This window comes from Neovison vison, chromosome X (assembly GCF_020171115.1).
Source record: "Neovison vison isolate M4711 chromosome X, ASM_NN_V1, whole genome shotgun sequence".
Taxonomy (NCBI): Eukaryota; Metazoa; Chordata; class Mammalia; order Carnivora; family Mustelidae; genus Neogale; species Neogale vison.
Genome location: NC_058105.1, coordinates 18,697,247 through 18,841,425, shown reverse-complemented (window position 1 = coordinate 18,841,425; position 144,179 = coordinate 18,697,247). Strand labels below are relative to the sequence as shown.

The 144,179-nt window shown below is 42.3% G+C and overlaps 2 protein-coding genes across 3 annotated transcripts; one reads left to right on the top strand and one right to left on the bottom strand.

The window, feature by feature from the left end:
• The first annotated feature begins 24,412 nt into the window (after positions 1 to 24,412).
• STK26 (serine/threonine kinase 26) lies at positions 24,413 to 77,745 on the top strand. 2 transcript variants are annotated; one of them, XM_044234927.1, is made up of 12 exons: positions 24,413 to 24,567; positions 24,673 to 24,823; positions 56,016 to 56,246; positions 64,833 to 64,889; positions 70,131 to 70,239; positions 70,323 to 70,480; positions 71,671 to 71,856; positions 72,982 to 73,130; positions 74,198 to 74,291; positions 74,772 to 74,834; positions 74,917 to 75,053; positions 75,952 to 77,745. In XM_044234927.1, exons 2-12 carry the CDS (start codon positions 24,782 to 24,784, stop codon positions 75,974 to 75,976), a joined length of 1,251 nt encoding a protein of 416 aa, XP_044090862.1. In that variant the 5' UTR covers positions 24,413 to 24,567; positions 24,673 to 24,781; the 3' UTR covers positions 75,977 to 77,745. The 2 variants fall into 2 exon arrangements, with proteins under 2 accessions (XP_044090862.1, XP_044090863.1); XM_044234928.1 differs by lacking the exons at positions 24,413 to 24,567; positions 24,673 to 24,823; positions 56,016 to 56,246 and adding an exon at positions 62,237 to 62,579.
• Positions 77,746 to 79,210: 1,465 nt separating this feature from the next.
• FRMD7 (FERM domain containing 7) lies at positions 79,211 to 129,112 on the bottom strand. The gene is made up of 13 exons (XM_044234687.1): positions 128,994 to 129,112; positions 128,234 to 128,474; positions 103,245 to 103,349; positions 102,386 to 102,428; positions 99,811 to 99,889; positions 96,393 to 96,490; positions 88,543 to 88,657; positions 87,993 to 88,140; positions 85,325 to 85,420; positions 83,793 to 83,956; positions 82,377 to 82,445; positions 82,188 to 82,263; positions 79,211 to 81,127 (listed from the first exon to the last, which is right to left on the bottom strand). The coding sequence occupies exons 1-13, from the start codon at positions 129,110 to 129,112 to the stop codon at positions 80,045 to 80,047; spliced, it is 2,436 nt and encodes an 811-aa protein (XP_044090622.1). The 3' UTR covers positions 79,211 to 80,044.
• Between the last annotated feature and the right edge of the window lie 15,067 nt (positions 129,113 to 144,179).

Here is a 144,179-nt window from a genome sequence, read left to right as displayed (position 1 = left end):
CTCCTGCGTTTGCCTGAGATACATTTCCACGCACGGTTACAAAAGAGAAGTCTGAGCCACTCCCCCTTCTTGGCACACTTGCACCCTCAGCTGGAAATGAAAGCTCCAGGTGGTTGGAACCCTAACTGTCCCTGCTAATAGACCAGCCTCGCCCAGCACAGGGGCTCCTTCCCATTACCGTGCGGCCCCCAGAACACAGGTCCCTACTTGCCTGGACGTGCGCTGCTCTGTCATCGCCCGACCCTGACCCCCATCCCTTCCCCTCCGCACCAGCTCTTCAGGCCCCCGCCAGTCCTCGCCACCTCCATACTTCCACCCGGGCTATTTAAAATTATTAGGGCACTCATATAATGATTGCTTTCAGCTCTATGAAAACATTTCTGCCAGGAAAAACAGGATCACCCATTGGTTTTGTTTCCAAACTGTCGGCATTCCCCCCGCCACCCCCAGAGTTGAATCCATTTGTTAATGCTATTTACTCTATTGATTGGAAATACCAGGGGGTCATGCTCCCTAACGCGTCCCTTCACACAGTAAAGGGCAACCCAAATTGGATTAGTTGATTTAGCAAGGGTGTGAGCTCTCCTCAGGCGTGTGTGTGCCTCTGAGACAACCCCTTCCATTTTAAGTTACTGTTCTTAAGAAAGTTAAGATCCTTTTGAATAATCTGAGATGTGTGAAATAAGGTTAGTCACAGGATTTCCTGCCACCAGAGCTCACAAACAAACTTTCCTCACTTCCTCTTTTTTAAAGTTCAATTTAGCCTCACTGATCTAGTTGCTAACTCTTGCTCTCGAGCTCTTTCTCGCTCTTTCTCTCCCTCCCTCGGTCCCTCTTTGCCTGCTTCACTCTGTCTCTGCCTCTGTCACACACACACACACACACCCTAGAGGCACTGAAACGACATTGTTTCATTCATAAACTTAGAAAACTCAAGTTTGCTCTAGTTTTGGCTTCTTCTTCTCTCTTCCTCACAGGCTTTGTTATCGGTCTCCCAATCCAGGGAGCTGGCCACCCTCTCGTGCGAGCCCTTCTCTTGGTAGCAGCCTCTTCCCACCTCCTTAGTTTAGGTTGTCATTCCTCACAGAGCTCCAGGCTCAGCTTTTTCTAGCCTCCCACAAACCGCCCCCCCTCCGTTGTAACCTCATTTCACCTACACCTCCCCATAAGACCGATGTTCCTATGCCATTGTCATGTAAGGCCCCAGGCACAGCTAAGCTGTGAGCTTCTTGAAGGAAGGGATTCAGTGTTAGGTTTGACGCATGTCTGCATCCACTACCTTTGCACCCGGCCCTCAATATTTGTTAAATAAATGGAGACAAAAGTAACAAATCAGATAAGGTGTTACTCCTCCCAGGTAGGGATATCTTAGTTCAATTAATGCACATGTTTCCACAAGGCCATGAAAGATAGAATCTCACGGTGGACATTTCAGACCCTGAGGCAGTTAGTTACCCTGTCTGGACATATCTCAGGTTATTAAGACACGGTGCGTGATGAGGCTGGAGATTTCTTTATTCAGAGTCATAGGTTCCCCAGTCTCACCAGACTGTCCAGAGTTTCCAGCAGCATCCCTCTCCTTCCACCTTATCCCCTGAGGACCAACACAACAAGTAACTGAAGCTTATAACGAAGTCCTCTCTCTGTGTCAAGAAATTCCAAGTTCGCTTTATTTTCACCCTCCAGTCCAGAGTGGATCTATTACTTTTGGTTGTCATTCTGGTTTCTAGAGGAGTAAGGTTCTTTTTTTTTGCTTGAATCCTAGATGGAACCCATTTGCTTCTGGAAGAACCCATTTCTATGTATGCAGCCTGCATCCTCATTACCAACACAACTGGTACATTCTGACTATTCTGTTCAATGAATGACGCTTCTTTTTACCTCCCTTCCCCAGCCTATGACATAGGCCTCGCTCTCGCCACCAACTTTCCTATGACCTTCGCTGTCTTAGGAGGTTCTGCCTGGCATTGCCCACTACCGTGCATCTAGAATCCCTGGCTTTGGATCTTCCTTTTCTCTTTTCTTAACTCTTAAGCCAATCCCTGTCCCCCAGCCTACATTTTCCTATCATAGCTTGTCTGCTCTTTTTGTTTTCTGAAAATGCCTGTTAATTCTTTGTTACATGCCAACTGAGGGTCAACTTCACTTTTTCTTCCCATCCCTGATCCAGGCAAAGGGACCCCTCTGCCCACCTAATTAAACAGTTTAAGGGCAAGGACCATGGCTTATGGTTCTGCATGTCCCACACCACGATAAGCACAGGGTTTTACGTATAGCCAATCCTCAGTAAAGATTTGTTGATCCAGTTTTCTTGAATGACATTCACCACCTCGCATCCCCCACAGCACATCCATGTTTTAAAGACAATTCGGATTTACTTCAACTTTACTGGGAAAATACTTAAGGTCCCACACTTTTAAATGAAAACAACTACTTCCAGCTCTCCGGAGTGGTGATTGGGTGGCAGTTCGAAATCACTTCTGAGGGAAGACACGCAGCTTCCCAGTCAGCCAGCGGAGAGTGGAGGAGCATTTCTACAGGTTGTGCTCTAGTAATCCAGAGAGTCTAAGCCCTAAGCAGGAAGACCACTGGCATCACATTCTGTTTAAGTGTAAGGGGAGACTTGGCAGTGCTGACCCGGGAAAGGCAGGCCAATGGGCAGCACCAAATGTCCACCTTGATTTATTCAAACTTTGATGGGTTAAATGAAAAGCAAGTGTGCTTTCTTCTCCTTGATGAAAATAATGGATATGAATTCCCTTCAAGAAGGTATTCCAACCACGTGACATCCCAGCCAGGTAGAATTCTGCCTCCTAACACTTGGAGGAATTTAGTTTCAGTTTCTAGGTACTTTCCTTGAGTCAGTCTCCTGGGGGATGATATTTCTCCCTAAATAACAGAAAACACCTTCACTTTTCAAAGGACTTGGTTTTATTAAATCTGATTTACAATGAGCACTGTGACAGTTGCCAGATGGCAAATATTCAGTTGCTGTTGGCCCTTCGTAAGTAATCATCGGTTTCTAAAGGAAAAAGGTGTCTCCCTAGTTTCCAATCTTCTCCTGAACTGCTATAGACTTTCAGTCGGTACCACACAATATCTCAATTATAAAATGTCGTCTGTTGCTCCTTAGCAAAATGAATCACGTAATTCTCTTTTCAGTTAAGGCTTGGACCTAGTACCTCCCTACGTGTCACAGAGTTGGGCATATGGCATATAATGAATCATTGCTTAGGAGTTTCACACAATAAACAGCTTTTACTCCCTACTATGTTCCAAATGTTGTTGTAGGCAAAAAGACTGGATATACCTTTCATCAGACAGGTCTTTGGCCCTTATTGCAGATCAGATGGACACGTAAATCACTAATTACAGCCAAACTTGTTAAATGCCATAACAAGAGTTTAAATGAAGACGAATGGGAGCACTACTTCAGGGTTAGACCACACCATGAAGACATTTGTTCAAGGCTGCGCCTACACAGTAAGGCGGAGAACAGGAGAAAGAAATTTTTCCAATGGAATGAAAAGCACAGAAACAAGATGGGTCCCGAGAGGTTCAAGGAGGAAAAGAGAGCTAGTTACAACCAGAGCATACCGTCGTGTATAAGAAGGAGAAGAGGGAAGAGAGGAGGCAGGGCCATGCTAAGGAATAAGGATCTCATTCTGAAGGAGCTGAGGAGCTATTGAAGGGTTTATAATCACGTGAGTGTTGTGGCCAGATCTGCATGGTTAAATAGCCCACTTTCACAGCTGCAGGTGGGACAGATCAGACTATCCAAAGCAGACCAGTTAGGAGACGACTACAATTACCCAAGTGAGTAACAATGATGCCTTAGGCTAGGACCATGGAAGTGAGGACAGGAAGCTCAATAGGGGATAGATCTGAGAATTATCATGGGGGTAAAATTAACGGCTTCTTATGACTAGTAGAAGAAGGAGACTGCAGGAGGTCAAATGGGGAACCTTGGCAGATAGTGATAGCGTTCATCGAGATTAGCTGTGAAGTCAAGAGCCCAGAATTTGGAGTCAATACTGGAATGTTCGTCACTTAGCTGTGAAGTCCAGGGCAAGGCTTCTCTCCCTGCAAACTCGGTTTCCTCACAGGAGAAGCAAAAAATAGCTATGATTTACATCACAGATCTGTTGTAGTAGTTAAATGAAATCCTGCGGGGGGGGGGGGAAGGAATTACATGCTGGAAGGAGCTACGTACAAATGTTAATTGTTATCTCGCTGACTTGAAAACTCACTTCTTGAATCTAACAGAACCAACTCTGACCTTTTTCCTTAGAACAAGTTACTGACACTGTGTCTCTCGTAATTAAAGAAAATGTTGCTTGTGCAGGATAGGTAGGCAGAAGGGCTTATTCAAGTCCTAATGACGGGTCAAGATGACAACTCAATCACCCACACTCCCCAGCGCTCTCCCCTATGCTGTCAAGCAGGAAATGGCTGTCAGGGGTTATTGTGCGGGTGACAGTTAACAGCCATACTTTAAGCATTCCATCAAACCTAGTGCTTTGGCCTGCTTTTAGTCACATAGGTAAGAACCCATTGTATATGTCCTTAAAAAGCAACAGTTGTAACTTGGTGATTTGAGATTGTTTATACCAGCTAATCAGTGGATTCTGAACAAGAAGAATGTCCTCGGGCCCCAGGAGGACACCAACACAAATGTTATTTTCTATGAACTATCAATTAAAAGTCTACATGTATAATAATAAGCATGACCTTTGAGTAGGTCACCAGTGATGTCTTGCCCCTAAACTCCTATCTTGAAAAGAGGTTGCACTTTCATTGCCTTCCTCTAAATGGTTTTTGCGAAGGAAACCACACCTTATTTGTACAGGCTGACCAGAGATCACACACACAGTTTCTCTGTGAATAGGTAATGTGTGCTTCTACCTCTAGCTCTGTTTCACCTGTTGACCTTCTACACTACTCTGAGTTCTCCTGGTACTAATTCAGTTGTCAACTTCGTACATTTGATTAGACCTCATCTTTCCAAAGTGTGGCTTTTGGGTCTCTGCTGGAACACAGGGACACTTGCTGACCTTTTATTTTTGTTGGGCTTATTTCTCGTGTTATTTCAGGTTTATTTCTTTCTAGCATCAAAGAAATTTGCTAGAGTTTTTATGTTGGGGTGGCATAAATCTGAATCCATGGAAGCACTGGTCCACTAAGAATACAGTATATATAGTTGAGGATAAAATACAACCTTGGATTTTTATTTATATAGTAATAGCTAACATTTCTTGACATCTGCATTTTCACAATAGAATCTTGCCGGAACCCAGAGTCAGTAAGAGGGGACCTGAAAATTTCAAGTCAGGGTCTCCTCAGTGCTACCATGTAGTCATGCCATCTACACACAGGCTGTCTGGTGCTCCCCACATCTCTGAATGAGAAAGCTAGTAGAAACTGCACACTGTTTTGTTATTCATTCAAGAGAAAAATGGGGAAAATCATATGTAGGATTACTACAGGATTTATCTGGAGTTATGTTAAAAATTATTACCCAAGTCATCATTAGAGGTGGCATTAGCATTATTGGACAGGGATTGTATAATTAGGAAACTGCTATCGGAATGAGATATTTGCTCAGCATTCTTTGGGGTCCTTGAAGTACCATTTTGAAGAATCATTTTGTCTCTTTGTCTAGATGATTATTACTAAAACTTCTTTGTGTAACCGAATATACAAAACTCTATATAACACTAGGGAGATAGCATTATATTTGAGTTTTCAAGAAACGGGGATGGAGTCGTGGCATAGATTTATCCATATTCTGTTACCCATGTTCCACTGGGACCTGCAATTGTGAAATAGCTAGCTGAGGTTAGGGTTACAAACTACGTCCATGAAACCGAATGAGGCTAACTTAAACAAATGGGAATTGAACCACCAACTTTGACCTCAGTAATTACATGCTCTAAACAACTGAGATTTGCCAGCATCCGAAAAAGATTTAACAAGATCATTCTCTGGAACTGAAAATTTGACTTTTTTCTGGAGGACCTAAACTAAACACTTTGCCAAATAGATGCAATACCTAATTTGTAAATATCTGCCACACACTATGTACCATTCACTATACATAGAAGTTAGACTCTCTCCACAAATAGAGATAAAATAATAGCTGAGTCACAGGATTAATATCTTATAATTATATAATAGCTGTGAAAACACAATATAGATATAGTAGATCAATACTATTGTCACAATTATCAGAGTCTGTTTTCCAGAAAACCAGAATCATATATATAATAACAATCTGATACATACATGGGAATGAAAAGTATTAAAGGGGGAGTAACATGAACACATCTGTGTTTTAGAAAGATTACTTTGGCAGAGGTGTGAAGAATGGACAGGCAGAGGGTAAGAAGCATGGAAAAGTAGGACGGGGAGAGACACTGGCCGCAGGGAGACCAATTATTAGGACACTATTGCAAACAGCTCAGGCAAGAGATGATGAAGTCAAGAGACATTACGGAGGGTAGACTTAATGACTCTTGGCCATCAACTGATGGGTGGGCTGTTGCAGGCAGGTGGGTATGTAGGAGAGGGAAAAATAAGTAATAATCCCTCACATCTGAGAAGAAAGAACTACTAAAGAGTAGAGGCTACAAACCATCACTTTTCTTCCTCATTTACTTTAGGTGATACAGAAATTCAGTTGGCTCCTTGGTAGATACTGGTTGGGCAATCAAATTCCTTCCTTTCCATTTGTTTTCTGTTCCTTCTGAGACCATTATCAAGGAGCCACAAATCTCTCAAGTCTGAGTTCTGCTTCCAGGACTCAGTCCATTGGGCAGGGGTACCTTACACGGGTGCCTGTGTATAAGTCCCAGGAAGTGGGCTGGTCCCAGTTCAGGGCACTCATCCATGGCTCTCCCCCACAATCTAGCCAAGTGGAGAATCTGATTCTTGGCCAAAGAGGACTCTGCAAAAGGCTCAAGTCGAAGAAGTAACAGCAAGTGCCAGGTCCTAGGGCGAGGCAAAGTGGTAAGAGGAAAAATGAGTCATGAGGTCAGAAAGGAGAACAGACTGAGGAAGGGTTAGGAATGAGTGTGAGATAAGCTGGGGTGAATGGTTCAGGACAGAAGCCATGAATTCTGAAAGAATGAGGGAGGCCTGTTTTCATGTAATGTGGGCAGGTTGGTACAGGCAAATACCTGATAGCTTAAAGGCACTAAACAGGCCTGGACACAGTATATGGAATCCCTAATCTCAAGTATCTCTGCCTCAAGAGCTAAAGAAACTTGCATTCTTATAATTAGAGCAATGTTTCCTATTTGCGTTTCAGTTTCTGAAAATTTGCACTAGAAATAGACATTCTCGGTAAGTGAAGCCACGAGCTCTTTTGCCCCCTTGGAATTCATGGGACAGATGATTTCTAATCCCTAAATCTAAATACAAGGCTATCCATCTTTCTTATTCTATTGGGTTACTATTTTCAAAGACAAATCCTCTAATCTGTAAACACAGACTGCTTCATTAACTGTGTTTAACAGGTAGCGGAGGCTTAGTTCCTGACAACTGCCAGGCAGTGACTTGGAATCCAGCCCTTGATTTTTTCGAATTTGCTGTAACACGATACAGAGCACAGAGCACATATTTTGCTTTAAGAGAGATGTCTAATTTTGTTAAACTTTTCGCTCAGGCTTCCATCATCTGTGCACGCTGCTTTAGGCTCTACAAGAATTTCATACTGGCCTTGTGGTTGACAAAGAGTAAAACAAGGAAGTAGGAAAAGCACAAGAAGAAACTATAGTGAATCCTTCCCCTACCGCCCCCCAGCAGCCCAAAGATAGTAGTAGTTATAAGAGGGATAAAAAGCTTAAGTAAGAAAAAGCTTATGAGGGAAAAGTCAAGCTGGGAAAGGCTCTGTAAAACACATCTGAGTTTTGACCTTTGTTCTACTCTAAGGCTGTCCCCAGCCTTGCGCGGGGGCCACCACTGACACCTGGTGACCCCTGCTTTCCAGCCGTCCTCTACACTAGCCCTCCTGGACCGCTGATGGGCAATTCCCTTTCTTCTGCCAGAACAGGGGAGGCATTTTTCTAGTGGATTTTTACTGAGGAGAGAAGAGGAGATGAAAGCAAGGAAAAACTCTGATGCCTAGAACTGGACAGGATTCTTTAAGACAGTGAGTCTCCAAGTGGGCTCCCGAGGTCTATCAGCAACACCGAGGGACTCAATAGAAATGCAAATTCTCAGGCCCCATCCCAGATCTTCTAAATCCGCAACTCTGAGAGTGAGGCCCAGCCGTCTGTCCTTGAAGAAAGCCTTCAGGTGATTGTAACCCAGGCTCAAGTTTCAGAACCACTATTCTAAGGAAACCACAACCTCATTCTAAGTAGCCTTGACCAGTGCCCCCTGCAGAGCACAAAGCCTCCTCTTTCTCTCCTTGCGTCAGCCATGTTTGGTTCTGTTTGCCAATGGCCTGGTCTCTAGTAGCTAACTCCACATTTGGGCCAGTGGACTCCATGTTCTGGGCCGGCATATGTGCCAAGTATTGCTACCACTAACCATCATTCCAGCAGCTTCCACATCTTTTGCCTGTTGCTCATGTGCTCTGCCCTGTCCTGAGTGCATTACACTCGGTGTTGCATTTAACCTTCACAACTTTCTTATCTGCATCTTCCAAACGAGGAAACATAGAGCCAGAGAAGGGAGCTGTCAAAGAGATGCCAGGTCACAAGGGACAGGGACAGGATTCCTATCCAGGTGTGTGTGACTCCAAATCCCATCCAAATAACCTTGGTATCAAAGTGCCTCCACACAGCCGCATATGCCTCCTGCGCCAGGCACCGCTGTCTAGGCAGCTTCTGTAATCCCGTGTCATCTCACTCTCTTGGCCAGCTGAGTCTTCTCCTCGTGCCTGGGCCCTTTCACATACCATCCCAGGACAAGTCACTTAACCTCACTGAGCTTCAGTTCCCTTGTCTGTCAAATGGAGAACTAGTCCTTACCTCAGAGGGTGGCCGTGAAGATCCCAGAGGTAAATGTACGTGAAAGTGTTTTCAACTGTAACAGAAACAAAAGGCCTAATTATCTCCTCTCTACAGATGAGGCAACCTATGGTCAGAGTGGTTCACCTCGGAGACAAAGGCTACTGACTTTCCACCTGTTATCTGAGTGGGTGAGGAGGTCTCTGCTCCCCAAATCCCTCTCTCTACTTGCACTTAGACGTAGAGAGCCGTGTTTAGTAAGTAGTCTCTATTAAGATGAGGAGCTTCTGAAGCAGGGCAATGAAATGGGCAAAACATAGATACATTTGGATCCAGAGAGATGAGAAAAGCCCAGAACCAGGGCATAGCCTGGGGGAGTACTGCTCAGCCACTAGCTGCCAAAATGGGCTTTGGACAGTCAGGGACTCAGAGTCAGGGTCAGGGGAGTGGACAGAGAGCAGAGACTCTGCCATGAGAAGTAGATGAGCTCAAAGGATTACACACCTTCATCATTTGGCTAATGGCCCGATTATCCATGTTAGCATTGAAATCCACATTTTGTCCTCTCTCACTTTTGTAACCATGTTACACCATGAAGACAGAAGCAGCCCCGAGCAACCCTGGATGGCTCCATCCTTGGTTTTTTTGAGCACTGATGTGACAGAGAAGATACTGTGTAGTTTTCATGGAAGGGGTGTTATTGTTGTTGTTGTTGTTCTTAAGTAATCTCTACACCCAACATTGGGCTTGAACTCCCAACCCCGAGATCAAGAGTTGCCCACTCCTCTGACGGAGCCAACCAAGCGCCCCTTATGGGAGGGTTATTATAAAGGGATACTCTTATAAGCTATTTTTCTGTTTTTCCTTATGTGAAATCTATTTTCTCTGAAATGGAATTTCTTAAAGAAATATGGGCATGAAATGCCCCCAGATGAATGCTGGCCAGAGAATGGTGTTAAAGGAAAACTCTCCACCTACCCTCTTTGCAGCAAATTATTCTTCTGCAAGTAATTGTTTTTTAGATTCCATTTCTACATGGGAAAGCTTTGCTTTCAGTAAGATTCCGTGCACATTAGGCTATCAATGAAAACAACAGCCTCAAGCATAGGATAAAGTACCACCATCTTGAAATAGCCACAAGGAATTTACATGCTATTCCTCCATAATTAAAAAAGAAAAGCCACACTTGACCAAATTTTTGGTCTGTCCAGCCCCAAATTTTTATAGGAGGACTCAGAGACATGTTGGCAGTATGAGTGGAAAGGGTGTGGTTGGCCTCCTTAATGACAACCTCAAAGGTTAAAGACATTTCACAAGATTCTCTTAGTAAGCTATCACGGTTTTATCTTCTACAAATATAGCCTAAATCCTTCCTGAATGTGTTTCACCTCAACTTGTTGCTTGAGGTGTTGAGTTCCCTAGGTTTTACTGCCCACCCCATGGAGACTCACTTTTGTTAGTCTCGAACTTGGTTCTTTTGAGTTCTAGCCAGTAAACAGCTTTGATCATTATTTACTCTGTACATATTCTTCATGATGCTTTTATAGTGTGGATAATAGGGGGACTCGTCTCATAGGGGTAATAGGTACTGAATGATCCAGGCCATGTCAAGTCACAGAGGAAGCACTAAATAAGTAGTTATTATTCGTAGTGCCAATATTAGTATGGACTTTGGCCATTGCCTCAAATCTTTAATTTTTTGGGTTAAAAACTCCTAATACTTTGGGTCTTCTCATTCCATTGTCCTGCCTGCCCATCTCTATACCATCTCGGGTTCTGTTTTGCCTTTCTTGAACTAAACATTGTGTTCCTGCCCCAGGTTCTTAATTTTTTTTTTCAAAAACAGGATAATATATCATTCTGTTTCTAATCTGTTTTCTACGGACACACAGAATTCTGTTGACCTTTCTGGCCAAAATGGTGCAGTGAGCTGAAATTGTTCCAGAAATATCTGCGACTCCTAGATTTCTTTCCTGAGCTAAAAATGACAACAATCTTATCATTTGTATGATACAGTTAGGGTTTCTTTTTTTTTTTCCCTAGACGCTTTACCTTGCTGAGATAATTGTTCATTTTTTCCCAGTCCCCCAATTCTTTTTTTTTTTAAAAACGGATTTTATTTATTTGACAGAGATCACAAGTAGGCAGAGAGGCAGCAGGCAGGCAGGAGAGGGGGAGGGGGAAGCAGACCCCCCACTGAGCAGAGAGCCTGATGCAGGGCTTGATCCCAGGACCTGGAGACCACAACCTGAGCCAAAGGCAGGGGCTTAACCCACCGAGCCACCCAGGCATCCCCTGACTCTCCCAATTCTGAGAGACTTTCTTGCCATTTATGCTACATCAGCTTGGCATTTCACTACTGAAAAGAGCTTAGTGCCAGCTACAAACACAGAAATACCACTGTGTACACCTTATGTTATACCACCTGTAACACTTGAATAAATCTGGGACCATAGGAGTCTTAATGCTGACACTTCTCCATCCACAGAAGCAGCCATTCTGCTTACCCTCCATTTCTTTTCTTTTTCTTTTTGAAGGTTTTATTTATTTGTCAGAGAGAGGGAGGGAACACGAGCAGGAGACAAGCAGGGGGAGGGGCAGGCAGAGGGAGAAGCATGTTCCCTGCTAAGCGGGGACCCTGACTCAGGACTCAATCCCAGGACCCTGAGATCATGACCTGAGCTGAAGGCAGAGGCTTAGCCAACTGAGCCACCCAGGCGTCCCTCTTACCCTCCATTTCGTTCTTCAAGTTCGCTTGCCTTCCATGACAAAATGTTTCCCCGGATCCCACAGGGACTCATTTAACAACAAAAAAGTCAACAGTAAGGAAGCTTGTCAAGGGTTGTTTTTTTTGTTTTTTTTTTTTGTTTTTTTTAAGTCTGTGTAAATTCTATCCCCTGGTTCCTCCTCATCCATATGTTATTTACTCTCTTGAGGAGTGCTAATAGATTAGTCAGACATGATTTTCCCCTCACAGAAACCCTGCTGCCTTCTTTCTGAAAGGTCATGTTTGACTTTGACTTTAGATTTATTATCTGGCTGTAAAATAATTGTTCAGAGAGTTCCAGATTTTGCTTTTTAATAATTTTTTTATATAATCATGAAATGTCAGTCCTGGAAAGAACCTTACAGATGGCCCAATTCTCTCCCTTTTACAATGAGAAAACTGAGGCCTCAAAAACTTCTGCCAAATGCATTTTCCATTTCTTGGTCTCTTAACAATTTGAATAAAAATTCTTACTTTGGCTCACACTAATATGTTTGGGGCTCGATCACAGCCGGGGCTCGATCTCACAACTGGAGCCAAAACGGAGAGTCCGTGACCTAACTGACTGCACCATCCAGGCACACCTCCACAGTCCATGTGCTTAATAAGCACACTCTCTCTCAACCACCTTGCAGAACTGATTGTTTTCAGCAGCAGTGTTAGTGGCTTCCTGATGGTGACTTTGTATTTGACCCTAACTGCACTTATTTTTGTATTTTCCCCTCATTATATATCACCCCCTTGCTCCAATGCATATACACATGTATGCATGTATATACAGGAAAATGCGTTGATGACATAATTTCCCTGCCCTTGCCATCTCTTTTTATGCCCCTCTGTGTCCATCAGAGATGTCCATGGTGAATTTCCCCATGAGACTAAAGTATATAAACCCTAACCTGAAACTCAAAGAATATTCTCATCATTAAAGGAAAATAAACACCCTAAAAATCCTTGCAATTAATCTCTAAGGGCAGAAACCACACTGCAGGGGCGGCTGGGTGGCTCAGTCGGTTGGGCGACCGTCTTGATTTTGGCTCAGGTCAGGATCTCTTGGTTTTGGAATGGAGATCCTCACTGGGCACTGGAGTCTGCTTGAGATTATCTCCAACTCCCTCTGCCCCTCCCCCAGCTTGTGTTCTTGGTCTCTCTCTGTCTCTCTGGGTCTCTTTAAATAAATAAATAAAATCTTTTAAAAAATCACACTGTAATTTTTCGTTAGAACCTAAACATTTTAGGGGTTCAAAAAAAAAAAAACCATGGAATGAAAGAAAACCTTTTAGGCACTGGATTCCAGCTGACTCAACCACTGATTGCTATGTAACTTCTGAGTGAGTGAAGACACTTTTGTACATAAGCATTAGATTTTCAAAGATTCATGGGGGTTGCTGAGCACCGTGGAGGCTCTGGGGAAGAGGCAAATGGACAGGGGAACAAAAGTACCACTATTCATGGCTCTGTAAAGCAGTTTATGTTCATCATCTCATTTAATCCTGTCAGCATTCGAAAGAAGGATTAATAACTCCCATTTTGCAGATGAAGAAAAGGAGGCTCAGACATCAAGTTCACAAAGTTAATAAGGTCTGTGCTCCAAAGCCCATGTTTATTTTTCCCCCATTAAACTGTACTACCTTTCAAAAAGTAGATGCCACTTACTTTGGTGTAGAGTAAAAATTTCAAAGGGGAAGAAAATGGTGGGACACCTAGGTGGCTCAGTCAGTTAAGCATCCGCCTTTGGCTCAAGTCATGATCCCTCCCAGCTTGGTAGATCCCACATCTGGCCCCTTGCTCAGCAGGGAGCTTGCTTCTCTCTCTGCCTCTGCCAGCAGCTCCTCCTGCTTGCCTGCGCGCACATGCGCGCTCTCTCTCTCGCTCTCTCTCTCTCTCAATCTCTCTCATAAATAAATAAAATTTAAAAAAAGAAAAGAAGAAAATGGTGTGAGTAAATTATCCTCTATTTTTCTTTTAAAAAGCCCTTACCCTTTATAAACAACATAAAACTGCTTTGTGAAGGAAGAAAAATGGGTTTTGAACAACAGTACCTATCAGTTAATTCCATTCGTTGTAGTGAAGCACACCTTTTTTTAAACCTCTCCTACTGGAGAGCATGGAAGGAAAAATTCGTTCAAAATGTTATAGATCTTACCATGTTTAGAACAAAAATTCCCATTAAAAATGCTGTGCCCAAATGATATCAACAATCAGAGTAAATGAAAAAAAATTCAAACTTGTAGACCTGTGATCTTGCCGGTGATATATTCATTAGTCATGATTTTTTTTTCAATACTCCACATAGAGAAAATGAAGCTCTCTACCCCCCGTTTCTTATAATCAGTAGAAGCATAGTGGTTAAAAGCAAAAATTCTGATGTCACAGTCCCTTGGTTCAAATTCCAGCTCTACCTGTTAAGAACTATATGACCTTGGTCTGAAGAGCTGTCAGACTGAGCAAGTAAAATATGGGATGGCCAGTTAAATTTGAATTTTAGATAAATGAAGTTTTCAGTATAAGTATGTCTCGTGCAGGATTATTCATTACTTATCTAAAATTCAAGTTTAGGGGGAGCCTGGGTGGCTCAGTTGGTCGGGCATCTGCCTTCAGCTCAGGTCATGATCCCAGGGTTGAGGGATCAAGCCCCGCACTGGGCTCCCTGCTCAGCAGGGAGCCTGCTTCTCCCTCTCCCTCTGCTGCTCCCCCTGCTTGCTCTCCCTCTTCAATAAATAAATAAAATCTTTTAAATAAAATAAAATAAAATTCAAGTTTGACTGGGCAACCTGTATTTTATCTGGCACTCCTACCTTGGATGAGTTACTTCATCTCTCTGTGCCTCAGTTCTGTCACTATAAAATGGGAATGATGTTACAATCGCAGTACCAAGCCCATGGCGTTGTGAGAATGACATGGAAATATATGTAAATTGGAACCATGCCTGACACAGAGCAAGCACTACATGAATGATAGCTCTTATAATTACCTAATTTTCTAGGTAATACAAGTTGTATTACTAGGTAATACAAGTCTTAATACAAGTTGGGCTTGGCTCCTGCTTTAAAAAGGACAATGAAAGAATAACTTTATATCTCATTTACTAGGTGCAGAACCAGAGTGGAAGAGCAATACTGAAGTGTATTCTTTTTTTTTTAAAGATTTTATTTATTTATTTGACAGAGAGAAATCACAAGCAGACGGAGAGGCACGCAGAGAGAGAGAGAGGGAAGCAGGCTCCCTGCCGAGCAGAGAGCCCGACGCGGGACTCGATCCCAGGACCCTGAGATCATGACCCGAGCGGAAAGCAGTGGCTCAACCCACTGAGCCACCCAGGCACCCCCTAAAGTGTATTCTTATGCATACTCACATCGAATACCTTACTTTTTTACTGGGAAACCTATTCAATAACTCAGCATTTTACAACCAAGACACCGTTTCTTCTGTTATTGTTCATATAAATGACCTTTCCAAACAGCAATAACCTTTTTATGCTTTGAGAGTCTGGAAAAAAAATAAGAAAGTATCTTTTTTTTTAGTATATATTTCATGAATTAAATCCATCCTTCACAACATACGAAGCACCTAGTTCTCTGTATTTGCATAGCAGGAATCTGTATATTGTCAGATGCGAAAGTAACATTAAAATTTAAGAGCTGGTATGTTTCAGTTTCTTGTAACACCTGAGAAAAACCCAAACACATAATAAAATGCATTGTACAAAACATTTAGAACACAATCTATTTGTATCTGCTTTCATGATTTCAGATTGTAAATGTCTACCCCTATTTTCCCAATTTATATGAAAAGCATGATTTATCTATGTTAATTTCAAGTTGGCATTTAGCCACTTGAATGCTTACCTTCACATATGGTAAACTACAGGGATGTGTGAAGTTTCACAAAAGGTCAATAGCACAGAAAGAATGGAAGAACCAGAATAGTATGAATGATTCTGAAAAATTGGAGGAATATTAACTAAAGTTGCTGTGCACTTTTTTAGTTTACTGTGCTTTGCCAGTAATCTGCGCTTTAGATTGCAATAAATTCTTCCTGTTTTTCTTTCCACTGTAGAAGACACTAACTTGGCTTCATGAAACGAGGCATGCATGTCATCTCCCACCTCATTTTCTTTTGAGTGTAGGAGGAGAAATCGAATACAAACTGCTCTGGTGCACAATAATCTGTTTCACAGTTGCATGCAAGAAAACTACCCAGAAAACCTGGCAACGTAGCATTCAGATCTCTCCACGTCACTCCTGTTCTTTACTCCTCTCTTTTCTTAGCTGTCATTATCATGCATTCAAAGGGCTATCTATGTATGCAGGGTCACAGCAGAAATATTTAGTAGCATAATCTTATAGAGATGAGATTAATAATCACTGCTTTGAAGAAAATGGTATGCTTTCTGCAGACAGATCTGATGTCAGTTGGCACAGGCAGCATCTCACTGGACCAAAACATGGGACAATTATTCAAGAAGTGACTCTCTAAATAGGAAGTGAATGATTCCAACTTGGCTTCTATTTTTTATGTCCCTTATTGACAACTTGCCATCAGGTTACAAAGGATTCTTCTCTGCAATTCTCAATCTATATTTGCAATCTCACCTCTTGTTATTTTTAACCAGCTTCTGGACATCCACGCTTGGATATCACACAGGCACTTCGAACTCAGCGCACCCAAACGGAACTCCTTATCTTTTCCCCAAACCTGGTCCTCCTCCCGTATTCCCTGGCTCAGCTCCAGGAATCAACATTTACCCACTTCCCTAAGCTAGATGTCTCTGGCATTTTATTTATTTATTTTTTAAACCTCTCCCTCTGGTCCTGGCCACTTGCAATCAATTGAATGCTGTTGATTCCACCCCCAAATTGTTTCTGGAATCTATCCCCTGCTCTTCATCCTCACAGCCATAAATAGAACTCAGTCCTTCCTCTGTACTATTACAATGGCCTCCTAATGGCCTCTTAATAGGTCCCTCTGCTTCCAGTCTCTCCTTTATGTACTAACCAGAGGGGCGTATCGAATCTATCGAATCTATCCTTTATGTACTAACCAGAGGGGCGTTTTGTTTTTGCTTTTTGAACATTCAAATCTGGAGCAAATTCCTCTCTTCCTTAAAACCACTCAGTAGCCCTAGGAGCTTACAGGATCAAGTCCAAAGTCTTTAGCATGGGCACACAAGGCTCACTGTCTGCCCCTCACTTCCCCTTCCGACCTCATTACTAGGATGCTTCATGAACTCTGTATTTTTGCCTGTGAAACCAAACTACCAGCTAGTCCTCAAAGAAAGCTTGTCACTTCTCTAAGCTAGTGATTCATAACCAAGAGGACACATCATGATCACCCAAGGAATTTTTTTTAAGATTTACTTATTTATTTTGGGGGGAGGGGCAGAGGGAGAGAACCTTTCAAGCAGAATCTTCATGGGGCTCCATCCCACAACCCATGAGATCATGACCTGAACTGAAACCAAGAGTTACACACTCAACTTACTGAACCACTCAGGAGTCCCAACCCCTGCTCTTTTTTTGTGTTTTGTTTTGTTTTGAAATAAAATACACAAGCCCTTTCTCCACCTCAGATCTACAAAACCACAGTCTCTACAAATGGAGCGGAATATGTAGATTTTTAACTAGATCATCAGGTGATGAGGCCCGGCTTAGGCATTTGTTTGTGCTATTCTTTCTATCTGGAATGTTTTCTCTACTCCCTCTCCCCAAGGCTTGTCCTGGCCATTTTTCAAGGCTTAGTTCAAATGTCACCTTTTTTGTGAAGCCTTCCAGGATCTCTACAGGTCAAATGTACTTCTCTCTGGTGCCTACTGCCTTAACGTTGAAATGTAGTGTTATTGTAATCATGTAGCACTTTGAGTGCTCTTTGCATTTCTCTGTATTCTCAGCACTTAGCACAGTTCCTAGCACTGTGCTCAAGAGATATGTCAAAAAGAGAAGAACAGGGGAGAAAGAAAAGGAAAAAGGGAAGGGTAGTGTGGCCTCGGCTGGCTCTGGAGCCCAAGTGCAAACATAAAAAGACATCCTGTCTTCTGTTTCTCAGCAAAAACCCCATTGGAGTCTACAGTTGGACCCTGTTGTGGGCCTCATGGGATAACACACTGACTTTTTACTAATCTTCAACTTTCAATTCAGCACAGGAAAGAAACAATGGGTAGGGTGGAAGCTTTGCTTGTCTACAATGTTGAGTTTCTGCCCCCAGAAACTTCTGGTAGTCCCTGATAATAGTCCTGCAAGGGCTGCCTGTTACTCCCCGGCTCTGTTCATGTCCTCTTGAGAACAGCAGTAACAAAACTATGGGCGCTTTTACCACAGGGTGACAGAACCTCACCGAGCAAGTTGAAGGGGGGTAATTTTACACAACTGCCTTTCTTAGAGGTTCTGGCGACAACTTCCTTTTCCTCAGTGAGAGCTGATGGCATAGTCACTTCCTATTTGGTCTCAACTGCCAGTTTTTTTTTTCCTGTTTTTAACTGCCACCTTTGACTAGAACTGTTTTCTTGAGGAGTCTCCAAATTCAAGAACAAGGGGTCAATTCAATCCATCCTAAGACGTTAACTCAGAGGGGAAAGGATCACGCCGATTGGTTGTTCGGCGTCGTTTCATGGTAACACATGAAAGGTTCTCCTGTGGCTAAAACCGGCATCTGAAGTGCACAGAGAAGTTACCTGACTCCATGACAAAGAGCCCAGTCTCCCCAAGACTCTCTCCTAAGAAACTCCCCAGTCTTCATGTTCCCCATGGTACCACAAAACTCTCATTATGGGATGACTGGTGCGGCAAGCAGTGTCTCTGTCACCCCCAAGGAGGCTGGGAGTGAAGGCATGCTGGGTTCCGAGGGTCTTTGCCTTAGGGCCAAGGCCCAGAAAGATCCCCAGGGGAATTGTGTGAGAATTCCAGCACCCAGCACAACTGGAACCAGGAGGAAACCTCTTATCGTTCCATCTTTTGACTCCTACCTCGACATGGGAATGACATTGTCTGGGCTGCACTTACCCCTCGGCTCTCTGACTCATCAGCGAGGGCAAGAGGTAAAGCGCTCAATTCTTTTGGTACCTAAATGCAAATATTTCGAAGTGAGTGCGCGTACATGTAAAGAGATATTACAAGCAGGAAACCACTGAAGCAGCATCTGCCTCCACCCACCTCCTCTGTGGCTCTATTCCCCTCAGTAGCATCAGGAAGTAAAGTTAGCAAGACAATTCGGCTGGGCTGGGTCCTAGACACTAGTGTTTGTTATAAATGATACTGTGGTAGAGTCCCATGCAAGCCCCCAAAGGCTTCATGCTCCTTGACCGAGAACTGATTCTCCAGGCTTTTCTCCAGATACTTTGCTGGAACATCTACAAGAACTGTTATGTCATGGTTTCCAGTCTGATGCCCGCACACAGTAAAGAGGAGCCTGGAGGCATCACATATGTTTTTACATATCTTAAAAAAAGGACCCTTGACCATCGTCCTTCCAAATATCAGTACGGAGTTTAGCAGCCTGAATCCAAATCTTCCTACCCCTGGACGGTGAGCTTCTGGAATTACCAAAATAATTCCCTTCCATTCCCAATATTTGGATAATTGAAAGAAATTCAGATAACTGAACCGCTCATCCCTGTGCTTCATACATAGACACATATCATACATTTCGATGTAGTTCTTAAGTAAGGCTCAAACTGTTAGAAGTCCCAAATGTGAAACCCTACCTCTAAATTTTGTCAAGTGGAGTAAGAGGTCAAATTTACCTCAACAAAGTCATATATTTGAAGGTTCCTAGGTAATGCCTAGTGCACTACAACCTGCTCCACGATTAAATAGTTTTTTTTAAGTATGTGGTTACCACTTTATTATTTTTTTAAGATTTTATTTAATTATTTATTTATTTGACAGAGATCACAAGTAAGCAGAGAGGCAGGCAGAGAGAGAGGGGGAAGCAGGCTCCCCATTGTACAGAGAGCCTGATGTGGGGCCTGATCCCAGGACCCCTGAGATCATGACCTGGGCCGAAGGCAGAGGCTTACCCCTCTGAGCCACCCCGGCACCCCTATGATTAAATATTTATAAGTCAATCATTAAATTTTTCTTAAAGTTATTCTCTGTTCAATATTACTTTTTACTAGGTAGTATTTGCTCTTTGGGGGAAGATGATCTATGGTTTCATACAAAGGTAACATAAAAATAACTGCTTTGTTTCCAGTACTCTCCCTTGATGGGGCCCAGTATCTTTTGGAGTGTTTTTTGTTGGTGATGGCTCTTTGGGCTGTTTCTGGGGCTTTTGTTTTTGTTTTCTGCCCCAGCCACCACACTGAACTGAAATGCTCAGGGAACAGTATTTCCCAAGTCTGTTTCTTGGTTAGTAACCCTTAATGCAAAGAGTACAGAGCATGGTTTCTCAAAGCTTGGCACCATTGACATTTTGGGCTGGGCAGTCTCTTGTTGTGAGGGCTGTCTTGCCCACTGGAGTATGGGTAGCAGCATCCCTGGCCCTTACCCACTCCCGATGGCATCCTTTCTTCCCCATTGGTGACAATAAGCATCTCCAACAGGCAAAACTGCCCCTGGTTGAGAACCAGAGCCCTAATACATCATTACCTCACCACGGCCTACATCAAAGTTTGTCTGGCCATTTCTATCTCCCTACACTGTAGCCATGAACCAATTCACTCAGTAAATATTTATAAACATGGGTAAAGTTAAATATTTAGTATTGAGGGTATGACACATGTCAGGAAATTGAAACCACAGATTGTAAATTTAAATTATTAAGCTTTGGTGGGCTCAAAGACAATGTCTAACTTCACTGACTTTGCTTAATCTGTATACGAGCTTACTTGACTTACACAGTTATTAAGTATTCATAGCCACTCAGGCCCCGACCGACAAGCAGGTAGCAAATCCACTCCCAGGCACAATCTTGCATTCTATGAGGCTACCAAAGAGCATACGATGTGGTGTTTCCCCTCAAGGAACTTCTTCCATCAAGTCGTGGGAATACATGGTAACGTATCATTCGACTCTGGGCTGACATTTTGAAGTAAAGTATTCAAGTGTCCTTTTTGGTGGGGGTGGGTAACAAAATCACACATGAATTTCTTGTCATTTTATTTAAATTAAGAAATATGGAGCACCTGGGTGGCTCAGTTGGTTAAGCGACTGCCTTCAGCTCGGATCATGATCCTGGAGTCCTAGGATTGAGTCCTGCATCAGGCTCCCTGCTCAGCACGGGGTCTGCTTCTTCCTCTGACCTTCCCCGCTTCGTGCTCTCTATCTTATTCTCTCTCTCTCAAATAAATAAAATCTTTAAATTAAGAAAAATATATACGTAAATATGAAAAAGCATAACCAAACCACAAGGAACTCCATGTCACAACTCAAATGATCACAATCAAGTATAATTACGACAACAGATAATTTATTTAATAGCAGTAGACCTAAATAAGGGTCAGAAAGTTTACTAAGATTTCAAATGCAGTGTTTTTAAGGAAATGTCTCATAGTTCAGGTCTCAAAATTTAGCATTCGGTCTTCCACAGTCTGGCTCAGAAGGACGTCAGAGAAAGTCACTTCTCAGATAGGTGTAAATTCACTTATTTATTAAAATTACACAACTCACTCTTAGGCACTTGGGAAATTAAAGTAACTGGAAAGAATTTAGGACACAAAAAATTAACAGTGTAACATATAGTAAAGTGAACAATTTCAAGATTCAACAAGAGCAGTGACCAGGAGGTTAGACAAGCATCAATTAAAAATACAGCGGAACCATTACTAGCCTAGCACTATACTAACCTCAGTGAACAGTTCAAAGGAATCATTCATTCATTCATCATTCATTCATTCAACAAATATCTCCTGAGGGCTTATTATGTGCCACACACTCTTCTAGGTTCTGAGGATATAGCGCGGAACAATCCAGACAAAAATCTTGCCTTCAGAAAGCTGACGTTCTACCTGAATAATTTCTAGGTAAGAGCTGGATCTCTGGCCTCAGGGAGTTAATCATCTTGTCGGGCAGACCAAACAAATGCAATCCATGAAATAAGAAGAAAGAACTACAATGTTGAGCACTACTTCCACCAATATGCAAGAGGAGGAGTATCGAAGGAGGATCTGGAACAATGAGGAAGGTTCTGTGGGGTTGGGACTTGAGATTTAGACCGTTGCTACTCAAAGCACCACCTGAGAATCACCCGCACTGCCACCACTTGGGAAACAGTTAGCAATGCAGAATCTTGGGCCCATCCCAGACGTGCTAAATCAAACTCTGCACTTTAAAAAGAATCCTAGGGAACTTCTTTTTTTTTTCTTTAAGATTTTATTTATTTAGGGGCACCTGGGTGGCTCAGTGGGTTAAAGCCTCTGCCTTCGACTCAAGGTCATGATCCCGGGGTCCTGGGAGCCCCACATTCGGCTCTCTGCTCAGCAGGGAGCCCGCCTCCTCCTCTCACTCTCTCTCTCTGCCTACTTGTGATCTCTATCTGTCAAATAAATAAATATAATCTTTTTAAAAAAGATATTAAATCTTTTAAAAAGATTTTTAAAAGATTTAAAATCTTTTAAAAAAAGATTTTATTTATTTATTTGAGACAGAGAGAGAGAGCGCAAGCTGGGGGTGAGGCAGAGGGAGAGGGAGAAACAGACTCTCTGCTGAGCAGGGAGCAGGATGCAGGGGCTCAATCCCAGGACCATGGGATCATGACCTAAGCCCAAGGCAGACGCCTAGTGACTGAGCCACTCAGGCGCCCCCAAAGGCAGATGCTTAACCAACTGAGCCACCCAGGTGCCCCGAGAATTCTAGGGAACCTATAAGGACATTAAAGTTTAGGTGGCACTACAGATTTCGGGCCAGGCTGGCATTGTTAAGTGTGAGCTGGGCTGGTGGAAAATGAAGAGTGGACTGAGGCCTATCATCAGGTTAGAAGTGGTGAGGGCCTGGACAGGGGGAACTAGGAGTAAGGAGAATGCAATTATATCCTTTATCATCTGAATGGATAATGAAATGTGATGGCTCTACATGCAATGGAATATTATTCAACCTCGAAAAGGAAGGAAATCCTGCCATTTGTGACAATATGGATGGACTTCGAGGGCATTTATGCTAAGGGGAAGAAGTCAGAGAGAGCGAGCGAGCGAGTGCGCCTAAATACTGAGTGATCTAAAAAATACCAAACTTACAGAGAGAAGACTGGAGGTTGGCAGGGGCAGGTGAGAGGGGACATAAGTGAAGGTGGTCAAAGGCTACAAACTTCCGGTTAGAAGATGAGTAAGTTCTTGGGATGTCATGTACAGCATGGTGGCTATAGTTTACAACAATCTATTGTATCCTTGACAGTTGCTAAGAAAGTAAATCTTAAAAGTTAGAGGGACTTGTGTTTGGATTCTCAGCTCTACCACTTCTTAACTGTGTGATATTTGGATCAAATTATTTAACCCCACAGAGGCCTTTTCATCACTTGTAAAATGGTGGGGGAGGCAGTATGACCTCAGAGGACCCTTGTAACGATTCAATCCGGTAATGCATATCTAGCACTAGCCCGGCAGTCCGGGCACAAAGAAAATGACACCCATTAATAATAATTATATTGATAACAATAAGATGCTATCTTTTGAGAAAGATTCAAAAGCACCAAAACCACCACCACAACAAAACAAAAGAAACTTTTTAGCAAGTGTCTACTAGAGCCCCAACACTGTGTTGGGTATAGACTTTTAACAACCTGCAATGTAAAGAACTTCACCCTTGTCTTCAATTGGCACTTGGACATGACATTTTTAAATTTAATTAACCCCCGCTGGTCCGCAAAGGTGCCTTCGTGATGAGATTTCTGTAATTGTTACTATTATCATTGTGACTGTTACTATCATTAGGGTAGTCTCAAAAGGACTCCTCTTCCTGCTGGAGTGGAATTTAAGAGCGAGCAGAGGCAAGGAATTGCTGAAATTACGGCTGCGTGTATGTCGAGTTCAGTAAGGCATACTGCTAATGATCCAGTCTCGTTTTCCATGCCTCTACCATCCTCATTAATTTTCTGTTGATGTACTATCTGTTTTCCAATTTCTCTCTCTCTCTCTCTTCCACGTGCAAACTTGGGAAGAGAAGCCCCAGTCTGGCCGCCTTCCACGAACTGACAGCCCAAGAGGCAGGGGTAGCCTCAGGTTCAAGTCACCTGAAGCATGTCTGGGGGCGGGGTATCCAGAACGCTAGCGAGCGGCTAAGAATCCGTCTAGAGGCGCCGCCCCACCCGGAGGAGTGGGGGGGCAGGGACCCGACTGCGGGGATGAGTCGGGGTTCACCGACTCGGTGGTTTTCCGTGCCTCCACCCTCGACTAGATCGGGTAACCTAGAGGGACTTCCAACACTCCCCAACTTTCAAGTCGTCTCCGAAGCTGCGTGTGCCCCAGCTTCGAACGCTTGCCTGCAACGTGGCCGCGTCTGGGACGCCCTCCTACCCCCAGGGTCACCCAGACTCCTCCATTCCCTTCCCAGGCCGAGCCGGGTGCCGGGTCCCCCAGCCCCCGGCTTCTCCTCTCCGTGTGCGCGGGGGGAGCCCGCCCCTCCGCGGGCGAGCCCAGCCACAACCCTGCAACGCGAGGAGCCCCGGCGCTCCTGACACCGCCCGGCGGCAGGGCGGGGGCAGGGCCAACGGCGGAACCGCCCCCAACCGCCTCCCGGCCCGGCGGGCGGGCGGCTTGCTGGGGCTCCTCCACCTCCTCTTCCTAAAGCGGCGAGGCGCAGACGGGCGGCATCACTCGAGCCCAGGTCCCGGCCACCGCCACACGCTGTGCCCCGCGTTCGGGAGGAGGAGCGGCGACGGAGGCGGCGGCAACAGCGGCTGGCGGGCGCCAGAAAGGTAGACTGAGTCCGGGGCAGCCGCGCCGCCAACCGCCCACACCCCCCCCCAGCCCGGGGCTACGCGCCACCAGCCCCGTCACCCCACTTCTGTGTGTCCTTCCAGGCCCCGGTCGAAAAGCCTGGGAGGGCCGCCGAGCTACCCCCGGAGGAGGAGCCAGTCCGAGCCCCAGGCGCCGCCGCCGCAGGAGCAGCGCGGAGCAGCCTTCGCCTTCATGGCCCACTCACCGGTGGCTGTCCAAGTTCCCGGGATGCAGGTGAGGAAGCCCAGGCCGCCGCTGCGACCACGTGACTGCCCCGGAGCCCCGAGCGCGGTCCCCGGCCACCGGAGGCGTCCCCGGGACTCCCCTGAAGGCAGGGCCGAGCGCAGGGGCCAGGTGACCCTGGAGTAGGGCTCGAAGCGTTTCCCGGCGTTTCGGCTCCTGGTGCACTGCGCGGGGAGGGCGGGGAGGGACCCGGCGCGCGGCGAGGTGCGGGGGGAGGGGGCGGGGGAGCATAAAAATAGGCCAGATCCAGACACCTGCGTCTGCAGAGCTTGGTCCGGCTGGGGAGTGGAGGTGGGAGGTGTTTCGGAATTTGTGGGGTAAAATGCAAGTCGTGCCCCCCCCCCCGCACACACACAAGTTGGGGCGGAGCAAGACAAGGGGGTGTCGGTGGCGGCGGCATTGAATTGGGCTCTTCCTGTGTTCGTAGAGTGGAGAGCGAGGTGGCTTCTTTTCCCCTTTTGCTGTTGCTTCTTAAGGGCGAAGTTCTGTCTCGCTCCCCCCACCTGGCCCAGCCCATAGTGTGGCGTGAGAAATGCAGGGTCCTGTGTCAGAGTGGCCAAGGTGATGACTCCCCAGACCCTCCCCCCCCCCCAGCCTTTCGCACAAGAGACAGTTGCATGTGGTTAAAGGAAGCTTTTTGTCCTGGACAAGGGACTAATGATTGGGACCCACCTCCTTACTCCAGATTTACCCAGACTCCTCCCCCCGTTATATTTTTATTTTTGTTCAAGAAGAAATAAGCGATGCGTCCCTACACTTTTTACGCGGTTAGGTTTTTAAGTTGGTGCATTTCAAGCTATCTACTAAATGTTACGCAGATCTACTAACTTTTTTAAGAATTCACTTTTTTTTTCCTTTGCTAAATAGTCTAAACAACCCATTTGTGAACAGATCAGAGACTAGAAACCCTAAAGCCTCAGTCCCTCATTATCTTCTAAAAATGTGAAAGCAGACTTTTTCAAGTTCAGAAAACACGTTTAGAGTAGTAAATAGACACCTTATGTTTCCAGTAAAAATCAAGCGCTGTGGATTGGGGACTCAGTTTACTAATCGATGCATGGAATTCATCTTTTTTTTTTTTTAGCAATAGGTCGTATTTTATGCATGGTCACAAAAAAGTAATTTTAAAAATACTTCATCACAAAAGGACCATTTGTGTGGGACATACGTCAATCCTAGGACTCCCGTGTGTACTAAGCACCAGGCCTTTTAGCAGAGTATAGTATATAACTGTGTTGAGTCCCAGGAAGTCGGTGTGTATTTAATAAAAAGAGAGAGAGGGAGGGAGGAAGAAAAAGGGAAATGAGAAATATTGGGGCTTTTTAAAAGGTTAATCCATTCAGGCTTTACAGAATGCTTCAAACTTTTTTCTGAGGCCACCCCCCTCCCCGCCTTGCTCGTTCCCCTGTCCACTCTGCCCCACACCCCATTCATTCAGTCTGCCTTTGGTGGTAGCCAGAGATTAGTCGTTTGCCATACTAACTCCCAGTTTTGCCCCGTCTGATGTGGAAGAAGTGCGAAAAACTTCTCACCCTGCTCTGCTTTCCTTTATATGGAGACTAGAACGGTACAGTTGGAAAGTTTGTCTCTGGGGGTCTCCATGCTTGTCTCCATTGTGTGCGCCTGCGCCAGCCCAGAGAGTGCCTCGCGTTCATCAAGTTTGCGATTCTGGGGAACTCTGTGTGCTAAGGAGAAAATGGTTTCTGGTTCTTACTTGATTTGTGTTTATTTGATTTATATGGTTTAGGACCTACTTGCTGTTCAGTATTTCTTAATGTTCCCTGCTTTGTTTAGTTATCGGAGTTCCCTATCTCTTGAACTTTAAAATCTTAATTAAGGTAGTTGAGAATGTGAATCACATCTTTCAATTTACAAGTTCTGCTGTTCGCTGTACGCCTTCTCAAGGTTGTGGTTACTTTGTCCCACATTATTTGGGGAGGGCATCATCTCCATATTAGCAAAGAAGAGAGGGATATTTGTCACTTTCTCCATTGTAATGAAATGGTGAATTCTTAGCTGCTTATTTCTACTTTATTTGTAGATGTAGTTCTTAAGCATTTGAGCAACACAAAAGTTTTCCACGGTTAAAATTGTACAGTACCCTAAAAACAAATTTGATGGCCTTCAGTGTGACTCTTGAGCCTAGACTACTTTGACTATTCTTTTGTTCCCAAATACTGCAGACGAGATGCAGAAATATATCATGAGCTTGTAAAATTCTCCTGGACTTTTGTTCAAGACTTAGGAGCAACTTTTAAACCCTTAGAGTAGTAAGAAAACTTGAGTAAGCCATGTGTTCTTGAAATTAATGTATAGTGTTTCCACAAGTCAGGGTGAAGTGGTTGACCGGCCTATAACTTTTTAACAGTTTATTTTAGAGAATTATGAAGATTGATGGAAAAAATGATTTTTCCAGAAATAAAAACAAAATTACTTTATCCGCACTGTTTTTCTCCCCCTGAGGAGAGACATGAAGTAGAAGCCGAGCTACCTGTTCTATCACTTAAGACTTCCAGCATTCCTGACTTTCGAACAAAGAAATTTCTGTTGCCACTAGTTTAAAATAGAAAAGAAACTTGGAGTGACGAAAGAAAATCCAGGATTTGGTCCAGTTCAAACTCTTCCTTATGAATTAGTTATTCAAACTCATATTGTTGATGTTTCTTAATATTGTGGGAATGAACATTTTTGCCCTATTACACCAAATGTTGAGGGTATGAATTTGTTTTGTACTTAATTTGTGCTTACTTTGTTAGTGTATACCTAAAGGAATTTTCCATACCAGGAGCTAAACTCTTGAAAAATATTTAAAGCACAACTTTTAAAGAAAATAATAAACCAATAAACCTGTTCCTTTCCACTCAAATATTTACTCTTTAATGATTTAAAACATATTTTTCTTTGAAGTTTTCAGTTATAAGTTACACTTAAGTTTAAGATATTTTCCCTTAGAACCTGCATTAGTATTTATTAGGCAAGTATTCTAAATTGGTTGTTAAATCTTCCATAAAATGTAGGCGGGAGAATAAAGTTAAATGTTGACTTGGAGTACTCAGTGGTATTATGTTATGCTTTATGTTAGGTCTCTTGTGAAAGCTTTTTAAAATGTTTATTAAAGAATTTTAAAAGTAGCCTTCATCTATCCTTAAGTATGATAAAGGTGGTATGGTTTTGGTTTTTGGTTTTGGGGTTTTTTGCTTTGTTTTTAAGTCCTCTCCACACCCAGCGTGGAGCCCAGTGTAGGGCTTGAAGTCAGTGACCCTGAGATCAACAGTCAGATTCTTGTTTTTTTTTTTTTTAAGATTTTATTCATTTATTTGACAGACAGAAATCACAAGTAGGCAGAGAGGCAGGCAGAGAGAGAGAGGAGGAAGCAGGCTCCCCGCTGAGCAGAGAGCCCGATGCGGGGCTCGATCCCAGAACCCTGGGATCATGACCTGAGCAGAAGGCAGAGGCTTTAACCCACTGAGCCACCCAGGCGCCCCAACAGTCAGATTCTTAACTGCCTGAGCTACCCAGGCACCCCTAGGTGGGACAGTTTTTAAGTGGTTATTAATGGAGATGTGAAATGGAAATGAAGTTTAAGAATTAAGGAACACTTTATTAAAGACTTTTTTCTAAGAGGTGGAAAACACTGTCTTGCATTGCTGAACTTCATTATTGGGTTCTGGGAAGGACACAGAATTATACTGCATGATCTCTAGCCCTTGAAGGTCTTATGGATGTTGAGGAGTTAAATCTAGTACATGAAATACAAAATAATAAAAATTATCCTAGAATAGAACTTACTGGGTGCCTGGGTGGCTCAGTGGGTTAAAGCCTCTGCCTTTGGCTCAGGTCATGATCCCAGGGTCTTGGGATTGAGCCCCACATCGGGCTCTCTGCTCAGCAGGGAGCCTGCTTCTTCCGCGCTCTCTCTCTGCCAGCCTCTCTGCCTACTTGTGATCTGTCTGTTAAATAAATAAATCTTTAAAAAAAATAGAATAGAACTTACTGACTGGAGGCGTTGAAGGCTTACAGAAGGTAAACTAACTGCTAAGGATTATTGGGGTCCATATTGGGGAGGGTATTTCCAGGCAGGGACGTATCCTGAGCAAAGGCATGTAGACAGGGAAAAGCGCATCTCCCACAAGTGTGCATGCACACAGAATCTTCGAGAGTGAGATAAAATCATTTGGATTATGATGAATTCCTCTAGAATAATAAGAGTTGAGATTGGAAAACATGACTGGGTCTAGATCATGGTGGTTCTTGAATGCTAAGGAAGGACTCTGGCCTTTGGACTGGCTGTGAAACTTCTCTAAGTAAAGGAGGCTCAGTGAACAGTTATATATAGAAAGAGAAATCCCAAGATGGGGTGAACTGATGACATGGAGGTTTGAGAGTCTTGAGGCAGTTGATCTGATGAGGCTGTTTCAGGGGGATGGTCATCATCTGTACAGAGGCAGTGGACCTTACATTGACTGATTGCTTTCCATATGCCCAGTACTATGAAGAAAAAAAATATGATTACTAGACTTAATAATTAGCTCATTACAGAAGGAGGCATCGAAGGTGTTATGGTGTTGAATATGGGAAACTGGGAGTTACAGTACATATATGAAAGAAATTGGAAAATCAAGAGGAAGAGCCAGGTCTGGTAGGAAGTTAATGATTTCTGTTCTACAGTTGGGAAGTTGGAGGTAACAATGCGATGATGAAGTGAAAATGTGGAACAGTCGTCTGTTACCTTGATTGTGGTGATGGTTTCACAGGTGTATATGTATGTCCAAACTCATCAAATTGTATGCATGAAATATGTACAATTTTTTGGTACCACAATATACCTTAATAAGGCTGTTTTTTAAAAAATGTCCTGGGGTACCTGGAAGGCTCAATTGGTTAAGCAGTCAACTCTTGATTTCTGCTCAGGTCATGATCTTGGGGTTCTGGGACTGAACCCCGCATCTGGCTCCACACTCAGCGGGGAGTCTGCTTGAAACGTTCTCTCCTCTCCCTATGCCCCTCCCCCAATAAATAAATAATTTTTTTAAATGTCCAAAAAATATTTGAAGATACAGATCTGGAGCTTTAGTCATTCATCAGGCATTTACTGAGCATTTATTATATGCCAGTCTCTTTACTTGAAACTGAAGAGGAGTCACCAAGAAGGGAGAAGTTGCTAAGGCCAGAGAGAATATGTGGCGGGTGTGGGCCCTCAGGAGACAGGAAGCGTAAGTGGGGGACTAGCTTATAAGAAAAGGAGGGGTGACTTCAAGATCTATGGGAGGATGAGAAAATGTGTCAGCACCAAGAAGGGGTTAACTGGGGCAATGCTTTAACTAACTCTGATCTTGAAGAAAGTTGGAGAGGAACTCAGCTTGGTGCCCCAGTCTAGTATGTGTCGTTCTTACCTCCCTTACACCTTCTGAAGGTGTAATTTGAGCTTTGCAGTTTGAGGTGGAAAGAGTTTTGAAAGCATTGGCTTGGATTTATAAAGCCATACCATTGTCCTTATTGATGAGTGGTTGATACAGAAAAGTTGAATATACTAATGATAATGGCTAAGACCAACTGGAACAGAATTATCAGAAACAACTATTCGCTGGGAGAGTTGGAGGTGGGTGAAAGGTGTGGAGTTAGAGGGCCAGGGGCTAGAGGGAGAGTAACAGGAATGGGGATGGTAGGATACGTGTCTTGAACACTAATGAGGGTCTGGAAATGGCACTTGAAGACAGAGGTCCATCATGTGCGTCCCTTGCTTGAGTCATAGAAAATAAGAGAACATAATTTAACTGGTACTTGGGAACCTATGGGCATCATGATACTGTGTTTTTTATTCTGCCTTGTATTTATTCAGTGACCTTGAGCAAATCATCTCCAAAATGGGGAATATTAAAAGCTGCATTTCCTTTGCTTCAATGAGCTGTTATTAGGATGAATTAACTGTCATTTGTGGGGTATATTTCGAGCCCCTTTATAAAAGGTGTTATGATGTATATGGGCTGTTCATCCTGCAAAACAATGCTAGACTAATCACATGAAAACACTCTCATTATCTTATCTCTCTCCTACTTGATAACCCACATTTTTCTGCTGAAATCCTGTCTTCCTCTTCTCTTCCCCACACTACCAGTACCATACCCAAAGTCTTCTGCTCAGCTTTCCAGACTTTTCTGTTATCTGGCTCTGCTCTAGAGATGCAAACTTTGCATTATCACTATTTCCCCGGCAAGAAATCCCTTTTGTTCCACGGGGCCACTTACCTTTTAGCAGTTACTGGCTGACCAGATCCTACCTGATTCTCAAGGTCTGCAAACTTACTATCTCTGTGAATTATGCCTGAGTGGTCCAGGCTACAGAAATCTCTGGTATTTCCAGGCACCCATTATATCTCTTGTCCGTAGTATGCAGTCCAGTCCTTGCTTCATACACTGCCTTAGATTTTCTCTAACATACTTGTCTTCCAAACGGGGTTGTAAATTTCTTGAATTTTACTTTTTCATACTTTATTTATATTATACTTTACTATATTTATATTTTACTTTTATTTATGCCACTAGGCATGAATTGTATGTAAAATTATTGGCTAATGAGTCCCATATAGACTAGACTTTTCTAACTTTTTTTCCATTCTTTGTCTTTGAGTATATTGTGTAATGCTTGAATTCTTAACAGGTCATGGAGGCTGATTTATGTGTACATGATGTAGACTTTTTATACTCACTAAAATGATTTTAATATATTATATGTAACATGTCTGACAACCTATACTTCTAACTAATCAGCTGTCCACACAAGGAAATTGTCATTTCTCTTTCCAGGGCCTTTGAGCGAAAAAGGAAACTCGTTGCTTTTCTTGTAACTCGGGCTGATTGCAGACAAATTTGTGTCTTTATGAGAAATTAACCATTTGTCTCTTCTCTCTGTTCCTCTCCCCACCCCACCGTCCTCAAAAGGCAAACAAATAAATAAAAGAAATTGTTTTGCTTCTCTGTCCCAGCTGTCACATTAGAAAGAATCTAATAAATTTCATATTAAGGTATTTTTGATTAATGGCTCAGTGAATGACCTCTCCCATGGATGTTCACATTTTACAGGGAATAATGTCTAAAAAATAAAAAAAGGAAATCCAGTAGTAGCACTTTAGATAGCTTGATGGTTGTTTTTGACTGAACCGTGTCTTCTGAATGAGTGCTGGTTTTATTCATCTTATTTGTTGCTAGAAAATGGAATTAGGGGACGCCTGGGTGGCTCAGTTGGTTGGACGACTGCCTTCGGCTCAGGGCGTGATCCTGGAGTCCCGGGATCGAGTCCCACATCGGGCTCCCAGCTCCATGGGGAGTCTGCTTCGCTCTCTGACCTTCTCCTCGCTCATGCTCTCTCTCACTGTCTCTCTCTCTCAAATAAATAAATAAAATCTTTAAAAAAAAAAAAGAAAGAAAGAAAATGGAATTAGGAGAACAAAATTAACAGCGGCAACTGCTTTTCATTTCTTGTCATTAAGACCCAAACAATTTTCACCACAGGTACATGTAAAGAAATGTCTCTGGAAGAAAGCTGTGAGGTAATTTCGCTTTTAAAAGAACAAAAATCAGTAAAATAAGCACTACTAAAATTAGGACTGTTTCTCATTTTGCCATCTGCCATTTTAGACTGCAGGTGTTCCGTGGTCATCTTTGAATTAATGCTTGTGAAATCAAACATTTAAAAAAACACATTGACTAATCTGGGGCGCCTAGGTGGCTCAGTCAGTTAAGTGTCTGCCTTCAGCTCCAGATCATGATCTTGGGGTCCTGGGATTGAACCCCGTGTCGGGCTCCCTGCTCATTGGGGTGTCTGCTGCTCCCTCTCCCTCTGCTTCTCCTTGTACTCTGTCTCTCTCTCAAATAAATAAATAAAATCTTTAAAATATATATATTGACTAATTCCTCTCAGTAGCCCTGTGAGCTAGGAAGAGCTATCCAATCGGAAAATGCCTTTACATTTGGATTTTAAAGCAAACCACATTGCTAGCCAGCGCTACCCATCATCCTCTTTGATGTCATTCCCCCAGATCCCATGTAATTCAGGCGGTTTACTTGACATGCCCATTCAGAGAAGCCAGGAAACCTAGTGCAGCCTGATCCCGTCCTTCTCCTCTATTCCTGCCTCTGTCTCCGCACCACCTGTCACCAGCGTTTACCTAACTGGGGATGGAGCTACGCACCCCCCTCAGTCTGTCCTGGACTTGTTCCCGCATTTCCCTGACTGTACCCTGCTGGCCTTTCTTTTTCTTCATTTATCATACATACCATCGTGGATTAAAATGATCCGTGTCCTGAAATATCAGATTAGTCATTGGTATGGCATAGCTTCGGCTCTTCTAGCAAAATGAGAACAGAATTGTGGTTCATACTTCCTGAGAAACTAACGCAAGCAAAATTGCAGACAGCTTTAGGTGAAGGAGTTGAAAATACTCTTTCTTTAAAGATTTTATTTATTCATTTGAGAGGGAAAGAGATGGAGAGAACACAGGCATGGGAAGAGGTGGAGGGAGAAGGAGAAGCAGACTCCTATCTGAGCTGGGAGCTCAGTGCGCAGGACTCGATCCCTGGACCTAGAGCTGATGACCTGAGCTGAAGGCAGATGCTCAAACATCTGAGCCACGCAGGCGCCCAGAAATACTCTTTTTTTTTTTTTTTAAGTGGCTACTTTCCTCCTCTTCGGTCAAGTCACTTCGAAAATGTGCTGCTGAGGAAATGGAAGACATTATATTTTTGTCTTTTTCTCACGAAAAATGTTTATAGGAAAACTTTTCAGTCTTGCTTTGTGATCCTGGTAGCAGATTGTGTGTTCTTTGTGGTGTTTTTCTGCCCTCTCCTCCTTTCACCTGTTCAAAAAATACATAGGGAAAAGAAACCTGTGTAAAACCCTATCAATTTTAAATGCAAAGGACAGAGAAAAGTAGTGTACAAATCAGCCACCATGGGAGTTTTCAGTTTGTTCGTTACAGAACAATAGGGTGTCTAGCTGAAGAGTAACAGTTGCTTTGAATTATAGAAACAGCTCACCAGTACCAACTTAATGAAGTTTTACTGGATTTGAAATCCATACTACACTAGATATGTTAGGGAATTTCAAAGCATACTAGTGAATTACTCTACCAGGTTTCAGTAGTGCCTGGTAACACAATCCTAGGAGTGAATTTTTGGCAGGTGGAGGAAATACTTCAAGGACATCTAGACGCATCCAGATTTTTTCTTTGAAAATGCATTTTTGAGTTGCTCTGTTAGTGCCCGTTTTATCCCCCTCCCCCCAGCTTTCCATTAAACCTTTGGCTTTGCAACGTATCACTTTACAGTATGTTATATTAAGCTAGGACTTCACTGCTTGATGCAGTGTCGTATAAATAACACAGCAGTGGGTGACGGGAAGGGGATGGACAGCACAGATCATCAGGGGGTGCATAAGTTGTTTTTATAAATTCAAGAAAATTTGGGGAAGCCAAGCCAGTAGAAACCATAAAGTCATTATTTCTTCCCAGAGCCTCTGCCTCCTCTTTGTCACTGCCCACTCGACCTGGGAAAGTTTCTGGACTCCCTGGTCTCAATTTCCTGCTGCCTGCCTTCACTCTGAGCAGAAACACAAAAGAAACCAATCAGCAAAGCATGCACACATGCTACTAAGTATGGTGACAGAAAATAGAACTTTGACCTCTTGTGGTTAAGGAGACTACAGTCAGTGTGTCTGGCGGCCTCAGGGAAAGAAGCATTTTTCAAATATATGCTTTTAAAGTGCTACTGACCCCATGGGTAGAACAGTAAGCAAGCTCATTAATTAGGGTCCTGTTTGTTTCTGTAGTTTTAGTTTAAATCCTTTGTTCGAACTTTTTAACTCTGAGCTTTCCTATGTGTTAATGGTAACATATTAGACTTTCCCAAGTTGGACACTGGTGATCCTGGTTTAATGTTTTTCGGCCCTTAGTTGTCATGAAACAACTGGGTGTGATTTAAGTTAGAAAATTATCAGCAACAAAGTTGGGAAGGCCTACTTTGCATTGGACATGGTACTTGAAGCCTATCTTTGAGGTACAGAAAGTATAAAAAAGAATCCCAGGCCTGGAGAAGTTTTTGCCATACCTGGAGAGACAAGACACCTACACGTTTAGGAAGCTGGCATTGTGGAACAGTGGCGATGAATCGCAAATGGCATGGAAACTGATTCAGGAGCATTCCAGGGTAGAGAAGACTAAGGAAGGGAACGGTCATTTATAGGATGCCATTAAAGGAGAACAGGAGATAAGGCAAGGGAAAGGATACAAAGGGAGAACGCACCAGGTTCCCTCCATCACAGATTGAGGTAGGTGCCACTGGCATCAAATCTTAGGGCCAAACTGTGATAGGCCTTGAATGCCAGACTGAGACAGTTGTTTTGTTTTTTGCTTTTTTTAAACTCAGTCTACAACGAGGACGTTTTTTCAAGAAAGTGAAGTGATTAAAGCAGTGGTTATTTCGTTTGTTCTTTGTTTTTTTTGGAAAGTTGCGTTAAGCTTCCAACCCAACAGGATGGTTTGGAGAGGGGGGAAGGCTGGATATAATCAGCAGATGTTGAAATAGCCCAGGCTTTCGTTAGCAAGGGTTTGATTTAGGGCAGTGATGGTCCCACTTGGGCATGCAGCAGAGCCACCTGGAGGGTTTGCTAGACTGCCGGGCCCCATGGCCAGAATTTCTGACTCTGTAGGTCTGCACTGGGGCCTGTGTGTTTGCATTTCTAATGCATTCCTAGTTGCTCCGTTGATCTGGCGACCACTCCGAGCACCACTCAAGACGAACAGACCTTGACGAGTAACTTGGTATGGAAAGGAGGGAAACATGATGGGAGGAGCTGAAAGCAACTTTGTGTCAGAAGTGCTACGACTTGGCAAAATCTCAGTGTCACCCATCACTTCCGTTTCCCTTGATCTAGGTAGATTTGAAAACTCAGTACTCTTATCTTCAAATGCAAATACATTTATCAAGAACATGAAACCTTTTTATGCTTGTAGTTGTGAAAATGCAACTTGTCTGAAGTGAAATAAAATGCCAGTTTCCCAAATGCTAGCAAATGGCGGTATTTCCCCCGCAAAGATTTATATTCTTAAGAATATTGATGCAGGGGCTCCTGGGTGGCTCAGTGGGTTGAAAGCCTCTGCCTTCGGCTCAGGTCACGGTCCCAAGGTCCTGGGATCGAGCCCCGCATCAGGCTCTCGGCTCAGCGGGGAGCCTGCTTCCCCTCCTCTCTCTCTCTCTGCCTCCCTCTCTGCCTACTTGTGATCTCTCTCTCCATCAAATGAATAAATAAAATCTTAAAAAAAGAATATCGATGCATCAGTTCAATTTTTATTTTTCAGAATTCCCCTTTTTTTCTGCCCTGCTGCTATTGCCCCCTCCCCTCCCCAAAAATACCCTGCTGGATGTAATAACTCTGGACTGCTATTATGTCAAAATATGCCCATTCGTGGTCCTGACAGTCCAAAGCCAACTTGTGCTTACATATGTAAATTCCTGGGGTGGGGAGAGGAAGTTACTTCTGAATCCTTAAGGAAATACCAATTCCTAAATGGCCTTTCTGGATCCAGCTATTGCTCTCTAAATTGTTCTCTGTACCTGTCAGATTAATATATTCTCATTTGCCAACAGGTACCATGTAGAGAAGCTCAGAGCTTAGTTTAAACAAAGGATTAGGAATGAAAATAAGAGAAGCAAATAGGGCCTGCTTAAAGAGTTTGCCAACGCCAAACAATGTGAGCAAACTTGATTGTGCGCCTCATTCCGTGGCCTTGGATCTAAATCACTTTTCAATTTCTAAAATGAACACAAAACCAACAGAAACAAAATTATCCTTCAGAATCAAAGATTTGCCCCCAATGCCCATGTTCAAAAGCATGTACAGAAGAAGTATACCTCTGAACACATTTAAAGCAATGATTATCATGAAGATAAATTCCTTGGGTCCCTAGGTAACTTGCTCCCCCTTGAGGGAATTCAGTTTCTTTGGGTGTAAAAATTCTGGTACTTTTACCTTATACTTCTTACCTCTTATGTGCTGTCTCTTTTCCAGGATACTTAGTTACTCTTGTGACCCATTTTTTTTCATTGTTCTGGGCAGTAGATTAACTTTTTGTTGAAGAAAATTGATAGGGGTTGTATATATGCACTCACAATTTGTATTGTGCGCTAAGTGTATTCTTCTCTTCAAGAAGATGAGGCTCAATGTTTGCCGTGGAATTTTTAATCAGCGATATCAATTTTAGACGTAACTGTTTTAGAAGGTAGAAAAGTGGGGTATCCGGGTGGCTCAGTTGGTTAAGCATCTGACTTCCGACTCAGGTCACAATCTCGGGGCCCTGGAATGGAGCCCTGCCTCATACTCCCCACTCAGCAGGGAATCTGCTTGTCCTTCTCGCTCTGCCCCTTGTCCGCCCCACTCTTCCATATAAATAAATAAAATCCTTTTAGAGGGTATGTACTATGGTGAGTGCTGTGAAGTGTGTAAGTCTGATGATTCACAGATATGTATCCCTGGGGCTAATAATACGTTATATGTTAATTTAAAAAAGAAAAAAATGGGCAATTTTAAAACATAGAAAGTAGAAAAGTGCATTGTTGAAATAAGAAATGAATACATGTTAGGATGGTCACTAAAGTCAAAAAGCAGGAAATTATTTGGCAATATCATTTAAGAGGGTCTGTATATGGGGCACCTGGCTGGCTCAGTTGGTAGAATGTGCGACTCTTGATCTGAGGGTTGTGAGTTCCAGCCCCATGTTGGGTATAGAGATTACCTAAAACAATTTCTTTAAAGAATTAAAAAAGTTCTGTGTATAAGGGGAATTCAGTAAAATACATATAAAAATTATGTGCTCAGTAACATTATGATATCCATGATTTGCTGTATATATTTTTTAAAGATTTTATTTATTTATTTGACAGAGAGAGATCACAAGTATGCAGAGAGGCAGGCAGAGAGAGAGAGGAGGAAGCAGGCTCCCCGCTGAGCAGAGAGCCCGATGCGGGACTCAATCCCAGGACCCCGAGATCATGACCTGAGCCGAAGGCAGTGGCTTAACCCACTGAGCCACCCAGGCGCCCGCTAAATATTTTTATTAGATAGAAAATACTTAGAATTCTTTACCATCTTTTAAAATATTTACTCTAAGGTAAATATGTATGTATATGTGTGCCTTTGTCTATATATGTAACAGGGTTATCAGGATGCAACACATGGTACATTTTTATCATGCCTAGTTCTTTCTGCCTTTACTGCTAAAACTATTATTATTCCTGAAGAAATTGGGCTCACAGCAGTCTGTTCCATATAGGATACAGATCATGGGAAGTGACTTAATGAAATCCAGTACCAGTGTTAAGCTGTTTTAGTGAATTAGGGTTGAGTTGAACATTACGAAGGATTATATTTATCAAGATTCTCAGTTCTCTGCTTAATTTCTCCCATAGAATAGTTTTACAGAGCGTCATTGCATCAAAGGAATTGCTTAGGATAAATAAATACCAGTCGGTTTACCTGTGAGTAAAATCAGTCCGGTGGGTAGTATGCAAATGACTTCTGGTTAACAGAAACTTGTGATCCTTGTGTGTAAGCTCTTATTTTGAAGCTAAAATTGCTATAAGTACCTCACACTATAGATTCTGAGGTGATAGGGAACAGAGGAGATGGGACATCGGATTCTGTTTCAGGGACCAGTAAAATCTTGTACCCAGAGAGCTGCTTTTTTTTTTTTTTTAACTATTTATCTCTTCATGAAAAATGTGGCTGTCATTGAAAGATCTTTTTTCCTCTGTCACAGCTTTCCAAAGGGCACATAAAATGAAAACGTGGGATTTAACTAGTTAAATAATGAATCAGTTTCGAGGATTTAGCATAAGTGACTCTCCACGGTCGTCCTTTTGGACTGTGATTTCTGGTAATGGCAAGTGGGAAAAAAAAAACAAAACTATTAACCGCTGTTGCTATGGCTCTATCTGCTGAGTTTCAGGCATCATTTTGGAGGCTGCAGTGCAAACCCTGCTTGAGGAAGGTAGAATTTCCCAATACCAGAGGCTTCCTGCTGCCTCACGAGCAGACAGAAAATATAGGTGAGGGGGAAAGTGTGGACTCTGGAAGAAGAGAAAGACAGTATTTCCAAGGAAGGGGAAAAAAGTAGCCTCTCGCTTTAAAGATTGCGAATTCTCTCTCTGTTTTTGAGAATGGGAAATTTCTCTACTTTCTGCAGAGAAGAGAAAAAGCTAACAGAAAAGGAAATTGGGGAGGTAATAGTCATTCATTTCTTTCTTGTTGCTTATGACTTCTGTGATAAAAGTTACATTTACATAATTGATTCGCTGTGGCAAGGGACCGTATGTAAAGAGTCTTTTGGGTTGGGAGAAAGCTTGGGAAAGATCTGGGGGGGAAGGCATAGGGGGTTCAGCTGCTTTTCTGTTTAAGATGTGCAATTTTGGTGGCATGTGTACTGGGCCAATAAATTGTTTCTAGACACTTGGAGTCGTTTTGCGTGGCCTTTTACTTTTTTCCTTCTGTAGGCAAAATGAAGACCTTTCATTAACAAGGAAAAGCGCTAGATTATCACTGGGTTATATTTGGCTCATTTGGACTGTTACTTGGGTGGGGCGGGGAGCAAGGCTAAAGAGAAGGAAGCTTTCTTTCAAATGACTGGCTTTAATATTATTGTTACTTTTCCAGTAGGTGCTGGCCTTAAAAGTCTCCTTCAGAGAATGATTAAAACAGCTCTTTGGAGCATTGCGAGGCTGAGTGGCATCTCAAATTTACTTTAATATAAGTTTGCTTAATGACTTTTTAGCACTACTTGATTTATGTCTTGGCTAAGAGAGGAGTTCTAAGTGGTATGTAATCCAGTTGGTTTTTTTCTAAGAACACTTACTGGTACTGAATACCATGTGTTTCTATTGTTGGCTGTTAACTTCTCAGGAGTTTAGAAGGTATAAATGTTCTCATACCTAAAAACCCAACGAAGATTGTTTTCTGCTCAGGGATTACAACCTCCCCCCACCCCAGGTTCCCTGGTTCACCTGTTTGCCAAGGTTCTTTGGGAGAGTCCCATCCGTATAACTAGGAGCATTTTTATTTCTCTTGTGTGTCACACAACGATGGAGTAAGTATGATCCTGATTGAAAGACGAAGCACAGTTTTAAATGATTTTTTTTAAAAAACTCTAACTGGAAAGATGATCTGTATATTGTGAAAGAATATTTTTATTTCATAGGGGCAGGGGGGTTCCAGAATTTGAGAATTTAATGATTTTTTTTCCCTGGTAAGACACTAAGTCATTGCCTCCTAGGTACTAGAATGAGGAATGTAGTGTATTCTGTTCCTCTGTACTATGAAACCATGCCTGCATGCCTGTCCTCGAATGTAAAGTGAGATCTGAAAGTGTGAATGTGGGGGATTCTGCTCAGGAGGCTGGACTAGGTTATTGTTTACAAAGATAAAGCATGTGTGACTGTGTATATATGGAAGGGATCAGGTACCTGTTCCAAACACATTTTGAATTAGATGTAATTAATTTTCTACTGAGGCAATTAATGTATAATTACTTCGCTTCTGTGTGTAATTATAGTGAGGGCTGTAGTGTTTGGCTTATGCTTTGGACAAAAGTTTCTAGAAACTTTTGGATTTAACTTGCCCGCGTTAAATATTTTTGAATGCCTGTGTCTTTCGAAAATGATAACGATCATCTTCTTCCAGTAGTGTTTTTGGACCTTTGTTAATGTAATGCAGCCTTTCTCAACCAGGGTTGTCATCTGAACCACAACGCCGAGAAAAGGATTTAAGTTAATGTTTTCTCAAGCCAAGACCATTCTAGATGTGGTAGAGCAGAGTTTATGTATTACATACATCCAGTGGATTCCTTAAAGCAGCTGTCGGAGAACTGTAGCCAAGGGCAAAGCCCCGCCTCCGGCCTGTTTGTGTGTGTAGCCTCCAACCTAAAAAATATTTTTTCATCTTTTTAAAGAGTCATTGAACGAGACAAGGCATATGTGACAGGGGCCACAAAATGTACCTGGCCCACAAAGCTTGAGACATTTACTGTTTGGCCCTTTACAGAATAGTTCACTGACCGCTGTCTTGGGTTATGGGACCCACTGAAATTTCTGATCTAAATAAAGGAAGCGTTTTATAGCATTTGCTCAGAGGTTAGGGATACAGTAAGATAATAGGAAAGTTGCTCTTTATGAAAGTAACTGACTTATGTATTGGTCCCATTACTGTGATGCTAAATAGATAGACATTTTTGTTTGTTTTCTAGGCAGAAATTTTTGTGGTTGAATTATATGGAAAGTTGTATTGGTAATGATAATACAAATTATATGTAGGTGTGTACATATACAGATAGATTTTAATATTTTTCTTAGTTTCTAAAGCAAGAAAATAAAAGTGGAAGAATTTCATATAGGAACATCGTAGAAGGCACTGATTGCTTTCATCACTATTTTAAATTAAAGGGTGGTATCTGTTAGAGAAAAAAGTGAATAGAGTGCTGAGTGTCAGACATAATCACATTTGTTTCCTCCTTGTACAGAATGAGTGCCTTCACCCTACAATTAACGTCTCAGGTTTGTCAGCAGTAAGGAGAATAGTACTTAATCAAAAATGCATTAAAATTATTAGATCATAGCATATGAAATAATCAGGCTCTACCAAATGCTGCTTAACTACTTGATTTAGTGGGGGAGGTGCTATTGGCCATAAAACATATATTGGTAAATCACAGAATTATCAAGGGAGAAAAAGACTAGCAGGCATTATTTGTAATTTGCTGCTGATTTCTTTTATCTCCATATTCAGTTAATCATGAAGATCTGTGAGGGCTTCCCCCCTCCCCCAGAAAAGTGTCAGACGTCATCTCATCTTTTATCATGGCACTCTAGCCTTTGTCACAAAGTAGGCTCGGGGCTAGGTGCAGACAGGCGGGAGCTACCTGGAACACAGACTTGATTGTTCCACTTGTCTGCTGACAGCTTTGGGTGACTCCGTCCTAGCCTGTCCAGAAATTCCTAGGAATGATGTGTCAAACCAGCCTGCGGGGATGGTCAGGAAAGGCATCACTGGGTAGCTGGGCCGGCTTTAAGACTGGGTGGGAGGAAGGGAAAGGAAGGGAAAGAAATTTGCCAAGGCAAGAAAGGACAAAGGGATTTCTAAGGTTGTGTTTTTCAGAATGTTTTATGGGTCCTTTCGGGGTGGGCAGTGAGGATTTGTTTGGTGAGTGGTACTTTCTCTCTGGTTAGGGCTGTAAAATGATAGGGTACAAGTCAGCTCAAGTTGTAGATCACAGATCTTTTTGGGTAGCACACTGTTCAAAGCATTTTAATTACCTTGAATTGCTCATCAAGCTTATTTTGGCTGTGGCAATTCAAGAACTAATTAAGGAACTTTGTCATTTGTCTCCGTCTTGAGGTTATATGTTTGTTTATTGTCCCTCCCCACCCTGCCCCCAGCTGGAAATCACTTGTTATAAAAATCAAAAACCTAAATATTTTATAAGGGTTCCTCCCAGTTCTAAAATAAAATGACACTTTAACATTCCTAAAGAGACCATATAGCATAATTTTTTGGAGGAAAAACGTTCAGATTTTGTACATGTGTTGAAATTTGGTATTGATGGGGCGCCTGGGTGGCTCAGTGGGTTAAGCCTCTGCCTTCAGCTCAGGTCATGATCTCAGGGTCCTGGGATGGAGCCCCGCGTCTGGCTCTCTGCTCAGCAGGGAGCCTGCTTCCTCCTCTCTCCCTCTTTGCCTGCCTCTCTGCCTACTTGTGATCTCTGTCAAATAAATAAATAAAATCTTTAGGAAAAAAAAAAGAAATTTGGTACTGGATGTTGATTCTCCTTCTTGGAGAATTGCAGTGTTGTTGATTGGTAAATGAACAAAGGCTATAGATTTTAACTAATAAAATATCCCAAGCACAGCTGTGTCAAGAACACGTAAATAGCCTTATGTTTATAATGGTATTCGTTAAAAAAAAATTAAAAGATTCAACTCATGTTCGTAGTAGCTCATTATGTCAGTAGCATTTCCCCCCTCTCTTTGAATATTGAGTTTGTCAAATGTTTTGCTTCGGTAACATGAACAGGTGTCAGCAGGGTCAACACAGATCAGTGAGGGTTCAAACTGCTAAGTCTGTACCTTTAGGGATAGGGATTAGGATATTCACGCAGGCTTTTGACAGTGGAGTGTAGGGTAGGATGGAGATGGGTTGAGAAATTTCAGTTTGGGAAAAGTTTGTAAACTTCAAGAGGAGATTAATTGACAACAAAAAGCAGAAGAGGTCTCCAAGCTGGAATCCTTTGGAGAAATGGAAATACTGTGATAAACAGGGCCTTTTTTTTTTCTTTTGGCAAATGAACTGGTATTCCCTATGCAAGGGGTAAGGAGTAATGGTAATAAAAATCCTCAGTGAGGATGTCGAAATCCAGCCCCTGTTTTGTTAGTGTAACAGATTTCTTCCCATAAGCTAATTTCTCGTATATGTTGGGTGCACCACAGTGCTGAGCTCAGAGCTAACTTTTATGTTCATTTGTAGTAGCTCTTCTTGCCTTAGGTTTTCAGGTACAGCTGTGACCCACAAAGACAAACACCCACTTTACTTGATTCCTGAATGTATTGTTTATGAATGCACTGCTTCACATTCTTTAAGGACGTAGATATTAATTAAGGTAAAATACGTAAAAATAACAAAGCATTATTCTTGTAGCCCTGCACCCATACACACACACATAAACAGATGCTCTGATGATATTTCTCACTTTGAGGAACTACAGAGTGGATTATTGAAAATATTACAGACCATTCTTTTAGAGTATTCTAGAATCTTCTCTAGTCTTTGTATTTGCCAGACGTAAAATTCTTTACTGTTGACTCCCATCATCCCATCAGTATGATTTTCTTGGGATCATAGAATGTTAAAACCAGTAGGACCTAAGAGGTAATGTTCCTTAGTCCTAAGATTTCATTGGGTAACTCCTTGCAAATACAATTTGATTAAATCCATTCAAAGTATAGATTTGATTAAAGAGAAAAATGTTGGAGGGAAATTATACTGCAGCCACTTTCTCATTAAGAGTGAAAAGGTAAGTCTGTGTAAAATTCCACTTTTTCAATCAGTGTTAATTTTCTAAAAGAACTCGTGGTGTTAATAATTTAGTACTGTGCTTACAAGCTTCAGACCTATTGATTTTAATTGGAGTTCCCCATCTAGAAGGAAGATAGGCAGTGAGCAAATCAATTTTGTTTTAATCTGATGCATTTTAATAAGTGTGCTAAAGATTCACCGTAATATTATCCGCAATAGCTCGATATTTGCTATAAGGTGTCTCTGCCTTAGATTCTATCCAAAGATGTGTATTTCTGAAAGTACTTGAATGGCATCCTTTTATTTCACCTCCAGGATGGATAGCGTAAAATGAGGCTCTCAGCGTCCATCATGTTAAAGTGCCCTGTGTGTGGGTTTGATTAAATAATGGCCTGAATAAATTAGGATACCTGTTTTATCATTTCTGTATTAGCAGAATCTTTGTCTTCCTTTCACTGTATGGCCTCATCCCCCTTTCCAAATGAATATTTTATAGTAAGAGCTTGTTATCAATCCCAGGCCATATTTATGTAACATCCTGTCTAGTAAAGTAATAATCCCTTTACTTGAGCATTCATGCTTAAGGTTAAACCTGATCCCTGATGGAATTGTGTATTTCTATATGTGTTTAGCCCAGGCAAATTAAAAGAAATATACAGCAGAATGATACACCGACTGCCACTCTTCGAGACCTTTAATCTTTGCCTTGGAGTATGAAATTGTGCTACTCTGCAGGACACACAGTCATATGGCTCTCGTTAATAGTAATTGCGGATGTGCTTCCAGAATCATATTTGCATATATTAGTGATATGCATCCTTGTGGGTATGACTACTACCTACTCTCCTTTGGGTATGGCTGCATATTAATTAAGAACTGCTATTTTGCAACCTAAAGAGCTCTCCAAGTAAGAAAAAAAAAAAACTCTCAAAGTTGTCACTTTGGAAAGTTTCTATTATGTTAATCACATGCAACAATAGCGATTGACACACAGAATTTCATACCTATTTTAACATCCTTCAAGTGTACCGAATGCACTCTCCCTTGCACCAAAAGTCTGAAATCAAACTACAAATGAAAGGATCGCTTCATGCCAAAGATTGCAGGTAAGTTGCACACACCTTGCGAATAACCGAGGACTACAGCCAGTATGCAAGGCGCTGCCCTGTGAGGGTACCTGGTGCTTACTGAGACAGAGCCCCATCCTTAGTGAGCTTATTCATTTGAAAAAAGAATGATCGTGGCAGTGAAAGAGAACACAGAGATAATAAAATGTGTGCTGAGTCCGAGGCTCCAGCAAAGAGCTATGGGAGGCAGTGGATGAAGCAGTAGATTGTTAGGTGATCAGGTTACCCTGGGGAGTTGGGAAGGTGTTTTGTATGTTTGTTTGTTTTTAAGAGTTGTGGTATTTCCAGAAATGGGGGGGAGAGTGAGGGTAGTATTGTTGGCAGAGAAAATGGCATGACTCAAAGGCTCAATAATAAGAAAGTAAGGGGTGCCTGGGTGACTCAGTGGGTTAAAGCCTCTGCCTTCGGCTCGGGTCGTGATCCCAGGGTCCTGGGATCGAGCCCCGCATCGGGCTCTCTGCTCAGTGGGAAGCCTGCTTCCCTTCCTCTCTCTCTGCCTGCCTCTCTGCCTACTTGTGACCTCTGTCTAATAAATAAATAAAAATCTTAAATAATAAGAATGTAAAATTGTTCTCCAATGGAGCATTGCCTTCAGATTTTTATGTCCAAGCTACTACTCACTGAAGCTTTGTGTTCGATATATGAGAAGCATCCCTGACGTTTTCCCCTTGGGCACTTAGTTTTGTTGGGTGTTCCAGTTCTGTATATGGGCAAGTACAATTATGTTACTTTTCTGAATATTACTTTGGGAATGAATTTACAATAAAAGGAGAAGGCGACGAATATAACCTTAAGTCCTGTGTTAGCTGAACCTCTGGCTCCCCTGACTTCTTAGAGCAGTGGCTCATACTCAATGGGACCTGGTCACTGTGAGAGGCGAGAGGGCGGTCTGGACAGTAACTCACCCTGTTGCTCTTCCTCCGCCCTCGGCTTCTGAGCCTACTTCGTTCCAGTATCAGAGAGTTGGGCCTTGAATGCAGTCTGCGAGTGAGATTCTGAATTGCTGGCTGCAGCAGTGGGGTACCGTAAACTTCCCATGTGAGCCATCGTATACCACTACGGAATTGCCCGGTCACCCCCTGCCTTCGTGATCGCTTCAAAACTAGAGTTGGCAACTGCCAGTGATACAAGGAGGGGAACAAAGCGACTTGGCTTTAATACCTCACAAATTCGCAGCGTCAAAACAGGATGCGATTTAGAGATCACCGAGCCCTCCTCTTTCCCTCATTGTACAGGTGGCGAAGCCAACATCTAATCTCTGAGTTCTCGTAATTTCCAGGATAAGCAAAATGAGGGCAATTTTGCCTGACCTCTCTGCTTGCTTTACCTCTGCAATACTTGTAAGAAACCAGACCTCCTTGTTCCTCTGGATAGCTGTAAGGTCAGAGAGAAATGAGCTAAATGATGCAATGGCATTTTGCATCCAGCATTTATTGTGATGATAGCCTTAGACTTTTTGGTTTATTGAGAAAAGAATGTGATTGTTTGCAGGATGTCTCCTTCCCCTTGCCCGTGGTTATAATTAAAGGCTTAAGGGAACTGCAAATCCCAGAAAGTTAGTCAAAAAGACAAAATTAGTTATTTCCTTCCATTTAAGTGGCCTTAGCCCTGAAGATGATTTACCTGGCTGAACAGAATAATCTGACGTTTCTACTTTCAGTTAAGATGGCAGGAATTTCAAGATCTATCTAGGAAATAGAGCTAATAAAAGCGCCTCTGGCTAGGATTCTGTTTCTTAAGGATTTCGAAGAGGGGAGAAGCTACGGTGAAATTTCTTTTCATGCTTTTCTGCATTTAATTTTTTTTCTTTAGAAAAAATGTAGTACGTGGGAAAGTGACAGTGGAATCAAAGAAATGTTTTATTCTTCTTTACCCGATTGTAAATTGAACTGTCTTACCAACATGTGTAAAGAACTTCATTCTTCACATCCCAGAATGTGTCCTGCTTACTCCTTTGTTCTCTCCCTCTGCTCTGAGCTTAAGTACAAAGAAGAAAGCACGTTAGGAGGGCAGAGGAAGCTCTTCCCTTATCCTCTCTTGAGTAGGAGGAATTCAGATGGAGTATTTTCAATTATTCTTTTGTTCTTAGAGGTGAAGTAGACTCAAAATTAATAAGGAGAAACTCCTCAAACCGCTGTGTTATTCATGCCACCGTATCAAAACCTTTTGTAATGATTTCAACGAATTTATCCTTTGCTACAATATTTTCCAAGTATTTTGCTAATGAGGTACATTTAAAAATAGGAATAATAAACTAAAGGAAGGATGAAAAAGTACTTAAAAACTTAATTTTATTTCTGCCTTATAAACACATTCTTCTTCTTCTGTTGTGCACAAAATTGCTGGAAGTTTAAATTGTTGCTTAAGAGTACAAAATAATACTGTATGGAGACCTTCGACTTTGTGCTTTTTGCCAGTAAGACCCGGGCTGCCTCAGCTGTCTCAAAACTTCCTTTTAAGTGGTAAGAAAAGAAGGAGACGCCACTGTGAGTTGATAAAATGCCGCGTGATGACCACAAGGAAGACCAGGGTTGTCGTAACAACTTTTTTTTTTTTACTACAGTTCATTTATTTTATTGCGTATACATAAAACTGGGCAGTTTGACATGTGCAGTATGTTGGCAAAGCATTATGATTATAATGACCTTTGAGAGAGAGAAAAAAATGTGAGTGTGGCATAAAAATAGGCAAACTAGGAACATTTTCTGTATGCACTTAGATAAATATTTTGAGCTCTCAGACATGGAAATAAAAATTCAGACGACTGACCACCTCAAGCCCAACTCTCCATGTTTAATTTGAAACACATACAGACATACCAATTATTACCTTGGTTCTTATTCTGTCACATACAGAATACAGTGAAGCTAAATATTTTACTCCAGAAATCTAAATCACAGAGGTCTCTTAAGAATTCCATCAACTTTGTTATCAGATACTTGTAATATGAACCTGAGGTTGTACAAAGGAGGAAAACACTCTGCTAACATCACATCCTTCTAAAGTTTAGAAAAAATTGTGAGTTTCTTTTATTCTCATTATTAAAGTAATCTGAGTGTTTACATGGTCATGTGAACAGTCTCTGCCCTGTATAAAACCTAGCACAAAAATAGTATTTTTATTCTTGGACCATTTCATCAACCTCAGGGTCTTTTTAAAGGAACAGAACTGAAAGCCTTAGTGTTCAGGGTTATGAAAGTGTTAAGGGTTACAGTAAATCACTGATAAAGCTGGAATTGGAGCTCTTGGTTTCCGGACATTGGATCCTGTGGGACTCGTGGTATGGAATACCATCACTACCTTGCCTCCCACATTCCAGAGGCTAGCCCATTCCAGATTAGTTATTGACATGGGAAAAAATGGGCCAAATACAGTACCCTTGCCTGAAAGTCAAGATTACATACAGGTTACTTCTCTATGGAATTGTAGTATAAAATATATGGTAATCATGCATATCTGCAGGGATCAGTCAATTGCAGAGTAATTCCAAAATTGTAAGAAATCGTATCATTTGGAGGAGAGGAAAATTCTACTTTTTTTTTTTTTTCAAAATCTTCGAGGTTTAAAAGTTTTCAGACTCTTTAAATGTAGGGATATTCCAAAGTAGACCTTCAACAGTTACGTGCTGTGTGTGTGATGGAAAATAATTTTGGTTTTATAGCAGAAGAGTATAATTTAAGTTACAAATTGGTCCAAGCTCTAGTGAAGGAACCTTGCACTTAGGAGTCAGGGGACCTGGGTTCAAGTTGGGGCTTTGCCATTCGTTAACTACCTTACATCCTTGAACAGTTTCTGACCTCCATAAGCTACGGAGTTTTTTCCCCGGTAAGAATAGATTTTGGGTCAGATGTTTGCTAAGTTCCTGTTCATCTCAAAGATCCCATCATTCTTTTAGTTTCAGGATTTCTGTTTCCCTTCTTAACCTTTCCCTATCTGTGCCATCATTTTGACTTAGGTGGCCTTAAATTTCTTAGCTTCCATTTGGTGGTATTAGCCTGGGACCCAGTGGGCATACAGTAAATGCTTTACTAATGGTGGTGATAAGGAGTTGATGTGCATGACCTACACACTCCCTTCCAGCTATAAAAGCCTGTGACTGTTCTAGTTCTATCTAGGGAGAAGTCAGTTGTGCCTGGATAATATATAGCACTTTAAAAAGATAGGTAGTGTCCTGTGGTCTTGAACACAAGCAGTGCTAAGAGATGTGTGGCTGTTGATTTTAAATCTTTATATACTTTTTTCTGGCAGTATCTTGATTAGAAAGCACTCAGTATAACTTTTGAGGCAATATTGATAGGTAGTTGACAAATCTTAACATAGGCAGGCATCATAGAACTAATTGCATTTGAGGCTCATGGAGCCCCTAGAAAATGATTTCTATGCATTCTACTTGTTAAATGACAAGTAATAGTGTAGACATGGAAGTATTCCAGAAAAGCGTTTCCTCTCTAGCTTGGGAGAACTAACCTGAGCAATTTCAATGGGCAGATTCAAGTCTTTAGTATATTGTTAGGCTACAATTTATAGTTACCCTCTGTGACTGTCCAGGCATCCTGAGTTCACTGCAGGTCACCCCTGGTGTTGCACTTGAGACTTTGAAGAGAGTAAGAGGTCTTCTTTTCTAAGCGGATATCATTAGCACATTCTTTGCTCATTATTTTCTATATACCTGTCTTCTTCTGTGAGTCACTGGTAGGCCTCTACACAGATCAGTCTTTGTAAAGTGCAGAAAGTATCCTTTAACCAAGAGCATCCATAATATGGCTTTTATTAAGGTAGGGAGGCAAGTGCAAAACCTATGTTGAGGTCAGCTTTGCTCAGCTGGGTTCTTAGTTCTTGAAGGTTCTTTCACTTGAGCTCTACCCTTCCTGGTCAAATTCTCCGAGAAATCTACCTTCTCTTCCCTAAATCTGTTACATTTTTACTCTCAGCTGCAGACTAGAGGTTTTACTTTTGACTACCTCAGATTCAAAGAAACTAGATTTTGTACCTTTGGGTTTTTTACCATACCTTTGGGGTTTGTTTGTTTTTTTTGTTTGTTTGTTTTGGTTTTGTTTTGTTTTGTTTTTTTTTACTGCACCTTTGGCTTTCCAGGTCTCCATTCTGTTAAAACCTCAAGGTTAATTCTAATTCTGTCCAGAGTTTTCTTGTTTCTCCAGATTCAGTTATTCTTAATGCCCCTGATGGGGTTCAGGATATGCTACCCCAAAACACAGCACCTTGGCATATTGAATATTTTAAGCTGAAGGTGTTTGAGGAAATAGAAGCAGGAAGGTTACTCTGACTGATTCTCCTCCTTCCATTCCTCCCTGCCCCTCTCCCCTGAAGTGGGTCTTAAGACCCTCATGTGGGAGGTGTTCTCATAGTACTTGGAAGAAAGGAGCATCCTTATCTCCAAAGACAAAGGGATGCCAAAAAGAGTCTGAACAAACAGGCCTTGCTACGTTTCCCCCAGTTTGCTACATTTAGTTCATACTCTTTGCCCATTTCCACATTTTTTTTTGCTCTTTTGTCAAACCTAGCATTAAAACACACCAGTTTAGGGGCACCTGGGTGCCTCATTCCGTTCAGCATCCAACTCTAGGTTTTGGCTCAGGTCATGATCTTAGGATCATGGGATCGAGCCCCGTGTTGGGCTCCACATTCAGCTTTGTGGCACTTCCTGGGGCCCTGGCCTCCAGGTAGTAAAGGAATAAACTGAAGTAATTACCAAAAAACCCCCAAAAAAGTACGGGATGCATTTTGTGTGTTTTGGTAAATATTACTTTTCTGGCCTTATTTGAGGTTAGACATGAATTTTAGAGATGTATCATTAGAATTATTACAGAGTAAATTTTTAAAATACATCTAAGTATATATATATAAATACCAAAGTCCCTTTGGTTTACTTTTAATCTCTTAAGTTGTCCACTTTTAGTGTGCACAGTTAGAAGAGAGCCAGAGGTTTGCCTGGGAAAAATAGGGGTGATGAGTTCCCTAGAATCAAGGATAGAAATTTCAGATGTCTGCTCGGTAGTTCCCAATGCCGACGTCAAGTCTTGTGCCAGAATGACCGCATAGGAAGCAGTTCAGAGTACTTTAAAACAAGAACTTATTGCTGGGCTCTAAGTTCAGAGATTCCCAAATCAGTACTTTGGGGATGAGGCCTAGGTATCTGCATTTTAAAAGTTACACTGCCAGCTCTCCTGTGTAGCCAGGACTGGAGAGCCCTTAGAGAACCCTTAAGAATCTTTCCAGCCCTCTCGTTCTGTGATTAAAGTGTGCAAGAAGTCTTCTTCCATCTGCCCCTGACTTTCCACAGTTAAGATGTCCCTTTTGGACATGCTGTCTTCATCTGCCACTGACTTTCCAGGGTTAAGATGCCCCTTTTGGACATACCAAGAGTATTTCCATACTGAAAGCTTGTTGCTGCCCTTAGTTACTGCTTTAGTAGTAATGACAATTTCTAAGACTTAAATATGTAACACTGTACTTACTTAGAGCCGAAGAGTTCAGATCCAAGCACAATTCACTGAAAATCCTGAGGTGGACCTGTGAGGTTCCCATGTACACAGACCGGTTTCCGTGGGGTCATACACAAATTGTCTACCATTCGTTGTAAAAGCCATGAGTTAACGTAGCCAGAGTCCTCCTGTTCGCTGCTACTGATCGAGAGCTGCGTCCTGTGCCATGGCTTTGAGAAGGCAACGCAAATATGGATCTAGTAGTAAACTGGGATTTTGCAGTAGAGGTGGGAAGACTAGATTTTAGTATTCTTTGGAAATGCTTAATATTCTCTAATATTTTAATATTCTTAAAATTTGATTGGGATGCAGAGGGAGCCGACTTGGATTCCTTAGAGACTCTGAAGAAGAATGATGTGAACAAGTGGGCAAATCCAGTTTTTCATATAGGTTTTATCCTACTGCATTGTTTGAGATGCTTACCGTGTATTTGCTTGATTTTGCCCTTGCACCAAAAAAGAAAAAAAAAAAAAAGAAACAGGAAGAATACCTCTCCTAATAAAGATTTGGTATACTTTGGCTTAAGAAGCTAGTGAGATAGAAGAGGAAGAGATGGGAACTTTGGCATTATCTATCCAAGATTCAGGACTTGATAAGCAGGGCGGGGACCTCTATCCTTCTGAAGTCAAGGAGGTAAGGTTCTACTCGGGAAAAATTGTTTTCATTATCTCCCCCCACTCTAGATATTGGGGTTCTGCGTGACAAGTTTCCATCTCAAAATAAAGGAGTAGAAAGTGCAAGCTTTGTGTAAAAGCTTTCTCTTTTCCTTTCTCCAATTTGGTATTCCTTGATTTAAAATCAGAAACGATCCCTGAGTGAGGATTCACTTCAGAGCTTGTTTAAAATGCAAAATGTGACTTGATGTTTAAATCTTTGTTTACATACTCTCTGGAACCCATTTTATTATAGAACAGCTGTGTTCTCCCAGGGGTGGATTGTTTCAGTGAAATCCTTTTAAAACTTGAATTAAGGAGATTAGGATTTAATCTTCGTGGCTTACAACAACAAAGAATCTTGTTACAAAGTAAATGAATACACTTCCTAGTCCAGAATGTGTTATCAGAGAGTGCATACTATGTAGTTGTTAATCAGTGGTATGCTTACAACTTTGAGATTTGTTTTGTGATTATATCAGAAAAATGGAAAGATTTGTTCCTTTTATTTTTCCAAATCCACTGTATTTAGCAACTTACAGAGAGGTGAATCTGTCACCGACCTTGGCAGGTATTTTTGCCACAAGATACTGGAAAGACAAGAACCATCACCAAAAGTATGAAGAGGTAACCGGTGGTTTTGCTACTGTGTGATAGTAATCACAGCAACCTATAGTGTCTTGCTAAGAGAACACCAAGGAAATCAGTGATGATGGTACTAAAGTGTTAGAGAAGGTATATAATAAAATGTAAGTAGTAAAAACACATTTGCAGCCTACTGGAAATCTAAATTATTTTTTTTAAAGATTTTATTTATTTATTTGACAGACAGAGATCACAAGCAGGCAGAGAGAAGAGGAAGCAGGCTCTATGCTGAGCAGAGAACCCGATATGGGGCTTGATCCCAGGAGACTGAGCCGAAGGCAGAGGCTTTAACCCACCAAGCAACCCAGGCGCCCCCTAAATTATTTTTAAAAGCCCATATGGGAAGCTCAACATACATTTGTTCTATGTGGGTACTGGAGATGGGCGGGGATAACAAGTAGCTCCAGTATCAGGGAGACAACTGCTTGATGCTGCCAAGGCTACAAGCAACTTGATGAGAGACAGAAATAAACTTCAATGATCTTGTTGTCTAGTAACAGAAAATCTAAGGGACCACACTAACTCTGTAATTGTCTCCTGAAATTGTTGATCAGGTAAAATTGTAGTAAATGAACAGATAATGCCGGTCCAGTTGACAGACTGGATATACAGCTTACCATACCTAGCAGCATCCTTCTGTATTTTGAAGCATTTAAGTACAAATTAATAACGTGCCTTTTGGGGGAGGTTTGGAAATCCTGTGTTTCTTCTTAATCAGCAGTACGTATTCAGCTATAGGAGTTTTAAGAAAGGATATAAATATTGTGAGTCTTCAGTTCAGCTGTATGAGTTTTAGGTAAGGATATAAATACCGTCTCATGAGAGGAACATTTGAATTCTGAATTGTGGAAGACACGGGATATTTCTGAATCAGGAAGGGACAGTGAATTTTTGAATATCCAAAGCATTGGTTCACTAAAAAACTATGCTTCATTCCAGATTTTATTGTAGCAAAATGTTGACTTATTCTGGATTTCTGCTGCAAGATGAGTTGTGGGAGCTCAGCGTGTTACCATTTCCAAGTGCACTTCAATGTCATACAGATAGGAACCCGACCTAAGAAAAAAGACTCCGAGATTCTTGAGTCTTTTGCATTCCGTGATGACATGGTGGTTCAGGAGTACAGGTGGGGTGACTAGGATGTCAGAGCTGGAAAAGAGGAGAGAGAAACAGTAATGTTCTGCTGGCAGAATGTTAGAATTTTAAGCAATTCACGTGCTTCCCACTCAAGTTATCCATTTTGTCACTGTCACTACCCTTGCATTAATGTACAGACTCTGTCTAATCAGCTGCTTTATTCTAAAAAGTACCTGCCCCCCTTTTTTGGGAGTATATAATTCACATACGATGTTATAGTAGTTTCAGGCTTACAACATAATGATTCATTCATCACTGAGTGCTCACCACAGTAAGTAGAGTCGCCATCTGTCACCAAACAGTGTTACGTAGGATTGTTGACTCTTCCCTATGCTGGACTTTTCATCTCTGTGACTGATTTCTTTTATAACTGGAAGTTTGTACCTTATAGTCCCCTTTATCTCTTTCCCCTGCCCCCAAACCCCTTCTTCCCCGGCAGCCATCCGTTTGTTCTCTGTATTTAAGGGTCTGTGTTTTGTTTTGTTTTATTTAGGTTCTACATATAAAGGAAATCATACGGTATTTGTCTTTCTCTGTCTGGCTTATATCACCTAGCAGTATACCCTCTAGTTTCATCCATGTCGTCACAAATGGCAAGATCTGGCTGTTTCTTTATGACTGCGTAATACTCTATCGTATATAACATCTTCTTTGTCCATTCATCTATCGGTGAACATTTGGGCTGCTTCCGTATTTTGGCAATTGTAAGTAATTCTGCAATAGATAGAAGGGTGCCTATATCTGTTAGAAATAGTGTTTTCATTTTCTTTGGTAATTAACCAGTAGTGGAATTACTAGATCATGATATTTCTATTTTTTTTTAACTTTTTGAGGAACCTCCATACTGTTTTCCACAGTAGCTACACCAATTTACATTCCCACCAACAGTACACAAGAGTTCCTTTTTCTCCACATCCTCGCCAACACTTGTTATTTTTTGGGTCAGCCATTCTGACAGGTGTGAGGTGATACCTCATCGCACTTTTGATTTGCATTTCCCTGATGATTAGTGATGTGTTGAGCATCTTTGCACAGGTCTGTTGGCCATCGGGATGCCTTTAGAAAAATGTCCCACATCAGGCTCTCTGCTCAGTGGGGAGCCTGCTTCCTCCTCTCTCTCTGCCTGCCTCTCTGCCTATTTGTGGTCTCTCTGTCAAATAAATTAATTAATTAAATCTTTGGGAAAAAAAAGAAAAATGTCTATTCAGGGGTCACCTGGGTGGCTCAGTGGGTTAAGCATATCAGACTCTTGATTTCAGCTCAGGTCAACATCTCAGGGTCCTGGGATCAGAGCCGGCATTGGGCCCCCGAGCTCAGTGGGGAGTCTGCTTGAAATTCTCTCTCTCTCCCTCCCTACCTGCTTGCATGTATGTGTATCCGTGCACACTCTCTCTCTCTCTCTCTCATAAATAAATCTTAGAAAAAGGTCTACTCAGTACTTGCCCATTTTTAATCAGATTATTTGTTCTTTCTTGGTGTTGGCCTGTATACGTGTTTTAATGTAATTTCAGTATTAACCGCTTATCTTAGGCATATCATTGACAGATATCTTCTCCTGTTCAGTAGTTCCCTTGTCCCTTGGTTGATGGTTTTTTTCCATGTGCAAAAGCTTTTTTATGTTGTAGTCCCAATAGTTTATATTTGTTTCTATTTCCCTTGCCTAAGGACGTGTATTTAGAAAAAAATGTTGCTAAGGCCGTTGTCACAGTAAAAAGTACCTGGCCCTTTGGCAGGCAGCAGAGACCGCATTTGTTACAAGGGACTGTTTGTGGTAACAGGATCAGCTAAGCCCAGTTAGCGTGGGTGACCCTGTAGAATATGGACGAGCTGGCTGTTTGGGATTGTAATTGCTCTAACAAAGCACATGCGGAGAGTCAGGGGAGTTTGTATGCTTTTAAAAATGTGTTATTGTCTTATGTGATTTATTTTCCTTTCATGTAAAAAAAACTTGATGCAAAACATTTGTGTTCTTTTCTTTCTTTCTCTCCCCGCCACCACCCCCCGCCCCTAGAATAACATAGCTGATCCAGAGGAACTCTTCACAAAATTAGAACGCATTGGGAAAGGCTCCTTTGGAGAAGTTTTCAAAGGAATTGATAACCGTACCCAGCAAGTGGTTGCTATTAAAATCATAGACCTCGAGGAAGCCGAAGATGAAATTGAAGACATTCAGCAAGAAATCACTGTTTTGAGTCAGTGTGACAGCTCATATGTAACCAAATACTACGGATCATATTTAAAGGTAATGTGTGTGTTGTATTATTTAAGTCATAAGGTATTTTCATTAGAAGTTTTTCTTCCTTTTTTTTAAATTCTATTTTTTGAAAGGCAATGTCTTAAATTAGGATTTGGCAGTCTTTGGCCTCCAGGCAGAGTCCAGCTCCATTTATAGTGCCAAGTAGACTGTTTTTAGATTTAGCAGCTGTATCCTGAATGCATCCCAGCACTCGGCTGCACCGTTACTCCACACCTGAACTCCGGGTTGACGGGGGAGCAGAAATGCAGCTGGTCCTTGAGACGTATCCTTTGTCAGGAAAGAGCTTTCCCCCTGGGCTTTGACACATAATTCTCAGTGGTCCAGTCTGTCTCAACCTAGAATTGATGGAATATATAAGTATGTCACTTACTCTGTTGAGCTATGGTGGTTATATACACAACTTTCTCTCCCTCCAGATTATGAGCTCCTCGATGGCAGGGAATTTAGCTCAACAAGGCTTGGTTTTTACATCACTTATTAGCACAGGACATGGCACATCTTAAGTCCATGATAAATATCTGTTGAAGTAGAGTCAAATGGAATACTATCTGTTCTCCCTCCCTCAACAGAAGTTGGAATTTTAGTTTCCAGGATCATGGGATTAGCAGACACCTGAGGTCACGGCAGGTGGAGATGTGGTTGCATAACACAATACTCTGGTTAGTAAAAACCCAAGAATTCTTGGGTTCCAGAGTTAGAGGTCAGGATCTGGGGGCGCCTGGGTGGCTCAGTCGGTTAAGCATCTGCCTTTGGCTCAGGTCATGATCCCACAGTCCTGGGATCGAGTACCATGTCAGGCTCCCTGCTCAGTGGGGGGGTCTGCTTCTCCCTCTCCCTCTGCTACACCCCCTGCTTGTGTTCTCTCTCTCTGTCTCAAATAAATAAATAAAATCTAAAAAAAAAAAAAGGTCAGGATCTGTGTCTATTGAAATGTGAAGAATAAATAGAAAAATCTAGCTTTGGGTAGAGATACAATTACTTTAAAATTAAAAGTTTGTATCCCCATATTGCAATTTTTCAGAGGAAGGCAGTATTAGTTAGTTCTTTGCTTTTCAGGGCTTACGGGGCAGGGCAGAGGAGTCTGGTTGGTTGGTTAGTTGGTTGGTTGGTTAGTTGTTGTTTTTTTTTAAGATTTTATTTATTTATTTGCCAGAGAGAGAGAGAGCACAGGCAGGCAGAGTGGCAGCAGAGGCAGAGGGAGATCCAGCAGGCTCCCCGCTGAGCAAGAAGCCCGATGTGGGACTCGATCCCAGGACGCTGGGATCATGACCTGATCCGAAGGCAGCCGCTTAACCAACTGAGCCACCCAGGCGTCCCGGTTGGTTAGTTTTATGTTCACCTATCTCTGGGTCAAAAAGAGTATATTTATAATTCATCAGGCTACTGGCCTGAATAAGAATTAATGCTATCTTTTTTTATTCTGCTGACCGAATAAACCCTAGAATAATCTAGCTATATTAGTTATTACTTATTTAGAAATCAAAAATTTCACTGCCTTTTTACAAAGCCTGTTTATTCTAGTATTACATGAATTAGATGAATGTGGAATGAATGCATAGTAGAATAAATCCTTAAACAGGCTGTCACTGTGTGTCATACACGGCATTAGGTGCTGGAGATAGAAAAATGCAGAACCTGGGTGGCTCAGTCAGCCAAACCTCGGGCTCTTGGTTTCAGTCCATCAAGCCCTGCGTCTGACTCCACGCCCAGCAGGAGTCTGCTTGCTGATTCTCTCTCCACCCCTTCCTTCCCTTCTTCTCACTGATAATAAATCTTTTTAAAAAATGAATAACTCAGTTCTGCCTTTAAGGAGCACACAATCCCACGTTGCACTAACAGAGTGCAGATATTGTGATTAAGTATGTACAACGTACAGACAGCACAAATAAGCGTGTAGTCACTTTTCTTATTTGGAGGGGAGGGCGGTGGTGGTTCCAAGAGGAGATGGTACCATTCAATTCACTTCTCAGTGTTAGCCTTTACTCTCTCTAATTGTACACACAATTACTGGATTCTTCGTGGCATATTTTGCTTGTGAATTCTTACCTACAAAACTTACTTGGCAGGTCAGATTCTTTTTAAGGAATCCTGAAAGGTCACTCAGTCTCAATATATTCAGGTCTCCCTCCTGATTCCCATAGCACACTTGGTTTGAGGCAGCCTCAAGAATCTGTTGTTGTTGTTGTTGTTGTTGTGTGTTGTTTACAGATTCTGGTTTACTCTTTCTGGATTGAATCCTGGTGATTCCAGATCCACTCTAGAGCATGTCTGGTTTACTCTTTCTGGATTGGACCCTGGTGATTCCAGACCTACTCTAGAGCAAACCTAAAGGTTTGCTATTCTTAGGCACTTGTAACAACAGATAAGCTCCCTTTGGTGACTGACTTAAAATATTAAATAAGCCCTATTCCTAATGGGTTATTCTATATTATACTGAAAATGGGTACCAACATGGTTTTGACTGTTTTCATTGGTTGCTTATAGCCTTTGTTGAATCAGACTCAGTACTCTTATGGAAAATGAATTATAGCTCTGTTTGTATTATTTATTCCTAGAACTTTATTTTTTTTCCAATTTATTTATTTTCAGAAAAACAGTATTCATTATTTTTTCACCACACCCAGTGCTCCATGCAGGCCGTGCCCTCTATAATACCCACCACCTGGTACCCCAACCTCCCACCCCCCCGCCACTTCAAACCCCTCAGACTGTTTTTCAGAGTCCATAGTCTCTCATGGTTCACCTCCCCTTCCAATTTACCCAAATTCCCTACTCCTCTCTAACGCCCCTTGTCCTCCATGCTATTTGTTATGCTCCACAAATAAGTGAAACCATACGATAATTGACTCTCTCTGCTTGACTTATTTCACTCAGCATAATCTCTTCCACTTTAAAAAGTTTTTTAAAAATTCCCTTCACAGTGTACATGTACCAGTCACCCAATGACTACTTAATATTTAAAGAAACAGATTGTCATGCCCAAATCTTGATTATAGAATGTTTTCAGACTAGTGAATGAATCAGGGCCATTATCTATGATGTCTTCTTAAAGGATTAAACTGAATAATTGTTATCCCCTTTACCATCATTAATTAAAGTCTACAATATGAAAGACTACTTTGAAAAACATGTCACTTCTTGATAGAATTGTAGAAATCCACAGCCGGCTGATACTGATTATTCGTATCCTGAATTTATTCACATTTGAGTAAATAAATGCATGTGTATTGTCTCTCTCTGTGCATATATACACTCAGAAATAGCCTATGATTTTATAACCTTGTAATATTTATTTAAGTGGCCAACTTAAATTGACCAACTTCTTTATTTTCCATTTATTTTAAAACAGTGAGAGCCTGTAGGCTTGCTTTTCTTTAAACTAAAATCACATCAGATGGAACAGGGTTCTGTTTAATGCAGTCAATATAACTCAAGGCTACATCCTCTAAGTACCATCAGGGGCCTGCATTATCAATCGACTTAGGGTTTATTGTGGCGCATCCTTCCATTTCAGAAGACATGGGGGATTTTGTGAGTCAGGTTAATTGAGTACAGTAGGATAAGGGTTTTTCTCAGGTTGTCTTTACACAGGATATTATACATAACCAAGACTGCATTGTAAGCTGGAGGAAAAGTTACTGCATTTGAGAGAAAATTATATGCTCTCTGAAACTGTATGCAGTTGTAGTGATTTCCTTGAAACATGCAGAAATGTACAAGGTACTCATTTTGACTGAGCTCACTGTATAACTTCATTTTTAAAAACAAGAGTAAAAACCAGACAAACATCAGTATGACCACAGTATTTTCCTTTAATTTTAGTTCACTGCAGATTTTCTTGAGAGACAAAGTTGGTCTTTATGAAGAGTGCTAAAATAAGCAAACCCTTCCCTTCTGATCTCATAATATTGGAAAAATCTTTTATAATCTTTAAATATTTTTCTAGTTCGATGTAAATCTTAAAATGAAGCTCACTCAGGCATTGACTAGAATTTGAATCATGCCTTTATTTGCTGCTGAAAATCGCCTTTACATTTCTGTTTATGTTAAGGAAATATGCCCCCCCCAACACCACCACCTTGATACCAAAAAAAAAAAAAAAAATGATAGGAGTAAAATATTCCAGAACAGAGTCCAGTTTTGTGGCCCTCTCACTGTTTTTCCTGAGACTTTTGTGTGTGTTTATTCCCAGCCTATGGTGAATGTTTCTGGAATGTTCCTTAGTTAAAAATTGTGTTTTGGAGTTTTCTTATAAAACTTAAAGGAAATTGAAGAGGGAAAAATGTTCTCCTCCTTACAATGTTTCTTTTTTTTTTTTTTTTGCTCAAAACAAATACAGCTTTAAGCTTGAGATAACACAGCTCTAAGGAGCCCCCTATTAGATTCAGTTTAGCAGACATTTGCTTTTCGAATGCCCTACTATGTATATTCCTTTCATTCTGCATATTTGTCGTGGTCCATCTCATCCACTCTGTTGTGACAGCTTCTTTCCTTTTTAAAGATTGCTTGATTGATTTGAAACGGGGCATGGGCAGAGGAAGTGAATCTCCTGCAGACCCCATGCTGAGTGCAGGCCCCACGTGGGACTCAGTCCCACAACCCTGAGTTCATGACCTGAGCTGAAATCATGAGCTGGATGCCTGACCGACTGAGCCACCCACGCACCCCTAGGGCGACAACTTCTGAATTCAGGTCTCTGGTTCTAGCCTCTCTACTTAACCCTAGATAGATACATCTAACTTGATTCATATTACCCACTTATCTATGGGTCCATGAAGTACAGTAACCCTGACAAGGAGGGGTAGCATTTAAACAAGAACTTGAGCGTCATTTTGGTGAGGGTGAAGTATAGAGAAGGTCTTCCAGTTTGGAAAAAAGGAACTCAAGGGTGGTAAGGCATATGGCCAGATGATCTCTCCTGTCCCTCGTGGTTCTATAAAATTTTATGTGCTGTTTCTTCTTTATTGCGGTAAAATATACATCATAACATTTACCATTTTGACCATTTTAAGTGTACATTTCTGTGGCAGGAAATACATTCATGTTGTGTAGCCGGCACCACCCTCCATCTCCAGAACTTGTTCGTTTTCTTCAACTGAAACTCTGTACCCATTAAACTGTAATTTCCCATTGTCTCCTCTCCACAGTCCTTGGTAACTCCCATTCTACTTTCTGTCCCTATGAATTTGACGACTCTGGGTTCCTTATATAAGTGGAATCAGACAACATTTGTCCTTTGATAACTGGCTGACTTTAGTTGTCCATGTTGGATTATGTGGTCAATGTCATGATTCATAGACCAGCCCATTTAATTCAACATGTACTTAATACATAGTACAGTAATCATCTCTCAAATACATATAATGGGTATTCAAAAATTTTTTTTCTATGAACAAATGAATCCCAAATCTCACAGTAGCCTTTCTCCCCCGCTTTGGCCAAATGTCTGTTTAGCCGCGAACAGTGGAGTTCGGTGGCCTTCTTGTGGGGTGGCAGAGATAACCTGTTAACACTAGGCTCCAAGTTCTCCCCAGTAAACTGTACGATTCTGGAGTCCTTACGCTTTAAGCATTCTGAATTTTGGAACAGAGAGCCATTTCCTAACCCCTGACCACCCATGTTGATGCAGGACTTTAAACTTACTGCTCCAACCCGTTGTGAAACTGTGTGGGTCACTTTATTAGTGGAGAAGCGGAGTTTTTCCTTCAGGGACTTCCTCTGCTTCAATGTGCCGGATGTTCGGGCATGGTGTACAGTCCCTGGCTCTTTTGGAATTTTCAGCCGGTATGTAGATACCATCTCAGCCTTTTAAATCATTTAAAAGCAAGCCAAACATACTTATTTGCATTCTCCAACACAAACATCTTTTCACGGAAATCAAAGGTAGAAGTTGTAGTCCTCCAAAAGAACACAAACATAGAGTCTAGGCTTTTCAGTTTTGTTTGGTTTGCAGTTGGTGTTTCCTCTGAGGCCTGCTGTGGACAAGGAACCTGTCAGAAAAGGCTCTGTGGACGAAGCTTCCTTGAGCAGAGAAGAGCCCCATGAGCCTCACTTCAGTCCCCACACCTGCGTAGCAATCTTCTGAAGGGCCAGACCTGTGGCCATCTTCTAGTGAGACTTGTCCCCAGAAGTGGCAATGAGAAGGAAGCAGGCAGAAAATTCTGTCTGGCAGCTCCCGTTCCTTCCCTGCTGTTTCCAGAGAGTCCAGTGGCTCGCTTGCGAGGAGGAAGCCGCCTTTTTCAGAACTGGAAGTTGCTTACTTGCAACTTTAATAGCATTTTGAGCTTTCTGTGAATACGTTTAAGTGGAGAACAGATGGTAAGTTTCTGTTTGGAGTCAGTTCCCGCCCCCCCAAAAAGGACACACATTGTTTCAGACTCGGAAAACAGATGCTTTCATTCATGAAGAACTGTGTTTAATAAGATCTTTTCATTTGCCTTGTAAGTATCAGGTGAATGGGAAGCATTCGGAGCTCATGAGGTAGAACGTAGGGCTGATTAGAAACAAACCGGCAAAAGAAAAAATTCCGCAGGCTGTGCGGCCTTGTGAGAACCACTTCTTTCTTCTCTCGAAAATCAACTATAAAGACACATGAGGTTGACAATTTTCAGGTTCTGAGGGCCTGATTCTAGACATACAAACAAGTTACCTGAAGCACTTCCAGAGCTCTTTCTCCTTCCCCACTGTTAGGAGAACATACTTCTCTCTCTCCTACCCTAGACACCTCCACCAGCAAAGACTCTTGGCTGCTTCTTCCTTCTGTTCAGGTTGTGATAGGGCAGTGGCTGGTGGCTGTCAAGAGGCACGGGGTGGGGGGGTACATTGTTGCCGCCCACCCCCTCACCCCCCGCTGTGCATCCTACACGGTGTCAGCATCCAGAAAGAAAGGAGGAATCCTTGCATATTAATTTAACCGGAGCCCTTCCTCCCCTGGCCCCAATACTAAGCCTCTTTCCAGTCCCTTCACTATAGTGTCACCCATCGTCCTATTACTGGGGTCCTTTCTTTTGCCATGATAAAGCCCCAGCCTCATGGGGACATGTAGACATTTTGATTGGAACTCCTGAGTACTTCCTGGGGAGTTTAGAGTTTGATGGCTCCTGGCAGTAGCTCGAGAGCCTTGATCCCACAGCTGAGGCTGTAAGGGTAAAAAATGTGTCCCTGGCATCCCAAGTTGAAGCACAACACTGAGTTTGTTTTTCCCCTGGAAACAGTATGAGGGTGTAAACAGTCATTTCTCTGGCATTCATTCTGCTACACTGTGGACAACTTCGTGTTCAGCTCTCTTTTGTGGGGGACTACCCTAGGAACCTCGACATGATTTTTTATGGGAAAAGTGCTTGCTTTTCAAATTCGAAACACCTTACTTAAAATGGACTCTTAGAACACCAGCCATTCACAACTTGGCCCCTTGCCAGGATAGTAAAATCAACCATTCCACTTATAGTCAAATCTGGGGTCCCACAAAAATGCAGAGAATAACACTCAGGGACATGAAATGATTTGGGGAGAGACGTGTCCCTCGTATTTCAGGCTATCACTCAAAGAAAAGGTTTAATGGTTGATTCCAGTTTTTATCTGACAGAGCTGAGTGGTGCCTGTGGGCACGTGTGTGTGCACCTGATTGAAATTTACATACTTCCGGTAACTTGCCCCATTCCTTCTGTACAACTCAGAATGAAGTTAATTCTGGAATAAACAAGTAATCCTATGCTTTTCAAGCTATACACTCCCTTTCTCTTAGCTATGTACCTCGGCAATAGGAGTTGGAGGCCAGGAGGAACAATATCCTTTCTAGGTGCCACATGTGTCCCAAAAATGCCCATTAATCTTGGCTGATAGAAGTGGTACAGTACATGAGAACAAAAGCCAAAAACTGTAATAAGGCAAACTAACCAGTGTACTCAAACTCTAAAATCACATGGGAGGTACCCAGAAGCTCCATTTAAAACTTCTACAAGTCTCCATATACCTCCTCGTTCCTTAATGTGACTCTTTTCCTTTCAGAGTCATCCAAAATAATAATTTAAGACTATGGTTTCTTTATTCCAGGTTTTATAAAAATTGCTAATAGTTCAACAGTTAAAAAAATAATAATTTCTCTGTCAAATAAATAAATTAAAATCTTTTTTAAAAAAGGGGGGTGGCGCCTGGGTGGCTCAGTGGGTTAAGCCTCTGCCTTCAGCTCAGGTCATGATCTCAGGGTCCTGGGATTGAGCCCCACATCGGGCTCTCTGCTCAGCAGGGAGCCTGCTTCCTCCTATCTCTCTGCCTGCCTCTCTGCCTACTTGTGAGCTCTGTCAAATAAATAAATATTTTTTTAAAAAATTTTTAAAAAATAATTTGTTCTTCATTCAGCCGTATCACAGGCTGAAAAGGTTGGGAGGAAGATCAAGACTCAGAACTTTACTTTTATTTGTAATGTTCTATGGAAAAATATATGCTGGGCTTCAAACAACTAATTTTAAACTTGTGTTTTAAGACCAGTACATTAGTATGTCAGATTTAACATATTATGCTAGTTATTTGGCTCAAGTTTACAATGATTAAATTGTTTCATGGATTTTACAGGGTTCAAAATTATGGATAATAATGGAATACCTGGGTGGCGGTTCAGCACTGGATCTTGTAAGTATTTTTTTTTAATTTTTTTCAATTTATTTATTTTCAGAAAAACAGTATTCATCATTATTTCACCTCACGCAGTGCTCCATGCAATCCGTGCCCTCTATAATACCCACCACCTGGTACCCCAACCGCCCACACCCCCACCACTTCAAAACCCTCAGATCGTTTTTCAGAGTCCATAGTCTCTCATGATTCACCTCCCCTTCCAATTTCCCCCAACTCCCTTCTCCTCTCTATCTCCCCATGTCCTCCATGATATTTGTTATGCTCCACAAATAAGTGAAACCATATGATAATTGACTCTCTCTGCTTGACTTCTTTCACTCAGCATAATCTCTTCCAGTCCCATCCATGTTGCTACAAAAGTTGGGTATTCGTCCTTTCTGATGGAGGCATAATACTCCATAGTGTATATGGACCACATTTTCCTTATCCATTCGTCCGTTGAAGGCATCTTGGTTCTTTCCATAGTTTGGCGACCATGGCCATTGCTGCTATAAACATTGGGGTACAGGTGGCCCTTCTTTTCACGACATCTGTATCTTTGGGGTAAATACCCAGTAGTGCAATGGCAGGGTCATAGGGAAGTTCTATTTTTAATTTCTTGAGGAATCTCCACACTGTTCTCCAAAGTGGCTGCACCAACTTGCATTCCCACCAACAGTGTAAGAGGGTTCCCCTTTCTCCACATCCTCTCCAACACATGTTGTTTCCTGTTTTGTTAATTTTGGCCATTCTAACTGGTGTAAGGTGATATCTCAATGTGGTTTTAATTTGAATCTCCCTGAGGGCTAATGATGATGAACGTTTTTTCATGTGTCTGATAGCCATCTGTATGTCTTGATTGGAGAAGTGTCTGTTTTACAAGCTTAACATATCTATACTTTAACTTTTTTCTTTTAACTGGCATAAGCAGTGGCTTTGGGGTGAGCTGAATGGTTGCTCTGGTAATATGTTCAAGTTAAACTCTTACTTCGGGACCCCTGCCCTTATGTAGATTGAGCTAGATTGCAGGATTGAGCATATTGCTGATATTCTTAGCATGTGAATGAAACATGAATAGCTTAATAAAATAAAGCTCTGCAGATTAGCAGTGTATGTGGCCATTGCTATCAGTTTAGAGTTTTACTTCGCAAGGATTTCCCTGAAAAGACAGCCTTCTTGGATTTTTAAAAATGTGATTAAACTGATTCTTGTGTTCTCACCAAAGAGGCCTATGGACCCAGTTCCCTACAGAACTCTCTGCCCCTCTATAGGCCATTTGGAAATGTGATGGTATTTTTGGTTGTCATAATGACTTGGAAGTGCTAGGGCCATTTTAGTGGGCAAAGATCAGGGTGCTGAAATCCTCCGATGGGCAGGAGAAGTTTCACCCAGTGAAGCTGTGATCACACACATAATCCCTTTGAGAAACACAGGTGGTTTTCCCTAAATTGGTGTGATTCTGTCATTGCTGTCTCCCCCTTTTAAATCTTTATTAATATGACATTGTATTTAAAATTCAGTATGCATTACTAAAGGCAACTTTGTGTAGTAAGATGACCACTGAGCTGGCCTATAGGAGTTTGATCTTACGGGGCTGTCTTCATAACTAAATCTGTGCCTGTGAACCAGACACATAAATTCCTTAGATTTGGATATCCTATAAAACGAAGAAGTTATTTCTAAGTTCCCTTCTGTCTTTAATATTATATGACTTACATTTTCTTAGCATGCTTCTGCTTTTGAAATTATAGAGTGTGCTGTTTCTAAAAATAAAGTGTTTTCATGATTAAGATCATCAAGTAATATTTTAACTCTTATTTTCAAGTGGAGATGAGTTTTCCCAACCGTGAGTGATTAAATATTTCTAAACGGGTTTAATCCTCCCTGCTAATGACTCCAGAGTTTCAAATAATCCTATGAACAGAAATGACTGTAAGAGATTTTCTGTCCTTTAAACAGAACCAAATTTAAAGCTTTCTAAAGAAATGGTAATTAAACTTGACGGAGAGTCTCATCTCCTTCTAGGAATTCATCTCATTTTAATCACTTGCTGAGTTAGGTATTACCCTCCTTGTATCTAATCTAATTCTTACACCCCAAAGCTGGAGTTCGTGTTTTCTTTCTCTCCTCTCTGGTGATAGAACAGAACTGGTGTTTCTTTGTATAATAATCCTTCACAATAGTGTTTTCATTAGGGCTACAAGAAGCCTGCCAGTTGCTCCACGATCCTCGTCCTTCTACTTTTCATATAGTTAAGAGCCCTTTCCAAATTGATCACAGTTACCTTATCTGGTCCCCCAAGGTGCTCACCATATCCCTTCCCTGTTCTGTAAAAAATTAAGAAACCTGGGTCCTCATCCTCGTTCTATGATTGACTTGATGGCTAATACTGGACAAACCCATCATTGAACCTCTGTGCCTTGATTTCCTCAAATACTGAAAGAAGAAATTCAATTAATTGCTCGAGGTTTGTTTCTCAATTTCAAGAACGCTGTGATTGAATGATAAAGTTCATGTAACTGGCCTTTGTAAGGAGGGCGCATGATGAGAAAATGTGCTGTACAGATGAATGCTAGCATTTGGGGAATGGAAGAAAGGATTAGGTGGGAGGGAGGGCACTGCTATTAGGGACAAGAGGAAATAAGAGGGATGCTGGGCAGAGAGTATTTCTCACTTAAGCTGGTGCCCAACTAAAGGAGCATGATTACGACTTGTAACTGACATCAGCATTTTAGAGTGTAGACCTCAAGATTCTCACCCATTGAAAAAAAACTGAGCTGTGTATGAACAGACTTTGTGCCTATTGTAGGGTATTTTCTGGAATTGATCATACCTGACTTCTTTCCAAGAAGAACTGCGGTGGCTTACAACAAAAACTCATACGATAAGGCTAATAGAATAAAACAGGAGCACCAAAGAAAAAAGTTGGAAACAATATGCCAGCCTTAAGAGAAGACATAATACAATGTACTGCCTTGGGACTGGCTGATTAGGACCGGCTGGAAGTCTAAAGGAGTGGGGAAGAGCCCCAGGCCCACAAGTATATAGTCTGTGAAAGAGCAGATGTCCCTCTCTTGCACACTCTCAGCGGACAATAGAGGCAAATTACCCAAGGCCGGTATGCGGCCCCAAAGGCATGGGTATGAGCTGTTAGAGACATTGTCACCGTCTTCAGTCATTGAGAAGTTCAATTATGCACTCCAAGGCCAGTGAACCAAGATTTCATCATTATCTCTCCCAAGGTCGTATGGCCAAAAAAAAAAAAAAAAAAAAGTCTCTGTTGCATAGACTTTACTTTCGGTTTCTTTCCCAACTCCCTTTTTTCCCTCCTTTTCCCATTGTTGTCAGCATGGCTAAGGAAACATTTTAACCACAAGCCTTGAAATAATTTTATGTCTGATAATGAACCAGAAAAACGCAACTGCAGCACCCCATTCCCATTTCCCTGCCATGGAGTCTCCCCCTTCAGCCTCCCCCAGTAGCCTGTTCATTGAGAGTCTATGTTTCCTGTATTTTAAACCGGTCCTAAATATACCCAATAAGCTAGTGGGTCTGTAGGACCCCTTTTTTGTTTTTGTTTTTGTTTTATGGAAATATATATTTTTTTAATTTCTTACTTAATACACTGGCTTATCCAGGCTACTTTTGGAAGTCCTTCAGAATGACAAGTAGTATCCCTTACAGATCTTGCCTGATTTCTTTAACTGAGGATATACCTCTTCTGCCCCCGTCAACATGTTAGGATCAGTGATACTAACTACGAATCCTTAGTATGACCTTGGTCTCTCACTTCCTTGGTAGTCCCTCAGAATTTCATTGCTAGCGATCAGTAAAATGCCATTTTCAACTTCGAGAACAACTTTAATCACTCCTGTTTAAATAGAAACTTTTGGGGTGGAAGTTGATAGATTTATAAGTAAATAGATAATGTTACCTAGGAAAGGCACCTATAGAACTATGGACAGCCCCAGAGTATACTGTATATCCAGACCACAGTTCCTATTCAATGGTGAGACTGAAGCACAGAGTCTATTTTAAGCTGTTAAATTTCAACATGAAAGTGCCCTTTATTCAGAATAAATATGGTATTCATGAAAGATGAAATACACAAGGTGCCAAAGAGCTGTGAATCCCTCCCAGTGTGAGGCAGAGTGGGCCATGTTTGATTTTTACCACCTCTTCCCTCCTTCCAGTAAACAGAACTCTACCTCAGCTCTGACTTTAGATTCCCACCCTTTCCTGTAATAATATTGTACAGTCCACTGTTTGTGCTTTATGAGGTACCAGAACTTTAAAATAACCATTTATTTTAAAGAGAGATTTTCAGATATTCCATTACAAGTTCTCCTGAAACCTAATCATTGCTTTCCTTGTATTCCAGTTGGAACTCTTGGCTTTGGTACAGGGATGGGGAAAGAAAGGCAAATGTGTTACATTTATTTGAAAAACCGTATCCCTTCACAATTTGATTTTTTTTTTTACAGAGAAAGTCTGAATAGATTAATTATCAGATTCCTGGCTAACTTTTAAATTTCAGTCTCAAAAATTCTCTCTGCTTTCCAAAGTGATTGAGATCACAAAAGTTAAGAACTGTACTCTGGGCCGGCTTACCTCAAAATCAGTTCAGTGTAAATAGTTAATCATATAAATAGCCAACACCAAAATTTAAGTAGCTGATTGCTTTTTTTGTAGCCAAAAAAGAAAAGAAACCTAGTTCTGTCATTGTTTAAGCATATTTCTTAAATCTTGGAGGTAAATATTTAGGAACCCGGAACTTGGAACTAGTACAGAGGTCACACTGCTTATATTATCTTTCAAGATTAAATCTAATCATTTAAAAACCTTTTCAGGGGGCGCCTGCATGGCTCAGTGGGTTAAGCCTCTGCCCTCGGCCCAAGTCATGATCTCAGGGTCCTGGGATCAAGCCCTGCATCGGGCTTTCTGCTCAGCAGGGAGCCTGCTTCCCCCTCTATCTCTGCGTGCCTCTCTGACTACTTGTGATCTCTCTCTCTCTCTCTCTCTCTCTGTGTCAAGTAAATAAATAAAATCTTGGAAAAAAAAATAAAAATGCTTTCCCTTCGACTTATTTACTCTCTTCCCTCACCTTTTAAATTATTTCCCCATTTGTTTCATTATTGGCTTAATAAGCAGAATTGCTTTGTATAGCTAAGTGATTCCCTGATTTCACAGATAATACCAAGTTTGAACTAGATTGTTCAGTTGTGTATAAAAAGTGTGTGTGTTTTCCCTCCTCAGCTTCGAGCTGGTCCATTTGATGAGTTCCAGATCGCTACCATGCTAAAGGAAATTTTGAAAGGTCTGGACTATCTGCATTCAGAAAAGAAAATTCACCGAGACATAAAAGGTACACAGAAATCTTATATGACCCTGAGAAACATAGCTATATTCTAAGGAAGCTGAGGGGTTTTTGTTTCTTTTTCCCCCCAGCTGCCAACGTCTTGCTGTCAGAACAAGGAGATGTTAAACTGGCTGACTTTGGAGTTGCCGGCCAGCTGACAGATACACAAATCAAAAGAAATACCTTTGTGGGAACACCATTTTGGATGGCTCCTGAAGTTATTCAGCAGTCAGCTTATGACTCAAAAGTAAAGTGTTACCTGTATAAAACTGTTTTGTTTTTAATAATAGCTTTTATATCACATGCTATGCTATGTAAAAAAAAAAAAAACTGCCCTAATTTTCCTTCTTTTAAAAGTATTTCAAAAGCTAGTATTTTATCAAGCCTTCTGCTAAATCATAAGTTCCTGTATTTGGACTCTATTTCTTCCCTTCAGTAGTCTTCTATCCCACTTAGAATAAAATCCAAGGTCCTTACTATCACATACATAGTGGTCTATGATCTGGCCTCTCCCGCTTCATCTCCTTTCACTCTCCTCTATATTCTGTCTCCTTCAACCACAGGGGCCTCACTGCTATTCCTCAAACATACCAAGTAGCACACTGGCCTCAGGACCTTTGCACACACCCTTCCCTCTATCTGGAATAACCTTTCTTCCAATCTGGTCTCTGCTTAAACCTTACCTCACAGTAGGGGCACCTGAGTGATGCAGTCAGTTGGGTTTCCAGCTCTTGGTTTTGGCTCAGGTCATGATCTCTGGGTTGGGGGATCAGCCCCATGTTGGGCTTGGCACTTAGCATGGAGTGTGCTTGAGATACTCTCCTTTCCCTCTGTCCTTCCCTTCTAAAATAAATAAATAAATCTTTTTAAAAAAATTACTTCACAGAGCAGTCTTCCCTAGCCATCCTGTGCAGAATTTCCAGCCCCTTGACCCCATCATTCATTATTCCCTTACCCTAATTTTACTCTCCTTCACAGAACCTAGCACCATCTGACATCATACTATTTATTTACTCATCTGTCTCCTCTGTTGGAACACAAGCCCCTTGAGAGCAGGGATTTTTTTGTCTGCTTTATTCACCACCTGAATTCTCAGTGCTTAGAATGTGGTATCTGGCAAACCATAAGGAAATTTGGTCATTTTTTTAAAAATAAATTAATTCAACTAATAAAAATTTATTACATTACATTACATTTCTTGAGACACCTTGTTTTTTTGTTTGTTTGTTTAAGATTGATTGATTGATTGATTTCCTCTCTGTCCCCAACGTGGGGCTCAAATTCACGAGCCCAAGACCCAGGAGTCACACACTCTTCCAACTGACCCAGCCAAGTGCCCCTCTTCAGACACTTAACGTCTTGTGACCCATAGGCTATTTCATGGCAGTCTGTTGGAATGGAATGTCAGGCTAATTTTTTCTCTCTCTCTTATATCAGGCTGACATTTGGTCACTGGGAATCACTGCTATTGAACTAGCCAAAGGAGAGCCACCTAACTCTGACATGCATCCGATGAGAGTTCTGTTCCTTATTCCAAAAAACAATCCTCCAACTCTCGTTGGAGACTTTACTAAGTCCTTTAAGGAGTTTATTGATGCTTGCCTGAACAAAGATCCGTCATTTGTGAGTATATATTACTATTACTACTATTTGGTTTTGATTATTAAATCTGCATAAGCAAATGGGGTTTTTCTGCAGTGAGGAATACAGTGACTGTGAAAATTGCCTTAAGATCCTTCTAGGAACCTGATTCTTCCTTCTCTCTTGCTAGTTCTGTTCTTCCTTTTCTCCTTCCCCGGTGTCTTTTGCTCTTTCTCATGGTCCCTAGCTCCTTCATTCTGTTGATTATTTCTTATTTCAAAGGGAAAGAAATTTGAGAAATAAAGTTCCTGTTAATAGGAAGTCTTTATTAAAGTACACTTGTAACTATCCACAGTGGTTTTTATTCAGCTGTGTTTTCATTTTTCTTGAAAAGTGATGTGTGCATTTCACTTTTTAAAGAATTTAATGTTGAGAAATTCCAGCATATGAAGTCGTATGCTTTTACTGAAGTCTAGCAAACTCTACTCATTTACCTGGCAGAATTGATCACAATTGCTTTACTGTTTCTAAAATAAAGCTGCCTGGTGACTTCTAGAAGCTAGAACTGTACAAGAACTAAGTTTTTGATGCAACTATTTTTAAATTGAGAGTGAATATTCTGATATTAACAAAGCCCTAGGGGAGAAATAGCCCTATAGCCCCTGGTATTTGCATTTAGATGCACTTTGAATTAATGGGTGATGGAGAAGGGATTAATCTGGGGATCATACCTGTGTAGTTGATGATCAAATTACAGCCTTGCTAGTTGTCATCCATTTTTCAACTTACAGTAAATATAATAAGAGTATTTGAAAGCACTATTTTGAAACATTTTTCAGTTTTTAACTTATCTTCAAAATCCTGCCATGTGTTTCTCTGGTTTTGAGAGATTCCTGCCTGCCAGTTTGCTGGTAGGTAGGCTACCGCTTTGCCCACTGGGCTTGAACAAATTGGTACCAAGGTAGTAAATTTAATTTGGTTGCCTTGAACCACTTCAAAAAGTAGAATTAGCTGTTTATTGCCCTATAGCATTTTAGTTGTCCTCATGTTTGTAGACCTACTTTCCAGGTGTACCTTTCCTGCTTAATGATTGAAATAATTTTTTACCACCCCTTGTAATCATAAAGAGCCTGGAAGTATTCATGCATCCTTATTATTTTTCCCTAGCGTCCTACAGCAAAAGAACTTCTGAAACACAAATTCATTGTAAAAAATTCAAAGAAGACTTCTTATCTGACCGAACTGATAGATCGATTTAAGAGATGGAAGGCAGAAGGCCACAGTGATGATGAATCCGATTCCGAGGGCTCTGATTCGTATGTACAAATCATTTAATTTTTTATGTAGGTAGCTCATTCTAATATTGCCTGTCTTTTAGCTAGTATCCACTGTGCTTTCTCTAGCATAAAATACAAACCTTATTTTAGAGTTTTACTTTAGAAACTGTGGAAGTCTTTTAAAATCACAGTCTGTGGAGTACAATGAATTTAGAAACTTTTTTTTTCTTAGAAGTGAATTGCTCTTGTTTTAAATGGTCTCGGTCTAACCCCTAGTGGATACTTGAGTATATTACAAAATTTGGGGGAAAAAAATCGATCAAAAGTGTTACATTAGTTTGCTTCAAGTGATAAGGTGCTATTTCTTCTCATACTTAGCGGTGGTGGGGGGTGGGGAACCTGCAGAATCCTTCTGGAGAGTGACCTCTGGGCCTTTCCCACCCCTTGGCCACATACTAAACTATGATCAGACTGATACATTAAAATACTCATCTATATATGATTTCTACCCCCCTAAAAAAGTTCCACTGTTTTTCTAACTGCAGCATTGACATTCGACATCTGAGATTCTAAGTCTGTACTTAATGTAGACCAGGGAAGTCTGTAGGTCACACCAGAATTTACTCTTCCGCTGGCTGAATCGGCACAAAGGCAACACGAAATTTCTTTCGATAATATTCTCAGAGTCCTGCATTTATGAGAAATTGCCCTACTTTTGAAAAGAATAAAAAATACCAGGCTGATTCTTGTGCCCCTGTTGGTTTGTTGGCCATGGCTGTCCATGAAAGTGGCCCATGGAACTTTAGAAAAGAAGCAAAAGCCACACTCCCAAGAGATCCTGATCTGGTCAGTGCGGAGGGGTGGGGGCAGGCCTTTCTATGTGGTGAGAGGTCTCCACATGCCATTCTGATGCACACTTAGGATTTGAGGATCACTGCCCTTCATCAGTAAATAGTCTCCACCCAAAACTGAACGCAAATGCTTTTAAATACTGTGATTTTTTATATATCGGAACAACTCTTCAGAGTCTGGCTGCATTGATTTGGTATCTTCACCAAGCTGAATAATTTAGAAACTTATATTAGTATTTTGGGCCATCTCTTTAGGGAATCCACCAGCAGAGAAAGTAATACTCATCCCGAATGGAGCTTTACCACTGTGCGAAAGAAGCCTGATCCAAAGAAACTCCAGAATGGGGCAGTATGTACATGGCGATGATCACTTTCTCTCGATAGGACTCTTGTGGACTAATACAGTGAGATTGTGATGGCCAGAAATTGCTAGAATTTAATACCCCTAAGTGCCCGTTTACCTCATTGTGTCCATAGAATGCTTCATGTGCCATTAGCTTTGAGCTCATTAAAAATTACTCATTATTTAAATTATTAAATTATTAAAAATTATTCCCATTATTCATGGGAGTGATTTAAGTGGCCATCAGTATGTTTTTAAATGCAACCTAGACATGCATAAACCCAGTGGAATCATGGGTATCTGTTGTAAACCTAGAGTTTAGAGGTCTTCTGGATGATGAATGGGTGGGAAGGAAGCATGGAAACGTGCCTTATACTGGGTCTTTTGGGAGAGAGATTTCCAGTTAGCCCTCACTTGTTAAAGAGTAAGAAAACCATGACTACTTATGTCAATTTCATCTGCATAATCTATATTGTTTGTTCCAAGGAGCAAGATCTCGTGCAAACACTGAGCTGTTTGTCTATGATAATCACACCTGCATTCGCTGAAGTAAGTACGGATTCATTAGCTTTGGATATCTATGTTAAGAAGTCTGGTGATTTCAAATGTTACTACTATTGATCTTCCACAGCTTAAACAGCAGGATGAGAATAACGCTAGCAGGAATCAGGCGATTGAAGAACTTGAGAAAAGTATTGCTGTGGCCGAAGCCGCCTGTCCTGGCATCACAGATAAAATGGTGAAGAAATTAATTGAAAAATTTCAAAAGTAAGCTTGAAATGTCATTTAAGAAATTATTTTTACATTTTTCTCTGGGATGTTTATTTTATAATATGATTACCTCGATTCAGTCATTTCGGCTCTTCTTCATTATTAAGTCCCTTCTTAATAGTTGTATGCATAAAACTATTTTATTTGTTGCTCATCTTAGACACGAGCTTTTAGAATGGTTATCTTTGGGTATTACAAGGTACTTTTCCCCCTGAAAGAAATGGCCTGTTTTGTTTTTTTTCTCCTTTGCCCGCTAGTTTGCCCGCTAGTAGGGGTACAGACAAAAGGTCATGGAGTGTATTTTTATTTGGGCCCTTATAAATACCATTTAGGTATTATTTATTTATTTAGAATTTGCTTTCATTCTTGCCAGTACCCTCATCATACTACTGTTCACATAGTTTCCAGTGCTGAAGTTCTTACGTTTAGTCCCCGTAAGAAAAGTCAAGGGAAGGATTGTAGGTAGAGGAAGTCAGTACAGCCTACAGAAGGTTCTTATGATTGACTTTAGTTTCCACACTGTCTCAGATTGTTGGTTTAACTTTGTTCCCATTCAGTAAAGTTCATACATTTAATTTTTAAGTTCTCTTTTGAAACCAGACTTTGGTTTGCAAGCACAAACATGCATATACCTCCTTAGCTCCAACGGAACCTGAACTCACAACCCTGAGATCAAGACCTGAGCTAGGATCAGGAGTTAGACGCTTAACCACCTGAGCCACCCAGGTGCCCCACAGAAGAGATTTTTGAACTTCTTTATATTTTAACTTCTACTTGATCAGATTCAGTAAAAGAATTTAGTTTGCTGAATCAGTACCTTTATTGCAGAGTTCATACAGATGAGAAATACAAATGTGTATTTGTATATAGGTTTAAGTTTTTCTTCATTTTATAGGTGTTCAGCAGATGAATCCCCCTAAGGAACTTCTTACTGGCTTCTATTTCATACGGACCCAGAGAAACCCACCAAAGCTACTTCAAGCTTAACAGTGCTTAACTCATGAGCTCCATGTGCCTTTTGGATCTTTGCAACATTGAAGATTTGGAAGAAGCTCTTCAACTATTTTGTGATGGTGTTTATCATTTTATATTTTAAAGAGATTATTTTGTAAGGAATAACTTTTAATACTATAGTTTCACCTGTATTCTGCTAAATGTTGAGATACAGTTTTGCTTTTAGGTATCATTATTACTTAAGTTACTGGGATGAATACCTTTCATGTTTTGATCTTTAGTTAACTGTACACTCATGAAACGTACAGGTCTTTCAAAGTCATCCTAAATACCGAATGTTTGCAAGTCATAAGCATCAAAACTCTTTAAAAAAAAAACAAGCATATTCTAAAAATGACTTTTGGTGGGGAGGTAGAAACAAGTCATACTTTCTTAATTTTCTTTAATAAGCTCTTGGAAATGAAACCTGAAAAGTATTGACTCCCTTTACCAACTTGGGATGATTTTCTAGGCAGCTCAGTGATGATCGCATTTGAGAGCCCTGTGTTTGAAGCATGTCTAGGCAACACGTAGCAGCGGAGGTACCTCTTGGTGTGTAGTATTGACCTCCTCTTGGCGGAAGAGGCTGTTAACCCTTATTTAACATGGATGGAGATTTCAAGCAATACTAATGAACCAAGGATGGGTTTTTGGCATTCCTGGAGGAATCTGTCAGGCTTCATTTTTAAAGTCTTCAACTCATATCACATACTATATGCTTGGATTGGGGGAGCTTAAGTAAGAGCTGTTATTCATGTGATTACGTACCTGATCAACAGGTATGAATATACCTTAGATACCAGCATATTTTCATCATGGTAGTGAAATGTCCTATAAACTATTTATACATTTTTGTTCTTCGTAATCATCCAGTACAAAAAGCATCATTTGTTCATTTTTGAAAGGGTATTTAAATAAGCATTTTCTAGTTCATATGAAAATAACCATAGTACGGGATGACCTATGTCCATAGAGAAGTTGTTAGATTGTACAGTTAATTTTCAGTTATATTTATGGTACTGTTACATGGGTAATAATACCTTTTTTCTTTAAAGCCCAGTATATATATTACGCCTGCCTAAGTTCCAAACTGAGGCTATATTTCAGTAGTTGTAGAATTATTGATATTAATTAGTTTTGGTAGTTAACGTTTTGTTGTTTGAATCTGCACAGTTTGGTTTTTGCACCGAAGTCATTTCTAAAAATCTGAATAATTGCCAAATATTAAAAGAAAGGTGTTCTTCAAGTAGAGAATACCGTTTTTACTCAAAGTGGCCATTACCTCGTCTCTTTCTGTAATAATTCAGACACTTGAGTAAGTCGTGGTCATGTCATATGCCAAGAAAGTTCTTTTCATTGGTGCCTATACTGTAACAATTACTTTTAATGCATTGTATTTTGAAGTAATGGTTCAGTTGAAATTTTCACCTTCTATGTGACTGAAACGCAGTTTCAGTTCGTAATCTATTAGAGGTCTAGAAGTAATTTTTCAACTTATATCATGGATTAAATGAATATTTTTGTAAAAACAAAAGCAGTGAATTTATAAATGGATTATTTGAAACTTTACAATACAGCTGCATCATGGTTAGGAATCATATTGCTTATTCATTAGAGTTATTAGTCCTATAAACTGTGTCTAGGTGAAGCATACTCCAGTGTTGTGGGGGATTTAAAAATAAATATTTAAATTTCATGGCCCTCAGCGTCTGTTTTCTCCAGGTGGGGGTATGAGGCAGAATTTTTATTGCTTGACATTTTGTCTCCTCTGCCTTTTATTTGTTGTTGGAACTTGGACACCAACATCTCCATTGAAAACTAGAAGGTATTCTTCACACTGAAGCACTGATGGTAGTTACAGTGCATATCTGTCCCCCTGTCCTGACACAGTTACTGGTAGAGTCGTCTTTCACTCAAAAATGCCCTAGGTTGGACAGTACATTGTGTGGTCACCCCAACTATAGTTTTATTAGGAAGTCATACACAGATTTGAACCCTGTAGTTCTCTGGGGAAAAGAAATTTCATAGAGACTTCCAGAAATTGAGAGCTTAAAGGAATTTGAGTTTTTCCTAGGGAAAAAGTCAAGGATGAACTTACTGTAGCTCTGAGAATCTATAGGATTAGGGTGCCTGGGCGACTCAGTCGTTCGTTAAGCATCTGCCTTCGGCTCAGGTCTTGGTCCCAGGGTCCTGGGATCAAGCCCCACATTGGGCTCCCTGCTTGGGCAGGAAGCCTGCTCCTCCCTCTCCTACTCCTCCTGCTTGTGTTCCCTTTCTTGCCGTGTCTCTCTTTGTCAAATAAATAAATAAAATCTTTCTTAAAAAAAATCAATAGGACTAACATATAGGTGACTAGGCTTCAGTATGTTCTTAAGTTTAAATCGCTTTTTTATATTCATGTTACTGGGTAGGAGCAGGGAAGAAAGTGCTAGAGTGTGGGAAAGGGCTAGAGAGAGGTGTATTAAAAGGAATTTTTCTGATACAAGGACTAGGAAAGTAATACCATGATGCAAGCTATGTATACATTTATATATTGTTATATATAATATATATTTCTAAATATTTATTTATATATTACATAAATGTATATTGAGCTTGCATATTGGCACCTGGGTGGCTCAGTTGGTTAAGTGTCTGCCTTCAGCTCAAGTCATGATCCCAGAATCCTGGGATCAAGCCCCACATCTCTGGGCTCCCAGCTCAGTGGGGCATCTGCTTCTCCCTGTCCCTCTGCCCTTCCCCCTCCACTCCTGCTCCCTCACTCATTCTCTCCCTCTCAAATAAATAAATAAAGTGTTCTAAAAAATAGCTTGCTTCTATAATTGCATTGTTTCTTTGAAGTTAGTACCTACCATTATCTTGTAAATATGTTGTACTTAACATTAAAATCAATAAACAAAAGTGCTCAAATGGAATATTGGACCTTCCAGGGGAAATAGTAGGGAAATTTTGAATGGTTCAAGAATGAATCTTGGTTCATGAACTCAGTCTGGTTTTAGCACTATCCTTTTTCTCATCAACTACCCCAATTCTACATCTTCTCCTTCCCTGACTCTACATTTTCACCTGTCTCCTTCCTTTTTCTTGTTCTCTAACTGTCCCTTCCCTTGATAATAGACCAGAACCAGCCATTTCTGAAATTGACTAAAACAAAATGAAGATCATACTTGCAATTTATTTTTTTAGTAAATGGATTTCCATCACTCTTTATTAAAATACCATTCATCTCATTTCCTTGCCTACATACATGCAAGAGATGGCAAAACAATAAAGTCTTACAGGAGAAAGTAGAGAAACCAACATGTAAACTTTTATCTGTCACTACATATCATAGTTAAGAGTAGAGAAGTAGTAAGTCAAATGTCACAATATCTTCATTGGGCATGTATCTGGCTTTAGAAATTGACCGATTCATGAAATTCCAGGGTTTAGAATGCTTCCAAGTCCTAGATGCATCTGATGGGAGGTTCTATGCCACCATCTTGTTCTTGAGGTATAGGATGGCCATGTTCCCCCTTACATATGTTAAAAAAAAATGAAGTCTTTACCATAAAACAGGACCATTTTTACAGGAACCTTTAGTCACAGTATGGCTTAAAAACAAAATGGCCAACACGGTCACAATCTACCAAATCACTAAAAGACATCAGAGGCCAATGCTATGCCAACCCATACTGTCAACATCATACAATGTTGACAGTCACCGATGTCTCTATGGGGAAATGTATAATGCAGATGACCAGTAGCCATCTCGCCCCACCACAGTGCTGGTGAGGAGAGGGTATGTTCTAGAGCCCCTTCAGAGGAAACAAGAGGGGAGCTTGAGGAATGAGGCAGCAGCTGGATCTTTTCCTGAGCTAGGTGCCCAAACATAGCAGATCCCCTCATTACCAATGAAGGGTAACTAAGAAAACGGTTTGTGCAGAAGGTTCCTTATTTTTTACCTAAGTTGACAACGTGGAACTGGCCCAGAAACGTTCACGGAGTTCATACCTTCAAGCTAAAAAGTAATTACATGGTTTTAACAAAGTCCTGTCTTCAGCAGTTGGCGTATTGAAAGAAACACCTTCATCCTCTTCATCAAGCTGTAGACTACCTGAAGACAAGCGGATTCTGGCCATGGGCGACCTGATTCCTTTGCCATACAAAGAGTAGTAGTCTGGTTTAAGAATTTCTGATTCCGAATCACTGGATTCACTAGCTATGTACCTTTCTGCTGCTCCCTGATCCATTAAAACTGTTGGAAACTCCTGCTCTGCAAACATATATGTAAAAAGGTCAGTTTTACGACTCAGAGTAGGACAAGGCCCTAAAGGTCTAAATTCAGACCCAAAAGGAAAACGGATGGTTTTCATGTCTGACTGGCTCTGGGATCGCTTGGGGGTTTGGTCTTGAATGCTGTATGCAAATGCATCTTCTAAATTTGGGTCTTCCCCTTCAAGATCTACATTGATGTTGTTCCTCCCACTAGTCCTGGCCATAGCTTCTTGGAGTTCTTGAAAGTCTTGCTGAAAGCTCTTCATTCTGACATTCCTTGGGCTTCTTTTGGCTGGCTTCATTGCAGTAGGCTCTAGACAGCTGTCTGGCCTTTCCCTTTCCTCTGCCATGATTGGGGACCGTCTGGGCACCTGGGGTGGTCTGTCCACATAAAAAAAGACTTGGGGAGGCATAATATCAACCTGCTGACCCGTGCAAGGAATATAGGGCACATCTGTGTAAGTTAGCTGCCTTGCTGGACTCACTTTGCTTGCAAGGCCAGAAGATGTGCTCATGTGCTTGTCCCCAAACTTACAGCTTGGTTGAAAGGAGCTCAGAGGACTCCTTTCCTCAAAGTAGTCTCTGGGATCCGGGTCAGTACTAAAGACAGGGTCTGTATAAATAAAAGGGAAAGAGGAACTGCTTTGGGACTGGTGTAACAGTGTGGGATCCGCCTCTGGTTTGGAACGCTCCAGCTCTGCTGCAAATGTCACCTCCACTGCGGAGTTCCTCCTCCTACCGTCGAGCACCGGCTCCGACACGTGCCCTCCATTCACATTTCTGTAATAGCCACCGCCGTATGCTAGTCTCAGATCTTCCACCTTGAGAGAAAGGACACGTTGGTGAAAGAAGAGAAAAGCCATTTGCTTGGGGGTGGGGCAGGGATCTCAACTCGCCTTGACTTTCAACGAAGGTATTTTCACAAGGTCATCTCAACTCCATGTTCTATTCCAAGTTGAGGAATGTATACAGAAAGGGAAATACCTTGTATCCTATCCCAATCCTTGTGCTAAAGAAGACCCAGGACAGTCTCCTTTCTCACTGCCATCCCACTCCTTGCCTCTTGAGTTCTCCATGTACTTCCGCTGGCGTGGTACTTCAGGCAGAATGGTTTAGTAGCTCATTTATAAATGAGCCAGGGGTTCTGCTTTCTGGTTCTGGCTCTGCCTTGGGACTTTAGGTGGATCTCCTGACCTCCCTGCTCTAGCATTCTTCCTATTCTCTGTAAAATGGTGGGAAGGAGGGCTACAAATGGCATCAGAGGGTCACCTAGATGGCTTTATACCTCCGTGATGCCTTTGAGATAAAAACTGCCTATGATTTGAATGACGACATGAGAGGTGGTGAGAACTATATATATATATATTTTTTTAGGGAGAGCAAAAGAAAAAGAATTAACATGGTTAATGCTTATAAAACTCAAATGAAGCCATCATCTCACAGTTCCAGAATAGCACTTTGTTCTTAAATTAAGTGACAAAATTACACCACAAGAGTACTTTAAAACATTAACCCAAGACCTTAAAGCTTCCTCTAAGCCTTAAAATTTTTCATTAGGTAAAAAAAAGAGCTTTTAGTTTAAAAAATTCAAAGCCATAGAAATTCATGTGGATCCGCATTTTACGTGACGTTAGCAATACAAGTTGCAATTTAGAGATGTGCCAGATCTTTCAGCCCATAAGGTGCACGCCAGTGGTAATTTATTAAATGGTCTTCTATTGGCTGGAAAGATTGAGCTAACAGACCTCCTGAGGAGGCTAGCCTACTCAGAGTCACCTTTTCACACACCGGGAGGTTTCTGGCAGAATCAATTCTTAAAAGCATTTGACATGTAGATGCAGTACATTTATCTAAAGAAGAAGGGATTCTCAGAAACCTTACTTGTTTTGACACATCAGAGAGGAGGTCTGGTGAGGACCGGCACTGTCGCTCATGGTACTGAGATGGGTAATGTTTCCTGTAATCCACAAAAGGAAGGAATTGAAATGGTCTGCAGGCACACACAGAATACATAGAAATCTCTACATTCGGCTTCAAATCAACATGAGAGAGAGAGAGAAAACCCCGTACCTCTCAAAGGGCAAGCTTGTCAACCTCCCTTTCTTTCCATATTCCAAAAGCTGCCGTTGGGTCCTTCCACTGTGATTAAGAATGAGATAGATATTTTATTAACACCACTCATAAGCCAGTAGGCTACTAAAACTCCAAAGCTTCAATTACTATTGAAGCCAAGCGTCCCCATGAATGACATATGCCCTGAATGGCTGACCATCAATCACAATAATGATAACTACCCGCTTTTTCAACTATCAGGCCTAGAGCAACCTCAACTACTCAGAACCCAGAAGATTTTTAAAAGCTTCGGAACAGGACTATATCACAGTTAAAAATCCTGGCCTTGAAAACAAACCGACTTTCCTATAAAGGCCTTTTCCCTACCTGCAAATTTATATACAATTTCTAATAAGGCTATTTAGCTGGTTTTCCAATTCCTGACAAGAAAAACAGCTAACTAAATAGTAGAAGACGTTTGCAACAGCCAGACATACACCAGCAAAGAAAGCCAGCTGACGGCTGGGAGAAACACAAGAGCCAAAAAAGAAATCAGGAAAAATAATAAAACCCAACAAGTCTGAGCCATTTATCACTGAGGTACAGAGACTGACATGCCTCCCCTGCCCCGACCCAGTGGCCATCACTGGACCACAGCTGCCCAAAGAGGATCATAAGTGATGTTTATAATAACTCTGAGCGTTAAGAAAAGGGCAAAATATGCCCAGTATCATCTGTTTAAGAAGGTGGGGATTTGTAAAAACACATTTTGGAAAGATTCCATCAAAAAATACCTATGTTTTTGAGATCTCAATTCCTAGGAGGGCTTCCACTGTTTGAAAATCCCCTATGGGAAACATTCAGTTAGGAGGGTTTTGTTTCATTTTGTTTAGTTTTGTTTTGTTTTAAATCTTAGCTAAGAGTTTTGAAGGGCTTCTTCCAAAGAATTCCTAGGCTGGTGCATTCGTGTAAAAATGAGATCTTATTTTGACCTTGCTTCCATTCCTCCAAAGTGTCCCCTGCGCCAAGGAGCCTCTGCCACTGTGTAGCTCGGAGTTCGGCCTCCCTGAGCTCCTCCAAGACTGTCTCCCCACCTTTCTTGCCCAACCTTCACCCAACAGATGGTGTTGAGCTTTCCTTCCCATACCTTGCACGTAAGTTGCGATATAAGGAGAACTATAGGTTCATTAAATACATATTCTCAAACAGCATAAGTCCCCCCCCATCTTTGCCAATATTCTGATCTAGCCCCTAGACTAGGGTGCTTCCCTTCTCTGGCTTCCCCCTTAGGAAATATGGACCTCAGGTGTGACACAGAGAAGGAGCAGTAAAGGGGATTCTTTATTGCTTCTAGAATTTAATGCCTCCCACTGCCTTCCACGCTACTGAAAAGAAGTTGTGTGTCCCGTTTGCTTATGTGCAATATTTCATTACCTATAGCGGAAACTGGAACCCTTGCTGCACAGTAGGGTTTTGGGCTTGGATTTGGGCTCTTCAGAAAGTCTGAAGAAAGCATGGTACTCCACACAGGTCTTCCAGAAAGCCTTACAGGCATCTCGACTGGCCATGGTGAACTCCAAGGTGTCCTTGCACAACACCTGTATAAACCAATTTCCATCAAGCCAAACATCCTTCAAGACTATCATAGAACTTCAATTCCTAATGTTTTCGAAACGATTGGTTCAGGGGCCCATGCAGCTTCTGATTTTCCACCTGGCTCCCTACAGTCTTTACACCTACTAAAACCAAACTATTGGCAACCTTCCGAGGAACAGACATGGCCAATGCTCAAAAACAGAGCCTTCTCGGAGAAGCCAATCTTGCTCTGGAGCCCCCACACCTCAAACGTGTTTTTACCCCCTCTTCTCTGCCAGGAACATTTGTATGAAGTTGTAAATTAGGTTAAAATGAACATCAAAGGACATCCTTTCAAGGTGACAAGAAGTTATAAATGACCAACAGGAAACGGGGAGGAGGCGATTTCCTTATAGATGGTAGGCTTTATAGGGTGATTACATGTATAGCAGCCTTTCCAACATACCAGCTAGAAGCACTTCGCCCTCCCTATGCTGCCTTGTTCTGTGATGCTCTGTGTTGCTCATTTAGCATGTCTTCATCTGCTCCAGGGGAGCTTAGCCTTTCATACCTAAAGGTTAAGTTTTCCCCATACCCCAACCCACTTTATGACCCCCATTTGCGCATGTGTGCATGCAGCCCTGTTTTCTGCTGATTCCCCCCTTCCCTCATTCCTTTCCAGGTTCCCACATGCAGCCCTGGGACACTCCCTGAGTTTTACACTGGAGACAGTCTCCTGAACTGCTCAAATGAACACTTTTGTGTGAGACTAAGATCCAGAGAATGAAGGCCATACTACAGCATCTTCTGGAAGTCAAAAAATGAGCTGATACACATGTTCATTTCCTTTAGAGTCACAAAGCATCCTTTCTAGCACCTTTGTCTTACCCTGTACAATCCAGCCTTGATCAATAAGAGCTGCTTTTGCCTAATCTATACCCCACCCCCTCATACCGCATCCTGCTTTGGCAAATAAGTGTTCAATTATTTGGCACGTACTCAGTGTTCAGTTGTTTTTGTTTAAGGAAAGGAGACAAAAATATAAAATGGGGCAGATAACAGCAATTAAACATGTCCGTAGTCCTAGATCTGGTCACTTGAATTTGACTTATCAAATCCCTGGGGGGAAAAACATGGTTTTTAAGGAGACTTGGCTTTCATTTCAGCCACCCCATTTTCCGACTTAGTTTACTCATTCTGAACTGCCAATAGGATTTCTTGGTGTTTTGCCTCGAGTAAAAATATGACTAATGCTCCAGTTTATTTATGTAGAGGCAAAAAGGGAGTACCTCACCCCTCAGCTTTCACCACTCACATTCAGACCATTTGCTGAAACAACCAAGAAATCCCAAGTGAACAGAAAGTAAAAGAATTTATTAGAAACTACTTACCAAGATGTTGGCATGAAGTTTGATGAGAAAATGCTTTCTCTTAAAACTCAACTTGCGAATTTTAGCCCAGTTGAAAGTATTGATCTTTGTATTGCCCTGTAATGACACGCGTGGCAGATTTCAAGGTAAATGTCAGCACAGGCTGGTTTGGAAGACAATGAGAACCTGGTAGAAAACGCACTTTATGCATGGGACCATCGCACATCTTGCACGGGATGGTCCTGTTGTACTAGGTAGGAGCTGTGGGCAAAGAAGGTATTCCAGGGGGACATAAGGCTGTTCTGAAATGCAAGCAAGAAGGGGTTCACGTGGGAAAGTTCTCCAGCCAGGATAGGGAGACCACGGGAGGAAGGGATGACTACAGTCAGTTCTCTAACTGCACCCCCTTCCTATGTTTCCAGATTCAACTGCCACCGCATTTACTCAAATACGTTCCAGAACTTCTCACTGCAGGTGTCATCAAGTCTAAACATGTTTGGCTGGGGGGTCCTGCCTCAGCTGTACTGAACATCCAGCCTTCTATCCCACTGATCCTAGAAAACACCCTTCCATCCAACTCTGTACCTTCCCACCCAGAGGGCTCATCATTCTCCTTACTCAGAATTGCCTTCTCCAGAGTCAAGCTGTCTTGCCAGTGTGCTAGCACCCCCTTCTAAAATATTCTGCATAACTATCCATTTCTAACCACTCTGAACGCCTTGGGCTCTTCTGGTCTGCTCAAACCATTTAACTCTTTTGGGTGGTTGGTTGGTTGGTTGGCCGGTTGGTCAGTTGCTTGATGTTTGTTTGTTTAAATGGTCCAAAAATCAAAGGTATACAAAAAATATACACATCGAGAAGTCTCGCTCCCATCACCATCATTCCTGTATTTGTCCCTCTGTACCCATCCATCCATTCTCTATGGATAAACACAGTTATTAGTTTGTTAGTTATGGTTGTTGTGCAGCTTCATGTGTGTAGGATAGATTAGCTTTGGATTACTTATGACTGATTACGGATACTGATCACTATTTCTCTGGTCTCTCCAAATTGTGAGAATCTTAATGACCTGAGCCATAGGTCATGCTTAATATTAGTTTGTTGACCGCGCTGTCCTTTACTGCCGTCCTTTACCCTTCTCGGGGCCTTTGTCTTTGTGCCCTTTGTCTGGAATCTGCACCCCACCCCCAGCCCCAGCCAACCCTATCTCTTTGATCTGGACAACTTCCTCGGGTCTTGGCTTAAATTTTTTTTAAAGTTTATTTATTTACTTATTTTTAGTAGTCTCTCCACCCAACATGAGGCTTGAACTCATGACCCCAAGATCAAGAGTCACAAGCTCTTCCAACTGAGCCAGCGAGGTGCCCCCTTAGCTCAAATGTTAAACCCTTTTCACATGTGTTACCTTAGCACCCCATACTTCTTCGAAAACAAATACATGGCATTTGCTTAAAATTACTTGCTTCATTGTCTGTCTTCCCCCCTATTAGAATGCAAGGTCCGTGGGGCGCCTGCGTGGCTCAGCCAGAAATCTTGATTTCAGCTCAGGTCACGATCTCAGGGTGCTGGGATTGAGCCCCATGTCGGGTTCTGCACTCAGCAGGGAGTCTGCTTGAGGATTCTCTCTTCTGCCCCTCCCCCTGCTTACATTCTCTCTCTCTCTCTCTCTCTCTCTCAAATAAATACATCAATAAATCTTTTAAGAAAAGAAAGACTTTGTCAGCATCCCTCCTGTTTACCTCTGCAGCTCTAGTATCCAGCGCTGGCTAGCTATACAGTAACTATACCGACGGAAGGATGAATGAATGAAGGAATAGTTGCCGCCAGACTCTGTAAATATACTCAAGCCCATTGAATTGAACAATTAAACCAGATGAATTGTAGATTATGCAAATTATATCTCAATAAAGCTGGGGTTTTTTTTGTTTTTTGTTTTTTTAAAGAATAATGCAATACCAAACACATACAAAGTACTTGGTACACAACTATTCTTAGACTGCATTTGGGGTAAGACAAAATAGACTGGCTACTTTATTCCACACTGTGCGCAGAAGTGCTCAGGCTGGAAGAGCTCCCGACTAACATGACGGCCTTGCTCCCCTCCCCTTCCCCATTTTCTCCCACATAGTAGGAAACGGCAAGGACTAATGGGGGGCAGTTAGAGTAGAATGGGTCAAATTCCTTCCTGGGGGAACACTTATTCCTGTGACCCATTGGGTCTTTTGCCACCTGTGTGACTCTCATGCTGCAAAGTCTACAATCCGAAACATGAGAAGGCCAAGAAACTTCTAGCCGAGTCTGCACCTGACCTGTTTGGGACTTTCTTCGGAGCTCTCATTTGGTCTCTTTGGGTTGTTTCTGGTGGATCTGGACAAGGTGGGTGTACTTAGTGTCACAGCCAAAGCTTTTAGGATGCCAAAATCCATATTCATATTTAGGGTCTAAGAGTTCCAAAGGGCCTCTTGACTTTCTCCACCACGCCGGCCTGATCCAATGATCCTCAGAGTCAAATCAGTCCATCGGAGACCACAAATGGAGGCAAAGCCCAAGCAGGCAAGAATTTGGACACGGGACACTCATAAGCATCCCCTCCCTTTCTGGCTGGTGGTAGGACTGAAGGGCAAGGTCACCCAAGTTTGAGCCAAGATAACCCCCAAAGCCGCAGGACTTGGAAGGAAATGGTTGTTACCCGTAACACCAGTACTCCCATGTGAGCAACAGCCAGGTGGATCTGCGTGCCTTCGCCGTCGCTGGCAGGGTGAGGCCTGATGCCGTACATATCCAGCTTCCTCGCTACATCCAGTAGCAGGATGTCAGATTCCGCAGGGCTCCTGCCACTGCAGAGGGAAAGAATTTATGAGCTTAATAAATGCAGCAAGAATGCCACCTCCTCCCTAAGGGATCCTGGAGGAGCTCAGTGTTTTCTTGAGCCCGGAGCTTCTCTGACTTAAGGACTTGCTTTTTTTTTTTTTAAAGACGTCATTTATCCACTTGACAGACAGAGATCACAAGTAGGCAGAGAGGCAGACAGAGAGAGAATGAGAGAGGGAATCAGGCTCCCTGCCGAGCAGAGAGCCCGATGTGGGACTCGATCCCAGGACCCCGAGATCATGACGTGAGCCGAAGGCAGAGGCTTACCCACTGAGCCAACCAGGCGCCCCAAGGACTTGTTTTTAAGAGGCTGACCCCAGCTGTCCCATTCCCTGCTGGTAGAAGTGGGTACTGGTTGAAGGACTCACACGTGCTTCTGATGAAAGTGCACAATCTTGCTCTCTAAACAGTCCTGGTTCGGTAAGTAGCGCGTTTGTGCCAGGTGTTTCTTGTCTGTTTCTTCATGAAAGTCTCCCAGTTCTGCTGCATGATGGAGAAGTGATATTTTTCACATTAGCATTGGGGGGTTTAGCAATGGAGCACTCAGCAGACCCTCCAACCACCCCAAACAGCCTTTTCTTTGCAGCCAGTGCATCCCTAGGCCCCCTACTCCATGCTTTATATGTATTTATGTTTTAGGATGGGGGGGAATTAACTGGGTCTTTTTCCTTTTTTTTAAAGATTTTATGTATTTATTTATTTACTTACTTATTTACTTACTTATTTATTTGACAGAGAGAGAGAGAGAGAGACAGACAGATAAGCAGGGGGAATGGAAGAGGAAGAAGCAGACCTCCCTCTGAGCTGGGAGCCCCACGCAGGGCTTGAGTCCCAGGACCCCAGGATCATGACTTGAGCTGAAGGCAGACACTTAACAACTGAGCCACCCAGGTGCCCCATAACCGGGTCTTTCAAATCAGAAGCAGTGGGTTGCCATGAAGTCTCGGTATAGTAAATCATAGGCACAGTGTATGTCTTAAAGGCTCCAGGATCACAGATGAATATTTCTTTGGTTCCTTCTTCCACACTCTGTTTCTGGTCTTTTTCTTCTCACCAGTGCCTATTATGGGTTGAACTGGGTGCCCCCACCCCCTACCCACCACGGAAGTGGAAGTCCTAAACCCCATAGCTCAGACCGTGACTATATTCAGAGATAGGGCCTATAAAGAAGAGTTAAGTTAAAATGAGTCAGTAGGGTGGGCCCTAAGTGAGTTGGACCTGGTGTCCTTAGAAGAAGAGGAAATTTGACCCTGCAGAGAGACACCAGGAACCTGGTACCTGGAGGAAAGGGCGGGTGAGGATGCGTCCAGACATTTCTGTTGTTTAAGCCACCTGGTTCCTGGTGTTTTATTATAGCAACCCTAGCAAACTCACACGGGCCCCTAATCTCACTCTACCCTGATTGTGCATTATCAGAAAAGGAGACTATGAATGCCAAGTACAAATGCAAGCCAGCCACAGCCATTCATCACTGTGGACGAAACGAGTAAAACCCCAGCTATCCAGAATGCCCAGTAAATGAATCATTTTGGAAATCATTCTGGCTTTCCCAAATCACTGGCAACTTATCCCTGATCATAATCTACTCATTTCTAGATGTTTCTAGCTTATTGTTATAAACACCTGTCACAACACAATGCCTACCAAGGTGATTGAGGTATACAGGATTATCTGTTCCTATAGTTAATGGCTTCAAAGTCTTTCAATTTTTGAATTACTGGGTCTTCCTTATAATTTTTATGCCTTTTCCCTCTCTGTCAGATTGGTATGAATCACTTCTTGGTTACTGACTTCTCCCGAAAAGGTCTCCACACTTGGTCATAATTAGGATTCCTAACCAAGAACAGAGATATCCAAAACAATTGGCATTTTATGAATTGTAAGAGTAAATACATTCTCCAGGGAATCCTGTGACTAAAATATATGGATATGGGACACTGATTTTGAGGGCTGGAAACTTACTTCCTCTTTTCTCTTTTTTCTATTACATTTCTTTAAAAGATTTTATTTATTTATTTGACAGAGAGAAACACACCGCAAGAGAGGGAACACAAGCAGGGGGAGTGGGAGAGGGAGAGGCAGGCTTCCTGCTGAGCAGGGAGCCCGATGTGGGGCTTGATCCCAGGACCCTGGGATCATGACCTGAACTGAAGGCAGAGGCTTAACAACTGAACCACCCAGGCACCCCTGTATTACATTTTAGACAGATGACATGTTCACCAATATGCTCATGACAGATGAGGTATGTATGTACATAAGTCACAGTACATAAAAATCCTCATAAACAAGTTCTTTTTAAAAAGGCCAAATCAGGGGCCCCTGGGTGGCTCAGTGGGTTAAGCCGCTGCCTTCGGCTCAGGTCATGATCTCAGGGTCCTGGGATCGAGTCCCGCATCAGGCTCTCTGCTCAGCAGGGAGCCTGCTTCCCTCTCTCCCTCTCTGCCTGCCTCTCCATCTACTTGTGATTTCTCTCTGTCAAATAAATAAATAAATAAATAAAATCTTTTTTAAAAAAAGGCCAAATCAGTGGCTTTTTAATTTATTTTTTGCCAAAATTGATAAATGTACAAATCTCATTAAAACACAATCAGGCCCATATGATTTCACTGATTCATTCTATCAAATACTCAAAGAAGATATGAAGACCAATTCTTCACAAACTCTCCCCAAAAATGGAAAAAATACTTATTAATTCATTCTATGAGAGCTGTATTACTCTGATACCCAAACCAGACAAAGTCACCATAAGGAAACTACGGATCAATATACCTCATGAATACAGAGGCAAAAATCTTCAACAAAATACTAGCAAACATTTGCTTCTTGATTTCAGCTCAGGTCAAGATTTCAGCGTCGTGGGATCAAGTCCAGTATCCAACTCCATACTGGACACGGAGCCTGTTTAAGATTCTGCCTTTCCCTCTCCCTCTCTCTGCCCCTCACCCACGCTCCTGATCTCTTTCTTTCTCTTGCTCTTTCAAGAAAAAGATAATAATAAAAACTTTTTAAAAATCCAAGAAACACAGAATAGAAGGGAACTTCTTCAAACTGATAAAGGTTATCTATGAAAAACCTACAGCTAACATCATAATCCTACTAAATGGTGAGAAACCGAATGCCTTCTCTTATGACCAGAAATAAGACAAAAACATCTGTTCTTGCCACTTCTATCCACCATTGTACTGGTGGTTCTAGTCAATCCAATTAGTAAGCAAGAAAAAATATCAATAATTTGCACTGAAAAGGAAGAGATAAAACTGTCTTTACTTGCAGTCAACACGGTCATGTGTGTGGAAAATTCTGGGGAATCCACAAAAAACTTCTAGAACATAGGAGTTCATCAAGTTAGCAAAATAGATCAGTATACAAAAAGGACTTGTATGTGCATACACTAGCAATGAACAATCCAAAAATGAAACTAAAAAATTTCCATTTCCAATAGCATCTAAAAAATAAAGTGCTCAGGAATAAATTTAATTAAAAGATATATAAGGCTTGTATACTGATGATTACAAAACATTTTAAAATTTTTAACAGACTGTATAAATGGAGAGGCATTTCAGGTTCATGCATTATAAGACTCAATATAATTAAGGTGGTAATTCTACCAAAATTGATCTATAAATTCGATGCAATTCCCACCACATTTTTAAATAGAAATTGATAGATGATCTTAATTGATAGATTAATTGATAGGAATTGACAGACAATCTTAACATGGAAACAAATGGATGCAAAATAACCAGAACGATTTTGAAAAAGAAGAACAAAGTTGGAAGATATACACTTCCCTATTTCAAAACTCAATACAAAGCTACAATAAATAAGACAGTGTAATAATGGCATAAAGACATATAGATCAATGGAATATTGTTAGGAATCCAGAAATAAACCCTTACATTAATGATCAATTGGTTTTTTATAAAGACACCAAGACAATTTAATGGGGGAAATGATAGTCTTTTCAACAAATGGGGGAAAATGGACAACCACACGAAAAAAAGAAAAAAAGAAGTTGGATCCCTACTTCACAACATACACCATACAAGCAGACAAAAAAAATAAAATAACTCAAAACATCATATAACTAGACCTAAGAGGTAAACTTGCAAAGGCTCTAGAAGAAAACAGGAAAATCTTTGTGACCTTAGGTTAGGCAAAGAGTTTTTAGGTACACTAAAAGCACGATCCACTAAAACATATTGAGAAATGGGAATTCTGGCAAAATTAAAATCTGTTCCACTCCAAAACCCAGGATTAAGAAATGGAAAGTCAGGTCACCAAGCTGGGGGAAAAATTTTTCAAATTACATATTTCACAAATGATTTTTAATCAGAATATATAAAAATCTGGGGCCCCTGGCTGGCTCAGTTGGAAGAGCAGGGAACTCTTGATCTCAGGGTCATGAGTCTGGGCCCCTCATAGAGATTATTTACAAAAATAAGTAAACTTAAAACAGAGTATATAAAAATCTCTCAAATTCAATAAGAAGACAACAATCCATTTTAAAATGGGCAGAAGATCTGAAAGGCATTTTGCCAACAAAAAGGGACTGTTAATATACAGATGAGAAGGTACTCCACATTGTTACTCACTAGGAAAATGCAAAGTATAATTGCAGTGAGATAGCTCTTTCATATCCACTAGAATGGCCACAACCAAATAAACACCACACATACACACACACACACACACACACACACACACACACACTCCAGAACTCAGATAATACCAACTATTGGTGAAGATGTGGGATGTTACAAATGTGATACATTTCTGGTTTTACTGTTAGAATTTGGAAAACAGTTTGGTAGTTTCTTACCATTTTTAACATAAATTTACCTTAAGATGAGGCAATTACCCTCCTGGGAATCTATTCAAAAGATATGAGAACGTGCCCAAACAAAGACTTGCACATGAATGTCCATAACATTATTCATATTAGCTAAGCTGGAAACAATCCAAATGTCTACAGCCAAGTACAAAGATGAACAATATGTGGTATGTCCATAAAATGGAATACTACTCAGCAAAAGAAAGGAAGAAATAGCTGTGATTCATGGTATAACATACATGAATTTCAAAAATATTATACTGAGTGAAACAAAGCCACATAGATGCAGAAGACCACATATTCTATCATTCTGAGTGAAATGTCTAGAAAGGGCAAATCTATAGAAACAGAAAGTAAATTAGTGGTTACCGGGGCTGAGTGTGGGAACAAGGAGTCACTGCAGATGGGCAAGAAAGGTCTCTCAGCGTGATGGGAGAGTTCTAAAACTGGACTGTGGCCATGGTTGCACAGCTTTGTAAATTTATTAAAAACTGTTTAGTTGTAGCCTTTAAAAGGGTGAATTTTATGATAAGTAAATTGTACTTCAATAGAGCTATTTTTAAAAATAAATTAGAGGGGGCGCCAGAGTGGCACAGTCAGTTGAGTGTCCAACTTTTGATTTTGGCATAGGACATGAATTCAGGGTCCTGAAATCAAGCTCCCCACTGAGTGGGGAGTCTGCTTCTCCTTCTTCCTCTGCCCCTCCCCCCGCTCATGCTCTCCTGCTCTCTCTCTCAATTAAATAAGTAAAATCTTTAAAAAATAAATTACACACACACACACACACACACACACACATCCAACCCTACTGTTTATTAAGCACATGACCCTGACCCTATGTTGACCCTTGGAAAACATAAGAACACGTAAGACTGCTAGTTTTTCACTCCATGCAAGACTATGACAATCTAGGAAGAGACCTATGAAACTCACATGAGTAAATATCAGCAGTACAAGAAGGTAGCAAATGTTATGAGCATACTCACTGTTAGCACACTGGCCCAAAGTACCATCATCTCTCTCTACTGCTACAGCCTCTTCTCTGGTCTCCCTACTTCCACCATTCCAGAATAAGGTTTTCACCCCGGCAGCCAACAAATTCCCGTTAAAACCTAATTCCAATAATCTCATTCCTCTGCTTAACATGCATCAATGGTTTCCCATCTCACGTAATGTTCTAGGTCTTTAGTAGGTTTCTAAGGCCCTCCATGATTACTTTCTCCCTAGCTCCAGCCAGCCACAAAGTCTGCTTAAATGTTTCTGAACACTCCTGGCACATTCTCACCTCAGGCCCTCAGGATAACAGGATGTTATCCCTGCCTGGAACAACCTTCCAGCAGATTTCTGTAAAGCTTGCCCTCTCACCTCCTCCAAATCTTTGTTCACCTGTCATGTTCACAGTGAAGCCTACCCTGACTACTTTATTGAAAAATTGAGTATCCACTCCCTGGATTCCCCATCTTCCTCCCATATGTGATTTTTCCCCGATGCACTTACAACTTTCTAACATACATGCTATATTTCCTCATTTAGGTTGTCTGATTGTCCTCCACTGCCAAAAGGTGAGCTCCATGAGAGCAAGGCTTTGTGTTTGTCCAGCTCACTGTCCAGTTCCCCGTGCCTATAACAGCACCTGCCATGTGGTAGGCACTCAATAAGTTTTTGTTGAATGAATGACAAAGAAGTTACTAACAGCATTCGTAAAAGGGATGTGTAAGAGAGACTTAGGCAGATGAGGTCAGCATGTGGAGATTCTGGAGTGCCTAGGATGTAAATATCAGATGAATGACTAAATGGGCAAAAGAACGAGCCACCTGCTGATGTTCTGCACACTGCCCTAGCGTCCAGTGACTTGCCCTGGGAGGATTGGGACTCACTGAAACTTTAGATTTCTTCCTATGGAAAGAACTTGTATCGACAAAGTATTCTCTAGAAAAGCAAAAGTCCTCAGTGCTATGCCTCAAATGGCCACTAGGGAATGCCCAAATCCATAATGCTCAGCTATTAAAATTGAAATCGGGCTCCCCCACAGCCATGAGAGGCTGTGGGGGAGCCCCAGTCATTAACAGGCTGATAATGAAAAAGAAGTCTTCCAACATTGTTTTGTCTATGCGCCTTACCCCACACCCCACCCCACCAGCCGAGCATTCAAAGCCCACCCATACAACTTGTAGTTCTCTGTTACTTTCCCTAAACAGACCCTATGCTTGAGCTGTACCTGAGCTGTGTCTCTGCCTATCACTACCTATGTGCTCCTTTAAGGTCCAGCACAAAAGCCACCTCCTCCAGAAGCCTTTCCTGATTACTATTGTTCTCACTGCCCACTGCATTCCTGATACCTTGGGGCTGTGGTCACCTATCCCAGGCAGGCATCCCTGAGATAAACACCGATTTAGACAATGTCTCTCTCCAAGCACTTCGTCCTGGTGCTCGCAGTGAAATCAGAAATCTATCAGCTCTGGCCTGTCAGAATGGTCAGGGACAGAGGTCAACACCGAACTTGTAAAACAAGCCCCAAAATGATGTTACGATCCCGCAAAAGTGGTAAAGAACAGCCTGTTCTTGGAAGGCCTTTCTAGAAAAGGGAGAGAGTCCACTGGCCATAGGAGATGAAATACTGTCTCCAGCCGCCTTGACCCCGCTGTTAGGGAGAAGACTGGCTTGCCTTGCTTTACCCTCTCCCAAGCAGGCCCCCGCGGTTCCCCGGGTCTCCTTCTCCCTGCCTTCATTATTCAGCCTAGTCCAGCTACTTGGCTGCCAGCAAATGGGGGACCCTAGTAGACCCCTGGGGCCTTTTTCCCTTTTGGCCTCTTTTACTTGCTGTACTCTGCTTGGTTCCCCAGACTCAGGATAAAGAGCAATGCAGAAATCCCATCAAACATGATGGTATGCTACAGAAAGCACATACCAGAAATGTATCCCGGGGCAAGCAGAGGAGGTGGAGCTTGCCTGGCAAAATCCATGCCTGGACAGACGAGTTCAACCCAGCTCCTGGACAGCAAGACCCAGGTGGGGGTGGGGGGTGGGGGTTGGTGAGGGTGGAGGTTACACCATGATGGAAGAAAACCCGCATTGACTTTTAATCTACATAACCACTCTATGAGAAGAACCTCTTGTCACTATTGTAAAGACCAGGAAACTGAGGCACAGACAGGTGAGGGGACTTCACCCAAGCCTACAACAGCTAGAACATAGCAGGGACTGGATCTGGAATCCAAAGCTGAGTGGCTATAACGACCAGCCTCTTTGTACTGGTCCATGAGGATTCCGGACACTTTATGCAGGCTTTCTCTCCTCTGTAAGTCCTAACACAGGATGGGCAGAGATAGGGGTGCTCCGCTCCCTTGCTTGGCTCTCGCCCCGAAGCCGCCGTTTGCTACTTACACTGTAGGATGTGAGACACCATCAACGCGGAACAGTTCTCACTGCATGGAAGCCTTCCTAGAGCCAAATCCTTCTTTATCTGAAGAGTAAAAAGATACCTGAAAAGAAGTTGGGGGAAAATCTCTTGAGAAAGAAACAGGAACAAGAGAGAACTATTTCCTTTCTCCCCGATCCAAGATGTTTCAAAAAAGAAACGGCGACCCCAAGACAGTGAGATGCCTTTTTGGGAGGGTGACTAAGGCAGAGGTCTGGTGCAGCATTTTGGCAGGCCTCTCTCACCCGGGCTAAATCCTCCCGCCAGCCTGGGGGAGTTGGCCAATCATCCTCTCGTGGTTTCTGCCACGGAGCAAAGCCACAGACCGAGGCCGAGAGAAAGGGAGATTCAGCAATACAAAGCTGGCTCAGGCCGCTCTGTTTAGCAAATGCTTATCAAGCCCTCTCTATCAAACAGCTTGGTGGGGCAGGATCGATCAGACCCATTTTACAATTATAGAAGGGCAGAGGTTAAGGGATTTTAAGCAAGGCGATTTTGCCCAAAGATAGCAAAACTGCGGCCAGATGTCAGGTCACCCACTGAATTGAGGCCTCCTCCTACCCAAAAGATTGTGTTGTGGAAATCAAGGACGTGAGGCCGGGCTTCACCTGTACTGCTTTCTCTGTATCCTCAAAGCCCAGCCCAGCACTGGCCACGGCACAGGCAGGAAATGCCAGTGTTCTGAATGGAATGAAGCCACACTGCCCTTTCGCTCACCGAAGGCTCGTCAGGGACCCAGCAAGTACGAATAGGTATCCAGCATTCATGAGTATCTACTGTGGGCATTTCCCAATATAAGATGAGCCTTTCTAAATAACATTTTTATCTGGACTTTTTAATTTAAATCAATTAAGCCTTGAAAACAATGTGGTAAATCAAAATTAATTGCAGGTGATAGAAAAACAGGCAAAATTAGTAGGTGATTATGCAATTTTAAACGCACTCATCATTATAATCCTTCAAATTATGAGCTCCCCTAATGGGCTAGAAATGACTCAATTAGAAAATTTATATTTGCAGACCACTCTCAGAAACTCACAGATTGGCCCCAAACGAGGCATCCTTGTGAAGTCAGCTATGGTTAAGTATCTGCAACGGACCACCGAGGAAAAAATAAAGGAAGTCTAACCTTTGCCATTGCCGGCTTTCAAATATAGATGTGAATGAGAATAATAAGCCTCAATTGCTAAAGGGAAAGAGAATCTCATTTTGCTCCTAGCAAGCGAGAAAGGAAACTTCTTGTCATTTGACACGTTCCTTGCTATTAAGAGGGCAGCTGCCTGCTACAAATACCAAATCCTCACTCTGAACAGCTGATGAATCATTTATCATCGCATTGATTTTCTCATTCTTTTTTTTTTTTTTTGGGCGGCCGGGGGAGAAAGTTTATCTCCATTAAAATTGGTCATAATTTGAGACTCAGATGGGTTAGCTACTGCAAACCGATACAGATACCAAGATATCGGGTTATCTGGGAAAGTGGCCTACAACTCACAAATGTGGGGCGAGGGGCAAGCCAGTGACAGACTTGTGAAAGGTGACGTCTGCAGAGACCACTCAGAAAACTAGGGCCCCTGTGCAGAAGGGGCGATCCGTGTGGTGGGCAGGGGTGGGCGGAGTGGGGGTGCGGAAGGCCCCACCAAGTCACTCTAGCTCCCGGAACTTTCTCCTCCTCTATAAACCAGGAGGGTTGGGCTAGATGATAACATGCATCCCTTGTAGGGGAAGATTCTAGAGTCTAGCAAGCACATTCAGGTTTGGAAGAGCGTTAGGTTGACAGTGCATTTTTGGAGAAACAGGGTTACGTTGTAATAATGAAGGGCATTGTATATAAGTATAAATATACTTTTAAAAATGTTATACTGGTGACTTTTTAACTTTTTTATTTTTATGAGTATAAAATATTTTACCTATCGAAAATTATGAATAATGTATAATTATAAATGGTTGTTAAAATGATATAAAACAATGAATAATTTATAATTATTAAAGAATTATAATAAAATTATCAATGATTTATATTATATATGATAAATAATTTATTTAAATCATTTTTTAGACTTTTAATTTTTTTACTTTTTAAATTTTTTATAAGTACACGTCATCATCACTCTCTACCTATGGGATTCACGCGCATGTGCACGCACGCGCATGCACACACACACACACACACACACACACACGGTTTTCAACATCTACGGAAATTAGCTGGTATCACTCTTGTGCCATCAAGCTGCCCTCTGACCAGAACACGGATGCACTGAAGGCGAGCGCTCTTATTGTTGTAGCAATTAATGGCAGAACCCCCAAGTGGGCACCCAGGCCGACTCCCCTGCTAGAATGCCACCCTTCCTTCTCCCTGAGGTCCCCACTCTTTGCAAAATGAACGCTTTGGGGACCAGCCAGGCCCACCTTCTCTCCAGCTCCTCACGATCTCCCAGAGAGTGAGAGCCAAGCTTTCCAAAGAAGTCTGGAAGCCCGTTCTCTGATAAATGGAGAATAATGATTCTTTTTTTTTTTTATCTCTTTTCTTAACATATTATCTATATTTTCTTTTTTTTTCCCCAATTTAATTATTTTCAGAAAAACAGTATTCATTATTTTTTCACCACACCCAGTGCTCCATGCAAGCTGTGCCCTCTATAATACCCACCACCTGGTACCCCAACCTCCCACCCCCCCGCCACTTCAAACCCCTCAGACTGTTTTTCAGAGTCCATAGTCTCTCATGGTTCACCTCCCCTTCCAATTTACCCAAATTCCCTACTCCTCTCTAACGCCCCTTGTCCTCCATGCTATTGGTTATGCTCCACAAATGAGTGAAACCATATGATAATTGACTCTCTCTGCTTGACTTATTTCACTCAGCATAATCTCTTCCAGTCCCGTCCATGTTGCTACAAAAGTTGGATATTCATCCTTTCTGATGGAGGCATAATACTCCATAGTGTATATGGACCACATCTTCCTTATCCATTCATCCGTTGAAGGGCATCTTCATCATTAGCCCTCAGGGAGATTCAAATTAAAACCACATTGAGATATCACCTTACACCAGTTAGAATGGCCAAAATTAACAAAACAGGAAACAACATGTGTTGGAGAGGATGTGGAGAAAGGGGAACCCTCTTACACTGTTGGTGGGAATGCAAGTTGGTGCAGCCTCTTTGGAGAACAGTGTGGAGATTCCTCAAGAAATTAAAAATAGAGCTTCCCTATGACCCTGCCATTGCACTCCTGGGTATTTACCCCAAAGGTACAGATGTCGTGAAAAGAAGGGCCATCTGTACCCCAATGTTTATAGCAGCAATGGCCACAGTCGCCAAACTATGGAGAATAATGATTCTTAAGTAACATCATGCAGCAGACACACAGGGAATTTACCTTGTAAGCTCTTCTCGAAGATGTCCGGGGTCCACTGGGAAAAATTTCACCATAAATTTGAAAACAACCTCCTTAGGATCTTAAAACACAATATCTCCATAAGTTTTATTTAAATGTCCATCACAACAGTTACAGGTTTTTACACACACACACACACACACACACACACATATGCTTCCCCCTGTCCTTTCTGCACCCCCGCCCCATCACTCCCTCCCTCAGACTTCTCTTTTAAATTTCAATCTTCCACTTTTCTAATATGGTGCTATCTCTGGATTGTGTCTTCATGTGGCTAGCAATCGCGAAAGTTCTCCTGCTCCTCTTTCTACCCTCTTTCCCTCTGAGTTTCCTTCTGTAAAGCTGGCGCCTCTTTCGGAGCCCTACTGGGTCCTCTAAGAAGTGTCCCATTTAAAAAGATATATACCACTTGCCCCTTGGGCTTCTGCATTCCCAGCTGAGAGAAGAGCTCAGCTTTAGAAGCAGGTGATTATCATCTGGCATCAAGCATCTTATAAGGGGAACTAGAAGTGGACGGACTGCTGCTTCTTTGTTGCTTAAAATCTGCTTTAAGAAAACACATCAACTTGCCTTCACTCCTGCTCGGGTTTGAAAAGAAAAAAAAAGAAACTCTTTGCATCAAAAGCAAACACATCCATACACCATTAACACCATTCATTCAGCAAATATTTGTCAAATGCCTATTACAGGTCAGGCATTGCACTAAGCGGGCACAGGCACGGGGAATACAAAGACAATGAAGCTCTCAGAAGAGGCAGCCTGGCGAACGGCAGACGGTTGAGAGCACGGAGCACTGAGCAAGCACGAGAGGGAGGACAGAGGGCTCCGGTTAGATCGAAATTGGAGATAAACAATCATAACACAAGGACATACTTACACCGAGAAATTATTTCTTTCTTAATTTGAAATTCCAATTTAGGTGGACATGTTTTCTTTTCTCCGAGGGCCCTACACCTGAAGATAGTTTTGCCACAGACAGGAGAGGTAGGCATTCGAAGGGGTCAGTGGCAGAGGGAAAACTAGACCGGCAGGAGCGCTTCGTGGCTCAGGCGAACAAGTTCGGACTCCATTCTAAGGGCAATAAGGAGCCACGGAAGCCTGTTGAGCCAGAGCGTGATGTGGTCACCTTTGTATCTGCAGAACTTCCCTTGGGAAGTAGGGTAGGTGACGGATCAGGACAGCCAGTTAGGAAGCGGTTGGAGTAATGTGACATGATTACAATGCGGTGGGAATAGACAGAACCAACACGGAGAGGGCAGGTGAGCCAGGGGACACCATAAGACAGCGTTTCTCAAAAGTGTTCACTGAAACCCCCCTGCGTCAGAAACACCTGTGGAATGTAACACGCAGGTTGCTGGCCCCCCAACCCGGGAATGAGGCCCGGGAATCTGCATTAGAACAAGTGCTCCTACTCCCCACTGGAATCTCAGAACCGCTGCACTAGGTGCTGAAAAAAGGGGCGGGGGTGGGGGGGGAGGTTTCGTACACTGCGGGCACCCGAATGTGAACTGAAACAAATGGGCAATGTCTGTAACATGATAAAACTAAAACATCTTCAGGCTGAGCGTGAATGGCATTATAAGTAGCAAGGTCAGATTGCCTAAAATGGGCCAGTTGGGAATTAAGATTATGTTGCATTAAGGAGCGCCTGGGTGGCTCAGTCAGTGAAGGGTCTGTCTTTGGCTCAGGTCATGATCTTGGGATCCTGGGATCGAGCCCGGTGTCAGTCCTCTTGTCCCTTTCCCTCTGCTTCTCCCCCTGCTCATTCTCTCTCTCTCTTTCTCAAATAAATAAAATCTTTTCTAAAAAGAGTATTCTGAATTAAAAGCAATCCAAACCCAGACAGTTCAGGAAACGCTCTTTACCACCCAACCCCAACAGGCTAAACCTACATTGCAAAGGAGATCCTGTACCAGGAAGAGAGCTATCACCTTAGATAACTACATTATAATATGAACTGGGTGTGGTAGACAGGGAGGGACCTCCCAAGGCCTGTTTGATCAAAGTCCTCCTGTCCCATTGTTTCTGAGTGGCCCAGCAAACATTTGTCTACCAAACATTTACTTCTCCTTTTCCCCTGCGAATTGCTTTCTTTGGCTTTGAAGTCCCAGACCCCTACTCCCTTCTTTGCTCAGGATGTCTGATTGTCTTTTAATTTCCAGGTTTCTGTGGCCTCCCCCTATGTATGAGATTAAATTTGAATTTCCCCTGTTTATCTGTCTTGTGTCAATTTGATTCTTAGTCAGACTAGAAGGACCTTGAAGGGCAGAGGAAATTCTTCCTTCCCTGGGAACGTCAAGGATGCTCCCAAGATCTGAGCCAATCCCCAGGATGCTGTCAATCTCTCCAAAGATCCAGCAGCATGATTTTTTCTTCATCTCGGACAACATTACAGTGATTTTTTAAATTGCCAAATTCACTGGACTTGTGAAGGATTAACACGATGCTTCGAAGCCCTTTTCTCCGCTTATATTTGGCGAGGAATATCATGGTGTCACTGAAACATTTTCAAGTTGTAACTGGGAATTAGCTGCCTTCGGTGATTTCCCATACTTACTTTTCACTTGCTTTGTAATTGGCTTCAGCAGTTCCAACCAGACCTGTGATAAGAGTAATGAAAAGAAATTGGTAGAACATGGCATTGAGTACAGCTTTTTTTTTTTTTTTTTTTTTTTTTGGTAACAAACAGAAGTCAGCACAAAATAATCAAATACCAAACTATTTTGGCCCACTTCTAAAGAAAGTTAGAAACAGCCGTGTCAAAGAGCTGATGTATCTCCACCACACTCAGTTAGCCCCCTTGTATTTTTCCAGTGACAGTGAACGTTGTTGATCTATAAAGTCTTTGTTGTCGACATTGAATCACTGCTCCCTTGCCTAAGTAGGGTGACAAAGGTGTCACATCCAAGGCTCATTAGTTACTACAAAGACTAATGAAGGCATTTGGCTCTGCATTTGAATCTTATATCCCCCAAATGCCAGCTTAATCGATCTAATGAGCCTTTCTGGGAAGGTGCCAGATAACAGATATGCCAAGGCAGGACACAGGAGGAAGAACACAGAGAAGGCGGGGAGCTGAGAGAGGGGAGTGAAGAATTCACTGAACCCTCACTGGTGAGTTAGGAGTCTTCATGGTAGAGGCTGAGGTCCAGCCTCTGGGAAATCAGAACCGATAAAGCAGAGGTTCTAGTTCTCGGGGTGACTAAAGAGGAGTAGAGGGGAGAAAAGTTTGGGAAACTGAGGTGATTTTAGATAGGAAAGGAGGGAGGAGGGGAAACTTCATTATTAAATCCAGGCACTTTGCAAGGGTTCAAACGCTTTTTGATATTTTCAATCCGATTTGAGCCCTACATACGTAGCCTCAAACAGCATTTTAGAGGCTACACACAAAAAACCCTGTAATGAAACCAACTTACATTATTTCCAGAATGGCTACAGAATTCTAATCCGAAATACTCCTTTTCAGCGAGATTTAGGTGGCTGCAACTCAGGTTAAACAGCGCCTTCCCGGATGACTTTTGCTAAACAAAACAGAGAGATCATAGCACAGTCTGTGTTCCTAACCTGAGATTGTCAGGCCACGTGGAAGAAAGGGTGGACGCCACCCACCTCTCGGCAGACACCGTTTCCTCTAAGCACCCTTCAGCCGTCCTGCATCCTCTCAAACCACGAAGTTTTACGGATAAATACATGCACCTACCTGTAGCTTGCTTTAGCCCTCCGGCCCCCCTCCAAAAAGCCCCAGACTCATCACAAACCCTCTTGGAAAAAGAGAGCCTTGCACTGAACTACGGGGAGATCGGCAGTGTTACCCTTTCAGTGGAATTCTTTAATCAATTCATCCCACGGGCAATTTGAATGATTTCCCCCAAACTGACAGACAGTTTAATCAAGAAGCAAACCTGACCTCCTTAAAAATCCTTCTGTGGCTCGCCTCAGTTTAGGCTCTCCATCGGGAGGCTGGGCCCTCTCTCCCTCCCTTGGCCCTGCCCGCCCCTCCAGCCTCTCCTCTTGCCCCTCCCCCTTGCTGGCACTTTCCTTTCTAATAATCGCAGCCCGCTTGCTTGCTCAGGTTCCCCACACCTGTCAAGTGGTTTCTCGCCTCATGCTTTTGCTCCTGTCATTCCTTCTCCACAGACCGCCCTTCCCACCTTTCTTTGGTCTGGCTTACTCCTACTCAGCTTAAAGGCTGTCTTGCCTGGAGAACTTGCCCTGATCCTATCGGCGACAGGTTGAGACAAGGGCAACCTCTGTGCTCCCAAGCACCCTCGCTTGCCTCACACGTGATACTCTCAACTCTGGATGTGTGTCTTCCCCATTGGACTGAGTCCCTTCAGAGAAGGGACCTCGCTTCATTTCTCCTGTGACTCACCACGTCTAACTCAGAGCCTGGCACCTAGTAGGGACTCTTGAATGTCTGTTGCTCTAACGTGAAACTGACCCAGTGACGCATGGGTGCTCCTTGAGCAGACTTCACTTTGCAGCCTTTCCCACCACATCTCCCAGCAATTCGTTCCCATAACGCCACACATCATGTTTCCTCCCCTAAAGCCCGAAGACACTGTGAGCACAAAAGAGCCCCTTTCCCAGGTTTCTCTGAGAACAGGAGCTTTGAAGATCTCTTTGCAAATCTCTTTAAGCGGAGCACAGCTTTAAGCGGAGCATCAGACCATTCCAGACTGATCTCCAGCCACCATCAGAGCTGAACCCGAGGGTAGCTGTTGCAAGGAGGACTGTGATGGGAAAATTGGGCCCTGGCGGATGGGTGCAGAGACACGCCACTGAAAACCCCTAGTTAAAGCCAAGTCACGCAGTGCCCGTGGTGCTGCTCAGGAAGCCGGGGAAGGGAAATGTAGCTGGAAATCACCGACCCGTAGAACTCACGGCAACCTTGAGAGGTCAGAGAGTCTGGCCACCCTCCTCTGACCCCCTACCCTCTCCCTCCAGGCAGTGCCACGCTGAGCAGGGGACCCACATCTGGGATTTAATAGCTTCCAGGAAGGTGGCCTACCTCCCCACCCTCTTCCCCCAGTGACCAAAAATCCTTCCTTCTCCCCTGGACCTCGCTCCGCTTGGTTTCACCGTCCAAAGCTGCACGGACTCAACAGGCACGTGGGTTAACCAGGGTCCTATTTTGAAATGCAAAGAGGCCGCCAGGGGCGACACCTACTGCATCCCCAGCACCTGGACAGAGGTGGGGGGGCTTGGATTTTTATGTTAGAGGTCACATTGGAGCTGTGGTCCTGGAGAGGGGGGTCAGCCCACACAGAGTTGGGGGTGGAACACAAGGGCGTGAAAGGCCTTGGGGGGCGGTGGAGGAGGGGTCGTCTGGGAGGGAGAAGGGAAGGGGGAGTTTTTGCCTATGTGGCAACCTTGCCTAGGGCAAATGCTGACACAGACCATTCCAGACAGATGAAATCGCTCCTATTTTTAAAGTCGTCCAGACAAGGAGCTGCCATGGGATTTTTATTATGAGAAAAAAAAAGAAGAAGAATTTCTAAAGAGAGATACGACAGCAATACTTTTTCCGACACCAAGGAAACATTTCAGTCATGAGGACCAAATTCCGTCACAGACTCCAGTTTCTTTGCAAACAATTTAAAAAACTCAAGATTTTCCTTTCTCCTCCTCACTTTTGGATTCCTTTTTTTCCATTGAAGTATTTAATCCTCCCCATCAAGGCTGCCACATTCCATGTGTTTGTATATTTAAAGGTTTCTGCTGTCACAAAGAATATATAGCCCTCTTGTAAGGATGCCAGTCAAGGCTTCCTTTTTGCTCTCTTCCATAAGATTCCCATACCATGTTTATAAGAATAATCTTCCGATTCTTCTGTCCCTGCACATGTTGCCAACTGGCTCTAAAAGCCTTTGGCAATAATGCATTTGGAGGTCAGGTGCTCACGTGGCTGGGGCTCTCCACCCCCACCTCGGGAGAGGCATTTCCCTTCAGCCCTCCATAATATACTTCGAAATTGGCCAGCCTTGTGGAACGTGTTGCATAATAGGCAAGCTCTTGGTTCTGTCTCAGCCTGCAGACTTTAATATTGTTTAACCATTCCAATCCAATTCTGTGATTTTTACGTTGCGATTATTTTTCTCATAATAACTCTTTACATGCAACTTTTCAAGACTTTTTTCTTTTTTCCCTTTCTGGACTTCTGATTCTCTTTTCTATTGCAAGTTCTTGTTTAAGCTGACATTGTCAACATTCTAACCCAGTTCTTTTGTCGATCTAAAGTCTTTACTACCAGTCCTCCCACTCAAGGAATTGGAACTACAATCCTGAATCTTGTTTAACCTTCTCCCCTGATTTTAGTAGAACAGCGTTTGTCTTAAAAAAAAAATACGCACACACACACACACATAGCACAGAACATACAAAATCTGTATTGTGTTATTGGTAAAGCTTCTAGTCAACAGTAGACTATTAGTAGTTAAGTTTTGGAGGAGTCAAAAGTTATGCATGGATTTTCAACAGTATAACTCTTGTGTTGTTCAAGTATTATATCTATATCTATAGATATGATACTTATATATATAATTATTATATATTTTTTATATATTTTATATATATATATATATATATATATATAATTTAGAACTTTTTAGAACCTCTATCTATAATCTCTAATTTACAAACTGTGTTTTACTCATAATGATTTCTGGGCGCTCCAAAATCCTCTTTTCATGGGCACAACAAATATTCCAGGTGGTTTCCCATACAAAACAATCTACCACAGCCTTTCGGCAGCTAGACCTGTCATATAACAATTTGTTAACTCAAACCCGAATTGTAATCCTGCTCTACCCACTTACTAACTGGATGAATTGGGGAAAATCTTTTAGCTCACAGATTGACCTGCCTTTTCCAGGTACCTGAAGACAGAGGCCATGTGTTTGAATACCCGGCAGTACGTACAATGCCCGGTAAAGAGTGGATGTTCAATAAATATTTGCTGAATAAATGGATGGAGCCAAATGATTAACTTGATTCCTATGCATCAGTAAGACAGCTCTCTCAGGAGGAAGAACAAATTAGTCACTATGTGACCTAGGGCAAATTACTGACTCTTTCTGAGCCTCAGTTAACTCATCTGTAAAATGGAGATAATAGTAGTATTATCCCATAGACTTGTGAGAATTAAACAAGATAATTCACATCAAAGCCTTTAGTACAGTGCCCAGCACATCATACGACTTAAGCAATGCACATATATAGATAAATGCATAGAAGAGTCTGGAAAGATACACAGTAAATGCTAAGAGCATTCTCCCTGGAGGGAGGATAGATTAAAGGGGAATTTTAACTTTTTACTCTGTGAATATCTCGATACGTTTTTAACGAGCACTCAATGATGCACTCAGAATGTTTTACAGTCCCTCTTTACTTATTTTTAAACTTCTATTTTTAAGTAATCTCTACACCCAACATGGGACTTGAACCCACAATCCTGAGATCTAGAGTCCCACGCTCCACTGACTGAGCCAGCCAGACAACCGTACATTCCCCCTTTAAAACACTGACAGGAGGGGCGCCTGGGTGGCTCAGTGGGGTAAGCCTCTGCCTTCAGACCAGGTCATGATCTCAGGGTCCTGGGATCGAGCCCCACATCAGGCTCTCTGCTCAGCAGGGAGTCTGCTTCCCCCTCTCTCTCCGCCTGCCACTCTGCTTACTTACGATCTCTCTCTCTCTGTGTCAGATAAATAAATTTAAAAAACTTAAAAAAATGTTAAAAAAAAAACCACTGACAGGACCCTATGTCATGATGAAAGCCCATGACCAGTAGGCCACTCTAAAGGTTGTGTACTTCTACACCCATCAGTTGAGTTCCATGCTCAATAATTGTTTTCTTGAAAGCATTTTTGATAATTCTACTTGTTAACGTAATCACACCATTAAATTGCATGGACCCAGAGAATCATTAAATTGTTTTCTAAAAGCAAGCATTGTTTCTATAAAAACTAAGTTCATCACTTTGCAAAAACTCAATAGAGGGGAATCCCCAAAACCGTGATGTCAAATTAGCTTTAGATATGACAGCAGTAAAATATGGGGCAAGAAAACACCGGAAAGATCCTGTACTCAAAATGCTTTGCAAACATCCACATTCTTTCTCCACATTAAGTAAGCAAATGCTGGAAATCATAGAGGATGCATCATGGGTGTGGTGTATAGAAGAAAGACAAAAGGAATCAGAAGTCCTTACTCAAAAAAGCTTTGACCCTTGAGCAAAAGATTGGCAAATGAATAATGATGTATGTTTTATGTCAAAATTAGAATTTTAAGGGGCACCTGGCTGGCTCGATTGGCAGAGCAGGAGAGTCTTGATCTCAGGGTTGTGGGTTTGAGTCCCCTGTTGCATGTGGAGATTACTTTAAAAAAATAAAATCTTTAAAAAATAGAAGTTTAAGGTGTTTGTGTGTGTGTACTTATGATTTTCTGCTTTAACAAATTTTATTGATTAACTGACCAACAATCACCTTTGACGACATTAGGTAAAGTAGAGTCTAATGTTTTTACACCTGAATGTGTACTTTAAAAAAATATACACTGTCATTAAGGTTTTGGAAAAGAATGAACTGGAACCGAATACAGCATATTTTTAACAATAGCATAATCAATTATTTTCACGTTTTCCTTATAGTTGTTACATTTTTCAGAAAGATGCAATAGACAGCATAAAATCTAAAAGTGTAGTGCCATACAAAAAGTCTTATAGAAGATGCTTTTCCTGTTTCCAGGGCTGATTCCCACATTCAAAATATTTCTCATGTTCCCCGCAGGAAATTGTTCTTGAAGTCACAGATGGTTATCACTCATTCTCCTGACTTTATGGTTATGTCTTACTTTTATCCCAAAATATGACTGGATTAGATCTGGCTGCCATCACAAAACACCATAGACTGGATGGCTTAAACAACAAACATTTATTTCTCATTTAGTTCTGAAGGCTGGAAGTTTGAGATCAGAGTACCAGCATGGTAAGGGTTCTGGGCGACCTCTCTTCCTGGCTTGCAGATGGCTGCCTTCTTGCTGTGTCCTCACCTAGCGGAAAGGTAACTGTCCCCCCCGCCCCCCCCACCTCCCCCCGCCTCCCCTTCTACTGCTCCCCCTCCCTCCTCCTCCCCTCCCCTTCCTTCCCCTCCTCTTCCCCTTCCTTCCCCTCCCCCTCCTCCTCTTCCTCCTTCTCCTCTGACCACCAGACCCATTGGATCTGGACCCCACCCTTATGATCCTATTTAACCTTAATTACTTCCTAAAAGTCATATCTCCAAACAGGACCACAGTAGTCCCATTGGGGTTAGGGACTCAATAGACAAATTTGGGTGGGACACGATTCTGTCCATAGCATTGACCCAGCTGGATGCTGGAGGGCCCCCTTTAGTTACCATATCCACTCTTTATGACTTTGGCTCTCTCCGAACATTAAATCCACTCTCAAATAACGAAGATTTATGAGGCATTTGGGAAAGAATGTGCCCGGTTACAGAAGGCCAAAACAGAGTTCCAAGACTGTGCTGAGTACCTGTAATAAATACGAGGAGGGGGCTAAGAATGTGAGCCCCGGAGCGGCCAGCCCTAGCTCTGCCCTCTACCTGCTGGAGGGATGATCTCGGACAGGCTATTTCATCTCTCTGAATTTCAATTTCCTTAATTGTAAAATAGGATTGTCAGAAGCCAAACACAAAAGGCCATATGTTCTATGATTCCATTTATAGGAAATGTCCAGAACAGGCAAATCCATAGAGACTGGGGTGGGGGGGTGGAATGGGGAATGACTGCTCATTAGTATGGGGCTTCTTTTGGGAAGGATGGAAATACTCCAGAATTAGGTAGTTGTGATATTTGCATGACACAGTGAGTCTACTAAAAACCACCAAATCGTACACTTGAAAAGGATGACTCTTATGGCATGTGAATCTCCTCTCAATTTTTAAAGATTCATAGAGAGCATTTCATGAGAATATTGACATTGAGTGCTTTACATAATGTCAGGGCCGTAGGAAGAGCTCAAAAAGAACTGTTAAGTGTCGGAGGGCCGTCGTCCAAACTGGCACACTCTCAAGGGTTGACAGGGCTACTAATTGTTATATCGTCACAACAGCTGCAAACCAGGATCGTCCTGGACGAAGCCTGGTGGATGGTCACCTAGCTGTTAGAATCTGGATCACCCAAGGGGTCTGTTTTTTTTAAAATATTTTATTTATTTACTTGGAAGAGAGACAGAGGGAGAAAGAGAGAGAAAGCATGAGAGGGGGAGAGGGTCAGAGGGAGAAGCAGACTCCCCGCTGAGCAGGGAGCCTGATGCGGGACTTACTCCCAGGATCTTGAGATCATGACCTGAGCAGAAGACAGTTGCTTAGCCAACTGAGCCATCCAGGTGCCCCCCAAGGGGTCTGGTTTGATGAGGGTGGCACTGATCTGAATATTCAAGATCTGGAATATTAAGGATCACCCACGTAAATGTAGGTGTCATAGAGGCCAGTGCCAGTGGATCAGACCTTTGTTGGCAAGTGAATGAGTTGCCTTTGGGGCTGTTAACCCTCTGACTCCACAGAACAGCCTCGCAAAAAAAAAAAACCAACAACAACAACAAAAAAAAAAACAAAACCCAGGAAGAGAATGCCTTCATCAGTCTTAGCCTTCTCCTTAATAAACCCTCTAAAAGTTAATCCCTCACCTCCCCTTTAGCATGTTTTTCTCCATTCTCTAGTCTCTTTACCCAATTCTTTTTTTTTTTTTTTCTATTTTAATCATCCCCTTTCCCCTGGCCCCAACTCCGGGCTTACTTCTCATGCCCTTACCTTGGTCCTTTTATGTATGCCTTTATTCTTTTGTGAACTTTCTCCCCTCTTGTCAATGTAACACACATTACTGAACACCTGCTCTGTGCCAGGTACTTTATGGGGCTCCAGGGATCCTGGGGTGAACTGGACACAGGCATTACCATGAAGGAATACAGAACAGGCTGGCAGGCCAGTCAGGCACTTCAACAGGTAATCGCAGTAGCTGGGGCCAAGTGCCCTTGTGGCGGCATGTAAGCAGGGGGTAATAAAAGATCACATCCAATGGGCCCCTAACCCAGAAAGATGGGAAAGGGCAGAGCACGATGGATTCCGACTGGAGTGGACACCTAACCCAAGACAGAAAGCAAGAGTTGGAGTTAGCCAGGTGAAGAGGAGGATAAGAGAAGGATGTCAGAGGCAGAGCCTAGAAAGCCTGGTGTGAACGAAACTGTTAGCAGTGAGGTGTTCGGAAAAGAGAAATTGAGACATGGGGACTGGAAAAGTGGGTGGGAGCCTTACCAAGACGGGCCTTTTGTGCCAGGGGAGGCCATAAACCGGAAGGCAAGGCTCGAGGTGGGGATCGCTGAATGACTTTAAGTGGAAATTGACATGGTCAGAGCTGGGTTTCCGGAGCACCGTCTGGACAGTGGTTAGGGCAGAGGCTCCCAAACTGTAAAGTGCATATGAATCACCTGGGGATCTTGTTAAAATACAGATTGCGATTCGATGGGTGGGAGGAGGGGCCTGAGAATCTGCACTTCTCGCAGTTTCCCAGGTGAGACTGGTCCTTCTGCTGCTCTGTTACCAACACCTTGCAGGATGAGGGTGTAAGGAACAGAGGGAGTGGGGGGCAAAAGAGGCAACAGGTGGAGCCGGGGTGGGGGCTCCTTCCACAGCTTGGGTCAGAGAAGATAGATGGTGGCCTGGACATTGGCAGCCAAGGAGGTGAGGTATGAGACACGTGTCCGCGGCCAGTACAGTGGGGCTGGGGAGGTAAGGGAGAGTGAGAGGCCTGGAGGTCCCTTCACTTGCCCCCCTTTTGCTCTCGGCCAGGGCCAGAGTTTGCATCAACCATGGCCGAGCTTCTGCTACCTTTTATTCGCCCTTCTGCATCACCCTGCTCATTCCTGACATCTGTTTCTTTGCCGGTTGCCCCACCGACCACATGTACAACAAGGGGCTACCCCCCCTCACCCCAGAAGCTTGCCTCCCTCACTTCCCACCACTCCTTGCCACTGAATTCTTCCCAGACCCACCTATCTGAGAGTGGGGATGCTTGGAACATTCCTCACCAATGTCTGCACATACTTGAGCCCATCCTTGGACACTCCCTACCCTGTGCGTCAGTCTGGAAAGAAAATCATGGTTTGTCATACCAAAGTTTTCTGCCGATGTACACTTACAAAATATCTTCTTGACACTCCGTCTCTCTCTCTCTTTTAAAACATTTTACTTCTTTATTTGACAGAGAGAGCACAAGCAGAGGGAGCGGCACACAGGTAAAGGGAGAAGCAGGCTCCTCGCTGAGCAGGGAGCCTAATACGAAGCTCGATCCCAGGACCCTGGCATCATGACCAGAGCCAAAGGCAGATGCTTAACCCACTGAGCCACCCAGGTGACCGTGACACTCTGTTTCTGATGTTCTCACTGATTCCTTCTAAAATCATCCACTTGGAAATTTTTTTTCTGGTCTTTTATGATGCACCTGAGAGCTTTCTTATGTATTATCCCGTTTGCAACTTACCCCAGTCACCCGCTCTGGAACTGGCTGAGAATCAGGTCTGTCCAGGATAGTATAAGCACATTGCCACTCGGCTTCTTTATGTAGACGACTGGGAGCTAGTCCCTTCTGGCCAACCTGATGGCTAATTTCCATCTCTCCTTTTCCTCTTCACGTACCGAACTCCGAATGGCATTTCAGAACCCAGAACCACAAAGGCACTCTAGTAAGAGTATCTGATTTGTATTGAGTAGAATAGTCTGGAGTTCCTTCTGGACTTGGGTACCATTTGGTACAGATCCAGGGTTAGAATGTTTTCAGTGACACTGGTTTAATTTCAATGATGGAAAACCCTCCTTCACCTCAGTCTAGCTCTTTGTTTATAAACAGCAACAGGCATACAACTCATTTACAGAGAGTGTGGGTCCCTCCAGAGGTAAATCTTTTTCTTTCCCTGTCATGCACAGGCTATCTCCAAAAAAAAAAAATCTCAGAACCCCTTAGGGATTAAACCCTGAGATGGCCCCTTTTAAAAGGCTGTTTCACTTTTCATTAAAACTGAAAATATCCTGGGGTGACTGGGTGGCTCAGTCAGTTAAGCTTCTGCCTTCCACTCGGGTCATGATCTCTGGGTCTACGTCTCTGTTAAATAAATAAAACCTTTTTAAAAAATGCAAATAACCTGAAGTTGCAAAAAATAAAAAATAAAATAAAACAAATAAGCCCATGTCTCACACATTTACCCATGGATCAGTTTTCTACGAAATTGAACATGATTTCAGAGTATGCACTAGGTAAACTCCCCAGGAACCTAGGAAATGGAGCTCCTTCAGGGCAAGGCAGAAGAAATGATTGGCTATGCTGTACCCCTTCTGTGGGGGGTTGAACTCCTGGTAAAAAGCAAGAACCACTGAGAGGCTGATTTCCAGGTAGCAGCCATTCATTCTAAAACGGAGCCCTCTCTGCAGGCAGCTGGTGGAAAGCAAGGTGCAGTTAGACACATCAAAGAGCAAAGAATAAGTAGGAAGTCAACCAAGGCCTTTTCCAAGGAGCACAGAGGCTCAGCCCTAAACCCTGGAGGGAAGCACAGTTTAACTGGGTACTTAAGATTTCCTGGCCCCTTGTATTTGCTTGTGCATGTGTGACATTCACACCAAGCTACAACTGGTTTTTATTTTATTTCTGAGAACACATGCAGTTCAGAGTACTGCGTGTGTGATAGATGGGCGCTTAACGTTGTTTAAGATTAGGTGCTCAGAAAGATTTCCAGCCCACGTGGCTGCCCCGGCAGGGAGCGGTCCGGGAGCATCAAGGAGAATCAAAGTGAGTGGCCGCCTGACTGCCGCCCTCTTTACCGGCCGTATTGATACTGACCAAACCAAGTTCGGGAGAGAACTCTGGAGACAGAGAGCTAGTCTAGTACCTGATAGATACTTTCTGGCAGACACCTTTTTGAAGCTACCAGAAAATGGTTGGTGTTATTGCCTGAGGCCTTACGGAGGCCTGGCAATGATCTAGACAGGTTGCAACTGATTCACAGTCTTTGCTGGATGGTGTCTCATTGCTCAGAGTTAGCCTTCGTACTAAAGGAATAAAAAGAAAAAAAAAATCCAAGAGTACCACTCTAATAGCAATCTTGCCCCCACTCCTGGGACACTGTTATTACCATGCCTATATTGGAAAGGCTGTTGAAAAGTGACAGGGTAATAATAGCATTCTCAAGACAGTGCTCCCAAGTCTTGTCGAAATTGCTAGCTACTCCGGGTAATTAAAACAATGATAATTGTTTGTTTCCATGTAATGCTTTAGCACTAAACCCGTGTGGTGTGCGTGATGCACAACCAGATTCCAAATGCTAGCAGGAGTTTTCTTTAAATCTGAATTCGATAAAACATTCTGTATGTATCCAGCAATACGGGACACGCAGGACACAAGAGAGACCATCAGATGTCATGTAGTCTGGCCCCTTCGTTTTCTAAGTGAGGAGATTTGGATCTGGAGCAAGGAAGAGACTCGCCCAAGGGCTTTCAGCAGGTTAAAAGCAAAACTGGGGTTGGGGGCACCTGGGTGACCCAGTTGGTTAAGTGTCTGCCTTCGGCTTAGGTCATGATCTCCAGGTCCTGGGATCGAATCCCACATCCAGCTCCCTGCTCAGCGGGGAGTCGGCTTTTCCCTCTCCCTCTATCCCTCCCCCCTGACCCTGTGCTCTCTCTTTCTTTCTCAAGTAAATAAATGAAATCTTAAAAAAAATATAAAAGCAGAGCCCATTGCATTACACCAGGCTGTCCATGGAGGACAAGAAAGAGAGAAACACCCAAAACGCCTTCCTTTGATCCACTCTTCCCTTTCATGGTCACTCTTTTTTCCTAACCTCATCTTTTCTCACCTTTTGACTGTACTGTTGACTCCTGTTTCTGTGCTGCTTACAACTCCAACGTCTCTCCATTTCTGTCTCTTCCTTCCTTGAATTAGTTTTATTGCCTTTAGAAAGAGTGCTCAGTATGTCGCCCAGCGGGGCTCTGAACTGGTTGGAAGCCACTCTGTTCTGACAGGTTGTGAATTTCACAGAAACTCTATAAAGAAGCCATTAAAGAATAATGCCTTTTAAAACATCTACTTAATAAGAGGCCATGAAACACAACGTATTAAGGTTACTGTGGAGAAGCTGTGCTGTCTGAACAGAGAATCTTTTAAAAATATATTCAGGAAAGTCTGCCAAACTAAATGGAGTGGGGGAGGCACATGTGAAGTTTGGGGATCCCTAAGAACATAGTAGATCAGTGTATAAAATATATACCAAAATGTTAAAAATCTAGGCGATGGAATTTTATTGGGATTTTACTTTTTTCTTTTTGTTGCCAGAGTTTTCCAATCTTTCCATAACGAATGTATGTCTTATCACATATTAAAGCTGGATGTGAAAGTGGAAAAATAATAATGAATTTCTAAGGGCTTCTAACTGATTAGCAAGACGTGAGGTCATATGAACTGTCACTCAGGCTAATTTCCCTGCCACCGAGTGTCTCGTTCCCACGCCCTGCCAACACCCCCACGTTAGCCAGGTGTGCTGGCTTTTTTGACACCTGCAGACTACACCAAGAGACCAGCTCTGCCCTGCAGCAAGAAGCAAGTAAGGGGCTCCTGACTCAGACCCAACCTGGCATCTTGCCAAGCTCCACCCTCAAAGTTTTGTTCCTCTTTCCCTACTTAGACGTCTGTCTGAGTTCCTGACCCTCATTCACCTAGTCTTTGACTTAGGCTGCTGCCATTTGCTGCTGGCTCCCGCCGTGGCAGCTGGCTAGGTTCCACCAGGCTCCGCCCTCCTCTTGCTTGATCTTCACCTTGCATCATGCACACAGGTGAGATTTGCTGAGCCTGTGGCTTAGCGGTATCACCGAACTCCTGGGCCTGCGGGCTGCATTCTGCCCCTTTCCTCCTAGTCTACCCTGCGTATAGCTATCCAAGTCCTGAGTGCTGACTCACTCATACACATGGGTCTTGTGGCAACCTGGGCTCTGCCAACCCTGGTGGTTACATATTCTTCTCAGTCGGACTTAGTCGGGGGCTGATACCAGGTTTGCAGACCTCTGCAATCCTCCCTCCTCCGGGCTATTTCAATATGGCAGATCTGTTGTCGTTGGGATGTGCAGCCTAACTCAAAGCGGTTGTCTGGGATTCTCTTACTGCACGCAGGGACAAGCACGGCCAAGCCCAGAATAATTCGCATTCATATATATTTTTAACTACTGGACCTCTAAAGTTCTAGCATTCAAGAAAGAAAGACAAAGCATGGTTTCACTTGCAAAATGTAGAACTGGGGGAAGCTGGGAAGGGAGTAGCGGCAGGAATTGTCACCAGCCATCCTCAGTGGGAAACGGGGGTCCCAAGAGATATTAACCTTTGGGTCTTAAAATTAGTTGCACAATCCCAAATCCCACACTCCCACATCTTGCTCCTTATTTCTTAGGTGCGATTATCTGTGCAGAAGGATCTGGTGAAGTTGACTCATTGATGTTTATAAATCAAAATCAAAAATACTCCTCCTTTCTGAATATTGAACTTGACATCTGCTCGTCCCAGCTGAGGAGGCTCTACCCCACATTCCTACAAATATGGAATCGAACAGGCATGTTGGTGGCATCTCCAAACAGACTTGGAGAGCTTATGCAGGCTATCGGGAGAGGACATGACCTCTCCTTTGTTGAAATTTGGGGAAGCCCAATCATAGCATTTCTCATCTCTGGCAGTCAGTGACGGTTTCCCGTGACCACATGGTTTTACCTGGGTGCAGGTTTAGTCCAGAGAAATTTTGTTACTGTAGTATATGAAAGGTTTGTGCCACATCCCCCCTGACTTAAGACTTGATTTCCTAGAAGGTTTTCTTACCTGACATTTTATCAGTGAGCTCATCGGAGCAGGAATTAGCTGCCTGGCAGCTGAGAACAAGAAGACAATTCATTCTTTCATTGCTTCAGCGGATAGTTATTGAGCATCTACTATGTTTCCAGGCCGGTGCTGACCATATACTGCAGACAGTCCCTGACTTCACCAGATTAAGACAACTAACGGTGCCCTTTTGGAGGCATACCCCCCACAACACTGATCCCCAAAGAACGACATATCCTTATTGCCTCATGCAATTCTCAGACACCCTAAACCTTGTCTCTCTAACCCTGTCTATTTGTGAGAACCGTTTCCATTGTCCATCTGTCCCATGAAAGCCCCTGACAGCTATGTCAGGTCCTGCTTACCCCAAGTCGGTTTCCCCTGAAGCTGCTGAGCTGGTTTTCTGCATCACCTCTCTGAGCACACACACAAGCCCTAACCACTGAGGAGGCATCAATACCAAGATAACATCAACACAGTGACTCCTGAAAGACAAGCTGTAAAGACTGGATATGGTGGTCAACTGAATGAGTTCTTAACCCAGAGGTCCCGTGCAAATTCTGTTTCAACCACTCACTATACTTCTCTGCCCAGATTGCTCATCTGTCAAATGGGGATATTAATAGCATCTACTTCACGGAGGATTTCAATGAGCTAATATGTGTAAAATACTGATACTAGTGCCTAGTACATAATAAATGCTCTTGTGATGTGTATTAGCTTTTATGATTACTTTTTAGATTGGAAAGGAGTTGAGTAGTAACTGTGGACTACTGGCAATGGGGTTGATATTTTGAGGCAGGTGTGGGTGTGAGCAGATTGGAACATGTGACCCAGCCATTTTGAGAGAAGTCCCCTAATTTGATTGCTTATGAGGGAAATGGACCTCATACAGCACCATTATTATAGAAATGAAGTTTCTTTCATTGTTTTCTTTTTAAGTGGGATCCGCACTGGGCCCAACGTGGGACTTGAATTCACCATCATGAGATCAAGACCCGAGCTGGGATCAAGAGTCGGACACTTCACTGAGCCCCCAGGCAGCCCCTTTTCATTTTTTTTTAAAGATTTTATTCATTTGACAGAGATCACAAGTAGGCAGAGAGGCAGGCAGAGAAAGAGGAGGAAGCAGGCCCTGCATAGAACAGAGAACCCGATGCGGGGCTCGATCTCAGGACGACACTGGGATCATGACCTGAGCTGAAGGCAGAGGCTTTAACTCACAGAGCCACCCAGGCGTCCCCCCTTTTCATTGTTTTTGAGGGTTCTTCTCCCCCCCTCATTCAGAATCAAAATATGCTCATTAAAAAAGCAGGGTAAAAAAGAAGCAGAAAAGCAAGAGGAAGAAATAAAGTATTTATAATCTCATCCATCAAAAGACAGACAGTATTAGGATATCTTAGGGTAAAGCTTTCCAGATAATTCCCAATTCACGTGATATAATAACACTTTCTGGTCACTAGATTTTTAAAAAGTTAGCATTCTATTATAAATATCATCATTAGTAGGGGCGCCTGTCTGCCTCGCTTGGTAGAGCATGCAACTCTTGATCTTTGTGTTGTAAATTCGAGCCCCACGTTGGGTGTAGAGATTATTTAAAAAATAAAATCTTATATAAAAAAACCGAATATCATCCTTAGTCACTGTATAGGAAACCACCTACATGATGGACACATACATCGTTTCCTCCTGTTAGCTATTGCAAATACTACGAAGATGTACCTCCATCTTGGAACACAACCTTAATCATTCCTTAGGAGACGTTTATCCAGCAGTAGAGTTCCTCAGCTTATTTAGGTTGCCTTGTTGGCTGTTTGTCTTATTTTTGTCTGAGACTTTCTTTTTCTAAATTAATTATTTTTATTAATATATAATATATTAGTAGCCCCAGGGGTACAGGTCTGTGAATCGTCAGGCTTACACATTTCACAGCACTCACCAAAGCACATACCCTCCCCAATGTCCATAACCCCACCGCCCTCTCCCAACCCCCCTCCCCCCAGCAACCCTCAGTTTGTTTTGTGAGATTAAGAGTCTCTTATGGTTTGTCTCCCCCCCCCTCCCCGATCCCACCTTGTCTGGGACTTCCAATGAAATATTAGAGAGTTTAACTTCTGTATCAAATTTTAATTAAATATCGAAATACAAATACAAATCGTGAAAAAGATCATGGCGGCGTCGCCCTTGCTGGGTAAAGCAGCAAAAGCACTTTGAGAACCCAGACTTGCTACTGGGAAGTCTGGAGGCAGCGGGCTGTAGGGAAAGGAGGGGGGCTCTACAGTCAACACAAGTACTTACTTGCAGTTGTATGAACTTGGGCTCGTTTTTAACCTTGTTGAACCTTAGTTTCTTCATTTGAAACATCCCTTTGTATGACTTGGCCCATGCTTTTCTCTCCTAACTCATCTCTGCCTCTCATGGCTCTCAGAGAACCCGCTGCCCTCCGCGGCAGGATCCGGTCAGACTGAGCTCCTCCCCGGGCCTTTCCCTGTGTTTCTCCCTTTGTCTGGACCAACCTTCGACTCTAGTCCAACTCCCTCTCCGTCGCGCAGTAATTAGTACTAATCATGATGGCTTAAGACAGAGATCATCTCCGTCAAGGAAACCTTTCTGACCGACCCCTCAACGCGCACACTTTGGTCTGGGTTAGTTGCCCCTCTTCTTTTGTGCCATTCAAATACTATCCTTGCTGCTGTCATATTGCACATGTCACACTGTAATGTGGGTACCTGTTTGCATTTCTGGCTCTTCCATGAGTCTTTGAGGTCAGGCACTATTTCTTACTTTTCTCTGCATCCTCAGTAGCCAACACGGTGCATGGACGCAGGGAAGGCTCCTAAGAACTTGTCAACTGACTGATGAATGAACGAAGTCGTGTAATCATACCTATTTACCACACTTATTAACTCACAATTGAATGGCATAATGTAAGTGGAAATTCCTGGAACACAGGTCAGGAAATGGTATCTCAGAGCACTAAAGGCAATTGACAGTAACTTTGTGATGGATCTCTTGCAATCACTTAAAACATTCTGGTGTAAAATTCTGGAGAAACTTTGTCTTTGTTCAAGTCTGTTGAAAGGTGAATTTCATAATCATAGAACGAATCTCAGAGGACAAAGAACCTTTTGTTTAAGACAGCTAAGCCCGGCGATTTGTGGTGAGGTGCCGTGCCTAACTGCTTCCAGGGCCTGGGGTCAGCTCACCCAGACAGACCACCCCTCTCTGGCCCCACACCTTGGACCCCGAAGAGAAGGAGGAAGTGGTTAAAGGAGAAGAGAGGCAATAGAGCAAAGGGGGCTGGAATAAGATCCTGTGGGGGTAAATAATTGCAGCTTTTGCAGAGCAGCTGTGTTTAGAACAGACAAGTTCTACATCAGAGAGTTCCACAGCCCCCGGAGAAGTGCCCCTCTGAACGCCTGTCACCTTCCATTCTTCCTGAGCTTTGCAGATCTTCCCGGTGCTGCCTCGCCTAGACACTTGATTGGCCAATCCCCCAGGACCTCCCCAGGTGCACATGATCAGCTAAGGGTGGATCTCTCCCACGGTCGAACTGGTCTAACCGAATGTTCTTCCAGTTCTGACAGTCTGGGAAAAAGTGTTTCGTCTCCCGAAGGCCAGCACGGCTCTCCGCAGCTGGGATGGCAGGCCCCGGGTCCTTTTAAGGAATTGCTGGCTCGTCACGCCACCTCACAGGTGGTTCTGCTCCTCAGGCCGTCCCCTTTTGATCCCCAGATGGCACTGAGCTCTTCGAAGAATTGCTATGGGTGCAATTGACAACAGCCTTGGCTTAAAGCGCCAGTGAGGGCTGAGCTCTTATTCGCACAATAGGTTCGGATCCGTGACAGGCCGATAATGCAACTGCGTGGTCAAGAGCATTTGAAAGAAAGAGAGAAAATCCTACAGAATTCAGGGGAATCTTGCCCTTTAGCGTTGCATTCAGAGAAGCCCCCAGAGGGCTTTAGCTGCGAGGCGGGAAGCCTAGGCTAGTCCTCCCTGAGATGGGGCGGAGGTGGTCCCACAGTGGGCCGGGCCTTGCACCCGGATGAGAGGTGAAGGAGTGGCAAAGCCCCAACTCACTGAAACTCTTTGCAGAGATTCCCACGAGTGCAGACTTGAACAGCACCCAACCACCACCCACCAGCTCCAGAAACAGTTCCCAGTTCCCGCCCCCAGTGCCTCCAGCGCTCTGGAGTTCAGGTTCCCTCCTCCTCTCAGATGCAGGGATGCGGGGAGAGGGGCCTCGGCAGCAAGCAGCAGGGGTGGGAGGCTTGAGTCCAGGCCTCTCCTCTGAGATGGAGCATCTAGAGGGAAGGCTGGCAGCCAGGTGACAGCAGAAGGCCCCGGGGACCTTAAAGGAGTGGGCGGGGCAGCACCTAAACCCCTCTTGGCCTGCTGCTCAGCCTGGCCCGGGGCCAGACAAAGCACAAGCACTTTCTTTCTTTTTCAGTTCAATTTATTCTCTGAATCAACAAACCTTAGGCTATAAGGGGCAAAGCAAACTCAGTAGTTTAAACAAAGGCATTCATCAGGCAGCTGGGGCCCCCTGTAATGACAAATAAATCCCTGGCAAAGAAACGGCCTCCATTGGCTAGGCTGGGATGCTATGAAGATTGCAGGATAGTTTTTCTGACGTGGTTTGGATGCTCCTCCGAGTTCTTTGCACAGGCATGGCGTGGTATGAGTTGAGACAGGCAGGCTGTCATCTGGCACCGATGGAACGCCAGCCTGAGCCAGGCTGCTCGGAACTAGAGGGTACATCACGAGGTTCTGGAAAACCAGGAAGCTTCACGACTCCTACAGTGACCCCACTTGAGCTGTAAACCACACCTACAGCGACCCCCCACCCCGAATTGAGCCTTAAACCACACCTAGAGTGATCCCACTTGAGCCATAAACCTACCACCTAAAGAATGACAAGCCAAGGTTTTCAAGCTACGCGGACTGGGGCTTGAACCCTGGCTCACCCATGAACTTAAACAGCACAGTGACCTTGCCTAAGTTGACCTCTCTGTACCTCACTTGACATGCTTGTAAATTGGAGATTTTTATTATTTTTATAATAATAGTCCCGGCCTTATCCTCATTCCAATCCTTCCTCCTGCTTGGACATAAATATCAGTACACGTGTTTACCATCTAAATTTGGAGCCAGGTTCCATAAGGCATTGGTGTGGCAAACACTTTCATAGCACTTACTGGTGTTGTTCTAAGTGTTTCATGTGTATGAATTCATCCAACCTTTGTAGCAATCCTATGGAGTGGCTAACTAATGTTATCCTCATTTTACAGATGAGAAAACCCACTACAACAGAGAGTTATATAACTACCCTAGACAGTGCTCCTTCTTTGATTTGTGTAAAAATTACACGCGATAGTCCAAGCCAAACATACGTACAACGTAGGCTGTGAATATATCAGATCTGTGGTTATTAGCCAGGGGTACTGTTAGCATGATTAACTACCTTAGCATTACTATGAGTAGTTACCACAGACTAATTTAAAATGTAGGTAAACACAAAGGGTTTGGCAATTTCCATCTGCTTCCTTAAAGGAAGCCTAACATTATTTTAGGTAACTCTAGACAGTTCTTATGGACCCTCCCAGGATTAATGGTTCCAGGGGGAAGAGCAAATTCCCTCCCCCACCAGGGGCTGCTGACTAAGCAAAGGGCAAACTGCTAGAAAGGCAGGATAAATTAACCCCAGGAAGTCCCAGAGGAAGACAGACCTGGGGAAAGAGCTATTTGCCTGGAGGTAGGCTGTAAAATCAGGGCTGATCCCTGTCGATTTGCCAAGTGTAGAAGTCCAAAGGTCTGTAAGCAAGGGCGGGGTGGGGGTGCAGAATTAACATGCTTTGACTCTGTACTTTGGGTCAGGAATCTGGTCATTTCATTTGTCTTCACAGTGACTTCATGAGGTAGGTGCTATGATTATCCCAGAGAGCTAAGGGGACTCACCCCGAGATCATGAGGTTCCTCTGCTTAAGACTGCCAGGGCTGGGACCAGAACTCTTTCTTTCCATAACTCCATCGATAAATCCAAACAGAACTCATCATTGCCCACCCTAAACATGCTCCTTTCATTCTGTTCTCCATCTTGGTGAATGGGGGCCCCCATGCAACCGGTGGCCTGAGGCAGGAATTTGAAGGTCATCTCCTGTATCTGGACCAGCATCATTTGCTTCTAGAAATTCTACCTCATTAGCATCTCTGTATCCATCCTTCCTGTCTCCACCATTCCCTATCAGGCTGGAATACTGTGATAGTGGGCAGTATGGGTTAGCACAGAGTATGGGTTAACATTGGCACCACTGAACTTGAAACTGTCATCCAGACTCTCCCTGGCACCTCCAGCAAGTAGAGAGTGAGCACGATCAGGCGGGAAGGGCAGAGGGAGAGGGAGAAGCAGGCTCCCCGCCGATCAGGCAGTCCAACAGGGGTCTCGATCCCAGGATCCTCAGGTCATGACCTGAGCTGAAGGCCGCTGCTTAACCGACTGAGCAACCCGGGCGCCCCAGTCCAAGTTTTCAGAGTTGACAGAACTCAGTTTCAGATAGGCCAAGTGACTTGCCCAAGGCCACACAGCTTGTAAGGGGCAGAGTCTAATTTACGCTGTTTTATCAGATTCCAAATGCACATTATGTAATTTCTATGACTTCTCACAACAGCTCAGGGAGTTAAGGGGTTAAGTGACTGGACCAAGATTACACACTAAAACCATGCAGTTCTTATAGCCCTAAATCCAGGTACATTCTACTTACACTGGCGCAATTCCATCTCATTGGGAGTTTGCAAAGCTTTGCCTTAGGAAGGGGTGGCATGTCTATTGACATATAACATCTAACCTTTGACAGAGGTACAAAAGATCCCTCATCATTAGAAATTGAAAAACCACCTCCTGGACAAACAACCAAAGGTAAATACCACTACCAAAAAAAAAAAGAAAGAAAAATTCCTGGACAGTTCTTTGCTTTCTTATTTAGCTTGAATAGTGCTCAGTCCTGGCACGGCTTCCCCTCTGCCTCTTCCAGAGAATGAGGCCCGGTGGCCTTTTGAGGGGTTCCCAAAGGATTGAGCTAAGCTGACTCATTACCTTCTCTCCCTGGGTAAGCCACGAGGTACCCACTGCAGTGGTCAATGCTGTCACTTAGCAATCGGGTAAAATGTAAGATCTGAGAGGTTTCAAACCTCTTCTTTGGACTTTGGGTTCTAGAAACCATTGAAACAAAGTGTGCTTTTGGAAATTCACCAACAGCAGCTTTTCTTCCCCTCCACCATGCTTCTACCAAGGTAGAACTGTGTCAGGTTCAGGGAGTGGGGTGCAGGGAGGTGGGGGAGATATCAGACAGAAATTTGTCAGATATGGTGATGGGATTATTTGCCTTGAAACTCACCGTCTAACCCAGAGATAAACAAACATTAGGCTTAAAGGAGGGTCAGCCTCCAAGGACACAACTGCACCTGGCATCTGTGGGTGTTGGGATGATTCAGCCTCGAGCTGGACACCTGACCTCCTCTACTTTCTCTGAAAGCTCAGAAGGCCTCAGCTTTGGTCTCATCCTCCCTTTTTCTCTCATGAAGATCCTGGTCCTCATGTTGAAGAGGCAAAACTGAATTTACACTAAAATCTGAAATTATTTTTAAAAAGTAATGACCCATTTCTCCTCCTGCCTGTCCACTCTCCTCATCATTCTGTAGATCGAGTCCTTCTCTGTCATTGAAGGATCAGTGCGACACGAGGGATGGTGTCAATATTTGAAAATGATCAATTTTATCAAATAAATATGACACCTTGAAAAGTAAGATGAGGTTTCTTTTCACTAAACACATTTTTCCTCATTGGATTACAGTTTAGTAGGCACATGCCAGCAATTCTGAATTGTATCTGTATCTACCCTGTATCTATCCTGCATTGCCCCCAAATACTCTTGGAAATGCATAAAGGAAAAGTTTGACTAATATTTTCAGAGAGTTCATCTATAAAATCAGCACATAGAGCCTCAGAGTATAGATATGCAAAGAAACTTCGAAGAGCCAGGCTGTCTCAGGGGCCAGAACAGAGACTAAATGAATGAATGGGTGACTGGAAGGTCTCAGTGACAGGGCCTTGGAGGAAATGGCTGCCCTATCAGCCAGCTCATCAGGTATTAGCATCACGGGTCTGATTCCTTTAAATCTGACTCTTCTGACACTTGGCATCAGATGTAACTGAGGGGGGATCCTAGCATCCCCGGTCCCACTGTAAATGGTGCCACTGGCATCCCAATTGTAAATATCAAGATAATGTTGTGTGTGGGGAGGGGTAGGAGTAAAAAACAGAGGGTTCTGGATGTCAGTTAGTCTCATCCAGGAGACATTATTCTACCTGAGCATGCATCCTTGTTGTATTTCTACCATGCTACTTTCTATAAAATCAACACCAGTGCCCAAGACACCATTCTTTTCCCCCGTGCAGCCAATTCTTTTCTTAAATTCTATCTTAAAGAACAATTCTCCCTGGGACTGATCCATGCCTCTTGAGACTTCAACTTTGCTACCAAAAGCCCTTCTGCGTGGCTTTCTGTCACTGTTAATGGTTCTCTTTACCATGGGTCCAAGCATTTCTTCACCTGTTTTAGATATTAGTACTAATGGGGACACCTGAGGGACTCAGACTTTAAGCTTCGGGCTCTTGATTTCAGTTCAGGTCATGATGGGGGGGGCGGTCTGTGCTCAGTAAGGAGTCTGCGCCTCTCTCCTTTTTCTTTCTCTCTCTCCCTCTCCTTTCTCTCTCTCTCTCCCCTTCCTTTCTCTCTCTCTCTCTCCCTCTGCCCCTCCTCCCATTCACACTTCCACTCTCTCTTTCAAATTAATACATACAATCTTTTAAAAAATGATATTAGTACTAATGAAAGAGGATGTTTAGGTTGCTTCTCCCCCCCCCTTTTCCCACTTGAAGTCTCCCAAAGTATGGTGCTGGGGTGCATTTTAAGGAATTATTAATAGGATTGAGGGACTTTTTAAAAAGATTTTATTTTTAAGTAATCTCTTCATCTAATGTGGGGCTCGAACTCATAGCCCCGAGATCAGGAGTTGCATGCTCCACTGACAGCCAACCAGGTGCCCCTGAGGGACCTTTTTTTTTTTTTTTAAGATTTTATTTATTTATTTGACAGAGAGAAATCACAAGCAGACAGAGAGGCAGGCAGAGAGAGAGAGAGAGGGAAGCAGGCTCCCTGCTGAGCAGAGAGCCCGATGCGGGACTCGATCCCAGGACTTTGAGATCATGACCTGAGCCGAAGGCAGTGGCTTAACCCACTGAGCCACCCAGGCGCCCCCCTGAGGGACCTTTTTAAGCTTCTGAGTCAATGAAAAAAATTCACACCAGGGTCTTCCTGGCCTCTAGAAGCCACTCTCTCTCATAACTCCTCAAATATGTGTAAGGAAGGAAGGAGCTACTCATTGGTTTACAATTGTCATAAAAGGCTCACTGTAGGTATGACCTTTGAGGGCAATAGAAAATAAATAATGTGCATGAGCAGTAATACAGGACTAGAAGGCTGCTGACAGATGAGTCTTCCAGATACAACACTGTGTATGAAGTAGTGGAGAAGACTTCTGCACTGGAAGTCCCCACTCTGCATTTATCTGCGGCGTAATCTAGCACAAGTCACTTCAGCTCGCGAGGCTTTACCTGTTAATTTGCAAAATGGGCAAAGATGAACTTTCCCCCTACCCTCCCTCACAGGGTGGAATGGAGGGTCAAGGGAACTAATGGAGGCGAGATTGCTTTATCTATTTTAAAGTGTTAGCCACTCGTGACTCGATGCTGTTGCCGTCATCACCATCATCGTCAGCATCATTACCGCCCCCTTCTCCTCAGTCTCCCGTTGTTAAGGAGAAAGGACGGTGTTGGACGAACGGATGCTAAGTTAAGGTTCCACGCCCCTCGGGACGAAGCTGCCCGTGGGACTGCCGTCAGTGCTCTTGCCACTCTGGGAGACACCACGATTGCTACTTACAGAGGAGCCTTCCCGGGGCAGAAGGGATCAGATGCTCTGACACCCGAATTGCTGGGTATCAAATCTCTCCCATTATCTCCCCAAGGAACACAATGTGCCGCAGCTGGAAAGAGACAGACCGACTCGAAGCAAAGTCAGGCTGGCTTCCAGTTGCTGTTACTGGTTCCCGTTCCCCAGAAGGTGAATTTTATAAAGCTCTGGTGCTCTCTCCCCCGCCCTCCCCCCCTTCCCATTTAACTGGATCTGAATTTAAGATACACATTCAGAAAGCTCTTCTGTCGTTTTTGGTCAAAGATTTCTCTTTGAGTCGCTTGAAATCTCTATTAAAAACTTAGCCTAAAGCAATGTCTTTTGAATTCCCAGCTCACTCATTCAGGTCCGGGAGCACAACGAGCCTACACCACCAGCCTGCAAATGGATAAACTACTCAAAAGATATTTTCCACCCTTTAAATAGAGTTCCAAGAAAGACTAGGAAATGCCTCATCCCTATAATGGAAGCTATGTGCTACAAAAACAAATCATTCAGGTCCGTGGACCTAGAAATGCCTTTTGCAAATAGAAGTGAAAGGAAGAGACGGCCATGAAGTCATCACCCACGAAGCACATGATTCAAATAAAAATGAAATACTCATTTGAAAAATGGGTTACCCACACACCCAACAGCCGTTGTTAGTTTGTGTATAAAAGAAAACAAGCGGCGTTTTGTACGAATTTCAAAGAACATGAACTGCTTGTTCCTTGTTAGTAGCTAATATAAATATGAGAGCAAAATAGCATCTTTTGTTCCAATAAAATCACAGAACATTTCAAAATGCTCCTACATAAATCCTTACATCAAAATGTACGAATCTTAAGATTCTGGAAGACAAGCCCCAAATGATGTGCTTAATACATTTGTTCTTCCTTGAAGAGATGAGGTATAATTGTACGCAATCATCTCGTAGCTAGGAATTATATTAAGAACCCTGAACTATAAGTACTAAATCAAACTAAATAGTCTCTTATCCTATTTTTCTCTTCATACTTGTCATTACTTCCAGAAGTTCTCATTACGACTGCATAATTCTACCCCCCTGCCGAACCGCCAGGTTTCCTTCAGAAAAGGAGGGTAGCCTTCCCCTTCTCCTTTCCCTCACAATCATACTTTTCTCCCCACAAACGTTCCTGGGGTGAGACTCACAAGTTATTTCAGTGAGCACTAATACCGTTCAGGGTAAGACGAATAAGTTATTGCTGCTTTGTCTTTTTACAAATATTTAGCATCTCTTCCAAACTCGCTGTTGTTGTCCCTTGAGGAAAGAGAACCTGTTCTAGAAGAAAGGTTAATGGGAAAACACAAGCTACACTGTGATATTAAGCACAGATTTCTTTTTCCAAAGCTAAAAACCACAGTCCTCCTTCATTTGGTCCTAAAGAAGACATAACATCGCCAGCTAATGGGCTGTCCACAAATGACCACTATTGAATGAATAATAAAGGAATAATAGCAATGTGATTTCCACTTACATCAACCACAAAAATCTTCTGGGAATCATCCAAAAACTGTACTTTTAAATGTAGCATTCTCGGCGAGGCCGTTGGGCTGCAAGCAGGCTTGGAGTGCTGTGGGAGCTGTGACAGGAAGAGGGGCTTTCTCCAGCTGGATGCCGTGCGCTTGGGGGCCCCCACCCCCACCCAGCCCCCCCCATCCCAGCAGGGCGTTTGTGCTGCGCCGCGCTGGTGATCGATAGCATCTGGGCAATCTCGTCTATTTGGTCAACATCAAATCCAACTGGACTCTCTCTAGCCCTCTGAAACTAGTTCCTTTCTTCAAAGGAAAAGAAAAAGAGAGAAAGCATTCGCAACCCCTGGGGATTTTCTTTATTTCACAAGAGCACGGTCTGAAATCCTGAGGTGAAGCTTGAATAAACTGAGAACAGCTCTTCTCCAAAGTCAAGGGATTAGGTACTCACCTTAGTCTCATAGGGTACTAGAAAGCTCATAACCAAACTAGGAAGCTTTATGTAGAATGATTTTAATTGTTTAGAATTTACATGATCTAGAAACAAAAAACAATGTGAAAGGGAATATACCGAAAAGCTTCGTTTTCCCCTCTGCCCCCCGTGTTCTGGGGGCTCCCCATGCACCCCTACCACTGACCAATTTTATTAGGGTTTTTTTTGCTGTTAGTTATTTAGCCTTCAGTGTTTCTTTAAGCAAATGTTGTACAAGCACATCCGAACATATTTCTTCTATGTAGGTAGCATGCTGTTACATTGCTTCGTACCTTCCTTTTCTTCGTATGTCGCTTTCGCCGTGCACGGAGAGAGCTTCCTCGTTTCTATTGACAGCTCTGTGATTTTGCACCGCGGAGGTAAAACACAGTTTATTCAAATGGTTCCTCATCGGTGGCCGTGGGTTGTTTTCAACCTTTGGCTATTATAAACAAGGGTGAAACGAATATCCTCATCCATATGTCATCTTACGTGTGCGCAGCTACAGCGGTCGGATAACTCACCGGAAGTAAGATGGCTGGTCAAGAGTTACATGTTGGTAATTTTGATAGCGATTTCAAAGTTTTCCTCCATAAACTTGTTATGGGTTGAATTTTATCCCCCTAAATTCATGTGTTGAAGTCATAACCCCCAGTTTCTGGGAGTGTGGCTGTATTTGGAGATAGGGTCTATAAAGAAATAATGGAACTGAAATAAGGCCATTAGGTTGGGCCCTAATCCAATCTGACTGGTGTCCTTCTAAGTAGAGAAGATGAAGACAGACACCTACAAGGGGAAGACCATGTAAGACATGGGGAAGAGAAGATGGCCACCTACAAGCCAAGGAGACTGGCCTCAGAAGGGACCAACCCTGCTGGCCCCTCAATCTCAGACTTCAAGCCTCCAGGAATGGTGAGAAAGTAAATTCCTGTTGTTGTAACCCACCCACCTCATTTCTGATGGGAGACCTACCAAACTAGCATACGGGTTGTAGCAGGGCACAGTCCCACCAACAGTGCATGACCTGGCTTCTTTTCTCCAGGCTCACCGACAGAGTGTGGTGTCAAACTTTGGGGTTTCTGCAAGTTGATAAGTGAGAAAAAGAAAAAGAATCTCAGTCCAGTTCTTTTTGTTTTGTTTTGTTTTTTTTCCTAAATAGATACATGCCCAGGGTAGAGCCCAACATGGGGCTTGAACTCATGACCCATAATCGATTCCTAAGCTGAGATCATGAGTTGGACACTCAACTGACTGAGCTACCCAGGAGCCCCTCTCAGTGCCATTTGAAGTCTGAATTTTAATTTTTCATTTTATGAGAGAAGTTGAGCATCTTTTCAGGTGCTTAAGGGCTGTTTAGATTTCTTTTTGTGTGAACTCTCTGTTCACACAGTTCCATAGACCCTCTTTAAAATATTGGCTATTGTCCTTTTCTCTTCAATCTCTAGGAACTATTTTAACACTAGCCCTTTGCCCATGATGTGAGTTACCAATATTGTCCCCTATTTGTCCTTTGTCTTTCAACTTTGCTTGTGGTGTAGGTGTGTTGTTTGCCATGGCAAGTTTTTTATTTTTCAAAATTAATTAATTAATAAATAATTTGATTAATTAATTAATTATTATCTTTTATAAACATATAATGTACTTTTATCCCGAGGGGTACAGGTCTGTGAATCGCCAGGTTTACACACTTCACAGCACTCACCATAGCACATATCCTCCCCATTGTCCATAACCCAACCCCCCTCTCCTGACCCCCATCCCCCCAGCAACCCTGTTTGTTTTGTGAGATTAAGAGTCACTTATGGTTTGTCTCTCTCCCAATCCCATCTTGTTTCATTTATTCTTCTCCTACCCCCCAAACCCCCAATGTTGCATCTCCACTTCCTCATATCAGGGAGATAATATGATAGTTGTCTTTCTCCAATTGACTTATTTCACTAAGCATGATACCCTCTAGTTCCATCCACGTTGTTGCAAATGGCAAGATTTCATTTCTTTTGATGGCTGCATAGTATTCCATTGTGTATATATACCACATCTTCTTTATCCATTCATCTGTTGATGGACATCTAGGTTCTTTCCATAGTTTGGCTTTTGTAGACATTGCTGCTATAAACATTCGAATGCACGTGCCCCTTCGGATGACTACGTTTGTATCTTTAGGGTAAATTCCCAGTAGTGCAATTGCTGGGTCATAGGGTAGTTCTATTTTCAACATTTTGAGGAACCTCCATGCTGTTTTCCAGAGTGGTTGCACCAGCTTGCATTCCCACCAACAGTGCAGGAGGGTTCCCCTTTCTTCACATCCTCACCAGCATCTGTAATTTTTTGACTTGTTAATTTTAGCAGTTATGACTGGTGTGAGGTGATATCTCAATGTGGTTTTGGTTTGTATTTCCCTAATGCCGAGTGATATGGAGCACTTTTTCTGTGTCTGTTGGCCATCTGGATGTCTTCTTTGCAGAAATGTCTGTTCATGTCTTCTGCCCATTTCTTGATTGGATTATTTGTTCTTTGGCTGTTGAGTTGGCTACGTTCCTTATAGATTTTGGACACTAGCCCTTTATCTGATATGTCATTTGCAAATATCTTCTCCCATTCTGTCGTTGTCTTTTGGTTTTGTTAACTGTTTCCTTTGCTGTGCAAAAGCTTTTGATCTCGATGAAATCCCAAAAGTTCATTTTTGCCCTTGCTTCCTTTGCCTTTGGCGATGTTCCTAGGAAGATGTTGCTGCGGCTGGGGTCGAAGAGGTTGCTGCCTGTGTTCTCCTCAAGGATTTCGATGGGTTCCTTTCTCACATTGAGGTCCTTCATCCATTTTGAGTCTATTTTCGTGTGTGGTGTAAAGAAATGGTCCAATTTCATTGTTCTGCATGTGGCTGTCCAATTTTCCCAACACCATTTATTGAAGAGGCTCTTTTTTCCATTGGACATTCTTTCCTGCTTTGTCGAAGATTAGTTGACCATAGAGTTCAGGGTCTATTTCTGGGCTCTCTATTCTGTTCCATTGATCTATGTGTCTGTTTTGTGCCAGTACCATGCTGTCTTGATGATGACAGCTTTGTAATAGAGCTTGAAGTCTGGAATTGTGATGCCGCCAACTTTGGCTTTCTTTTTCAATATTCCTTTGGCTATTCGAGGTCTTTTCTATATAAATTTTAGGATTATTTGTTCCATTTCTTTGAAAAAAATGGGTGGGATTTTGATAGGAATTGCATTAAATGTGTAGATTTCTTTAGGTGGCATAGACATTTTCACAATATTTGTTCTTCCGATACATGAGCATGGAACAATTTTCCATTTCTTTGTGTCTTCCTCAATTTCTTTCGTAAGTACTTTATAGTTTTCTGAGTATAGATTCTTAGCCTCTTTGGTTAGGTTTATCCCTAAGTATCTTATAGTTTTGGGTGAAATTGTAAATGGGATTGACTCCTTAATTTCTCTTTCTTCTGTCTTCTTGTTGGTGTAGAGAAATGCAACTGATTTCTGTGCATTGATTTTATATCCTGATGCTTTACTAAATTCCTGTACAAGTTCTAGCAGTTTTGGAGTGGCGTCTTTTGGGTTTTCCACATATAGTATCATATCATCTGTGAAGAGTGATAGTTTGACTTCTTCTTTGCTGATTTGGATGCCTTTAATTTCCTTTTGTTGTCTGATTGCTGAGGCTAGGACTTCTAGTACTATGTTGAATAGCAGTAGAGATAATGGACATCCCTACCGTGTTCCTGACATTAGCGGAAAAGCTTTCAGTTTTTCTCCATTGAGAATGATATTTGCGGTGGGTTTTTCATAGATGGATTTGATGATATTGAGGTATGTGCCCTCTATCCCTACACTTTGAAGAGTTTTGATCAGGAAGGGATGCTGTACTTTGTCAAATGCTTTTTCAGCATCTATTGAGAGTATCATATGGTTCTTGCTCTTTCTTTTATTAATGTGTTGTATCACATTGATTAATTTGTGGATGTTGAACCAACCTTGCAGCCCTGGGATAAATCCCACTTGGTCGTGGTGAATAATCCTTTTAATGTACTGTTGAATCCTATTGGCTAGTATTTTGGTGAGAATTTTTGCATCTGTGTTCATCAAGGATATTGGTCTATAGCTCTCTTTATTGATGGGATCCTTGTCTGGTTTTGGGATCAAGGTGATGCTGGCCTCATAAAATGAGTTTGGAAGTTTTCCTTTCATTTCTATTTTTTGGAACAGTTTCAGGAGAATAGGAATTAGTACTTCTTGAAATGTTTGGTAGAATTCCCCTGGGGAGCCGTCTGGCCCTGGGCTTTTGTTTGGAGATTTTTGATGACTGTTTCAATCTCCTTTCTGGTTATGGGTCTGTTCAGGTTTTCTATTTCTTCCTGGCTCAGTTGTGGTAGTTTATATGTCTCTAGGAATGCATCCTTTTCTTCCAGATTGTCAAATTTTTTGGCGTAGAGTTGCTCATAGTATGTTCTTATAATTGTATTTCTTTGGTGTTAGTTGTGATCTCTCCTTTTTCACTCATGATTTTATTTATTTGGGTCCTTTCTCTTTTCTTTTTGATAAGTCTGGCCAGGAGTTTATCAATCTTATTAATTCTTTCAAAGAACCAGCTCCTAGTTTCGTTGATTTGTTCTATTGGGTTTTTCGTTGGTTTGTTTGTTTCTATTTCATTTATTTCTGCTCTGATCTTTATTATTTCACTTCTCCTGCTGGGTTTAGGCTTTCTTTCTTGTTCTTTCTCCAGCTCCTTTAGGTGTAGTGTTAGGTTGTGTATTTGAGACCTTTCTTGTTTCTTGAGAAAGGATTGCACCACTATATATTTTCCTCTCAGGACTGCCTTTGCTGTGTCCCACAGATTTTGAACTGTTGTGTTTTCATTATCATTTGTTTCCATGAATTTTTTTCAATTCTTCTTTAATTTCCTGGTTGACCCATTCATTCTTTAGAAGGATGCTGTTTAGTCTCCATGTATTTGTGTTCTTTCCAAATTTCCTCTTGTGTTGAGTTCTAGCTTCAGAGCATTGTGGTCTGAAAATATGCAGGGAATGATCCCAATCTTTTCATACCGGTTGAGACCTGATTTAGGACCCAGGATATGATCAATTCTGGAGAAATTTCCATGTGCACTAGAGAAGAATGTGTATTCTGTTGCTTTGGGATGAAATGTTCTGAATATATCTGTGATGTCCATCTGGTCCAGTGTATCATTTAAGGCCTTTAATTCCTTGTTGATCTTTTGCTTGGATGATCTGTCCATTTCAGTGGGGGGAGTGTTAAAGTCCCCTACTATTATTGTATTATTGTTGATGTGTTTCTTTGATTTTGTTATTAATTGGTTTATATAGTTGGCTGCTCCCACGTTAGGGGCATAGATATTTAAAACTGTTAGATCTTCTTGTTGGACAGACCTCTTGAGTATGGTATAGTGTCCTTCCTCATCTCTTATTATAGTCTTTGGCTTAAAATCTAGTTGATCTGATATAAGGATTGCCATCCCCCTTTTTTCTGATGTCCATTAGCATGGTAAATTGCTTTCCACTCCCTCACTTTAAATCTGGAGGTGTCTTCAGGTCTAAAATGAGTTTCTTGTAGGCAACATATTGATGGGTTTTTTTTTTATCCATTCTGATACCCTGTGTCTTTTGATTGGGGCATTTAGCCCATTAACATTCTGGGTAACTATTGAGAGATATGAATTTGGTGCCATTGTACTGTCTGTAAGGTGACCATTACTGTATATTGTCTCTGTTCCTTTCTTTTTTTAAAAAAAGATATTATTTATTTTATTTGACAGATAGAGATCCAAGTAGGCAGAGAGGCAGGCAGAGAGAGAGGGAGGAGGAAGCAGGCTCCCTGCTGGGCAGAGAGCCCGATGTTGGGCTCCATCCCAGGACCCTGGGATCATGACCTGAGCTGAAGGCAGAGGCTTTAACCCACTGAGCCACCCAGGCACCCCGTCTCTGTTCCTTTCTGATCTACTACTTTTATGGTTTCTCTTTGCTTAGAGGACCCCTTTCAATATTTCCTGTCGAGCTGGTTTGGTGTTAGCAAATTCTTTCAGTTTTTGTTTGTCCTGGAAGCTTTTTATCTCTCCTTCTATTTTCAATGATAGCCTAGCTGGATGTAGTATTCTTGGCTGCATGTTTTTCTCATTTAGTGCTCTGAATATATCATGCCAGTTCTTTCTGGCCTGCCAGGTCTCTGTGGATAAGTCCGCTGCCAATCTAATATTTTTACCATTGTATGTTACAGACTTCTTTTCCTGGGCTGCTTTCAGGATTTTCTCCTTGTCACTAAGACTTGTAAATTTTACTATTAAGTGACGGGATGTAGACCTATTCTTGTTGATTTTGAAGGGGGTTCTCTGCACCTCCTGAATTTTGATGCTTGTTCCCTTTGCCATATTAGGGAAATTCTCTCTAATAATTCTCTCCAATATACCTTCTGCTCCCCTCTCTCTTTCTTCTTCTTCTGGAATCCCAATTATTCTAATGTTGTTTCATCTTATGGTGTCACTTATCTCTTAAATTCTTCCCTTGTGGTCCAGTAGCTGTTTGTCCCTCTTTTGCTCAGCTTCTTTATTCTCTGTCATTTGGTCTTCTATATTGCTAATTCTTTCTTCTGCCTCATTTATCCTAGCAGTAAGAGCCTCCATTTTTTATTGCACTTCATTAATAGCTTTTTAAATTTCAACTTGGTTAGATTTTAGTTCTTTTATTTCTCCAGAAAGGGCTTTTATTTCTCCAGAGCGGGTTTCTTGTTGATCTTCTGGGGGAGGGGCCTGTTGTAGTGATTCTCAAGTGTCTTTGCCCGAGGCAGAATTGCACCACCCTTACCAGGGGCCGGGCTAAGTAATCCGCTCGGGTTCGCTTTCAGGAGCTTTTGTCCCATGAACGCTTTCCGTAGAGTTCCGGAGGACGGGAATGAAAATGGCGGCCTCCCAGTCTCTGGCCCAGAGGAGCTGAGAGCGGGGGGGGGGGGTCCCACTCCTCAGTGCACCCTCAGAGAATAGCGCCCAATCACTCCTGTCTCCCTGACCTCTGGCCACGCTCAGAGCTCACCCAGCCTGCAACCTGTTCAAGGTAACCCTGAACTGAGAGCTCACTCCTCGGCTCTGTCTCTGTAGCTGGCTTCCCCACTCTAATACCTGCGAGCTCTGTGACACTCAGATACCCCTGATCCTTCCATGACCCCGCGGGACCTGGGGTCACGTTGACCCCATGTGGGCTTCACCCCAGTTTAGCTTCTGGAGCTATGTCCCTCAGTAGAGCAGACTTTAAAAAGTCCTGATTTTGTGCTCTGTTGCTCTGCTGCTTGCCGGGGGCCGGGCCCTCCCCCCGCGGTCTATCTTCCCATTGCTTTGGATTCACTTCTCTGCAGGTCCTACCTTTCAGAAAGTGGTCAATTTTCTGTTTCTAGAATTGCTGTTCTTCTTGTCTTCAATTTCCTGTTGGATTTGTAGGTGTTTGCAAGATTTGATAAGCTATCTAGCTGATCTCCTGCTACCTGATGTAGACTCAGCCTACTACTTCTCCGCCATCTTGACTCCTCCCCCAAGTTTTTGATTTTTGTGTTGTGGAATTTGTCTATCATTTTCTAAATGGCCTCTAGATTTTCAGTCATAGTTAGAAAGGTCTTCTTCACTCCAAGGTTTTCTTTTAGTACTTTTATGGTTTTGTTTTATCTTGATATATGATGTGACTTATGGGTCAACTTTCACCATTTTTCTGAATGGATACCTAATTGTCCTGATGTCATTGATTGGAAAGTTTGTTTCCAACCCTTTTATTTGAAAATATACCTTTATCATACATTTTTTAGAGATTTATTTACTTATTTGAGAGAGAGAGAGAGAGAGCGCACAGGTGTAGGGGCAGAGGGAGAGGGAGAGACAATTTGGAGCAGGATCTGTGCTGAGTGTAGAACCCAATATGGGGCTCAACCTCTAGCCCCTTAGATCAGAACCTGAGCCGAAACCAAGAGTCAGATGCTTAACTGACTGCACCACCCAGGTGCCCCATGCCTTTATCATACACTAAATTTCCATATGCATTTGGGCCTGTTTAGAGATTTTTATTCCCTTCTGCTCATGCACCAATTCCACACTGTTTTAATGTTTTTCACATTGTTTTAATTTTTGAGGCTCTAGAGTGTGTTTTGTTTTGTTTTTAATTTTTTAAATTAATTAATTTATTTTTGGGTAATCTCTATACAAACTTGGGGCTCAAACTCCAGACCCTAAGACCAAGAGTCACGCACTCTACCAACTGAGCCATCCAAGTGCCCTTCTGGAGTATGTTTTGATATCTAGCAAGGCTGTTCCACACCACATTGATCTTCATTTACAGAGTTTTCCTGGCTTTTCTTGTTTACTCATTTTTTTCTATACAAGCTTGTTAAAAATTTGTTAAAATGGTAAATTTACTTGTGGAAAGTTGGTATATCTCAGATGGCAGGTCTTCTCATTCATGGGGTGTGTATGTCAATTTTCTCAGTTGTACTTTAATGTTCTTCTCTTCTGGAATGTTGTAAATAAATATTTTTCAAATATACACAAACCCGAAGAGTTTAGTACAGTAAATTCCCATACACTCATTGTCCAGATTAAATAGTGTTATGAGATAAATTGTATTCTTCCATAATTTATACATTGAGGCTCTAACCCCTGGTTCCTCAGAATGTTACTGTATTTGAAGATAGGGCCTTTAAAGGGATAGTGAAGTTAGAACGGGGCCTTTAGGGTGGGTCCTAAACCAATCATACTGGTGTCTTTATAAGAAAAGGAAATTTGTAGCCACATGTACCAGAGATGTGTGTTCATAGAAGAAAGCCTATGCAAGGATGTAGTGAGAGGGGAGACATTGACGCATTGCTCTTGGATTTCTAATCCCCAGAAGTATAAGAAATAAATTTCTGTTGTTTATGCCACCCAGGTTGTGGTATTTTTTTATCCCTGCCCTAGAAAACAAATATAAATAGTATCAAGATTTTGCCATTTTTTCTCTCTATCTGCCTCCCAGGAATTATTATTGTTAATATTTTTTAAAAAGATTTTATTTTTATGTAATCTCTATACCCACCCTGGGGCTTGAACTCACAACCTTGATACCAAGAGTCACATGCTCAACCCCCTGAGCCAACCAGGCTTCTCTCCTAGGAATTATTTTAAAGCAAATGCCAGACATCACGTCATTTCACTCCCTTCATATGCTTACTGTTTATGTCTTAAAAGTAGGGGCATCTTCTCATATAACCCCAAGACCATGATCACAACTAGGAAAATTTTCCTGTTGTCATATTGTACCCAGGCCATATTCAAATTTCCCCAACTGTTTCAAAAATTTTTTTTAAACAATTGGTTGGTTGAATCAGAATCTAAACAAGTTCCATATGTTGCATTTAATTGTTACATCTATTAATTTTCTTTTAATCTATAGCAGTACCCTTGCTCTCATTCAATGCCTTTGATTAAAGAAACTTGGCCAATTGCCCTATGGAATATTCCATGTTCTGGATCTGTCTGCTTGCTTCACTGTGTTGTCATTTTACTTGTTATCCTACTCATATTCCTTATAAATGGAAGGTAGCTGTAAGTGCTTGATGAGATTCCCATCCAAACTTTTCTGGTAAGGAGACTTCATAGTTGATACTGTATACTTTGTATTTCATCACATCAAGAGGCATATGTCTGGTCGTTTTTAGTGAGACCAGGATTGATTAATGGGTTTAACTAATGAACATCAAAAGTGTTCAAAAACATTCCTCACATAGGTTTTGTGCATTTCTAATACATTCACTCCAAAGTATTTATACCTTTTTTTAAAAAGATTTTATGTATTTATTTGACAGACAGAGATCACAAGTAGATGGAGAGGCAGGCAGAGAGAGAGAGAGGGAAGCAGGCTCCCTGCTGAGCAGAGAGCCCGATGCGGGACTCGATCCCAGGACCCTGAGATCATGACCTGAGCCAAAGGCAGCAGCTCAACCCACTGAGCCACCCAGGTGCCCCCAAAGTATTTATACCTTGTGGTTGCTTTTTAAAATGGGGATCTTCTCTTCTGTTCCGTCTTCTAACTGGAAGCTGTTGGCACATATGAAGGGTATTTTTACATATTAATTTTCTATCTTGTTAACATATTGGACTTTTTTTGTTTTTTTTAATTGTGTTATATTAGTCACCATAAAATACATCATTCATTTTTGATGAATATTTGTAGTCATTTTTCATTTGATTCTTGAGTTTTCAGATATCAGACAACAAGGGGCACCTGGGTGGCTCAGTGGGTTAAGCAGCTGCCTTCAGCTCAGGTCATGATCCAAGGGTCCTGAGATCAAGCTTCACACTGGGCTCCCTGCTCAGCGGGGAGCCTGCTTCTCCCTCTTCCTCTGCTGTTCCCCCTGCTTATGCTCTCTTTGTCCAATAAATACATAAAATTTTTTTAAAAATAATACAATAAAATTCAAGTTTAACGGAATTCTAAACTTTTGAACTGTTCAGTGAGGAGTCTGCTTCTTTCTCTCCCTCTGCCTGCTCATCTCCTCCTGCCTCTACTCTCTCTGGCAAATAAATAAAATCTTTTTAAAAAAGATATCAGACAATTATATTGTATGTGAATGGAAATGGTTTCTCGCTTCCTCTCCAATTCTTACAACATTAATTTCTTTCTTTTCTCTAATTGGATTGGCTAATAGCTCCAATGAAATGTGAAATCATAGTGGCAATAGTGAACATTCTTTTCTTTCTCCTGACGTCAGTGGGAGTGCTCCCAGGGTTTCCACATTAGGTAAAACACTGGTTTTTGAAGGAGACATTTTTAAAAGTGCATTTCAACCTGATTGGGCAAGATGCCCCCAAACACCGGCCTTTGTCTATACTGAACTAACTTATTTTATGTCACTAAATAAATAGGCTGGTAAAATTAAACCAATGAAATGCCATCATCTGATGGACAAGAGTATATACCTTTGCTAGTATTTTGACAGTTCACAGTGCCATCTCCACAATAGCTCCAAGTGGGGAGGCAGCTGCAAGGCTCGTGGAAAAAACAGTAGCTTTGGTGACCAAAGAATCTATTTTAAATCTTACCGACGATGTGACCCAAGGCAGGTCACTTCAGCTCCCTGTACCTCAATTTTCTAACCTATAAAATAAGGTGACAGTTCTAATCCATAGGGTTGTGAGAAAGTGCCTGGTACACAGTTGGCACTCAACAAATGTTTGCCAAGCTGGTGAGTATTAAGGAAATAAATATGAATAAATCACTCTTTGCTGAAGTTTCAAATGGTAAATGAAGAAGGAGTTCTCTCTTTTCCTCTCTTTTTCCACCTAGACTTGATTCCTTCAGTTATTGCTGGCAACGCATTATTAATAGACTGTGATCCAAAACAGGAAACTGTCCTAAAGGAAATTTTCAGATTCTACTTTAAAGTTAAAATCCAAAGTTGAGCTCACCCTTGGAAAAATTAGCCTGGCCGGTCTGTCTTCACTTAGTTCCCCCACACATAGGGAGGTGGAGAGGGAGAGCTGGGCAAGGGGCCAGAATAAGAGGGAACGGAGAGTGGGGAATGGACTCCAGGGTTTGTGAGCTAGGATGGAAATCAAAGACTATACCATGTAGCGTTTACCATTATCTTGTTGAAATAAAGAGAATGAACCAAAACCAAAAATAAAAAGCACGGTACAACTGCTTTCTCCTAAGATTCAAACAATGATCTGTGGCATGACTTAAGGGACAGAAGTTAAGAATTCTGACCGAAGGGGCGCCTGGGTGGCTCAGTGGGTTAAGGCCTCTGTTTTTGGCTCAGGTCATGATCCCAGGGTTCTGGAATCGAGCCCCACATCGGGCTCTCTGCTCGTTGGGGAGCCTGCTTCCCCTCCTCTCTCTCTGCCTGCCTCTCTGCCTATTTGTGATCTCTGTATGTCAAATAAATAAATAAAATCTTTAAAAAAAATTCTGACCAAAATTATGGCCCAGTTCCTGTCATTTCATCATCAGTGCCTTATTTCTCTCAGGCTGTTATTCTTTTTTAGGAGTCCCTTATTTTTCCCCAGGTTTATTGAGATATAATTGACATCTACCATTGTGTAAATTTAAGGTGTACAATGTGATGACTTGATACACTTACATATTACAAAATGATTACATTAGCAGTGCTAGTTAACACCATTACCTCACTGAATAACCATTTCTTTTTTGTAATGAGGACATTTAAGATCCACTGTCTTAGTAACTTTCAAGTATACAATACAGTATTGTTAGCTATAATCACCATGTACATTGGATTTCCAGAACTTATTCATTTTCTAATTGAAAATTTGTACCTTATGACCAACATCTCTCTACTCCATGTGCCTCCCAGCCCCTTGCAGCTACCACCATTTTTTCCTGTTTCTGTGAATTTGGTTCTTTTAGATTATATACATAAACAATATTATGCAATATTAGTCACATTCTGTCTGGCTTATTTCACTTAGCATAATGTCCTCAATGTGCATCCAAGTTGTCTCACATGGGAGTTCCTTCTTTCCCATGGCTGAATAATATTCCATCATATATACATATATATATATGATGGAATATATATTATATACACACACAAACACATCTTCCTTACCTGTCTGTCTGTAGATGGGTACAGCCAGAACGTAGCTATTCTGAATAATGCTGCAGTGAATATGGGAGTTGCAAAGTCTCTTTGAGATCTTGATTTCATTTCCTTTGATATATACCCAGAAATGGAATTGCTAGAACATATGGTAGGTCTACTTTTCATTTTTTGAGAAACCACCATACTGTTTTCTATAGTGCCTGTACTAATTTTCATTTCCACAAGTAGTGCACCAGGATTCCCTTTTTTCCCACATTTCTGCCAACACTTGTTATACCTTGTCCTTTTGATAATAGCCATTCTAATAGGTCTGACATAACATCTAACTGTGGTTTTGATGTGCATTTCCCTGACGACTAGTGATAGTAAGCGTATTTTTATGTACCTGTTGACGATTAGTAAATCTTATTTGGAAATATTCCTATTCATTTCCTTTGCCCATTTCTTAATTGAATGTGTGTGTATGTGTGTGTGTGTGTGTAGGAGGGGTTTTGCTATTGAGTTGTATGAATTCCTTATATAGTTTGTATATTAACCCCTTATCAGATATATGATTTGTAAATATTTCCTTCCATTCAATCAGTTGTCTGCTTGTTTTGTTAATTGTTTCTTTTACTCTGCATAAACTTTTTAGTTTGATGTAGTTTCACTTATTTATTTTTGTTTTGTTTTTGTGCTTTTGGTGTCATGTGCAAAAAAATCATTACTAAGATCAATATCGAGTAGCTTTTTCCCTATGTTTTCACCTAGAAGTTATATGGCTTCAGTCTCATCTTTAAGTCCATTTATTTTTATTTTTTAAAATTTATTTATCTTAGTGAGAGATAGAGAGAGAGAGAGCACAAGTCAAGAGAGGGGCAGAGGGAGAGTGTGAGAGAGAATCCCAAACAGACTCCCTGCTGAGCATGAAACCCAGTGTGAGGCTGGATCCCAGGACCCCAAGATCATGACCTGAGCAGAAATCAAGAGTCAGGTGCTCAACCTACCGAGGCATCTGGGTGCACTTTATTCCCGAGTCCATTTGAAGTTAATTTTTATAAATGGTGTAAGATAAAGGTCAATTTCATTCTTGTGCCTGTGATTATCCAATTTTCCCAACACCACCAATGAAGGTATTCTTTCCCTATTGAATATTCTTAACTCCCTTGTCAAATATTAGTTGACTGTACAGGCTAGGGATTATTTCTGGTCTTTTGATTCTGTTTTAATGGTTTATGCATCTGTTTTTATGCCAGTATCACACTGCTTTGATAACTGTAACTTTGTAGTATAATTAAAGTCAAGAAGTTGGATGCCTCTTGCTTTGTGTTATTCAGGGTCATTTGTGTTTCCATATAAATTTTAAGATTTATTTTTCTTTCTGGAAAAAATGCCACTGGAATTTTGATAGGGATTGCATGGAATCTATAGATGGATTTGGATAGCATAGATATTTTAACAACACTAATTCTTCTAATCCATGAACATGTAGTGTGTTTCCATTAATTTGTGTCCTCTTCCATTTCTTTATTCAATGTCTTATAGTTTAAAGTTTACAGAGCATTCACCACCTTAGTTAAATTTATTCTTAAGTATTTTATTATTGTAGGTGCTATTGTGACTGTGACTGTTTTTCTCATTATTTTTTTAGATATTTTATTGTTCATGTATCAAAATGCAACTTTTTTGTATGTTGAGTTCATATTTTACAACTTTACTGAATTTGTTGATCAGTTTGAATAGCTTTTGGAGTCTTTAGGAGTTCTCTGTGTAAGATCATATCATCTGTGAACAGTGACAATTTTACTTTTTCCAATCTGATTTGGACACTTTATTCCTTTTTCTTGCTTGAGTGCTCTGGCTGGGACTTCCAGTGTGATGTTGACTAAGAATATGAGAGTGGACCACTTTCTTTTTTAAAGATTTTATTTAATTATTTGACACAGAGAGAGAGACAGTGAGAGAGGGAACACAAGCAGGGGGAATGGGAGAGAGAGAAGCAGGTTTCCTGCTAAGCAGGGAGCCCTATCCCCTGAGCTGAAGGCAGACGCTGAATGACCGAGCCACCCAGGTGCCCCCACTTGTCTTATTCTTGATCTTAGAGGAAAAGTTTTCAAACACTGAGTATGAAACTAGCTGTGGGATTGTCATATATGGCCTTTAATATGTTGTTATGGTCCTTCTAAACCCAAGTTATTGAGAGTTTTTATCATGAAAGGGTGATTTCTTTTGTCAAAAGCTTTTCTGCCTCTATTGAGATGATCAGATAATTATTATCTTTCATTCTATTAATATGGTGTATAACATCTACTGATTTGTATATGTTGAGTCAACCTTGCACCCCAGGGATCAATTCCACTTGTGCATGGCATATGATCCTTTTATTGTGCTGTTGAACTCATTTTGCTAACACTTTACTGAGATTTTTTTGCACCTATATTTATCAGGGATATTAGCTTGTAATTTTTTGTGGTGGTTATCTGGCTTTGGTATCAGGGTAATGCTAGCTTTGTGAAATGAGTTTGGAAGTGTTCTCTCCTCTTCCGTTTTTTTTAAAGATTCATTTATTAGAGAGAGAAAAAAAAAACACAAGCTGGGGAAGGGGCAGAGGGAGAAGAAGAGAAATCCTTAAGCAGATTCCCTACTGTGCATGAAGCCAGACATGGGGCTCAATTCCAGACCATGAGATCATGATCTGAGCCAAAATCAAGAGCTGAATGCTCAACAGACTCAGCCACTCAGACACCCCTCACCGCTTTAGTTTTTTAGAAGTGTTTAGAAGGGTTGGCTTTAGCTTTTCTTTAATAGTTTGGTAAAATTTCCTGGGAAACCATCTGGTCTTTGGTTTTGGGGGGAGATTTTCTTTCTTTTTTTTTTTTTTTTGAAGATTTTATTTATTCATTTGAC

Excerpts from the sequence above, each read along its gene's own strand:
- STK26 (XM_044234927.1), top strand. The coding sequence starts at position 24,782 with ATGGCCCACTCACCGGTGGCTGTCCAAGTTCCCGGGATGCAG. Across the intron at positions 70,481-71,670 it reads AGTCAGCTTATGACTCAAAA|GCTGACATTTGGTCACTGGG; the intron begins GTAAAGTGTTAC and ends CTCTTATATCAG. Across the intron at positions 71,857-72,981 it reads TGAACAAAGATCCGTCATTT|CGTCCTACAGCAAAAGAACT; the intron begins GTGAGTATATAT and ends ATTTTTCCCTAG.
- FRMD7 (XM_044234687.1), bottom strand. The coding sequence starts at position 129,112 with ATGAGGAACCATTTGAATAAACTGTGTTTTACCTCCGCGGTGCAAAAT. Across the intron at positions 96,491-99,810 it reads CTTCGAGAAGAGCTTACAAG|GTATCTTTTTACTCTTCAGA; the intron begins GTAAATTCCCTG and ends ACTTCTTTTCAG. Across the intron at positions 83,957-85,324 it reads AACTTCATGCCAACATCTTG|GTGTTGTGCAAGGACACCTT; the intron begins GTAAGTAGTTTC and ends TGGTTTATACAG.